This window comes from Pyrus communis, chromosome 11, assembly GCF_963583255.1.
Source record: "Pyrus communis chromosome 11, drPyrComm1.1, whole genome shotgun sequence".
In the NCBI taxonomy this organism is placed as follows: domain Eukaryota; kingdom Viridiplantae; phylum Streptophyta; class Magnoliopsida; order Rosales; family Rosaceae; genus Pyrus; species Pyrus communis.
The window spans coordinates 483,676-624,470 of NC_084813.1; the positions used below are offsets into that span (position 1 = coordinate 483,676).

The 140,795-nt window shown below is 36.3% G+C and overlaps 15 protein-coding genes and 1 long non-coding RNA gene across 24 annotated transcripts in view; 4 read left to right on the forward strand and 12 right to left on the reverse strand.

The window, feature by feature from the left end:
* Positions 1–9,450: 9,450 nt before the first annotated feature.
* On the reverse strand, positions 9,451–9,822 carry LOC137707661 (protein NIM1-INTERACTING 1-like). The gene has a single exon (XM_068446572.1). It carries the CDS (start codon positions 9,820–9,822, stop codon positions 9,451–9,453), a length of 372 nt encoding a protein of 123 aa, XP_068302673.1.
* A 14,211-nt stretch (positions 9,823–24,033) lies between these two features.
* On the reverse strand, positions 24,034–26,147 carry LOC137709525 (polygalacturonase At1g48100-like). Its single transcript, XM_068448611.1, has 5 exons — positions 25,545–26,147; positions 25,252–25,419; positions 25,075–25,119; positions 24,782–24,989; positions 24,034–24,697 (listed from the first exon to the last, which is right to left on the reverse strand). The coding sequence occupies exons 1-5, from the start codon at positions 25,938–25,940 to the stop codon at positions 24,114–24,116; spliced, it is 1,401 nt and encodes a 466-aa protein (XP_068304712.1). The 5' UTR covers positions 25,941–26,147; the 3' UTR covers positions 24,034–24,113.
* A 1,486-nt stretch (positions 26,148–27,633) lies between these two features.
* On the reverse strand, positions 27,634–31,534 carry LOC137749481 (glycogen synthase kinase-3 homolog MsK-3-like). Of its 2 annotated transcripts, none has more exons than XM_068489578.1 (13): positions 31,230–31,534; positions 30,594–30,780; positions 30,395–30,487; positions 30,241–30,300; positions 29,864–30,136; positions 29,549–29,623; positions 29,408–29,464; positions 29,175–29,315; positions 29,040–29,090; positions 28,839–28,934; positions 28,674–28,757; positions 28,167–28,269; positions 27,634–28,057 (listed from the first exon to the last, which is right to left on the reverse strand). In XM_068489578.1, exons 2-13 carry the CDS (start codon positions 30,705–30,707, stop codon positions 27,975–27,977), a joined length of 1,230 nt encoding a protein of 409 aa, XP_068345679.1. In that variant the 5' UTR covers positions 30,708–30,780; positions 31,230–31,534; the 3' UTR covers positions 27,634–27,974. The 2 variants fall into 2 exon arrangements, with proteins under 2 accessions (XP_068345679.1, XP_068345678.1); XM_068489577.1 differs by having other exon boundaries at positions 30,594–30,785; positions 31,230–31,533.
* Positions 31,535–34,358: 2,824 nt separating this feature from the next.
* On the forward strand, positions 34,359–37,248 carry LOC137708332 (probable protein phosphatase 2C 2). The gene is made up of 4 exons (XM_068447390.1): positions 34,359–34,910; positions 35,561–35,758; positions 35,850–36,085; positions 36,358–37,248. The coding sequence occupies exons 1-4, from the start codon at positions 34,722–34,724 to the stop codon at positions 36,926–36,928; spliced, it is 1,194 nt and encodes a 397-aa protein (XP_068303491.1). The 5' UTR covers positions 34,359–34,721; the 3' UTR covers positions 36,929–37,248.
* A 414-nt stretch (positions 37,249–37,662) lies between these two features.
* On the reverse strand, positions 37,663–40,799 carry LOC137708333 (uncharacterized). 3 transcript variants are annotated; one of them, XM_068447391.1, is made up of 7 exons: positions 40,402–40,799; positions 39,867–39,966; positions 39,496–39,591; positions 39,301–39,353; positions 38,587–38,635; positions 38,204–38,251; positions 37,664–38,010 (listed from the first exon to the last, which is right to left on the reverse strand). In XM_068447391.1, exons 1-7 carry the CDS (start codon positions 40,629–40,631, stop codon positions 37,918–37,920), a joined length of 669 nt encoding a protein of 222 aa, XP_068303492.1. In that variant the 5' UTR covers positions 40,632–40,799; the 3' UTR covers positions 37,664–37,917. The 3 variants fall into 3 exon arrangements, with proteins under 3 accessions (XP_068303494.1, XP_068303492.1, XP_068303493.1); XM_068447392.1 differs by having other exon boundaries at positions 40,137–40,543; XM_068447393.1 differs by lacking the exon at positions 39,867–39,966 and having other exon boundaries at positions 37,663–38,010; positions 40,402–40,532.
* Positions 40,800–52,612: 11,813 nt separating this feature from the next.
* LOC137709528 (transcription factor MYB108-like) lies at positions 52,613–54,268 on the forward strand. Its single transcript, XM_068448613.1, has 3 exons — positions 52,613–52,977; positions 53,278–53,407; positions 53,519–54,268. The coding sequence occupies exons 1-3, from the start codon at positions 52,782–52,784 to the stop codon at positions 54,060–54,062; spliced, it is 870 nt and encodes a 289-aa protein (XP_068304714.1). The 5' UTR covers positions 52,613–52,781; the 3' UTR covers positions 54,063–54,268.
* Positions 54,269–73,554: 19,286 nt separating this feature from the next.
* Positions 73,555–77,498, reverse strand: LOC137749360 (gibberellin 2-beta-dioxygenase 2-like). The gene is made up of 3 exons (XM_068489457.1): positions 77,116–77,498; positions 74,394–74,784; positions 73,555–73,860 (listed from the first exon to the last, which is right to left on the reverse strand). Exons 1-3 carry the CDS (start codon positions 77,496–77,498, stop codon positions 73,555–73,557), a joined length of 1,080 nt encoding a protein of 359 aa, XP_068345558.1.
* A 6,372-nt stretch (positions 77,499–83,870) lies between these two features.
* Positions 83,871–84,782, reverse strand: LOC137707972 (uncharacterized). The gene is made up of 3 exons (XR_011064752.1): positions 84,647–84,782; positions 84,297–84,353; positions 83,871–84,072 (listed from the first exon to the last, which is right to left on the reverse strand). It is a non-coding gene; the product is annotated as an uncharacterized lncRNA (long non-coding RNA).
* Positions 84,783–85,497: 715 nt separating this feature from the next.
* Positions 85,498–87,517, reverse strand: LOC137707971 (nifU-like protein 1, chloroplastic). Its single transcript, XM_068446927.1, has 3 exons — positions 87,103–87,517; positions 86,749–86,885; positions 85,498–85,931 (listed from the first exon to the last, which is right to left on the reverse strand). The coding sequence occupies exons 1-3, from the start codon at positions 87,434–87,436 to the stop codon at positions 85,743–85,745; spliced, it is 660 nt and encodes a 219-aa protein (XP_068303028.1). The 5' UTR covers positions 87,437–87,517; the 3' UTR covers positions 85,498–85,742.
* A 796-nt stretch (positions 87,518–88,313) lies between these two features.
* Positions 88,314–92,609, reverse strand: LOC137708758 (protein CHLOROPLAST J-LIKE DOMAIN 1, chloroplastic-like). Its single transcript, XM_068447912.1, has 10 exons — positions 92,428–92,609; positions 92,141–92,228; positions 91,963–92,067; positions 91,793–91,870; positions 90,983–91,038; positions 90,204–90,261; positions 89,856–89,981; positions 89,648–89,743; positions 89,394–89,465; positions 88,314–88,817 (listed from the first exon to the last, which is right to left on the reverse strand). Exons 1-10 carry the CDS (start codon positions 92,532–92,534, stop codon positions 88,755–88,757), a joined length of 849 nt encoding a protein of 282 aa, XP_068304013.1. The 5' UTR covers positions 92,535–92,609; the 3' UTR covers positions 88,314–88,754.
* An 860-nt stretch (positions 92,610–93,469) lies between these two features.
* On the forward strand, positions 93,470–99,116 carry LOC137708480 (DUF724 domain-containing protein 7-like). Of its 3 annotated transcripts, none has more exons than XM_068447565.1 (10): positions 93,470–94,015; positions 94,819–95,250; positions 95,608–95,716; positions 95,813–95,857; positions 95,935–96,215; positions 96,617–96,691; positions 96,801–96,897; positions 97,467–97,571; positions 97,992–98,150; positions 98,223–99,116. In XM_068447565.1, the coding sequence occupies exons 1-10, from the start codon at positions 93,539–93,541 to the stop codon at positions 98,909–98,911; spliced, it is 2,469 nt and encodes an 822-aa protein (XP_068303666.1). In that variant the 5' UTR covers positions 93,470–93,538; the 3' UTR covers positions 98,912–99,116. The 3 variants fall into 3 exon arrangements, with proteins under 3 accessions (XP_068303666.1, XP_068303665.1, XP_068303667.1); XM_068447564.1 differs by having other exon boundaries at positions 93,471–94,015; positions 95,605–95,716; XM_068447566.1 differs by lacking the exon at positions 96,617–96,691 and having other exon boundaries at positions 93,471–94,015; positions 95,605–95,716.
* A 648-nt stretch (positions 99,117–99,764) lies between these two features.
* LOC137707740 (pentatricopeptide repeat-containing protein At2g13600-like) lies at positions 99,765–101,397 on the forward strand. The gene has a single exon (XM_068446654.1). It carries the CDS (start codon positions 99,839–99,841, stop codon positions 101,366–101,368), a length of 1,530 nt encoding a protein of 509 aa, XP_068302755.1. The 5' UTR covers positions 99,765–99,838; the 3' UTR covers positions 101,369–101,397.
* Positions 101,398–101,445: 48 nt separating this feature from the next.
* On the reverse strand, positions 101,446–105,855 carry LOC137707738 (probable pre-mRNA-splicing factor ATP-dependent RNA helicase DEAH2). 4 transcript variants are annotated; one of them, XM_068446651.1, is made up of 7 exons: positions 105,380–105,855; positions 104,258–104,460; positions 103,071–104,155; positions 102,534–102,659; positions 102,208–102,446; positions 101,983–102,101; positions 101,446–101,862 (listed from the first exon to the last, which is right to left on the reverse strand). In XM_068446651.1, the coding sequence occupies exons 1-7, from the start codon at positions 105,674–105,676 to the stop codon at positions 101,739–101,741; spliced, it is 2,193 nt and encodes a 730-aa protein (XP_068302752.1). In that variant the 5' UTR covers positions 105,677–105,855; the 3' UTR covers positions 101,446–101,738. The 4 variants fall into 4 exon arrangements, 3 of the variants coding, with proteins under 3 accessions (XP_068302752.1, XP_068302753.1, XP_068302754.1); XM_068446652.1 differs by lacking the exons at positions 101,446–101,862; positions 101,983–102,101 and having other exon boundaries at positions 102,307–102,446; positions 102,534–102,634; XR_011064725.1 differs by lacking the exons at positions 101,446–101,862; positions 101,983–102,101 and having other exon boundaries at positions 102,399–102,446; positions 102,534–102,759.
* Positions 105,856–116,099: 10,244 nt separating this feature from the next.
* On the reverse strand, positions 116,100–118,192 carry LOC137707666 (cysteine desulfurase, mitochondrial-like). The gene is made up of 4 exons (XM_068446575.1): positions 118,111–118,192; positions 116,869–117,995; positions 116,499–116,580; positions 116,100–116,194 (listed from the first exon to the last, which is right to left on the reverse strand). The coding sequence occupies exons 1-4, from the start codon at positions 118,190–118,192 to the stop codon at positions 116,100–116,102; spliced, it is 1,386 nt and encodes a 461-aa protein (XP_068302676.1).
* A 4,247-nt stretch (positions 118,193–122,439) lies between these two features.
* Positions 122,440–125,267, reverse strand: LOC137709464 (probable glycerol-3-phosphate acyltransferase 3). Its single transcript, XM_068448552.1, has 2 exons — positions 124,494–125,267; positions 122,440–123,524 (listed from the first exon to the last, which is right to left on the reverse strand). The coding sequence occupies exons 1-2, from the start codon at positions 125,217–125,219 to the stop codon at positions 122,640–122,642; spliced, it is 1,611 nt and encodes a 536-aa protein (XP_068304653.1). The 5' UTR covers positions 125,220–125,267; the 3' UTR covers positions 122,440–122,639.
* A 13,680-nt stretch (positions 125,268–138,947) lies between these two features.
* LOC137708357 (uncharacterized) overlaps positions 138,948–140,795 on the reverse strand; it is a 4,491-nt gene continuing 2,643 nt past the window's right edge. The window contains exons 5-6 of the mRNA XM_068447410.1: positions 140,634–140,795; positions 138,948–139,408 (exon numbers count right to left, since the gene is read on the reverse strand). The exon at positions 140,634–140,795 is cut by the window's right edge and continues 206 nt beyond it. Of these exons, the coding sequence (XP_068303511.1) occupies positions 140,657–140,795 (139 nt within the window). The 3' untranslated portion in view covers positions 138,948–139,408; positions 140,634–140,656. The remainder of the gene's footprint in view (positions 139,409–140,633) is intronic.

Genomic DNA, 140,795 nt, shown 5'->3' on the forward strand with positions numbered 1-140,795 from the left:
TCTCATTCTTGGTCAAACTCCTTATTGATTCCAGTCTCTATTTCTCTGTCCTCCCTCCCTCTCTAGCTATGCGTTGTTCGAACGGAACCTCACGGCTCCAATTTTCCCGACGAGTTGCAGGTTTCCCGATGTGTTTTTTGGCCAACCCTCATTAAATTGGATGAAGTTAGCACTGCCAAAAAATTCATCACCATCCCTGGACCGAGATCTTAGCTTTGTATGCTCGAATTTGTCATGGATTTGAAGAAGCCCAAACAGGCTGAGACTTCCAGGCCATTTTCCAGCCACATTCGACCACATTTTGGCCTCGATTCAAGTAAAATCGTAATCTTGTCACTCCCAGCTTCAATTTGGTATATTTTATATGAAAGTTGGTTATGAAATGGATCTGAAAGAGAGTCGGGAAGTTAATGATTGATCTAGGTGATCAGCGATGACGAAGAGTCTGTCAGGAGTGGTCGTTGAGCATGACAAGGGCGAGAAATAGAGGATAGTCTTAGCTAGTCCCATGGTTATTGGGGAGTCTCACTAAGACCTCTTAGTGAAGGGTTTTGTCCATGCTAGTCCCCTTTAGTCTCATTAATGTTAGTCACAGCATGGAACAAACACAGTATTGGACTAATAGCTAGTCCAGTCCAGTCCAGTCCGAGTTAGTGAGGGCAAACAAACGCCCCCATAAGGATCACTCCCCTGGGCGATGTGGGATGTCACAGGTTAGCTATCTAGGACCTGGAGGGACGAAAAACAGAAGGGTGAGTGGGCACAAAAATAAAGGTTTATAAAACACAGTTATTTTCTGAACATACTAGCTCATCACTGTAAAACATGTATAGTTTCTAGAAAATTATATTACGTATAGGTATGAAATCAAATGTAATCAAGTAGTATGCTACACCATAATGTCTCAACAGTAATATAAATAAAATTAGGTGTTCAATTAATCTATACTAGTAAACAAGTCGAAGTTGCCTAATGCGACCTATACGACAGGACTGGGTGTAATAATCTACGCTCTAGTGCTACGATCACGTGAAGATTGGTGATAATCGCGGTCACCTACGAGTCGGAGTCACATAATGCGACATGTACGACAGGACTGACAACTACTTAGATCCAAGGCAAGCGTGCAATGCAGAGGTGAACATACACACGAAGGACTTGCCCTAACCCGGGGCGAGCACTAACACAGGGGTGCAGCAATGATGAGCAAACTATATGAATGCATGCATGCCATAATGATGCAATAATTCTAGTCAACATAATAACCTTACCTGAACTTACCTGCGCATCTCGTAAGATTATTTTAGCATTTCACAATAGTACAAAATTGATGAGCAGGTAAAATGTATATGAATATGCCTTGACAATATATAAATCTCAACCACATAACAGCATTTTAAAATTAAATAAATCATGGCATAATATGCATAAATCAATTTAAAGCATTTGTCGAAACCATTTATATATATATATATATGTGTGTGTGTGTGTGTGTGTGTACATATATATATACACACGAAAACAAAATGCTTAGTCACTAATACGTCGATGGATCGTAGCTCCCTAGCCTCGCTTGTCCTCGAACGTCCTAGGGGTAAGTCTCCCCTATATGCGAAACAACTAATAATAATTAATTAAATAACACATATACGAAAAAGTTAGGAAAAACTCTCCATAGCTTGCTCAAACGGAAGGTTTAAATATACGAAAATATTCTACTCGAAGTCACGGACTTGCACATACCAACCACTCGTCGGCTAGAGGCCAGACGCTCCTTCAAACACCGCCCAACCCACGGCTACACGCATCTGGCAGAGACTGACAGAAGACAGGGAATATTCCGTCAAAGTTGACAGAATATTCAGTTAAATATATTAATGGAACCTAATGCCGTTAGAATAATCTGTCAACTTTGATAGAATATTCTTCGTTCTTTCCGGTGATCCTCTTCGTCCGCCGCTATCTGGTTTCGCCGGTTTCTGGAAAATTTTAAAACTTGCATAACTTCTTCATTTTTCAACCATTTTTAACCAACTATATATGGAAATGAAGCTCTTGAGGAGTTCTCACCTTTCAAAAGCCCAAAAATGGACGGAAAATGGCCTAAAAAAGCCTCGCAAGTCTCAGCTTAAAACTCGACTCCTTGAAACCGTGCTTCTCGATGTTGTCTCCACTCCAAACTTAGCCTAGGGACTCCAGGGAGTTGTGTAGATGCTTCCACAACCTTCAAAACGTCATAACTCGGTCGGGATCATGTCGGAGCTTCCGAGTTGACGAGTCAAAACTCAACCACTTCAAGATCGGTTTGTATGGTTGGGTTCGTAAGGATGAAAATATCACAATGGTGGTATTTTTAATTTTGATATGTGAGTGTTTAATGAAGGTCCTTGTAGTTGCAGAGAAGAGGGAGGTACAAGTGAGAAAGAGGAAAAAGATGAGAAAGAAAGAATGATAGCTTTTCTGATTGGTGGAAAAGTGAGGGAAGTTGTCTGGTTGGGTGAGAGAATTGAGGAGTGAAATTGATTGGTGGTGAGGGATTTGAGGGCACGGGTCCAATTTTAAAGAAGAAAACAGATAGGATTTGTACAATCGTAATTAGACGAAATCTAACGGATCCTATCTGAAATAGTAGTTTCCAGTACTAAATAATTATCGCACGTGTGTACAACTTTACTCGTTGCTAACGTAACTTTTTCATTACAAATCCGATTCGGGTCTTATTCACGCTCACGCGATCATAACAACAAGTACAACTTAATTATGATAACGAGGACAATAATTTAAAGTTGCACAATCACGTCCACGTCACTTTACACACTCGGGGAGAAATTACATGGAAAATTAGGGACGGGACGTTACACCCTAGTTGCTAATGTTTATTGATTGAGACCTTATAAGTTATCAGATTTTAATCGAAGTCCCTAAACATTAATGTAAATATTAATAAATTTACATGTCAGTTATATAATTTTAAAATAAAAATTAGTAATTGATTTAGATTTTTAATACTCAACCCTTCTTAAAGTCCTCGTTAATTTTCAATTAAAAATTGCCAAAATAAATAAAATTAGAAATAAGTTTGTACCCATTAATTTTTTTGTAAAAAGATTTTCAATTTTTTAATCTTAAATGTACCCATTCATATCATTTTTCAATTTTTTTTTTTAATTTTAAATGTACCCATTCATAAATACACCAATTTGTTATATGTAAAATGTACCCTTTTTTAATATTAAATGTACTCATTTTTTTTATATAAAATTAAGTCAATTGTTTTCTAATCTATTTTTCTAAATTATATGAGTACATTCTATTTCATTGATTTGAGAATGTATTCATGTCAAGTTTAATCGAAGAAATTTAATAATGTTATTAAGCCTGATATCTGTTGTCACATCCCAGCCCGGGCGGATCACTTCCCGGGCCCGCTCCACCACCGTAGCACGATATTGTCCGCTTTGGGCTTACCATTCCCTCACGGTTTTGTTTTTGGGAACTCACGAGCAACTTCCCAGTGGGTCACCCATCCTGGGAGTGCTCTAGCCCCTTTCTCGCTTAACTTCGGAGTTCCTACGGAACCCGAAGCCAGTGAGCTCCCAAAAGGCCTCGTGCTAGGTAGGGATGAGAATATACATTTAAGGATCACTCCCCTGGGCGATGTGGGATGTCACAATCCACCCCCCTTGGGGGCCCGACGTCCTCGTCGGCACATTTCCGGCCAGGGATTGGCTCTGATACCAAATTGTCACATCCCGGCCCGGGCGGATCACTTCCCGAGCCCGCTCCACCACCGTAGCACGATATTGTCCGCTTTGGGCTTACCATTCCCTCACGGTTTTGTTTTTGGGAACTCACGAGCAACTTCCCAGTGGGTCACCCATCCTGGGAGTGCTCTAGCCCCTTTCTCGCTTAACTTCGGAGTTCCTACGGAACCCGAAGCCAGTGAGCTCCCAAAAGGCCTCGTGCTAGGTAGGGATGAGAATATACATTTAAGGATCACTCCCCTGGGCGATGTGGGATGTCACATCTGTAAATTTTTTTTTTTTTTTTTTTTTTTTTTTTGTAGTTTGAAAAATGTACCTATGTTTTGGTACAATAATTTTTTGGTTAATTTTGATGAATGTACCCATGTTTATATATGTACAATATACTGAAGAGTAAAATTTATCCTCTAATTTAATCTCACAAATTATGGGTTTTATTTAAAATCTCATCAATATAAATAACTACAAATTTCAATTTTTAATTTAAAAATATAAAACCTACATAAAAAATATTATTACATTAATGTCAGAGATTTCAATTAAAAAAATAAAAACCAACAAAGTTTCAATCAAAGAACATTAATAGTTAAGGACCGTATTCAACGTCTCCCTATTTTAATAAGGCACCGTAAAATCTACTTTTCTTATTATTCATCATGAAAAATTCTAATTAAAAATTATATAATATAAGAAAATAAGAAGTTTATAGTGATATATTATTGTTTTAAGGCTTATAATAGATTCGATAAAAATTCGATGCTTATCAAATATGGATTTACAAGTTAGATCTGATGATCTGAATAGCATATATGATTATAAATGAATCCTTATATATAATTATATATCAAGACTGACCCGGTTTGAACCCGATTTGTCTAAAAAACACATGTCCCTGATTTAATTTCATAAATCAGCGGCAAACAACCACTTTTCCTCATATTTCCATCTCTCCTCCCAGTGTCCCGTACAATCTTTTTCCCGTCCTCCACCGTGAACCTCTCCATTGTCAACAACATTTAAGCACATCAGTTCAATACTACTAGAGTCAAAATTGAGAAAAGAAAAAATACTACTAGAGTTGATGAGTCCATATTTTACCATATATTTTACCCTAATCTTAGTATTAATTTAGGAAATTGTTATTAGCACTCCAAAAATCTCATTCTACATTCCAAATTTTCTATATTAGGAAAGAAAAATACACTTGTGAGGAGTATAGAATGAGATTTTTGAAGTGCAAATAACACTTCCCTTAATTTATTGGTTATTTTGGTAAAATTTTGATACTTTGTTATATATTTTCAATGTAGGACATTCGACTTCTTCTGAAGCAAAAAGTATTCAAACATATGAATTTTGGAGTGATTCCAATTGGAGGATGTTTGTGTACCTTTCAAGATGATTGTGTCAAAATTTCATATTTTTCTACCAGGCCATTTGACCATGATGATGAAATTAAGGTCCAGCGCGCAACTTTCCCAGATTGACGTTTTTGGACCGTTTGGGTATTTTAGATGTCAAGATGACATATTTTGAAGAAGATTCCTCCTGAGGATTTGTAGGGGACATCTTCAGTTTTCAAAAGTGACCTTTTGGGATCAAATCGGAGTTGATTTGGTCGGTAAAAGACTAATTTTCTGAGAACTCCGAATTTTTGTTTAAACAGGAAACATTTTATTTTCTGTTTTATCATTTTATTATGTTTCTAGTTTTATTCTAAGACCTTTTCAAAGTAGGGTTTTATTTTCTAGTAATATAAATAAGACTTTTTTGCCATTAGAAGGGGGGAACATACATGGAGAATTTAGCTAGGCTTTGATGCTTTGTATTTTCAAGGTGTTTTCTATCATTTTTCTATTTCAATAAAATTCCTTGTGTTTTATGATTGTTAGTAGCCAATTTTCATTTGCTAAAACGATCCTTAGCATGAATATGTATTTTATTCAAAATATAATTACATCCAAGCAGCACAGAGAATAAGACATGATGAATTTATAGAGATCTCAGCTCTGCATGCATGACGAACAAGCCAATTCAACATACTGAGGCACTGAGACCATATACAAATTTTTATTCACAGATTCTTATCAAACATAGTTGCAAGGATATAGAAGCATACATTTTCAATGCGGATCCGTGAGTCTCGATTTTTCCATGGTCTGTATTTCTTCCGCATTTGAAATCTGTGCTCGGTGGTTGCATCTCCTTCTCTCTATTGTCAACATAGTTTCAGATCGAACTCTACAACACAGGAAACACACATGCATTGGGCAATTTTCATTCATTTTTCCCTAATCTAAGCATTTGAGACAAAAATCGAACGGAGATGGGGATAAAAACTACCTGTGAGTGTGTCAGACTAGAGCAGGATGCGATCTGCGGTTTCATCTGAGCAGGCTGTTGGTTTTGCTGCTCGAGGTGCTGGATTTCTGAGAGATGGAGACAGCAAGAAGATGAAGGAGGACATCGCAGTGGAGTGGTGCATGAGCTTGGATGCTTTTGGTTTGGTTGGGTTCTGAAATCTGGAGGCTAGAGGTTTGAGAGCCCACGCGGCTCTGGGCTCGAGGTGGACAGTTTGTAGCTGTGGATCGAAATAAGAAATGCGAACTGATCACTCAGCTCAAAAAGGCGAATGCTAAGGTACTTGACATGTGAAGGTTGCACGTGAGGCTTTGTGTGTGCGTGCAAGGAAAGCCTCTTCTATGCTTCCAGGTCTCGAGTTCGACTCTGGGTCAGCTAGTTCTTTTTCTTGTTTTTCTATTTTATTTGTTTTATTATATTTTCTGCTGTTTCTTTGCCTATTTTATGTTTTAGTTCATTTTAGTTTTCTTTTATTTGTCTAGATTCATTTATTTTTGTGTCTTAGGAATTTCTAGTCGTAAGTAGTCATTTTTATTTTATTTTTATTTATTTCCACACCTTGAGGACAATGTGTGATTTAAGTTTGGAGGTGGGAAATAGAATTTTTAGATTTTTATTTTTGAGTCATGTTAAAAAATTTCAAATTTTAAGTTAATATCCATAGATTATTTTAAAAGTTAGAAAAAATGGACATGGTGAAGGTTAATCCCATAATAGAGTCTTTTCTATTTATCGTTGGTTAGACACTAATTAATGAGTTATACTTTGAAAATTTGCACAATCACACCAACATAGTTTGTGGGGAGTGAGATTGAAACACTTGCTTTTAGTTTAAGTGTATTTTAATTTTTGTTCTTTGTAAAGTAAAGTTTAGTATGTATTACAAATAAAGTAATAATTCTTCCACCCGAGACTTCGCTTAGTAACCAGGCCAGTCATGCCTGATCAACAGTAATTCTCGTGTCAAACAGCAGAGTCTTAGCATGGGGCAAGATGGTTAGTTGGTTTCATAGCCTTTTCAGCTTAAGTTAATAAGTCCTTAGGGGCGTTCTACACCTAGTGCCCTAAAGCCTTTGTGGTTTGAGAGCCATTGACCTAAAGCTCGTTACATGGGTTGGATCAAAAGCTTAAGGGAATTGACATTGCACGATCACTATTGTTACTGAAAGGAAGAAATGTGTGAAAAAAAAAAGAAAAAAATTGAAAAAAAAAAAGAAGAAAATTCGAAAAAGAGAAAAAAAAAATGTAAAGTTAGTACGTGTGGAATAAAAAGGACAAGAAATAATCAAGTCTCTTTAACTATGTTCGTTCACTTTGCATGAATTCTTTTCTAATTGATTCTAAATGGCTTAGACTCTATAGTGGGATTTGTTCGAACTTTTGGAAAGATGTTCTGATTTTTAACGTTTTCTATGGATTGCAACTTGAAGATGAAAATTTTGTCTTAGTTGAATTTTAATAAAGTTTCTAGTTTGTTAGTTCTTACATTCTACTTCATATGGAGCAAAAAGTATTCAAACAGATGAATTTTGGAGTGATTCCAATTGACGGATGTTCGTGTGCCTTTCAAAATGATTGTATCAAAATTCCAGATTTTTCTACCAAACCATTTGACCGTGGCGATGAAATTAAGGCCCAATGTGCAGCTTTCTCAAATTGATATTTTTGGACGTTTTGGGTATTTTGGAGGTCAATATGATATATTTTGAAGAAGATTCCTTCTAAGGATTTGCAGGGGACGTCTTCAGTTTTCAAAAGAGACCTTTTGGGACCAAATCAGAGTTGATTTGGTCGGTCAAAAGACTAATTTTCTGAGAACTCCGAATTTTAGTTTAAATAGGAAACCTTTTATTTTCTGTTTTATCATTTTATTATGTTTCCTAGTTTTATTCTAAGACCTTTTCAAGGTAGGGTTTTATTTTCTAGTAGTATAAATAAGACTTTTTAGCCATTGGAAGGGGAGAACGTACGTGGAGAATTTAGCTAGGCTTTGATGCTTTGTATTTTCAAGGTATTTTCTATCCTTTTTCTATTTCAATAAAATTCCTTGTGTTTTATGATTGTTAGTAGCTAATTTTCGTTTGCTAGGGCGATGCCTTGAGCCTTAGCATGAATATGTAGTTTTTGTTTAATTGCTTATGATATTATGGATGCATACTTTGAATTATTAATCATTGTGCTTTAAACTGTCTCTGTATCTTAATGCTTAACTACCATTAAGTAATCAGATGCAATTCGGTCGGAATACCACCGAGGAATTGAGTATTGCTTCTTGTGATTAATAGTTGTAATTTCACCTAAGATGAATACCACATCTTAGGGTTTGCATGGTTCTTCAAAGGGCTTTCACAAAACGTAATGAGTCATGCATGTTTATATTTGATTTGCATTGCATGTTTGATATACGTTCTAGTTTGAATACCACGAGTAGAATATGCATTAGGAAACCCTAACCTTCAAAGTTGCATATGCAATTCATAAGTAATTGATAAATCTACATAGGATTGTTAAGGGGACGGCGGAACCCTAGACTTTTACAATTTGGTTTTCAAAATGCTTTCTTTTGTTTTCTTTACTTTGCTAATCTCTTTAATCATTTTAATTAAATTCGCTTTTATTATTTTTAAATTCAAAATCAACCTTTTCCAATCTTTGTTTTCAAATAGTTAATTAAGAATTAGTTTAAATACAAACTATTCATTTAATCCCGGTGGAAAACGACCTTGCTTGAGCCGTTTATACTATAACTACCTTGTTCTCTTGCAAGTATTTTTGAGTGTCTTTATCCCTACTTTTGCAGGTGGTAAAAATCCTATCAATAGTCAATTTGATAGAAGAAATATTGTCTAGATTTTGATTACTCATTTTAGTTTGATCTTTGATGATGAAGATCGAGGAACAAAAGTAGCCTGTTTGTCATTTTTTATAACTATATATATATAAGCTATGATTTTTTTTTTTAAATTATTACTATTAAGAGATGGAGAAGGGGGAGGTTTCGAAACTATAACAATAATTAAGGAGATGGAAGGTTTTGAACATGAGAAGCATGGATAGGATCTCAACCCCCTATTTACTAGGACATTTGACCACATACAAATATATCGATATGTTATCTGTTGCAACTCGTGTTTAAATAAATAGCTTAATTTGTTACCATGATTATTCTTAGTTTGTCTTCTTCAACTCGTAACCTATAAGGCTACGACTTATAAGTAATTACACACACCAAATGATACATAGATTATTATTAGTTTGTCTTCTTCAATTCGTAACCTATAAGGCTACGACTAATAAGTAATTACACACACCAAACGATACATAGTTAGAGAGAAAGCCTAAGATCTAAATCACCTTTTTTACAATGTTCTCTCTTACTACCCCCGGAGATGATATGAGGGATTTTGGACTGAGTCGCCACTTCTGTTAAATCTTCAGGCTGAAAAGTTGGCTTCCAAACTCCAGCTGTGGTCTTCTCTTCCTCATCGCCCTCTACCACTTTCCTTTTATTCTTCTTGGTTGATACGCTCTCATGAATTTCGCTCCCTTTCGACACATTCGAACCATTCATCAACCGATCACGAGCTACCCGGATGTTGTTGATAAGAGCAAAGAACAACTCAATTTTCTCTTCTTCATCATCATCAACGTTGCTATTGATCATCTTCCTTTTGTTGCTCTCCTTGCAGGTCTCCATGTGATGAATCATGTGGACGTGAATGTGATATTTGGTTGGAAAGAGCCACCGACTAGTTTAATTCACTAAAGTACAGAATGATGATTATATAAAAGATAATATCCTCTGAATCAATTTCTAGGTTGCTTCTGCGCTCCTTCTTGGCTTGGCAGGGACTCCGTGATACATTATACATTAGGTCATGAGGAAAACAGGGTGATATCATTATTGCTTGTATCTTTCATGGGACCCAAATGGGTTTGTCACCCTTGCCTAGTTGCAATTATTTTGTTTCAACGTAACTTACTAATACACATGTTATAACATGTATGTACGCAGTGGCGGATCTAGGATTTTAACATGGGGTGGTCCCAATCAATGTTCTAAAAATTGGCCTAGGCAGTGCCTAGGCACTAGGCCTTGAAGGCCTGTCCCAATTTTGGGCAAATCGTTTCGAAAAATTGGTCTAGAGCTAGGCGGTCCTAGGTGGCTCTTAGGGGGAGGGCTAGGCGGTTTTTTGGAATATTTTTGGAATGTGAATGGAAAATCATGATTTTTAGCTCTAAAATGCTTCATCAATATATATGCTATTCGGACCTCATTCGAATATTTGGAGGATAATCCCTTTTATTTGTCTACCAAAATAAAAAATGAGTACAACTTCATAATGCATAATTCTTGTCGTGAATGCAAAACTATCAAAACTCTTGAGATTTACATAGATAAACACTATGTTGATCACTTGAGTGACAAATCCTCACAACATGCTAATAAATAAACCAAGCTCCCCAAGAAAAACTTACATAACCCTAATTAGGGTTTTGGCATCAAAATAAAGAATGGGAGACGTTTGCAAACCTAGAGGCTAATCCCTAATGCCAAGAAAGATACAAGCCCGATAGGCAGTAGTAAGCAAGAAGGATAGCGATGAGGAGGGTAAGTTAAAAGTTTATTTTTATTTTTTTGCAGAAGTTAAAAGTTTATTACTGATTGGAAAAGTTGAGGAATCCCACTTAATTTAATCTTTTCCTTTTTATTAAAGTCTCTAAATTGTTTTTTACTTTGGTCACGTGGAGTCTAGAGGATGTCCAATCACAATGAAATGCAGTCGACATTGCTTTTTAAAAAAAAAAAAAATATTAGCTTGGCTCAAAACGGTGCGTTTTGGCCAAATCATTTCAAGTCATTTTAAAACAAAAAAGTCATCTTCTTTCTTCTCCTGCAACAGAACGTGCAGTGCATCAGCAGCCATGGCTGCTGTTCTCCACCACCACAGCCTAGACTTGGGTGGTCCTCGGAGGTTTCAATAGCCCCTTATGTGAGCTTCCGGATGGTCCTGGGACCACCCCAATCCCTTAGTAGATCCGTCCATGTATGTACGAACATAGTATACTCTTTTATTCATGGTGTAATAGTAATAATTAAGATTATAAAATACGTAGTGTAACATAAATTAATTGATAAAAGTTTACTTGTCAATGTAACGGTCACATCGGAAACACACCGAAAACTTTATGGCGTAGTTGTATGAACCCATATCATATCATGACCTTTTCCTATGAGCTAATATTTGTATGGAACGCGTTGAAAAATGGCGTAGGAGTATGGAGCGAAGATGGATTGTGGCCAAAAAACGAATTAGTGCATCGGGTTTTGGGTTACTTGCAAAACCAAAGCGCTATATATCATTTTGTAAACTTCGCGGAAGGTGCAGAATTGTCCGCGAGACTGTGACGCACACTTTGCTTCTTGCGATGGCTTTTCCTTCCCTACTGTCCTCTTTTTTCAGTCAAATTATGATCCGCGTACAGCTGGTGTGGATGAGTATGTTGTGGCCTTATGTGAAGTTTTTTCTACATGATTATATATCCTTGACAGAGGGTGTCACGATAATTTTATAATTACGCCATATAAATTATTTTTAAGATTAAATAATGTAAAATGATACGTCGTCCATGTGTTGTTCTTACTGTATATCGACCAATTTTTTTTAACCATCTCATCCTTGTGGGTGTATATATCTCATGATAAATGTCCTCTCAATTGGCTTCTTTATACCTCTTATTAGAATATTGATTTCTCTTTGAACAACTATAATTGTGCGGCCTTCAAATTTTTTTTTCTTTCAAATAAGCGGTGGGGGAGTGGCCTAACAACAATGTGGCTCAAATTCGTTTCTAATAATTATTAAATCTAAAATCTTTCACTTACAAATAAAAATGAATATTACTAAATTATCATATTCAATAACACGCCCTTCAAAATACTTAGCGCCTCCACCAACCACTAGGCTGTAATGTTCTTGTTTCTAAACAAAATCGAGGGTCTATGCGGCTCTCTGAATAGTATGTCCATAGTAGTCTATTTAAAGCGCTCATGCCTCTTTGCATCTTGACAAACCAATGCCAAACAATAGAAAATTCACCCCTGTATTTATCAAACATTAGAAAAGCTTTTAGGGTCTGACACTTCTGACGACTTTTGTTTTGTGGCTATCATAAAGTGTCACGTGATCTTCTTCATTCACGTGATGCAATATAACTGATTAATAGGATGTAATCAATTTGGATTTTAAATAATTTTAATGAATTTTTTTTAGGTGATAGATTTTAATAGATTTTAAAATTCCGAATGAATTTTGATAGATTTATGTAGATTTCTATGGATTTGTATGGATTCTTTCTTGGATTTCCTATGATTTTAAAAAATAAAATAAAATAAAAATAAAAACTAGAAATTGCATGCAAGGCCGTGGGATTATTTTTAATGAAATCTCATGGCTAAGATTAACCTCTCCAACTCTTTGCAATTGAAACCCTAATTGTTATGTGTATTCTACTACACCGTCTGAAATCACAGTCCTCAGTCCAAGGACTAGTTAATTGCATATTTTCATATCGTAGTAATAGCACAAATTAATAACATGTAGAATGTATACGGGGTGGATGAATTGATCCAACCCAAGCTAAAGAATATGTGTTTCGAGAGTGACGTTGATTGGTTTTAATAATGAATGGTGACATTTCAAAAGCACCAAAGCAAAATTGAACAAGGTGTCTTCTGCAAGTAAAAGTACAACAGAGATAAGAAGTAGTTGAAGGGAAAGGAAGCGTCAGCAAAGGAATTTATGTGAGATGTTTGGGCAGTCGGTGAAGAAAGAAGAAATATGTTGGTGGTGCTGGGACATCTTCTCATGCCTGCAAAGATTTCACGTTCAGCCATGGAAGTCCAAGACGGTTGAGTTCACAGCAGGTCCTCTCAAATGGAGAAGACTGTTCATCTGGCGTGAAAAGAAATCTAAGGCGTAAGGGTTGGATTCTTGATAGCATTTAGTATTTATACCACACACCATCAAATTTATTAAAATTCATCACTCATCAAAATCCTATCAAATCTTCGATAATTTCACTACACCTAGACATCTGCAGACTCATTTAAAATCATAATCGACTATCCTTGAATTTCAATGTATTCTTTAAAATTCTTTAAAATCCTAATTTGACTACATTCTGATTTCAAAATATTTTAAAATCCACTTTTAAAATCCTTGAATACACCCAAATTTTAAAATCCATTAAAATGTTATCAAATCCTAATTTGAGTACACCCCTAAAATAATCTATGTATATTACTATCAAGAAAACCGTCTTTTCCGCACTCCTCCGAATGCATGCATCGCATGTACAATTCCACTGCCTAAAAACACATTATACCACAAACAGATAGTAACATCATATAAAGGGCATTTGTTTAATTTCCTTGTTATTTTTTATTTCTTTTTTATTTTTTTTCCCTGTCGATTTAGCTATCCCTACCTAAAGTCATTTCGCCTGTTTTCTCAAGCAACTGAGTCGGAGGTTCTTCTGCGGCTGCCTCCCTCAAGTAACCAATTCATCCATCTTGGATTCATATTTCAGGAGAGAGTAATGATCAAAATATTAACATTCAAATTAAACATCATCAAGAACTGAGAACCCTAATTTAACACAAGAAACTTCAATTAATTAATTGCAGGTTAATTTAAGATGTACTTGCAAATCACACACTCGTTTATAGGGTGAGCTTCAAGTCCAGGGACTCGTTCTTTCCATCATCTTGTTTTTGTTCTGCAGTACTAGCAGTACTAGTAATAATATTATTACAAGAATAAAGAGAACCTCGAAACTCCACCTCGTTGGCAAAATCCCCCACCTCAAAACTTGGCACCCAAATTTTCCCTCCACCTCCTCTACCTCCTCCTCCTCCCGCATCATCATCATCACCACCCATTTTCTTTCTTCTCTTGTTGCTGTTGACCTTGTTGTCCGACAACACTTCATGATCATCACTCTGAACTTGTGGCGGCGGCCGCCGTGTTGCGTTTCTTAATCTTAGACGATTACGAGCATCGTGGTAGTTCCGAATCAACGAATAAAACTTCTCCATCTTCATCTCCTCGCTCTCTTCTTCTTCTTCTTTGAGTCCATCATCATCCTGATGTTTCCAGCACACCTGATCATCGTCTTCAATCTTCTTCTTATTTTCCATGGTTGGCAACTGTTGGGTTACCCTGCTGCTCTCTAATCTTGACTTCTTATAAAGAGTTATACATGCATAGTGACGTAATCATGTTGAGGTCACCAAAAACCATCATCATTATATATGCACTGTGAATCCTGTGATCAATTAAGAAGGAGCCCGGCTCACCGTCCGATTTAGTATAAGGACAGAAAGACGAAATCACCCCCGCTGGCCTTGCGGAGAACTCCATATTTCATATTTGTACCCTAACTGGATGGAGATAATGGTAAAATCCAGTTGCAAAGAACATATGACATCACCGGGAATGGAACTTGACTTTATTCTGTTCTAGTACTGCCAGTTGCTACTTTTTTTATTAGTTGGGTGGATATTGTGTATGGCGTGACGCATGTCAGCTGACGTCCCAAACCCCGGGCTTGCGTTTCATACTGACAGACGGTTTGATATTTACAACGGACCCTCATTTTTGATTTTTTGACCCTAATTAATATATTTATTAAATTATGATTTTGACCGGCGCAATCAGCGTCTGGGAACAGGGAAGGAAGGAAGGAATATATATATATATATATATATATATATATAATATATCATTAATAAGAAATAAATATATTAATTAATATTTAGTTAATAATTCATCATTAACGTTTGTTAGCGTTATGCACACGCAATTAACGTTTGTTAATGTTATTGGACCTCAAGTTCTGTCTCCCTAGAATATTTCTAAATTCATAACTGGCATTTAAAAATGGAATTGTTATTAGTACTCCAAATTTCTTATTCTACACTCCAAAATTTCTATATTTAGAAAGAAAAATACACTTGTGAGGAGTGTAAAATGAGATTTTTGGAGTACCAATAACACTTCTCTTTAAAAATTGTAAACTTAGCCAAGAAATATTTGTTAATCAAAGGTGGGGCCATCAATTCTGAAGGTTGGAAAGAAGGTAAGGAGAAAAGGGACATAGATGAAATAAAAAGGGGTGGGATATCCACACACCTCATTTTACTTCTCACACACATTTTTAATTTTCGACCGTCGGATCGAATGAATTGAAGAAGATCAACGGATATAAATTATCAAGGGATGTGTGAGAAGTAAAATGGGGTATGTCGATAGCACACCCCAATAAAAATAAAATATAAGGTAAAACAAAGTGGAAAGGGATTATCTCCTGATTCTTTCCTCCTAATTCATCAAATTAGGGGATTCGTACCATTAAAATTTGATCTAAGGGTTGAAGTTATTATAACTTTTAAAGTGGGCCCCTATTTATAACCGTTAGATCAAATTTCAACGATACAGATCTCCTAATTTAGTGAATTAAGAGGAATGAATCTGGAGAGGATCCATTTCCAAACAAAGTGAGCCATCATTTCTGAAGTTTGGTAAGAAGGTAAGTAGAAAAGTGCATAGATCCTCTCAAAATCTGTGCAATTAGAGCCCAGTGATCAATGGATCCAGACTATTGAAATTTGATCCAACGATTACAAACAGGAGGTCCCCTAAAAGTTATAATAATTGCAGTCGTTGGATCAAATTTCAATGGTCCAGATCCATTGATCCCTGGGCTTCGGTTGCACAGATCTAGAGAGGATATGTGTTCAGTAGAAAAAGTAGTAGAGAGATGAAATAAAATAAAATACAAGGTAAAACAAAATAATATATATATAATAGAGACTAACTTATGTGGAATAACTTACATGCCACGTATACTTTACATCCTCACATAATGTCTTGTGTCGATGAAATGAGAACATACGAACAAGAACTTATTGAAAAATGATAATATTTTAGGTATTTTAAGTATTAGATTTTTAAGGGTTTCATTAATTATAACTCAGTATGAAAAAAAAAAAGTTAGTTAACATGTAGATCTCGATTTGTAATGTTTGGACAATCTTATTTATTTGTTTTCTCGTTACTGAAATAACATATATAGTTTTATATTTCATGTAAGGACCAACATGTAAACTTGATATACAAAAAAAAAGAAAAAAAATGTTATTGGTATTCCAAAAATCTCTTTTTTCATTCCAAACTTTCTATAATTAGAAAAAAAAAAAAAAAACACTTATGAGGAGTGTAGAATGAGAACACTTGTGAGTAGAATGAGAATAATTGTGAAGAGTGTAGAATGAGATTTTTTGAACGTTAATAACAATTCCCAAAAAACTCATTGATCATATAAAATTGAAATTCCTCTCACTAGCTTCTTTTTCATGCTTAGAAAACCTCTACTGGATAGGATTTTCCTTAAGACGAACATGAAACCAACCGCCGCCACCAAAACTCACTAGCAGCACCCCATCACCATCAATGGTTCCTCCATCACATCACCACTAGTTATGAGGGGAAAGGATCCGAAGATGATTCTTTCCACCAAGGCACACAATTTAGGCATTTGAAATTTGATCAAACGGCTACAAACAGGGGCCAACTTTAAAAGTTATAATAACTTTAGCCGTTTGATCAAATTTCAAAAACCCGAATTGTGTGCTTTGATGAACTTGGTGGTTAGGGCTTTTCTTGACACACCCCGACATCAATCGAGGCATGCTGGCCGTCACGAGAGGGTGACGTACCCATGTGTGCTGTGCGGAAGTGGTAATGATATGAAAATGCGAATAAATAACAACCACTAGTTATCTTACCTTAGACTAGCCTATAAGTACGAGTGAAAGTGATTAAAGTAAAGACACACACAACCAGAGCATAGGTATCGAAGTGCAGTCCATAAGACTAAGTAATAATTATACAGATCATAAAAGAAACCCTACACTGGTGGATATCTGTCAAAACCGCTGTGAAGTCCTAGTGAGCCACCGACACGAACTTCTATCTAGAACTTGGAGGGGCGTAAAACAGAAAGTGTGAGTGGGCAAAAAAAAAAACTTTCAAAACCATTTATCTTTTCAAATATACTAACCCCTCATCGTAAAACTCGTATAAGTTTCCTAGAAAATAATATTGTAACATATATGAAAACTATACTCGAGAATAACAAAACCATGTGTATGTCGTGAAAATCATCTCAACCATGAATAAGTAAGCCAGGTGACTTGCACTAATATAAAGTGACATATCAGCCGAAGTCACCTAACATGCCATGTACGGCTGAATCTATAACTCAACAATCAAATCAAATCCTACAACGAGTCGGAACCATCAATGTGGTCTGTACGACAGGCTAGGTGTAAATAAGTACGCTCAAGTGCTACGATCACGTGAAGGCTATGCGAAGTATCGCAAGTCACCTACGAGTCGGAACCACCTAATGTAGTCTGTACGACAGGCTGGCACCTGCCTTTGATCCAAGGTGAGTGTATGGTGCAAGAGGTGAACGATCACGTGAAGGCTAGGCCCTACCCTCGAGCGGAGCACTAACATCCAGGTGCAGGATATAAATCACTGAAAGCAACTCATCATAATCATATACACTACCATCACAACCATCGCTATATACTCACTTGAAGTTTACCTGAGTGTCCACAGTGTCGAGCAGTAATATGCACATCTATATTAAAGCATATTCTAATATGTAATGCATACGACATGGCATTTAAAACATAAAAACCATTTAAACAGTTTGTGGGAAACACAAGGCATATATATATATATATATATATAAAACTCAAAAGCCCACTCATTGGTATGTAGCCGGGTCGTAATCCCCAAGTCTCTCCTGGCTGCGCTCATCCTTTGGAAATGTCTCACCTATATGTGAAACAACTATTTTAATGTTATTTTTAAGCACATAACCATCACTATGAAATAACTTGTCATACATTGCTCAATTGTGGTGTTTGAATATACTATCGTGGCCTACTTAACACCCCGAGCGTTTTTAGAATAATTTTCCAACGTCCCACGTGCAGGCCAAGGCACGGCCATACGCGTGGGCAAGTGCCTGGCACACGGACGAATTCCCTAACGACGTTAGGGAATATTCCTTTAAATATCAGCATATACCGTCTAAAAACTAACATTGTTACCTTACGCCGTTAGTATATTCCGTCAAAGTTGACAGAATATTCCTTGTCTTCTCTGATGGTTCGCCGGATTCCTGAGCCCGCCACCGTTGCGCTCACCGGTTTCTAGAAAAACTTCAAACTTCAATATCTTCGCCATTTTTCAACCAAATTTCATAAAATTTATATCAAATTAAAGCCCTGGACTAGTAGAACATGATCTTACCACTTTGAAGTCCTAACACGGACTGAAAACGATCGGAAAATAGCTCGACATAACCGGCCAAACTTGAAACTCGACAGACCCAAGCGTTTCGACGTTCTAACCACTCCTAAACTAGCCTAGGATCCTAGTAGAAACGTTTAGGATCCTTTTTGAGCTTTAAAATACTGTGAAAGATCCACGATCATTTTGGAGTAACAGGTTACCCCGCCGGAGCTCGCGAGTTCTCGAGTTCCCGATGTCCTTTCTTTGAACAACTGGTATGTTTTTGTTGTAGTTAATATTTAATTAAAAATGTGATTGTGTACAAAAATCCTATGAGATCTTCTAAATATTTCCTATTGTACTCTGTATTATTTGTATGACATGTAAAGTCTATCATGTTTACTATATATAAAAGCACAAGATATAAGGAATATCAACACACAATTCCTCAACTCCTCTCTTTCTCTCTTCTCTCTGCCGATCTCCCTCTCTCTTCACTCTCTAAATTCATACTACGGCATTTTAATATGATTTTGCTACATTTGCAAGAGGCTTATAGTTCAAATGGGGTAAAAACATTTACAATTTGTTACATTTTTGAAACTTTTAAAATGTGATGGGCTTTGTAGCAAATAAAAAATGCGATGGCTAGACTCTGTACCCAACTTGGAAATAAATACAAGGGACCGCACTTCAAAACCGCATTTAGGCCCTGACAACTTTGACTCTATAAATTTGTCCCTCACAGAAAGCCCAGTTCCTATACTAATCCTGTTCCAGCTGCATCGTTTTCCAGAAGGTTCATCGTTGGATTCTTTTAATGAGGATCGTAGGAATTTTTCAATTACATTCGTTTATTATATTTCGTACGATAAAAAATTATTGTAAATTTTTTTATTTAAAATTGAATATAAACAGTATCTGATAAAAATTGAAAGCACGATGTATAATAAACGGATATAATTAGAAGATTTTCAGAATCTTTACAAAGAATATCCGACGAGGATCTTCTCAACATGGTTTTGACCCTTGCTCCTGCCAAGTGTCCTGTTGGAAAATTAAGGTGTAATTGCTATATTAAATATCTATAAAAATTTTGAATTATCTTTGTTTAAAAAAAAAATATAAATTATCATGCAAATGAGTACACACTTTAAAGCATGTATGTGATTAACTAAATGTTAAATAAACATGACATAATAGATTAAAAAAATTAGAAAATTGGTCGAGGCAAATGTAAGACATTTTGCTTTTAAAATAAGTTTACGCCCCACTACGGTGCTTATAGTTTATCGACTTTTGTCTTTTAAAATACAATGATGACATCTTTTTAATAGTAGTACTCCAAATTACAAAATTCCAATAAACTATGATTGTGTAGAAAACTCTTTCATATAAACAAATTTTTTTCTCACCTAATTGACTTCATGATGCTCTCGATTTGCTTTTTCTTTTTACTTTTTTCTTTTTTCTTTTTTTTCACTCTCATCGTTTTATGTTTGTTGTGTTGATTTTATTTTAAATTAAATAATATTTTCACTTCATTCGAAGTAACTTTTACAATTTGGAAAAACTTTTACATTACCTCTAATATTAACAACAAATGACAATTTTTTTTGGGAAAACTTCATAAATTCTCTTGTTTGGTGGAATCTTGTAAATGTTATTGTTGGGTTTCAAGTGTATAATTAAGATTAATTTAATATAAACAATTAAACATGCAGTAAAAATAAATAAATACATTTTTCTGTTGGTTGTAAATCATAATGCAACATACAAAACCGAAAGATATTTATTTATAAGATTTCTTGGTCATGCGTGTGCCACCTTGTAGGATCTTTCTAATACTTTTATTCTTCCACTTCATATGATTTAATTAACGTTGAATTTCTAAGTGTTGAGCCTTTAGAAATATCATACAGACACCAACAACAGATGATGAGTGATGGATTCTTTTGTTTTGTTCTTAATGTTCTTATAGTTACGTACGGTCATTTGCCATAGATTCTCAGTATATCCATGACAAATGACTGTTTATTTACGTGTTATATTTAAGCAATTGCTAGTACTGCGATATATTTATCTATGTTTTGTGGTGGGTAGATGAGAGAGGATTTAGTGGGCTAGCTAGATTCCTTTCTCTTTATGGGTAAACTTTAGGCAGCCTGCCATGCTCATATTCACGCGACTTCAGGCATTTCTACGACGGGGTATGATTCTGTCCCATTCAAATGTTTTCCTCCTCTTTCATCCTCTCTCATTTTTTTTCTTTGTCTTTCTCTTTCTAGCACAAGCACTATCGTACACTGCCATTATTTACCTTCCAACTTTCCGAATAATTAATGCATGTTCTATACGTAGAAAATAACTCTTAACATTTTGGGAATATCTCGGCAATGTCATGCATACCAAATGCGCTTTCGTCGATCGATCCCTCACACTAAGAAATAAGTAGAGAGCATGGACTAAGATGTTTGAAAACTCTGATACCATGTGTGGAAAATTACAAGGAAATATGATGTTGTTCTAAGAAGTATATGGACAATTAGGCTGAGACGCGATTATTTCGCTCTTTTTAAGGAGATTGAAGCCCATTGCAGTTTGACAAAAGTTCACGAACCGGTCCAATAGCCCAACTGAATTGTTGAGTGACTCAAACCTATCTGCACAAAAAGGAAGAGTCTAAAACTCCACCACACGAACACCCTTCTTTGGCCAATAAGTAAAACGGAAAATGAAGGAATAAACAATAATTGTTGTCGAGGAATTACTAGTGGGATAATCAATAAAAGGATGGTGGAGAAAATGCTACTAATTATAGGCTTATTCTCACACTTAGTGAATATGGTAATAAACACAAATTAACAAAACAGAGGTTACAAGAGTTACAAAATATGAAAGGCTAAAAGACTTCATCTTAATTTTTCAATAACAACAAATAATGACAACCATCTTAATTTCCCACCAGCAAGAAGTTATGACAATCATCTTAATTTCCCACATACAACAAATAATGACAATTTTAATTAAATTAATATTAAAAATTTACCAACACCATGTTAATTAGATAATCATTAGACCCGTATTAACCCCAAAAAATGTAAGTTGTATTCGTATTTTAATATGGTTGGATGAAGAAGCTAATTAAGGTTCTGAGAAGAAAATGTCATGGGCCTGAAAAGAGCTTAATATGTAGAGTATAGAAAAAGGTAGGGGACCTTATAGTTATATGGGAATTTTCCTATATATAAATCCCAGCTTCAGAGTTCTCAGAAACTCTGATTGGTGCTGAGAATTTTGTACAAGACTACGAGTATGCCCCATCACTGAATGTAAACTAATATACAAATGAGATACTAAGAAAGTACAAGATGAATGTTGGGGTCTATTATTTTAACTATGTGGAGAGAGAGAGAGAGAGAGAGAGAGAGAGAGAGAGAGAGAGAGAGAGAGAGAGAGAGAGAGAGAGAGCAAAGGGAAGTTTGGTTGGTGGTCATTGGACATTAGCCCGTGCACCGACCTACACTTTGTCAGAGCATACATATATATAAAGTCTACACACAAACCCTAATGGATCCTCATATACATATCAACCCAACTCCATAGACACCATTGATTCTTGAAGCATCATACCATATACACACACATATATGATTATATTAGTGTGTAGCTACTGCGCGTGCAAGAAAAGAAAGGTAAAGAAGATTGTCTTTTGTCCCCCGCCCCTCCACTTCAACACCCACATCCTTTCTCGGTTTAGAGCTAGTGCTGCTGACTGCAGCTGTGGTCGACAATCCTCGTAACTTCACTCACTCTCACACTAATCTTCTCACTTACATAGTCTTGGACATTATTCTGAGAAATGCTAAGAGGACTCTTTCAAATTGAAACTCTTTATAGACTCTTTGTGACCTCACAATTTGACATCAATTTTCGTGCTAATATTATGAATCATTATGCAAAAAATATGAAGTGACAGACAGTCCATGGAAAGTCCAACTTTTAAAGATGTGTGAGAAGTAAAAAAATGTTATACGAATATCACACTCCTTTTTCTATTATCTTCCTTTCTTTCTCATCTTGTCACTCCCCGGTATCTTATATTTTATATATTTTTTTTTTAGTTTGAATGCCATTTTTTATATAATAATTGTCTCTATCTAACATACAAAAACAAAATCGGCATGCAGAAAATTGGAATCTTACACTTTTTTTAGGGTTAATCACTTAGAAGCAAAGGGTCTTATAATTCTGTCATCATGTTGCCAAATCCATCATTAATTAATTAATTCTGACTAGTTAGCTATGTCACATAAACTTTACGTCTATAATTTATTAGTACAAAGTTATAGCAACCACGAATTTTAAAAACTTTTAGACTTTTAAATTGTGGGAGTTTGTTGTTGCGGCTGAGAGGGTGAACTAAAGTATTCAAGCTTACTATGCATCAAGAAGTCTCAGAGAGGATTAAGTTTTTTATTAGTACTGGTTTTTTAACACTCCCTATAGTGAATATGGTTGCCTTTTTCTGGTTTACTGATTTTTTAAGAAGAGAAACCATACTCACGGCTGGTTTGGTATTGCTGTGCTTTGAAAAAAAGCTACTTCTGCTGTGCTGTAAGAATAAGCAGCTGTGAAATAAAGCAGCAGAGTGTTTGGTAAACTTTTTTGTAAAAGTGCTTTTGAAAAAAAAAAAGCAGTATTAGAGTGTTTGGTAAACTTTTATGTAAAACAGATGTGAAAAAAAGCCGGTTTTTCAAAGCTAGGTTTTGCAGCTTCTTGTTTTTGGCTTTTTTTCATCCAAAACTGTGAAAAAAAGCTGAAGCTGAGTGTTTACCAAACACAAAAACAGCTCACAGCTTTTTTTTATAGCAGTTTTTTTCAGAATCACCTCAGTACCAAACCAAGTCTTAGATATTTTTTCAGAATCACCTCAGTACCAAACCAAGTCTCAATCTAAGGTTAGTATTTTCATTGTAATTTGTGATCTGAAGCAGAATAAACATTTGAAAGAATTATGGGGAATTCCAGAATGGTGGAGTACATATATTTTTTTAAGTTGCAATATTGCAGAACAGTTCTAAACTGGTGGCCGCCCTGTGTCTGCATGGTATGTCTCGATTTATCAATATTATATGCATTTTCACATAATTGTGTTTGTGCACTGAATCAGAGGAAAGAAAATATTTTTGATTGGTCTCGGCATTCTTTAATTTAAACATTTTCTGCCTGCACTTCTACTTCCTTTTTTTGCCTTTTGAATTGAATAAACTAACAAAAAATTAAGGGACAAAAAAAAAAGTTTCAAAAGAGATAGGTGCGGAAATCATTTCTCTTGATTTTCCCGATTTGTATGTTTTCCAACAAATGCTTGCAGGGTGTAAGGTTACCGATGAATTGTAGTGGATTAGCTAGGACTTAATTTCATTATCTTTTTCAATTAGAAGAAAAGAAAATTCATATATAGGACATCAAGATAAGGAAGAAAGAAAAGGAACATACTTCATAATTTTTTTATAGGAGCACATAAAACAACTCCTCTATACTCACATAATGATCCCTCTACTAATTTTGTACAAACGTAGATAAGTTTACAAATCAGACCAGTTAATCAGCAACGCTCAACGTAAGTGCCCAGTAGGGATCGAGGAACACCATCCAACAAGCAAGAGACTGGTGGAATTGTTAGCGTCTGCAGCTCTCCATAAGCATTCCAACAATACGGGTCGGATACCATATCTCCTACCGCAGGAAGAAGCTCAACTTCTGAGAGTGTCAAGTTAGTGCATGGGAGAGCATCACTGCAGGCAAAATGCATTGGTGCACTCCGAACGTCATAAGTCCCCTTTATGTTTGAATATAGTATGTCCGATACGAACACGGCTGAAGTTTGGTTTGTGCACCCTTTGGTAAGGCAATAGTATTGGTCAATCATAATAGGGTTTCTAACATTATCCATGTGAATATTACTGAATGTTACTGCAGATACCGATCCAGACCCGCCCTGCCATGTCTTGATCCTAACTCCATTATCCGTCCCTTTGATTATCGAGTCCCTAACTGTAATGTTAGAGACGCATGCCAGCGAATTGTGATTTCCGAGACTCCCAATGCTGATTCCATGACCAGGTCCACAAGTGATGTTCCGTATGTCTACATCATAACAGCCTGATCCAATTGATATACAATCATCACCTGCACAACACAAGAGAGGTTTTAATAACAAACAGGTAAAATTGAGGAAAAAAATAGAAGATTTGGAAGTAGTTTAAGGCTAACCATTAGAAATGACTGAGTTATAAATTTGGACATCATTTGTGTTCTCTATGTGAATCCCATCTGTATTCGGACTTTTTGCAGGGGCGGATATAGAAATGGATTCTATATGCACATTTTTACAATTATCAAATCTAAAGTGGAATTGGGGGCTATTCTTAATTCTAAGTCCTTGAACTGTCAAGTTTGAGCTCATGAAGAACCTCAGGGCCTGCATTATTCAAATTCATGTCATTCAAACTCATTACTAAACATATATAGATGATTACGTATAAAAAGCAATGGTTTCAACTTACAATTGGGCTATCACATGGTCCTGGCAATGTGGTTCCATTTATCCCCTGTGCCATTAAATTTTCATAGGATCAGAAATTGCTTGAATCACAACACCACCCCCCACCCCCACCCCCCACAAAACCACCAATATATATCAGACAGGATTTGAACAATTTAGAAAGAAAAAAAAAAAATACCCTATGGGGTTTGCAGGGAAGATTCCACCATTTCTGTCCTCTCCCATCAATTACACCGCCGCCTTGCAGCGACATCTCGTTGACTCGGTAAAAGACCAGCCATTGGTGCCTGCTGATGTTCTTTGGCCAGGACTCTGGTCCATCAGGTGGCACTAGAGTTCCATCAACCTTCTCAGTACCAAATATACACAAAACCAACAAAAAAATATTTAGTACTTCATCAACTAATCGGCCTAAAGTCCTAAAATAAAGTAAAGGTTAATCCAAACAAAGGCCTAGAATTAGTACATGACCTGTAACACCAAGCCCGCAAGGCAGGGACCAGTGAATATTGTAGATTGTATCATGAACGAGAAACCTTGGGGAACAAGGATCCTTGGGGCAGATTCATCACTTTGGCAGGCTGTGTCCCATGCCATCTTAAACGCCGCGGTGTCATCAGTTTGGCCATCTCCTACAGCACCAAATGATCTTACATCGAAAACATCAGAGGAATTGCCCGGATTGGTAGGCGGCTCTTCGGGAGGACTAGCCGGCTCAGGTGCAGAGGAAGGAGGTTGTGAAATGTGGGATTGCTTGTGAGAGTGCTTGTGTTTTGTATGGTTATGCCATCTGGCTTGGGTGGACACTAATAAGAAGCAAAAGAATGAAATGCAGAAAACAAGCAGTGACAACTTGCAATTCTTCATGTTGGGTTGCTCGGTTTAAATTGATTCTATAAATAACAGAGAAAAGTTCTACTTTTCACTTGAAATATATGGATGAAAATTCAAGAAATTTATGGGTTAATTTGTCACTGTCATGAGATAAATGTGAGAACAAATTGCAACCTATATTTTGGGAAGTAGAAACTAGTGGGACAAGAAGAGAGCAAGTTGCACAAGGTGAGAAGTTAAGCTTATTGGGTTTTACAATTCATGCAGAATATATATATGCAGAAAGGCTGATGAGTCTCTATATATAATAGTTACTAGTAAGTGTTGCTAGGGTTAGTGGAAGGTCAGTCTAACTTTTAGTTCTCTCTCTTCCTCTTGTTTAATTTAGTACTTTAATGGGGCGGGAAAAGGAAGCCGACCAATCCCATTCAGGCATTGGCCTTCTCTTTTTAATTTATTTAACTGTTATTATTTGTTGTTGGTTCTGGAAAAAGGTGGCGAAATAACAAGATTCATTGAAATGGGTGGGTAAGGTGGGAAAATCCATAAGCCCCCCCCCCCATGTTCTTCCCATAACTGTCACTTTCTTTGGTCTCAAATGTAGTACGATTCGATCTAACCCTAGTTTCCCTCCTTCAGTTTTTTTAACAAAGTTTTTAGTTTTAAAAGTGAAAATATAAACTAAAACTGAAAGAAAAAAAAATGATTAATGATTTATATCCCACTTTCTCAATGTTAAGGTACTTCCAATTTCATCCCACTTGACATCTTTAGGAGTAAGCATCATGTACGGGTGCCAAACCGCAAACACACACGCATGATGCAGTCCCTTTCGGTTTTCCAAGTGCAATTGGGAATGAGGTCTGACTTCGGCCGAAACGGATTCCAGATCCAGTTTATCTCGCTCTCGAGTTGGGCAGCCCACCATTAGCTATACATCTCCAATATTTATATACATATATACGTGAGTGGTATATCTGACCTCGCCGACCACACTGATGTCACACACTCTCTCTCTCTCTCTCTCTCAGCGCCAGGGATTCTCAGTTGCCTGCAGCTACTTCAAACTGGTCCAACCCTCCATCTTCTAAATTTCTGCCTGAAATCATGAAATGATTAGGTGGGCTCAACTGCGTATGGCTTATTTTTGAACTCTGTGGGGCGGTCGATAATACACTACGCTATCCATTTGTGATACTTAAAAATATAGCATTACCTTATGCCTCGTATGAATGTGCAAAGGTTGTAAATGTTGTAATTGGCACTTTTACTTTCTTTCAACCATTACAATCAGTAGTAGGATTAGCTTTAGGCTGTGGCATTTCAACTTTCAGGTGGAGTATTTCACCCAAGTGCCCTACTTATTGGGAGAAAGATGCCTTTGCTGGCCTCTTATGGATTGCTTGCCAATTTTATTAGGGTTAGGAATGTTAACTAACAGGGTTGGTGGACAGAACGTAGGAAATACTTTTAACGATCAACTCATTTTCTGATACACAACCTTCTTGCCAATGTTTTCACTTCAACCCACAAACCGCTATCCACCGTCATTTTTCAGTAACAAAGATATAAACAAAGCCTATCGCGACTGATACTCTGTCGATAGACTCGATACCCACCTCATTTCTAACGGCTAAGGCAAAAAGAGCGCTTCACCCCGAGCTGAATGCGATCGCGGATCGGCCTGTGCGACCTAAAAGATACAAAAACGAGCAACTTAGTACTACCTCTTCACAAACAATATCTAACAGAAACCATTCAGGTGTGAGAAGATCTGGTTACAATCTATAAATAGAAAGAAGAAAATCAAGGGTGTGCAAACCCATTAAGATTTGAGGCGCATAATAAGCAGAATAAACTTCTTAATCTACTTTCTTTTACATACAAGGCTTAATCGGATTAATATAAAGACAAATAAGGGGACCAAAGAAGAAGGGATTAATACAAAAAAAAAAAACAAATATTACAGCTTCACTTCGACGATCGCATATAGATGGGACAGAAGCTACGGTTCTACAGCATCCCACTTTTTTTCTGTGCAGATCAGAAATCAACTACAAAGAACGGTCATGACCCAAGGAAGGCGCACTGTTTTCTTGCGTGCTCCGGGATCAGCTTAACAAGCATTTCTGCAGGCACTCCCTTCAGTTCTAATCAAAGTGGGATCATTAAAAAGAATTACCAGTTAGGATTAGACAGCTCAAAGAATAAAATGAAAGTGATTAAAGTACAGTACAAAAAAGAAACAACGCTTATTACCATGAGCCTTAAAGTTGAACAAAGGGGGAAGGAAGCGTCCATTTGGCAAGCGGGTGTTAGGATCACGCAACTCGTCAAAGAAGGGATGAGCTAAGGCCTCCAACTGCATTGAAAACATAGCACTTTACATTAAAACTTGTGACGGGGTAACAACAAGCTAAGCTCAAGTAGAAAGATTAAATCGGATGCGGATCACAAAAACTGTACAAGGCATATGTCATACGTGGGATGCATGATAATTAAGGTCAGAACCCAGCAACACACATCCATAATGGGACAGAAGAAACAAGTATCAAATGGACTCCACATGTGCTTGCACATGCAACAAAGATATCAATGAATATTTCTTAGGATGGGGACAACAAAACCTAAACAGCTTAGCATTCGTACGCCTAAAGTGATCTTTTGTTTTTTGGAATAAACAGAGGCCCCATAGTGATTATAGGATGAATGCAAAGACAGCATGAAAGAGGAACACTGATAATGGATCACATCAGAAATACTCACAGCTGTACTTCGAAGGTTTGGAGAGTACTGCAGCAGCCTTGATACGAGATCCACAGCTTCTGGGGGCATGCGCTTGTGAAATATCTGATAATCAACGATGTATAAAAGGATATTAACATCCAATTTCTTGGACAGGAAATAAACCACAAGTAATATCCCAAGTACCTTGTGCCACGGGTGAGCTTTAATTTGGGGAAACTTAAACTCAGTGTAGTTAGGGTTCATGCATTTTATTTCCTCCCTCGTTGGGGTACCTAAAACCTGCATGAGAATTGAATAAGTTATTAATGAGAACTATTACCATTAACCCAACAACTTAACCTTAAAAAGAATATAAAATAAAATAAAATAAAAGGTCAAAATCACCTTGATGATTTGAACAAGCTGGTCTACTCCACTTTCTCCGGGAAACAGGGGCTGCAGAAATAGATATTACTTAATTAGCACATGTATCAAAGCCTAAAGATGAAAGAAATTAACTCACTGAAGAATAATAACTACCTGTCCAAGCAGAAGTTCAGCTAGAACACAGCCAGCAGACCAGATGTCAATGGCTGTTGTGTATTCGGTTGCACCAAATATAAGTTCAGGTGCTCGATAGTACCTAGAACAGATGTAAGATATGTTGGGTTCCCCTTTTACCTGTCAAATGTACAAACAACTCAGTATTGCAAAATCATTAGCCAAAGAAAAAGGGAACGTGTCTAGAGAATGCCAGGATGCAGAAAACAAACCAAAACTTTCGCACTCCCAAAGTCACAGATTTTAAGCTGGTGAGTATGGGGATTGACCTGTTAGAATGGGGATAGACGATCAATCAGCCTATTCACACACAACTAGAACCAAAATACAGAACAGAGCAAATTCCAACATACCAACAAATTTTGCGGCTTGATGTCCCTGTGGCACACTCCAATGGTATTATGAATGTAAGCAAGAGCTCTACAAATCTGTAAAAAGATACAAAGAATTAGATGAAAGATCCAATAACTACCGAGTCATATATATTATTCTCAGAAAAATTGTAAAAAATAATTAGAACATCACGCAGAGTTTCCTCAAAATATGTATGTAGTGTGGTTCAACAAAATGACATGAAAAACACACCTCATCTAAAGGAATCAAAAGCAATGCTCTAAAATTCAAATGATATATATGGAAAGGAACAATTTAGTAGGAAAAAAAAATACCTGGTAAAAGTAAAGTTTAACATAAATATGGGGCATCCTCTGGTTCATCTTACTATAGTGCTTGATCACCCTATGGGCAGTCTCGGGGACATACTCAAGTACGAGGTTAAGGTATAGCTCATCTTTTTCAGTTGTCGAAAAGAAACAATGTCTAAGAGACACAATGTTTGGGTGGTCTAGAAGACGCATGGTTTGCAACTCCCGGTTCTTGTACCTCTTGTCTTGAAGAACCTTTTTAATAGCAACAGTTTCACCAGTTTCTAAGCACTTGGCCTGGATAAATAATAAATCAAAGTATCATTCAGCTAGCCGCAAACAGTTTATTAAGAATAAGCACATCAAAAGCCGGAAAAAAAAAAAGCAAAACGAAAAATTACCTGGAAAACCAATCCGAAAGATCCATGTCCAACAACGCGCTCAGCCATATAGCTTATTGTCTGAGTTATTAAAAGCAAAATCATATCACGCCTGAAAGTTGAAACTACACAATGCAGCTGCAGGAAAGGAAGAGAAAGCATTTCAAAAGCTCACCTGTTTTGGTTGGCCATTCTTTCCACCAATAGTTGTGACAATAATATGACCCGCCTCCGTTCCATTACCATCAACAACAGTTGCCCCCATTTCCTGTAAATGGAAAACGAAAACATATTACAGATTTCACAACCAAAAGGAGCTTGCGTAAAATAATAAAGCTTGAGTACAAGTCATAAGAAGACGTCGCATAGTTTACCTTGTCATCCCTAATTTTCATGTCATTCATCTCATTTGGCAAATTATCGACACCGACTGCATTTCCACCGGGCTCCCTTAGACCGGAAGCAGGAACCACACTTACGGAAGCCATGATCTCAGACAAAAAGAACTGAGAGAATCGCCTTCTGGATTCCCCTTCTCAGCTCAATAAAATAAATCAATAACTTTCCTGCCAAAAATACACCCACGTATCAAGCATTTACCCAAAATGCAGTAAAGTATTACGCGCAACATAGGTAAAAATCTGCGTAGTTCTGCTCGTCTAATCCTCTATCGCGCACATTAGTGCCGTTAATTAAGATAAAAAATAAAAAACCTAAAGCAGTGGTCCTTGTATTAACTACATTCCTTATTTGGTGAATCTATGAACTGTAGTTTCAAGGATATTAGTTAATTAAACAAGAGTCGGAAATCAGAAGCCAAGGAATCCAAACCGAATTCGTTTCCAAACAAATCAACTCTTCAAAAAGTTCATAATTTCACATTTGATTAAGCAATTCAATGAAATCAAATTAGAATCCGTACAAATTCAGCACACAAAAGAAGAAGATCGGAAATTGAAAAAGAAAAAAAAAAACTAAAAATCAAAATTGAAAAAAGAAAAGAGATTTACCGATTGGCTGGGAAGTTGGCGGAGGTGAGGGGATCGGCGCGACGGAGACTGAGCCGGCGATTAGATGGCGATGTGAAATTCTGAAACTTTGATGTCAATCAATCACTCAATCTAACTATTGATATAATTGTACACACTGAGAAGGGTAATTAAGAAGAAAAAAAAAAAGAAGAGATTTTGAGATTTGGAATTGGGAGACTTGAATGAAATGGATTTGGTCTGGTTTGGTGGAAGGAAGAGGGGGAGAGAGAGAGGCAGTCAAAGTCAAAGCACAAAGGAAGAGGAGAGCTCAAGCATTTATGTGTTTTTTAAAATTTAATATTAATCAACCAATTAATTATCAGTAATCAACTAATAATCTCTCTCTCTTTGCCTCGTTCTTCGTTCCTCAATCATCTCTTTCTTTTCAACTTTCAACCGCCTATCTCCTTTTTTGACCGGTCAAACCCCTCCCGGGGCCCCACCGCCACCTCCCACTTTCAGAATTTTGTCTTTATTCACAATTATATGGCTGTTGGAGACTTGGCTGCTCTCCCCTCCACATGCCTTTCTTTGTCCTTATTCATAATTTTCAACCCCAATTCTTATCCTGGGTTGCCTGGCCCAATAAATTAACTAAGCCCAGTCATATTTGGCCCAAATTTGATTCCTCAAACTTGGCACTTAAGCTAACATATTCAATAAAAAAAATTTGACTCAAAAAGAAAACATATTCAATCAAAATATAACCCAAGGTTTTTATCTACCAAGCATAACACATTTGTTTCACATATTATACATATGAAATTGGCATATGCTCTTTCATTTATAGAATCTGGTTTTCAGTTGTGCTAGAATGACTGTTTTTTCGAGTACATATGTACTCATTATACAACACTTTGTTTGAACGACATACTAGAAGGTCCAATTTGATGTCTCTAAAGATGTTTATCTATTAGTTATTCCTTTGTAGTGTTCTATTGTTCATGGTCAATGCATATATACTCGTTATGCAACACTCGTCCTAACCAAATAATAGGAAGTCTAATAACGACGTTTATCTATTACTTATTCCCTTGTAGTGTTCTATTGTTCATGGACAATGCATATGTACTCATTGTGCAACACTCTGTTCGAACAAAACACTGGAAGTCCAATCTGATGTCTCCAAAGACGTTTATCTATTAGTTATTCTTTTGTAGTGTTCTATTGGACAATGCTTGGTTAGGATGGGAATATTTACTTCACTAATGGTTAAATTGGTAGGGTGTGGAAAATGTAAAGTTTAACATGTTTTTCTCTAATTGCAATTTGAACTAAGTTATGTTGAGATAATTAATGAAAATACATGGGGACAAATAAGACTGATTAAGACTAGATGAATGATGGTAGGAGAGACGTAGAAGAATTGTATAAAGAAAGAAACACAAAATGATAACTAAAAATAAAAAAACTATTTTAAGTTATTTTTACTTTAAAGATTTTGTTTTCATTCATTTATCGCTCATTCTTCTTATATTATATAGTTGTCTCATTTCTTAAGTACAAAATGTAAAAACCGATTTGTAAAAATGAATCGTAAAGATATCCAGTTGTAAAGAAACTGAAGCTATGAATGTGTTGCTTAATTAATTCTTACATAAATCAATTGATTGTTTTGTGATTGAGGCAACCAACCCTTAAACCATAAAGACTCATATAATGGCAGTGAAACTTTTAGGTTGTTGGTGGTCGACCCACCATTTGCATTCCATGCTTTCCAGCTGCCGGTATGTATCTAGAACCAATAACCCTAAAGAATAAGGACCATACATTTGTCCCTGGGACATCAGTCATTCAATCATCATCCTCCATAGTGTGGCTTGACTAGTTGGATTACCCACCCACTCACACTTCAGCATTTTAGCTAAGATTTAATTAATTTTATAGCATAAGTTAAAATAAAAGAAACTTTAACGAAAAGCTTTTGGTACTGTTCACTTTAACGAAAAATTATATTTTTACACTAAAAAGTCAATTTTGGTAGTATTCACTTTACCGTTTATTTTGTCTTTATCGTTAAAACTCAAAGTTTTAAAGTCATTTTTATTGGTTTTCTTTAAAATAAATGGTGTGCCAACCACTTCAGGTCACCCAGCAGTTGAAGATGAGGTTTAGGTTCGTATTTCACATAGTACGTTCTAGGTTTAATTTTTAACTCTCTTGAATTACACTATAATGGCCCGGAAAGACTAAAATGCAGCATTTTCTCAAAAAAAATGAGGTGCCGCGACAAAGTCACTGAATATTTTTTTTATTTGTTTTTAAAAATAAAATAAATAAATGGTGTGTCGCCTATTCACACATATCGAGTACTAATAATGGAAGGTATTTGGCGTTTGGTCAGAGACACTTGTAAAATTTCACCTAATATTCTCCGCAACCCTAAATAATTGGACACCTAATAGTAATCTTAATCCCAACCAGGATAAGAAATTAAAGAACAACAAGGTACGTTACCTACAATAATTACAGCCACTGGTTGCCAGAATCCACAAAGAATCAGAATCAATAATTCTGGTGATTGCTATGCCACCTGGCAATCATGCATGCGAAGGTCTTCCAAGTGTCAACGTTGAGGAAATGTTACCAAAAATAAAGACAGGCAATCAATAATATCTCAACACATCAAATTTATTTACCCAAAAAGAGCATACGGGGCTCCCCCGAGCTGGCGGTGGTCCGCTACGTAAAGTGAGGAGTTGAGCTTGAACTGGCAAATTAAAGTCATTTTCGGAATCATACTTTCTACATCTAACACGTATCCATTTCAACAAAAACGTACAACGCAAACAAACGTGAACGGCTATACCAAATTCCCTGCTTACTGCCTTTAGTTTATCATTCACTTTGGTGCTCTAATGGCTTAGTTATTGAAACACTATATAACAAAGCCTCCGTGAATCGAAACACCATATAAACGAAAACCTATTTTATATAAATTGCTCAGATATAAAGAAAATAGAAAAGTCAACTCGGCAAGCGACAACTCATTCGTGCTGGAGTCTAGCGAGGGAATGAAGAGCATTAGTAATATCCACGAAACATCCTCTTAAGGTCACGCGTCGACCTAAAAATGGTCACGTGTCCGTCAAGCGATAAATGCCCAATCCATCTTCTCATTTGGCGTGTGCTCAACAGTGAACTGTAAACGCTCCTGTGAACGCACACGTGACACGTGTCGTTGACCGAACGACTTTTACCGTAGCCACCGGTAACCGGTCTCGCCCGTCACCCCGTCCCTTTATATACCGGTTCAAACCCAAATAACTCAATTTTTACTGATCCAGCGAAACAGAAAAAAACCGAACTACAAGAAAATTTTCCAGAAACCGCGAGAAAATAACAAAAAATTTATCCGATTCTCCTCGTCGTCGTTGTCGTTGGTTGTCGAAGTTTTGTTCGAGTTTGACAACGTTGTGGATCGTAAAATTGTCTGGGGGTGTTTGTTTGCGTGGCATGATTTGATAGAAAATGGTGGCAGAAGCTAAGGTTGTGTGCCAGCAGAGCGTGCCGGTGCTGGATGTTGAGTACTTTGCCAAAAATGTTCACGAGGTTGAAGATGTAGTTGCAGTTACCCCATCGATTTCGTCGCCCAAAAGTTTTGACCTGAATCGTGCTTCGGAACCCGTCTCCGCCGCCGCCCTCTTGAGCTCCCAAGCCGTGAGTTTTCCGATCCTCAAGTTCCCTGCTTTTGGATTATTTAATCTTGTAGTTGTTAAATTCCATGTGGGTTTTATGTTTTTAGGTGATCATGCTTCTGGGTTTTGAGATTTGATGATTTGGGTGTTGTGTTTATTTGGGTTTCTGACTTTTCGAAATTGGGGCTTTTAGCTTACTGAGCAGCTGAATTTTGTTGGGAATTCTGTTACCAGATATACCTTTTTGGTAAAATTAGAATAGCTAATGTTAAATTTTTGTTCTTTTTAGATAACTAATCTAATGAAATTTTTATTGATGTGAATTATCTTGTTAAATCTATTAAAAATGAATTTAGCTTCAGCATTCAATCTTTTGGCTATAAATAAAACATTTGGATTGGCATTAGTTAGGTTTTGATGTAGATGAAATTGCAGTCAATTTCGAGTCTAATAAGGCGGGATTTTTGGTAGCATTTATGTGATGATATTATCAATGCTTAATTATAATTATGACTTATGAGCTATAACTATGATATCATCCATGCTTAATTATAATTGTGAGCATTTATGTCGTATGCCTTGAACTATGCTTGAGGGCATAATCATAGTAGTTTTTGTGTTGCAGTGGAAAATCTTGGCATTTAATTTCACTTTCCTTACTCCCTTTTTCAGGATGTTAAACCTGTGGATAAAATTCCGGATTTGGTTCCTGCCTCGGCCGACCAGCAATTCTTCCCCAGGCTGCGTTCTGGTAGTTTTGCTGACATTGGACCCCGTAGATACATGGAAGATGAACATCTTCTAATAGATGATCTATCTTCACACTTGGGATCGCTCTCTAATTTTCCCAAGCCAAATGCATTTTATGGGGTAATTTATTGCTTTGGACTTGTAACTGCGATGACCTTGAATTTGGTTGATTCTTTGCTTGGAGCTTACTATGGTTGAAAATTTCATATAGGTATTTGATGGACATGGAGGACCCGAAGCGGCAGCTTACGTCCGGCAAAATGTGCTCAGACTCTTTTTTGAAGGTGCCAATTTTCCCCGAACTTCTGACGGTGATGAAATGTTCTCAGAGGAGCTTGAGAACTCCCTCCGCAAGGCATTTCATCTGGTTGACCTTGCTTTGGCTGATGACTGCAGTGTAAGCAGTTCTTCGGGGACAACAGCATTAACTGCTATGATATTTGGAAGGTATATTTCTGCCTTAAAAAATCATTTTCCACTCTTTCCGTTGTGTCAAAGAAACTGTTTCCTTGTCCTAAGTGGACTTTATTTCCAATATTTACTATTGAAACTAGTATTTTCTTCTATCCACAAAATCATGTGGCGATGTTTTACCCTTTTGAAACCGGTAGTTCTTGCATGATTGGTCAATCTGTTATATGGATTTAAGATACCCCAAGTGAGAGATTTATCTTTTATTCTTTCTTCATTGTAATTGACATTGTCATCTTCTTCTCCAGGCTTTTAATGGTGGCCAATGCTGGGGATTGCCGAGCAGTACTCTGTCGGAAAGGAGAAGCAATCGATATGTCTCAAGACCACAGGCCAATATATCCCTCAGAAAGGAGGCGGGTTGAAGAATTAGGTGGATATGTTGATGATGTGTATCTGAATGGTGTCTTATCTGTTACCCGAGCATTAGGCGACTGGGACATGAAGTTTCCTCGTGGATCTTCGTCACCCCTTATTGCCGAGCCAGAGTTTCGGCAGGTGGTTTTAACAGAGGATGATGAGTTTCTAATTATAGGGTGTGACGGGATTTGGGATGTGATGTCTAGTCAGCATGCTGTTAGCCTTGTTCGCCGTGGGCTGAGGCGGCATGATGACCCTGACCAGTGTGCCAGGGACCTTGTCATGGAGGCTGTTCGCCTCAAAACGTTTGATAACCTCACTGTTATCGTTGTATGCTTCTCCCCCCTTGATCACCGGGATCCATCACCACAGCGAGAACGGAGATTAAGGGGCTGCAGCCTCTCTGCTGAGGCCCTTTGTAGTTTGAGGGCCTTGCTGGACAGCAGTGCCAGCGGCTGATTGTACGTGCAATTTTTCAATAAAGGTCTTCCTTTGGCTGCTACAGTCGCGAGATAAAAGCGCAGCTAGCAGTTTTGTAGGTGTTTGGGTTCTCGTGTATACGTCTGTGAGCTCAGGATTGATGTACATACATAAGAAAGGGCATGTGGTTCGGAATCGGATGGCGTAGTGTTGTAAAATGATGTATGTTGATACATTCATTCTTTTAGTTAGTCCAGATTGATTGTATTGTCCATCCGATGAAGTCCATTTCTAATCCGGTCATGTGTATTTATGTATACTATCGGGATCATTTTCTATTAACTCTTTCTTTTCTTACATATGCTTTTCCCTTTTGGCACTTGGCAATCGACAAACACTAATCCGGACTACTGTTGTATGGGCAGTGGACGGTCAAGATTGATATGTGGAAATGAAATTTTTTGTTTTTTTTTACTTGTCAATGTAACTGATAAAATGTCGGACATCTAGTAGTCTCCAGTAGTCTGAAGACAAACTCATTAAGCAATTACGTTTCCGTTATTTTGAAATGGGACAAGTATATTATGGAGAGTAGCCTTACTTATAAGTTTATGCAAATTCCTTTCTCTCAGCAATACGAACGTTCATTCTCAACATGAACCCTGACGCGCTTGGGCGCTTGGTAATTTGATTGAGATGACAAAATATTTTCAATATTAGGACTGGCGCAATGACACAGTGTGTGTGAGAGAGAGAGAGAGAGAGAGAGAGAGAGAGAGAGAGAGAGAGAGAGTCGTGGGAGCACAGTAGTATTTGATTGATTAACAATTCAAGCAAAAAGTTGGTGTAATATGGATAATTTCTCCATTCTTTTTCTCTGGGAAGTAATTTACAAACAGGGAAAAGCCAGCCTCACAGAAGCTGATCATTGGACCCAAATGGTATACCGAACAATCTCTGTTGTGCTCACTTTCTTGCTTCAGTGGCAAAATCACTCGGTAATTTTAAGTGGTTACCCATTTCAAATATCAAACTGGTGAGTCTGCTTTGTAGGTTCTTGCAAACATTGCAAACCTTTCCAAGCCACGTCCAAGTAAATTTTCGAGAAATGGTTGAAGCGCCTGCAGGATTCACGTCAGAATCAAAATACTGATGGATTATTTCATCCCCACCGTAAAGTAAACAACATTCGTTATGTTTCTTTAAGTAATGCAATCGAAAAACATCTGTTCGTATTTTAACTGATTTGGATCTGTACAGGGTGTCCAGACCGGAGAATGTATAATATCTAAACCACACAGTTAGAATACTTACTGATGCTACTGGAGACAGAATCGGCGGAACTTCATATGACACCGTTAGCTGGGATTGAAAATTGATAAGAGCAATATGAGCAACACTGAAAAATGAGAAGCAAAAATGGCCCTTTCCCTGGATATGAGAAGCTTAGAACGGGAAACCCCGTCAATGGGAATTATTTTACATTTTACCAATCTAATTACTGTGCGCTTAGGCCGTTCAATTGATGGCCAAGGAATGATCAAAGGTTGTAAAATAATTAAATTGACAACGAATGATCACCCCTCACGCGAGGCATCAATTGAATGGCTTGATCAGACCAAGTGCGTAAAGATGTATAACACTACAAAATAAGAATTGCAAACATCCATATTTAATATATAACAGAAGAGCCTCACTTCTACTAAGCATGATGAAGGACCTTTTGGATAGAACCGAACAGCACCTCTGCGGATACAATAAGTAACACAGTTTATCAAGATTTCTATATCAACATAAAACAAAGGAAATTGTGTCTACTTCATTTTCACACAGCATATTACTGTAATATTAAAATTCACCTGTTCAACGTTATATCTTCCTATTTTGTAACCTCAATAACATTACCATCGTTTTGTTTGTGATACACTAAACAGTGACTTCAAGAAAATTCAAAACAAGATAAATCAAACATTTTACACTCTTGTCAAGTACTCATCTCCATCCTATGAAATCCACAATATAGATCTCAAAATTTAAACTTATCCAAAGGTAACAAGTAGAATAGTGAGCATCACCATCACTTGAGGGTTGTAAGCAAAAATATTCCCTTCAACTTCCACTTAAGGTGACGAATGGTGAACCTAAGATCCCGTCCTTAAGTTTGTGCTAGGGAATGAACCACTAAGCTTCTAGTTTACTATGTACCCACAGATAAACCAGATACATGACTAAAAATTTCTGTGCCTTAGTTTTTACTTGTCAAGTTAACATACTTTCCTCGATATATCTTAATCAAATGACTAAAGGAAATTATGGGTATTTTGTAATATAAGCTCTAAGAACACATTCATAATTTGAGCAAAAGCGTTACTAAGGTATACAGTTTCTGCTAAAATTTCTTGCTTTCTGACCTGTTAGGAAGACCTTCCAAAGATCTCCAGTGGATTTTCTGATTTGGTGTAGGCTGCATGAAGTTTTGCACAACAGTGAGAAAGGGTTCATTGTAAGGACACGTCATCGAACTCAGCTCTTACAGTATATGGAGGAATTATGGAAGGCAAAATAAATTTTAAGTAAACGTGATTCTTATGGTCTTACGGCCTTACCTGCATATTCCGAGCAAGCCATGATAATTCAATATCACGACCAAAAGCTTTATACTTCAGTGACCATCGCGATAAGTCAGGTTTGTCTTCCAATATCTGTTTTTAAAGCATATCAAATATCAATCTTTCAAAATGTGATAAAAAAAATCAAGCATCAATCTTCGAAAAACGAAAAAACTGAATCTATAATCAGCCAAGTTGAAATCATATCAGCCACAACATTTAAAATCTAGGCTGCAAAACACAGTATTCAGTTGCTACAAGTATTAATACAAGCGATTATGTCTCCGGTATCAATGGAAAGAAACATCAAATTTGCTTCAAATATAATCAGAGATCATCCAAAGTGCATCAGGAAAGTTGTTTAGCACCTTCACGGTTGAAATAAATGGCATCCAACGGGGAATCGCCTCACGGTCAGAGTAACAATCATAGGCAACTGAAATAGGCACATCAATTTCCATCTTTACTCTGCAATCGATCACATTGCCTAGTAATTAGTGGTAGTAAGCGTTCGGATTAACAGCCCAAATTTAGATCACAAACCGCTAGAGCTCACTCCAAGAACTCATTCACATTCTTCATGGTTTTACATTGTACTATGTAACTATTCCGAGAAAAGAAACAGTTTCAGTACGTACCGAATCAGCAACTATTTGCTTATGCAGCACCCTAGCACGGGCTTATAACTCAGTTGGTTAAAAGCATTTATCCCGAGATCCAAGCTGCTAGGTTCGATTTCCCCTCCCCACTATCGCTTGTATAAGACAAACAAATAACTAGTTGCTAATGTGTATTCTTAAGTACCAAATCAAGTACTTACTGATAGCCAATATAATTCAAATTGGTGGGCAAGAAAAACAGAGGAATGAAAATAAATAAATAACTGAAAATCTAGGAACGTACGTGCAGTCCTGCCATTGCATAACAACGGGGGACGTACTTCTGAATCCGGTGAGGACGGAGCTCCGCCTGAAAGACCCACATGGGATCTTGAAGGAGAAGTCACAGAGAGAAGATGGCGGCAGCGGTCTGAGAGAAGGGCTTCTCCAGATGGGTATGCCGGTGAGACTGCCGGGCCAGTTGGGCCTGGAAATGTAGGCTGATGCTACAGCAGTTGCAGAAGTACAAGACATGGTCAAACAAACTCAATAGTTAACGTGTTTTTGGTCGGAAAAAAATAATAAAAACGAGATTTATAAAAGCAGAAACAGCAGCAAAACCGAAGAGCAACTAACGAGTTACGCGAGTCAACTCAGAAGACTGAAGACCACAAAATCACGATGATGGAGCCACCTCACCTGTCCGAGCTGCCCACCTCTCTTCTCTGGGTTTGTTGTTGCCACGGGATTCCAATTAGATATGGGCCTGTTTCATTCCAGAAAAAAGGCTTGGGTCGAAAAACCTTACTATGACCCGACAACATATAAATCCCCTTGGCCGATGAGACTATGAGAGTAGTCAATGATAGTGTGTTGGAAGTGCTTTTAAAATGATTGAAAATATTTTTGATGAAAGCGTTTTTGGAACCAGTATGTAGTAAAAATACAAGTGAATCTTAAAAAATCACTTGAAATGTTTCCTGCAAGAAGCACTTAAATATTTCTTCCGAAATGCACTTCTTTAACAAAATTTTTTTTTAATCATTTTAAATGCACTTCTATACTAGTCCGACGTTGACTTGAAAGTAAAAATGTAGCGTAATGTAGTTGAATTATCTATCCTACTAAAGTAATGTCCTTAATTACAAGGCTACAAATGTATGTTCAAGTTAGTCAAATAATATATTTCAAATTTCCTAAGAAGTGAATGTTTTCTTCTTCTATAATTAACCGTTGGGCTTATTTGTGTTTAATGAATTTACGACTAGCAATGTCGAGCAAATACTTTGGTTTTTCAACTTTTAATTAAGTTCTCTTTGATCTCTTCTATAACAATTTTTTTGACTAAATACTTTGGTTTTTCAACTTTTAATTAAGGTGTTTTGACTTGGCACCACATCGTGTAATTCAATTCGAGTTACATATTGATTTTCATATTTGCCTTTTCATTTCGCAGAGCTTTTTTCTAGGCATTGAGGAATTGTGGCTTTTTTTATATATAAAGTTTTATCCCATTTTTCAAGTTTTGGAAGGTTGGCTCATCATTTCCAATAGGCAAATAAAAATAAATAAATAAAAGAAAATCATTCTTTCTAAAAATTATAAAATATACGAGTAGAGAGAACAAGATAGAAATTGGGAGAAAATCAACGTAGGATTGCACGTAAGCTCCTACATTTCCAAATTTGATTGTGCGTATTACTGTTAGATGTGTTTAAACCCGAATAATTATTTAATATCATCGCATCTTATGTAACGTTTCGGTTTGATTATAAATAGGCCGAAGACTCTACCTACTGATAAACTCTCTTGCAGGAATAATGCCCCTGAGAAAAGTAAACCAATAGATTCAATTGTTGTCATCATTGAGTTTGAAGTGGTCAGACATCCATCTTCAAAGAATTGAAATTTAGAACTTGTACGAAAGGTTATAAGTAGTGAATGACAATTGTGTTTTGTATTCTTGTAAACCTTGTTTTAAATTTTTTGGTTTAAGATGAGTATAAAAAAATTTGAACGTTAGGCTTACGATATTTAAGCTGAAACTTTATGATATATGAATAATGTTTGTATCATATATGATTGACCTTAAAATCACCGAGTATCGATCACTTGTAATTAAGGCACCATAAATTTATTGTAGCATCTTCATTGAGGCACTCTTGCTGAAGCACACGAACCAACTTCAAACAAGCAGCAACCACTTATTGGCTATCATTTAACCGATGAGAGATTCCCTCTGATTTAGAGACCAATCACGACAGGACAAGTGGCAACGCCATAGTAAGCGTAATCAATCCCACATTGACCAACTCGACAAAGTTCCTTCTACTTCACCTCTATAAAGGGGTAACTTTTAGTCCCCTTTAAAAGTAATCGTTAATTACTAATCACCACTAAACATGCCCATGCGACACCCTAAACATACTTTGCTAAGTAATGAAGGTTTTTCGGCTGGTACTACAACGGAGCCCTTCAATGCTATCTTTTCCTTGCAAATCACCTAGTCATTCTACCCTTGAATGAAGTTCCCCCGCGGAGGTCAACTTCACTACACCGTATGATGATCTGATTTTCGTGCACATCAACAAATAATAACTTCATGCAACCTAAATATGAATCTTGTCATTTAATATTATATTCTAGTAATATTCTTTTTCATTTATAAGTAATAATTTTTAAATTCGAATCTCGTGGATGACGGGTTTAATTCTTTTACTCCATTCCTCTAGAAGAATAAAATGTTGCTCTGGTTATATGGTTAACTACGATAATGCTTCAAGTGATTTGAAGCATCTAATCCCTTTAAGAGAATTAACTGAATTAACTGAGATGACTTTTTTTTTTTTTTTGCTGCGCTAAGATGGAGATCACCTTGTATGTCATGGATGGCGTTGCGTTGTAGCTTTTTCTTTTAAATATTATTTTTGGGTAATGTATCAAACAAAGGAGGGGTGTAGCATCGTAGGAGGGAACCTTGGACTCATTTATGCGTGCAAATCATTTTTCATGGAAATGCCATGACCCTCCGAGACAGAGACACCGCTTTTAGTTTTGACCAAAAGTTCCAACAAAGTAATGTAGCTTTTACACGTACTCTTGATTCTTAGTTAATTATATGCTTGCATGCTTTTCTTTGGTTAAATTCCACTTCATCCATTACAAAGTATTTTTCTAATCAAACTTTTGACTGCGTTTTTTCTTTCTGTTTTTAATTTTATGTGGAATAATTCCATTATCTTTGTGTTTATATCAGGTAGTGCTTTGAAAGGTAAATAAGAATCTGTGCTGGTCCTTGTTGGCCTTTCTTCCTTCCTTCTAGTCTGCATTGAGGGATCCGTAGGCAACAAAGAATAATTTTAGTAGCTCTCTTGTCATGTCCAGTGTAAGGAATAATAATCCTAGGTGGTACGTGCTCTTCTCATAAGAAGAAATATAGGAATGCTCTCTATTAAAGTTCCCTGACTGGTTAATCAATTAATTAGAAATCAAGAACGTATGCCGAGGCTTATGTAGTTGATCGGTATAATTAACTGTTGGATAAAACTAATCAGGCTATTTCACTTGTAACATATAGAAATATACACATGAATTAGGGCCAAAATGTAAGCCGAATCCATACAATTGCACATGTGGAGTAATTTATGTAAATATTTTTTCACTTGTTTTTTAACCCTCGATTCTCCTTTTATATTTCAATTAAATAGGTAGAAAAAAATAGGGATCATATGCATGAGAAGAAAAAGCGTGTGTAGAAATTTTTTTTCTGTACACACATACTTAAATATATAATTTTTTTTTTATGCATAGATACTTAAAAAGCCATACGTCAATCACAAACCCCACACACACACACACACACACATATGTATGTGTGTGTGTGTATATATATATATATATAAATATTATATAGACACACTATATACTAGAAAGTAGTTGTTTTTGGCACTTTAAAAATGTCATCATGTGCTTGCACTATTATAAGTACTCTATTATTTTTATAAAGTTGAAGTGCATGATGATTTTTTTGGTGTGTTGTTAACAATTCACTAAGTGAAAGGGTAATGCTATGGAGATTAAATTTGTAGACTAAATTTGCAAACTAAATGATGTGTTATTGATAAAAAAATAAACATGTTAATCAATAGTTAAGTTGTCACGCCCCGGACCCGGAGTTAGTGGGACCCCACGCCCGGTGCGTGAGTAAAAGTAAAAGTAAAAACGTAAAACGTAAAACAAATGTTCTCTTATACAAGTAATTATTACAGAATCCTTACAGAGAGTACAAAAATAAGAAAACTCTTAAATCCCTTCTCTAACACAATCTTAGCTCGTCTAGCACCTGTCTTGTCAAATAACTCATCTGTAAAATAAAAGGGTGAGGGGTGAGCAACAACCATCGTCGCTCAATGAGTATAATATGTAATATGTCAGTCAAGCGATGCCATTTTAGTTACTATGGAAAATACAGTAATATTATCAAATCAATATGCACGTAGTGCCATATCACATCATCTCTTTACATGTTCATTATATCCTTCATAATAGTAACTCACCACATGACTCCTACTGGCCATTATGCCCTAATGTCCCCGTGTGCAGTTCACATTTATACCTCGAATTAATGCAACACTAAAGTTCTCATGCTCCATGAACAATTATAAATATCCACATATCACTATATTAATAATTCCGAAAACCTTTCCACAGATCCAACATGCTTCACTTGAAATAGAGATATTTGAAAATAAGTATAATTTGCAACACATTACATAAATCACTCACTTTGATATTCTGAGCTTTGACAAGATAACCCTACTAAAAATCTTGACACACCAAACCCCTAATTTTAATGGATATCCCTAGATGAACCCTAACTAAATGGAGTAGCAGCTCTTTCTAAGTTTTGGACCACTTCTTTGTTGACACCTTACTTCCACTCACAACTTTTATTATATTTTTACTCTCTTTTCCACTCTTCCATGTCTCCCACCTTCTCAGCCTCTCTCTCTCTCTCTCTCTCTCTCTCTCTCTCTCTCTCTCTCTATTTTATATCTCTCTTTCCCTCAAAACTCTTTCATTTCATCTACACGCATAGAGAGCAATGATACCATTTTGTCACGCCCCAGCCCTCGAGTCGGTGGGACCCCACGACCGGTGCACGAGTAAAAGTAAAAGTAAAAACTAAATATGTAAAACAAAGGTTCTCTTACACAAGTAATTATTACATAATCTTTACAAAGAGTACAAAAATAAGAAATACTCTTAAATCCCTTGTCTAACACAATCTCACCTCGTCAAGCACGAAAAATGTGTTAGCTTTTTCTAAATCGTAAGTGACCTAGTCGACTTATCGACCTTTTAGATGAACGTTTTGGTGACCACCTCTAAATTTTAAACGAAAAATCTCCTTGCCAAGGAAAAATACCGATTTGAGTCGAGTTGATGGCCCTGAAGCAGGGTTAATGTATCGATAATTGTGTACCACAAAAGTTTTACCAATCAATCCCACTACCATTTAGTCATTTCTACCAACCATTCCAAGTTAGGTGCTAGCCTGTCGTACAGGTCGCATTAGGCGGCTCCGACTTGTAGGTGACCCGCGCATAGTGCTAGCCTTCATGTGATCATAGTACTAGAGCATATATTATTACACCTAGCCTGTCATACAGGTCACATTAGGTGACTTCAACTCATGTGTTAGCATAGATTGATGAGCAATAGATGCAGTCGTACATGTCACATTATGTGACTTCGACTTGCATGCTAGTATATATTGTTCAGCTTATGATTATATTCATATTGCTGTTGAGATATTCTGTTGTGGCATATTTCTAGATTTATTGTTGGCATGCATTTGATTTCATAGTTATACGTAGTATGATTTTCGGAAAACTATACTTGTTTTACGCAAGGGGTTGCAATGTTTTTAGAAAGGTTTTTTTTTTATAAAACTTTATTTTCAGGCCCACTCACTCTTGTTGTTTGCCCCTCCAGGTTCCAGTAGCAGAGTTTTCATATCAACGAGGATTATTGGCAAATCTTGGTGTAGACGATTACCATCGATGATATAATTCTCACCCTATTTTACTGTATTGTACTTATGCTCTGTCATCACGTGTGAAATGGATTCATTTCCACTCACCATGCACTCTTGCATTTAGTCACTTTAGGTTTATATTTATTCAATTTTTCCACATCACTACACTTTATGGCTTTGTCACATTCTAGGTGTTGGCCAACACAGCTCGATTCGGAGTCTTAGTAGACATTCCAGGTCGGGGTGTGTCATAAGCAATAATCCAATCGTTAACTTCCATATCATTTGTTTACAAAATTTAGTCTTCCTACCTAATTGAAATGCCAGACAAATATATACTTTAGACATGAAAATCCATAAATCTAACATAGATGAGTGTATAATTTAAAAGACTATACTAAGTGTAATGACATTTTATTGTAGGACCATGATTTTTAAAATTTGAAGTAAGACAACTCGGAATATGCATACTATATATACATATACATATACTTGAATATCCATAAATAGATAAGTGTATAATTTAAAAAGCCTATACTAAGTGTAATGATGCTTTATGAGGTGATAAAACTATTTGGGCATACATTAAAATGTCAGTTTTGCAAGGATTCAAAAGTGTTCTGGCCTAGTTAGAAATGTTTCTGGGTTAAACAAACACTTTTAGAACTTTATGGCCTTGTTTAGCATGCCATAAATGACCACCGGATACTACTAATAATACAAAGCGGATGTTTCGTGAGCTTTATAATAAAATAAGCACCGGATTATTTAATCCAGCCCCACTTGTTTTGTACCCTTCACATCCGCTTGTTTATCTCGTCCAAAACTTTTGTATTATTAGTCGAGTGGATCTCTCTTGCTCACACCGGCTCACTCCGTCCCTCTTTCGCATCACTCTCCTTCAACTCTTTCTCATCGCCTGCTATCTCTCGTCTAGATCCCAAGTTCGTCTTTGTTGTCTTCTTCCTTTTCTTCTCTGGTTCTCCCTCCTCATTTACACACACACCCCTTCCACCTCTTCCGTTCACCTTCGATCTTTGACAACAATACTTTTCCATGGGTTGAAGGAGGAGGAGGATGATGATTCAAATTCTTCCAATTTGGACTCTGACGAACAAAGAGGACAACGAGGAAATGAGCTAGGCTCCGACGAGGAGGGGGATAACAATTCGGATATGGGCTCTGACTAGGAATGGAGCTGGGCTTCGACGAGGAGGGGGGACAAGAATTCAGATTTGGGCTCTGAGTTCTCGACCCTGGCCACCTTCCTCTGTAATCGGTCACTAAGGGTGGGATTTGATGCGTGGGGAAGATGGTGAAGAAAGGAAGACATAACTGGAAAGAGACCTGGTTTTTTTTTCTTTGTTTTTCTCATTTTTTCCCCTTTTAATAACAATTATTCTATGATTTTAAAAAAAAATTATTATAGCCCGATGTATTATCTGATGCACAAATTAATCCGATACAACACTAAACACTCGACTAATTTAATCAATACTATCCGACGACTATTTATACTATCCAATTGAAATAGTCAGTACAGTCTAAACTGCCAAATGAGGCCTATGTGACAACACTTTATTTGATATTTTAAGAAACAATTTCAAGTGAATTTTCAAACAAAAACTTTCTCACAAAACAAAAAATGCTTTCTATAAATATTGTGATTTACGATTCAAAACTAGAGTGTCGGAATAAGAATTTGAAATTGGCGAATGATTTGATTGTGAGAAGCAAAGAAGTAGCATAAGAAGTTTTTGGCAGTGGCAAACGTTCAGTGGTTGCAGCCGCCTGACCAGTATGGGTAGAAGGTACAAGGTTTTGTGACTCGTGTGTTAGCGCAAGGTTCTTTTACCCATTAAGATAATATATAGTTGTTGGTTGGTCTAATAGATGGGCCTGAAGATCAAGACATTGGGCCTATAAGTTAGCCTAAGGAACTCAGTAGGTAGAGCATTACTGCTGCAACGAAGAATACGATACTTAGATAATTTTACTATTAGGCGTAGGGATGACAACAGGGTGGATCGGGTTTGGATATGTCACTCCCATACTCGAACCTGCTTATTTTTCATAAACCTGAAACTATAGAATTCTTGAACGAGTTTTTTCCGTAACTGAACCCCTCAGATAACGGATTTCCACCGAGTAAAGATTTTTCCCATTATGATGTTTATATATTTTAATATTTATTTATATTATTAATTAAATAGTAAATTTTAAATAAAAAAGGAGATTAAATAAACTACTATTATTAATACAACTTATAATGCATATAAAAAAAATAATATCAAATATTTATATTGTCAAGAAAATATTTATACTATTGATAATTGATAAGCATATAATTATACTTTTAATGAATTTTGCATATAATTACTAGCATGGACTTCCATATTTAATAATGCATATTTATTGATAAGTTCTTCTCCATATAGTAAATATTTATATTTTTTTTATTAAAAAAGAAAATGATTTGGTTTCGGGGCAGACACCTCAATAACCATAATCGGATCCAAAATCGAAAAATTTACCCCACAATTACCAATAACCGTAAAATACCTGAAATTTAATCTCCCAAACCAAACCATTTGGATTCGTTATTTGCGGGGATCAGATTTGACATGTTAAATTATCATCTTTGATCAGATACTACAAACAACAAAAAAGACAACACTATCGAGGATACCTCAGGTCTAACAACTATATGCATGCTACAACCTGAAGTTTGTAACGTTTGACATGTAGTAAGCATTTATAAGTGTAAGCTTCTTGGAGGTCAATGTTTAGTGAACTTATTTAGCAGAGAAGCACCTGTATATCTATCACGTGTCCAACATGCGTAGCATGAGACCTTGCTAACCTTAATGTGATATACACCGTCATTTCCGGGATAATGAATGTCCAGTTGGCTTTCCAAATGGCTAGGAACTTAGTTTAAGGACTTATTAGTGATTATGGAATACAAGTCTCCCTATCATAACCTTGTTTATGACATTGCTTCCATACCTTAAGTCTTATGGACTCATTCATAGTATATTATCTCCATAATATAAAGTCAAACTCCTAAATGAATTAATCTTGCCCGATTATTAGTTAATTAAAATTAGTTGTTACATAATATTCAATATTACAAAATTTGTTTGTAGAGCACATGCATAAACAATTCAACCCATTTCTATAGGCATTGAGTGAGACCCAAATGTCTAGGGCTTTTAATTTTCTCACCCCCCCCCCATCATTCAATGGGCTTAACACGTAGGTACGACCTATCAGCTATTCCTCTATTGTCTACTTGACATGTGGAAAAGAAGTGATATTTACACAGTACTACTTACATGGTTTTTCAGGTCGACGCGTCTCGAGCACAGCCCTCATCAAAGAATGGTTGGAAAGCACTTTACCCATGCATTAGGCCTGTTAGTATTTATGTCCCTTTATAGACTTCTTTTCCCCATCACTGGCCAATGCATGGCTCGGAGTTGACGTTTGGACAGACCTGTCTTTTGAGCTTCGGTGCTAGAAAGTTATTAGGTCCTCCAATTGGCTTAAGTGATCAGAAAGTACTTTAAGTTCTGTGTTCATCTCTTCTTGTCGATTGACAAACCATGACCAGGATCGATCGTTTGATGACAATTGTCTTTCATTCTCATGATGGTGCTTTGTCATCTGAATTCATTCGACTGGCTTGTAGGCCCAAGGTCTTTGATCTCTTATTCCTTTAGTGTGCTCTGTCAAGGTCCATTTGTTAAGCCAAATAACTATATATTATTTTAATGGGTTTAAAATGATCATGCATTAACAATATGTATTTATAGCTGGCGGTGCCATTCATACACTCATTTTTACTTCCCATACATCCCTTTTTAACTTTGTCATTTGATATTCTTCAGGTCATTCAAACCGACGACCTGAAATATAGAGAGGTGTGTGGGAGGTAAAAAATAATGTGTAGATAGCACCACCTATTTATAAATACATAATTATGAAATAAACATGAAAAAATATTATTTTTCTTTTTCTATGAGAATTTAATTAAATGCATAGGCTAAATATGGTTAATTTAATGGACACGACACCATTCTAGAAGGGGTAATGCTATCCGAAGGTTATGGATGAGTAAAAACAAACTCAGGAAACAATCTAACGCTAGTGGATAATATAGTACAATCTAACTAGAATAGATAATATACCAACACCCTAACATAAGAGTAAACCAAATTGCTAACTAGTTAAGTTTTTCAGTAGATTTATCTATAAAAGTAAGCATAATGAACTTTAGCAATATCTCTAAGGCTGGCATATGGAGTTATGTGGTGAGGGTATACAACACAGAGTTCATAAATGATAAATTAAACACACAATGATTCTTTCAGCCCTATGTATCAAGTTTGTTTAACATCTCTAATGAGTATTTTTAAGTCATGACTGATCTGGCATTTTGAAGCACACTATCAAATTTTATTCTATTCCAACTGGTATGTTAGTTATTATATTATTATCATATAGGACCCATATTAAAATAAAACAAACATTAAAACTATTTTTAAAATTTTATATTCTAGTGGATGATGGGACCCAACGAATTAATAATAGGGAGTTTTAACGAAAAGTCCAAGGTATTGTTACTTTAATGAAAAACCACATTTTTACACTAAAAAGTCAATCTTGATATTATTCATTTTACTATTTATTTTGTCCTTATCATTAAAACTCAAAGTTTTCAAACCCTTTTAATTAGTTTTCCTTTAATAATAATCAAATTGCAATTTTTTTTTAGAAAGAATAAAATTGCAATTAAAACAGCTGCATCAAAATTAATGCTAATCTAGATCACCTAAAATTTAGTTTGATTTGAAACAATGTTTACCGTAAAAAACGACTACATAGCATTCTATCTAAAATTTGGGGATGCTCTAAATCCACATATAGATATACCCTATTGTCTTTTCTGGTCAACCGAAATCCACCATACCTTAAAAATGTTGGCAAACTATGTGACACACCCCAACCTAGGAAGGTCGAAGCGTGCTGGCCATCACCGTGAGGTGACATAACCATAAGGATAAGTGATGTGAAAAAGTGAATAAATTTAAAACTAATCAGAACTAATTATACTAAACAGTGAAAGAGTGTGCAATTGTGGGAGTAACCCACTACAATTATTCAGAGCCAATCCCTAGCCAGAAATGTGCAGACGTGGACGTCGGGCCCCTAAGGGGGGGGTGGATTGTAAGATCCCACATCGCCCAGGGAAGAGGATCCTCTATGCTTTATATGTACATGCCCACATCCATATAGCACGAGGCCTTTTGGGAACTCAGTGGCTTCAGATTCTATCGGAACTCTGAATTTAAGCGAGATTGGGTGAGAGCAATCCCAGGATGGGTGACCCACTGGGAAGTTACTCGTGAGTTCCCAGAAACAAAACCGTGAGGGCATGGTTGAGGCCCAAAGCGGACAATATCGTACTACGTCGGAGTCGAGCCCGGGATGTGGTAGAGCCCGGGTCGGGATGTGACATATGGATCATGGACGAATGACATGGATTTATAGTGCATGCGCCAAACCATATATCTATACTATTATCAAGAAAACCCTCATTGTCAACCTTTTTCCCTTGGTTTTTCTATTTTACCCTCACTTTTGATACACACTATTGACAAAAGGAGGGCAAAATAGTAATTTTGTACCTTTTGACAAAATGACAATCATATCCCTATTTTTCCTATTTTATCCTTTTTTTATACTTGTTTTTCCAATTTTATCCTCATTTTTGATACACAATATTTACATAAAGAGGACAAAACAGTAATTATGCAATATTTCTCACTTTTTATATACAATATTTACATAAAGAAGACAAAACAGTAATTATGTAATATTAAAAAAATATGCACTTATTAAGAGAAATTGTTCACACACATAAAATATGTGCTTTCTACTAATATACATGATGGTTTATAGAGGAAGAAGCTAATTGGTAGCTCATCTCCCAAGGCCTTTGTTTTACTTTAACATTTAGATCTGAAAATTTGTCTCTTGCATTCTCTTCACATGTGCAAATCATATATAATAAGGCCTTCAAATAGCACACATAAAACAATGTGTGAAAGACACAATAGAAAACTACCACAACTAACAAGTTACCCCAAGAGAAAAATGCCACTAGTTTCGGAAATTTAAAAGTTGAAACGCGTGAGAATTAGATTAGTGCAAAGGTCAAAGGGTCAACTTCAGATTAAATATATATATAAACAAGAATGAAGGATTTGTATGTTTGTGCCGTGGAAGATGTCTCTCTCTCTCTCTCTCTCTCACTAGAATTATTAATACTAATTGTTTATTAACTTTGAGTCTTGAGTCTTGGCCGCGTTCGATCAAAGGCACAGTAGAAATGCGGCCGCTTTTTTCTTCTTTAGTAATTTAGTCAGTCCAATCCCCTTTTTCAGTCTTTTCTCTCTCTCTCTCTCTCTCTCTCTCTCTCGCTCTTCCCCCTCGTCTATATATCAAACCCTTCTTCTCATGACTTGTAATCCCCAAGCTAAGGAAATCCTAACAAGGTCAACTATTCTGTACACTGCACACTAAATCCCAAACTAATCCGTATTCTTTGTCTCCCAGCTCAAACCAGACAAAAGGAAATGGATATTAATAATGTTCATGATCAGATGAGATCAGCAGGTTATGGCTCATTAGCAGCAGCAGCAACTCATGATCAACCAATTGAAGGACTGGATTTAAGAAAAGGCCCATGGACAGCCGAGGAAGACTCCATTCTCAACAATTACGTCAACATCCATGGTGAAGGTCACTGGAATTCATTGGCTTGCCATGCAGGTACATATTCTCTTTCGACCCTCTTCCAAGACAGTGAAGGAAAATACCGCTTACCAATAACTGTTTAGTTAGTCATGGAGTTGTCGTATGGACTATCTACCATTTCTTCCTTTTAAGCCTTTGAATAAACAGAATTCGTTATTAATTATTTTGGAAAGTAATTTACATGCATCATAGATTAAAGCTATATATAGTTACCAATCCTTCATTTTCAAAATTCTAGGGAAGATTTATGCCTGGTCAATTCTGATCACTATGAATTTTGTCAAAGTACTAATATGATAATACATGGCCATGCAGGTCTGAAACGAACTGGCAAAAGCTGCAGATTAAGGTGGTTAAACTACTTGCGACCAAATGTTCAACGTGGAAACATAACTCTCCAAGAACAACTTATAATTCTTCAACTTCATTCCCGCTGGGGCAACAGGTACATATGTATACATATATATGTGTGTATGATATATTTCTATTAATACACGTATATCGTTGTTTCTAATCTTCTGTGTGTTTTGTTTTAATGGCACAATTAAATAATTAGATGGTCCAAGATAGCCGAATACTTGCCCGGTAGAACAGACAATGAGATAAAGAACTATTGGAGAACAAGAGTGCAGAAGCAAGCAAAACAGCTCAAGTGTGACGTTAACAGCAAACAATTCCAAGACGCCATGCGTTACATCTGGATTCCCCGTCTAATTGAACGGATCGGGTCCTTGCCCGAAGCTGTACCAGATCAACCCAGTACTTTTATCACTACGACATCTGAGTCCGAGTGTCAGTACTTGGTTGATCCTAATTTCGTGCCTGAAACCTCTGGCAGTACTTCATCAGACTCATATGATCAGGTTCAAGTTTGTTCAATTCCCACCGACCCAACTAGCAGTGGTGATGAATTCATGACTTATCCATGCAGCGGTCAATATGGTTCAGAAAACGGGTCGGGTTATAGTAAAAATGGTAATTCAGATATTCATGGCTTTGAACAAAGCAATTATTGGTCAACCGGTGGGGACACATCAGTGGAGAACTTGTGGACTGAAGAGAATATATGGTTCTTGCAACAGCAGCTTAGTGATGACTAATATTGGTGAATGGATCGAGCCATCGAGGACTAGTTTGTTTACGTGACGCATGGGTGATTCCATGACTTAATTGTAGTAGTAAAGTTGAGTTTACAAACTTTTGTTGTACGCATTCTCAAAGTAGAGGAAGACCATGAATTTTTTGTCAAATAGCATAAATGATCAGTTTTTTGAGATTTAATTGTAAAAATAATCAGTGTTTATTACGTCGCCATTATATCATCATTGCGTTGTTGTTTTATCATCGTTGAGTCATCAATATATAATTAATATATTATGGTGATAAGTTTGTTGGAAGATAGCCACTGTGGTTAAAAAAAAACCAAGGATTTAAGCGCTTGCGGTGAAGTTTGTTAGGATTTGTGCCCAAAATTGAAAATTCCACCAACTTTATGTTGATTATTAGCACATGAGCCAGCCTAACGTGTTAACAATTAACGAAGAGTTCCATTTTAGCCTAATATGTGTACGGAAAGTTCCATTTTAACTTAATATGTGTAGCTCACGTGCTAATAATTAACAGAAAGTTGATGAAATTTTCAATTTTGGACATAAATCCTAGTTTTTTTTTTACCTTATGAGCTATCTTTCAACTACTGTATCACCACGGGGACTAATAATCCAATTAGGCCAAACTAATAATTGCATTTTTTTTTCTTTTTCTTTTTGTTTTGAGTTGAGGTTAATTTTATGCAAATGAGGCTGCCCAGTTTTAGCATGTAAAGGAACCAATCTTGTGTTGCAGACTATGACCAAACATTTTTTTCGAATGATAGATATCTTATTAGTTAAATACGAATGAATTACACTAATCCCGGTTGTCAAAATGTTGAAAAGCCACGCTGAAATCTCTCAAGACCACGACAACTTCCCCTCTAATAAGGAATGAGATCAAAGGTGATGCTGAATGAAAAATTTGGCAAAACTAAGATCATTCTGAAATTAAAAGGTATGGCTGCTATATTAAAGAAGAGGAGTTATAAGAAGAAAAGAGGTCCATGATTTTGACGTTTCACATTATTTTTGTAAGTCCTTTAATTTGTGAAGGCAGATTGTCTGCCCTCCTATTTGGATGCCCTTTTTATCTGCTCCTATTTTGTGTGGTCATGGTTAAGCCACGTCAACATTTTATATTGATTTTTTTTATAGCATTAATAAGACAAAAAACAATAAGACTATAAAATGTTGACGTAACTTAACCATAACCGCATAAATAGAAACGATGGAAAGAACATTCAAACAGGAGAGCAGACAATCTGCCTACTTAATTTGTAACTTGCGATGCTCTGGACAATACGGTGGGGACTGCTATGCTTGTGCAACTGATAAGTACAGATTTTACAGAAAGTAAACGTGAGAATGCTTTTGACGCTAGAATGTATTAAAAAAAATTAATAAGACTTTGGCAGAGACTGAGGAGTCTTGAAAGGTTAATTTGGATTTAAGCACTAACGGCCGCAACCCTTGAAGTTGAAGCACGTTTGGACCTTATTTAAGTCCTGTATATCATACATAAATAAGACGGGTCAACCAATTAGTTAGCCTTAATCCATTGCATGTTTTGCAAATTCTTCTCAATTGGAATATAATAAGACAACTAACCAGGCAAAGGATAGTATAATATTATATAATACATGTCATTAGCACTCATTTTCTTGGTTGTAATGATCAAGTATCACTCTTATTAGATTCACTGTTATTGGCCAAAAGTCCATCTGCCGTCAAATTCAACACGGATGTATATCGGTCAACTATACATTTTCTTCCAGAAGAATGTTTTTTGTTAATTTTATACTCGACATATGATGAGCAGCTATTAGCCTGTGGGTTGACAATGTTAGTAGAAGAAAATTGGATACAATTTAGAGATGATTTCCAAAATGGTAGCAGCCAGAATGGACATATTGACGGAAAATGATATCATAAATACAAAACTTCAATAACCTATCATAAAGATAGGTGGATATGACACTATACAAAAAATGACACATATTTTGTTAGAAGTTAATACTCCGAATAGCGTGACATTTAGTTATATTTTCTCCAACTTACAAGTTTGAAGGAGGAGGTTCTCTTAGATATCATATCATGAAGATGACAGATGCGGTTGAGAAGCTTAACTCCAGAGGTGTTAGCATTGGAGAAAAGCAACTGATTTTTAGGATCCTACAAGTCTTGCCTAACATGTTCAGTCAACTGAAGATATCCTACAACACTTAGGACAAATCTTGGACAGTGGATGAATTGATTGCTCAATGTGTACAATAAAAGAACTGCTAAAAGTAAGAAAATGGCAAAGAAGTTGAAGCTGCCAACTTTATGCAAGCTGCCAAAGGGAGGAAAGAGACCAATGCTACTTCTAGTAAAGCTTCTAAACTTACTAAGCATGCTAATAAGTCTGGTATGTATACTAAAAATTCTAATTCCTCTAAATCTAACAATCTTAGGATTATGACTTGCAAAACCAAAGGTCACTGTAGGAAAGATTGTGAAACTCAAACTGTCTTCTCGATTTGTTTTCCAACTTAATGATGTTCTTTATTTGCCTGGCATGAAAAGAAATTTGGTTTCTTCTTCAAAGTTAGTCAAACAAGGTTTTTTTTTTCTTGGTGATGATGCTTGTGTCAAATTTTTCCAAAATGGCTCACTTGACCTAGTTCTAGGCAAAGCTTACTTGAATGATGATTTTATGAAAATTTCATAACATTGTAGAAAACAAACACATGCTTGTTTTGAATACAACTACTAAAAATATGCACGATTTTGATCATGCTTACATGTTATGGCATAAGAGACTACGTAATATCTCAAAAGAAAGAGTTCTTCATCTGGCAAAAATAAATTTGATTCCCTCTTTCAATTTCAAAATTGCGTTCGATTGTATCATAGGTAAATTGACAAATGTTAGCATGTTATATGCTAAAAGAAGTCGTTTTAAAATCTTTAAAAGTGAGGTTGATAAACAATTGAACCTAGTAATTAAGATTGTTAGATCATATAAGGAAGAAGAATATTTTGGCAAGTATATTGAAGCTGGGAATAGAAAGGTCATTTTGCATACTTTCTTGAGAAACAAGGCACAGTGGCACAATATACCACAACTGCCATAACAGAATAGAGTAGCAGAGAGAAGAAATCTCTAGTAGCGATGGTTAGAAATATGATTTCAAGGTCCAAGGTGCATGTTTTTCTCTGGGGAGAGTCTTTGAATACTGCAAACTGCATATTGAACAAAGTTCCGTCAAAGGTTGTACCAAAGGCACCCTTTGAGATGTGGAATGGAAGAAGACCAAGTTTTGATTACTCTCATATTTAGGGATGCAAAGTTGAAGCAAGATTTTAACAATCCAAATGAAAAGAAACTTGATTCAAGAACCACCTCTTGTTATTTCATTAGATACTCAGAGAAGTCAAAAGGTTTTAAGTTTTATTATCCACAAGTTCATACAAGAATTCAAGAAACACATAATGCTATTTTTCTTGAGGATGAAGATGTGTTGATTGGGATCCAGATTTTTTTTTTTTTTTTTTGTTGAAGAAATTGATCAATCTGAAAATATAATGGTTTATCTCCATTAAACTATAATTACATATCTATGTTGCCTCTAAGGAAGGAACAAGATCAGGAGATGAAGGAGTCTAAGGGAACATAAACCCAAATTGCAACAGAACAACTCAATGTGTCAACTGAACATCAGATTGAGGTTGTTCAGGAGACTGAACAAACACCAATTTTTTAGCCAACTTTGAGGAAATCTAGCAAGGAAACCGGCCATTTCAATAGATTATGTATGTTTTCAAGAAGTTGAAAATGATATAGGTGACATTGATGATCATATAACCTATCTGTAAGCAACGAACAGTCCTCAAGTAATTTTATAGCAAAAGGCAATAGAAGAAGTATTAGAATCAAAGTTTAAAAATAATGTTTTGGCTTTGGTAGATTCAACTCTAAGAATTAAACCCATAGGCTACAAATGAAATTATAAAACTAAAAAAAAATGTTGCAGGAAGGATAGAAAGGTACAAGGCGAAGATAAGGTATTGACTACAATGATACCTTTTCACCTGTTTCTTCAAGGATTGTATGAGAATGGTAATGGCTTTGACAACTCACTTGTTAGATTAATCTGAATATAGTCAGCGGAATAGGATAATCACAGTACCAAAGTAACCACTAACCTGAAGAAGACATCTCTTGGAAACTAGGGATCTTCTGCAGCTCTCCTCAACTGGATGCAATTGCTCAATCAATGGGATCTGAGTATTCTTTTGTTTTGCTTATTTGAGTGAGCGCAGGGACCCTTGTTTTTATACCGTATACGATGATGATTGATCAGGACTCTTCCCATTATGCCATCCTAATTAATCTAACCTTATCACCGACAAAACCTCACATTCACATCCATTACAAGTGTTTCAACACTATCGTGACTGTTATTGCTGAGACTCCTATTATACAAAATCCTTATCAGCTTACAACCTTAGTTAATTCTAATCTCTTATATCCTCACGTTTCCAAACTAAAGATAATCAAGTGTTCAGCTCTCATTAGAACTTACATTCTCCCACTAGAGCTGACACTTGATTCAACGGTAGCTGGCCTTATGTGAAGTTATTCTTAAATGGCCACGAGATCAGTACCAACTTGAATCACGAATACAAGTTCAGGTCATTAATCAGTATTCATGAAGAACTAAAGGGTAACATGTTCAATTTGTCGAACAATATCCCCATAATTACATTCACAAAACTAACTAACACATTGAACTCCCACAAGATGCAAAAAATTTGTGTAAAATGTGTCTGTAGATGTATAGTTTGTCACATTCTGCACTTGGTCCCCTTAAGAATCGATAGATCAATTCATCTTAATGTTTCATATTGAAACCCTTTGGTTGTTTGTCCTACTGACAATCATCATATTGTCAAAACCATTATGCATAATAAAATATACACATATTGTCATAACTAAAGCTGTGCATCTAGAGGGAAAACTTTGAAACAACCTCACAGCTTTAAGACTTCAGTAGTGGGGAAACCTTAACAATGAAGAAAACTTTATTAATACTTACTCATAAATACCAGTCAAGTGAACTAGTGACTGATAACGAAGCACGTTCAAAAATTTACTTGCTCCCACTAATTAACATCATCAAAACTAGCTAACAGACCCATCTTTGCAACATGCTTCTTGAAAACCACAACTGGAACTGCTTTGTTTAAAGGATCTGCAATCATAGAACCGGTCTCTAAGTAATCAATCTTCACCAATCCTGCCATTACTTTCTCTCGAGCAATCAAATATTTGATATCTAAATTCCTTGTTGCAGACGATCTTTTATTGTTCTTGCTGAAGAAAATAGCTGCATTATTATCACAATAAATTTGAATTGGTCTCGAAATAGAATCCACTACACTAAGTCCTGCAATGAAAATTTTCAACCATATAGCTTGATTAACAGTTTCACAACATGAGAGATATTCAGCCACCATGGTAGAGGCTGCCACTGTTGCCTGCTTCACACTTCTCCACGAAACTGCACCACATGCCATAGTGAAAACATAACCCGAAGTAGATTTAAGGTCATCTGGACATCCGGCAAAATCTGAATCACTATACCCTTCTAACACAAGCTCATCAGTTTTCCTATAAATAAGCATATGTTCCTTGGTTCTTTGAAGGTACCTTAATACCCTCTTGGCTGCATTCCAGTGAGCCTCCCCTGCGTCTGATTGAAACCTCCCAAGAACACTGATAGTGAAAGCAAGATCAGGTCTTGTGCACACTTGTGCATACATCAAGCTTCCAACAAGAGAGGCATATGGTTTGCCTTCCATGTTTCTTCTTTCCAACTCACTATTGGGACACTGCTCTTTGCTTAATTTGTCACCCTTTGAAATTGGCATTTCAGTAGTGCCACAAGAAGCCATGTTGAACCTTTTTAAAACCTTGTCGATGTAGCCCTTTTGCGATAACCCCAGTAATCCATTCTTCCTATCTCTTTTAATTTCAATACCAAGAACATACGAAGCTTCTCCAAGATCTTTCATTTCAAAGCTTTGTTGCAGCAATTTCTTGGTTTCATCCAATAAGCTAGCTGTGTTTGTTGCAAGTAGTATGTCATCCACATAAAGGACCAATATTATGAAGCTACTCCCACTGATCCTTAAGTATATGCAGTTATCCGAAGGATTCTCAACAAAGCCATTCTCTTTAACAATTCTATGAAATTTGAGATACCATTGTCTCGATGCTTGTTTTAACCCATATATTGACTTCTTCAATCTACAAACTGAATTTTCATTCCCTTCTTCTATAAATCCCTCTGGTTGCTTCATGTATATGCATTCTTCCAAGTCACCATTTAAGAATGTCGTCTTGACGTCCATTTGGTGCAAGATTAGATCAAAATGTGCAACGATAGCCATAATAACTCTAAATGCATCTTTTGTTGAAACAGGACTGAAGGTCTCCTTATAATCCATTCCCTCTCTCTGAGTAAACCCTTTTGCCACAAGTCTCGCTTTGTGCCTCTCTACGTTTCCCTTCGAATCTCTTTTGGTCTTGAATACCCATTTGCAACCTATTGGTTTCATATCTTCTGTTTTCTCTACAAGCTCCCAGACTTCGTTATTTTTCATCGATCCCAGTTCACTTTCCATTGCTTCTATCCATTTGGTAGCATTTATACTTGAGACTGCTTCTTTAAAACTTTTGGGATCATCAAATTCTGACAAATCAATGTCGTTGGCTGCTGCTTCAGTCATATACACAAAATCTTCTAAGGCGGTTGATTTCCTTACCCTAGTTGATTTCCTCAGGACCACCGGTTGATTTTCAACTATGCCACCGTCTTGTCCTTGCTGTGTTTGCATGTTTAGTGCTTCGGTGTCCATCGGCTCGATATTAACATCATTATCAATCGGTGGTGTGGCTCCCACATTATTTCCTTGCTCAGAATTCATGTTCCCTTCAACTTCATTTGTGTCATCATGCATGTGCATTGGAATTTCAATTGCTTCCGTGTCATTATGCATGTGCATTGGATTTTCAATTGCTTCCGTGTCATTATGCATGTGCATTGGATTTTCACTTGCCATTGTTGGTGTCTCGAGATAAGAAGCCTTTGCATGTTCTATAGTAGTGTCATTGTCTCTTTCCTCTTCAAACACAAAATCATTATCATTTGTCCCAGAATCAACATCCAGATTATGCTCCATAAATACTGCTTTCTGTGTCTCGACAATTTTAGGACCTTGATTGCTAGAACAGTAGAATCTAAACCCTTTTGATCTCTCGGCATAACCAATAAAGTAACAACTAGTTGTCTTGGGATCAAGTTTAACACTACTAGGATTGTAAATTTTGGCTTCTGCTTTACATCCCCAGACGTGTAAATGATTCAAGCTCGGTCTCCTGCCAGTCCATAATTCAAATGGAGTGTTTTCAACTGCTTTTGAAGGCACTCTATTCAACAAATAATTTGCAGTTTTTACTGCATCTCCCCATAAATATTTAGGCAAGTGAACCCTACAAATCATGCTTCTTACCATATCCATTAGGGTTCTATTCCTTCTCTCTACAACCCCATTTTGCTCGGGTGTACCTGGGGTGGTGTATTGAGCCACTATTCCATTGTCTTGTAAATACAAGGCAAATGGCCCTGGATGCCTGCCATTTTGTGTATATCTGCCATAGTATTCTCCACCTCTATCAGACCTTACTATTTTAATTTTCTTTTCCAATTGATTTTCAACTTCAGTTTTATAAATTTTAAACACTTCCAAGGCTTTTGATTTTTCTGGGATCAAATATATGTAGCAGTATCTAGAATAATCATCAATGAAAGTAATAAAATATTTATTTCCTTCGATTGTTTGTGTAGGGAATGGACCACATATGTCTGTATGGATTATTTCTAGGAGCTGCTTACTCCTAGTTGAACCCTCTTTACGTTTATTAACCATTTTCCCCTTAACACATTCAATGCAAAAATCAAAATCATTGAAATTCAATGGAGGCAAGATGTTATTTTTAACCAAAAGTTCCATTCTTTGTTTTGATATGTGGCCAAGCCTCCTATGCCAAAGATTTGAAGAATTTTTCGAGTTTTTGACTTCTTTTTCAACATTAAAGACACTTTCAATCAAATTGGTTTTGAATTTAAACATACCATCACATAGAAATCCAGTGCCAATATGAGAAGATTTATAAAAAACATTGAAGCCAATATTATTTAAAGTAAAATAAAATCCCAATAATACTAACTTAGAAACGGAAACTAATTTCCTTCTCATGGAAGGTACATAGACTACATTTTCTAGCTCCAAGCAAAAACCAAAATCTAATTTTAATCTAACAGTCCCTAGTGCCTTGACTTCAACTCTTCTTCCATTGCCAACTGAAACCTTGACTTCATCCTTATTTGGTGTTCTCTTTGTTATGAAGTCCTGCAATGAATTTGTAACGTGAATGGAAGAGCCGGAATCAAGCCACCAAGCACTGCTAGGTGTATCAATCAAATTCGATTCAAAACAAGCAAAAACATTTGAAAAATTATTTTTACCTTTCTTTGCCTCTTGTTTGGCAAGCCATGACTTGTACTTAAGACAATTTCTCTTCATATGGCCTGCCTTTTTGCAAAAATAACACTTAAAAATTGATGAGTTATTAACTTTGAAGGTCTTTTTAGAGGGAGGAATGTTTCTGGCAGAATTCCTTTTGACAGTATCCGAGTTGCTGTTATTGGTATTCTTTGCATAACCTTGAACAAAATACACCGACTCACCCTTTTCCTTTTCAGCCCTTTCCTTCTTAATCCTCACTTCCTCACCCACACATATAGATATTAATTCATTGACATCCCACTTTGCTTGCAGTGCATTATAGGATACTTTCAACTGAGTATAAGAACTAGGCAAGGAATTCATGATGACATGGACCAAAAATGTTTCAGAAATAGGTACCTCGAGGATTCTAAGCTTCCCAGCAATGTCCATAACCTTGAGAATGTATTCATGGACACTCCCTTCACCATCGTATCTGATAGTTGTCAGCAAGTTCATCAAGTTCCCAGTTTCTGTTTTTTCAGATTCTTTGTACTTCTCTTCGATCGATTTCATGAACTCCTTTGCATTAGTTGCCTCTGGGAAGCCTCCACGAACTACATCAGTCATGGACCTTTTGATTATCATGAGGCATATTCTGTTTGACTTCTCCCATTTTTCATGCTTGGATCTTTGGCTCGAAGTGCATCCTTCATTTGGCGTTGGTGGTTCTTCAGTTCTTAGCGCCAAATCCATATCCATGACACCCAAAAGTATCTCCAAATCCTGTTTCCACTTCTTATAGTTGACACCCGTGAGAGGTTCAACCGTGTTGAGATTCATGGAACTTGGGTTCATGGCTGTATTCATATAGAATGAAAGTATTAATCTTTAATCCCCATCTTTATTTCACAGACTTAACAATTTTGTATTGAGAAGCATGCAAGTAATTCTCTTAATCATACCACCTTCATATCCAACGTATGAGTTTTCTGTAGTCATGAATAAAAAACCTTTATGATTTGTAAACTGACTGGATTCACACGTTGATATATGAAGTGTTATGCCACTTCGAATCCAAGACATAAACAACTGAACTTCTTTAGATGATCAGTGTCAATGTTTCGAATCCTAGTGCCATTACTGATGTATATATATATTGGTATTGATAACACCTTCATCAACACAGACAGCTTTAGCTGTCATGTGTTCACAGACAACCTTCTCTGTACAATATATATATATATATATATATATATATATATATATATATATCAGTTCTTTAATCTGCAACACAAAACAATTCTTGATGCTTTCTTCTTAGGGTTAATTGGTATGTGAAAGCTCTGATACCAAATGTTAGATTAATCTGAATATAGTCAGCGGAATAGGATAATCACAGTACCAAAGTAACCACTAACCTGAAGAAGACATCTCTTGGAAACTAGGGATCTTCTGCAGCTCTCCTCAACTGGATGCAATTGCTCAATCAATGGGATCTCAGTATTCTTTTGTTTTGCTTATTTGAGTGAGCGCAGGGACCCTTGTTTTTATACCGTATACGATGATGATTGATCAGGACTCTTCCCATTATGCCATCCTAATTAATCTAACCTTATCACCGACAAAACCTCACATTCACATCCATTACAAGTGTTTCAACACTATCGTGACTGTTATTGCTGAGACTCCTATTATACAAAATCCTTATCAGCTTACAACCTTAGTTAATTCTAATCTCTTATATCCTCACGTTTCCAAACTAAAGATAATCAAGTGTTCAGCTCTCATTAGAACTTACATCACTTTCATTCGGAATTGCATCAAATGAACGTTAAAATTGCTTATCTAAATGGTGAGTTACAAGAAGACATTTTCACGAGGCAACCTACTAGATTTGTTGAAAGAGGGGAAGGAGAATATGGTTTGCAACCTCGAGTTCAGGGATCAAAATTCATACGGCTTTGTTGAGAACAAGTTGGGTGATTACATTTATCTCAAGTTCAGGGATCAAAATTCATCTTTCTAGTATTGTATGTCGATGATATCATGCTTTCAAGTTTAGATTTTAACTTTTGAAGGAAACAAAGCCATTATGAGTACTAATTTTGAAATGAACAGTCTTGAAGAGGCACACTATGTTCTGGGAATTGAAATTTCGAGAGATGGACGGAGAAAACTTCTTGTTCTATCCCAAAAGATTTATATTGAAAAGTGTTGACCAGGTTTTATATGGAGAATTGCAACAAGGCATATATTCCAATAAACAAAGGAGATAAATTCTCGGGTGATCAATATCCCAAGTGCAAGCCATATGTTTCATTAGTTGGCAGCCTTATGTACGCAAACGAATGCACCAGACTAGATATAACCTTTATAGTTGGGCTGTTAGGAAGATTTCAATCAAATCAAGGTGAAGCTCATTAGGTGGCTGCAAAGAAGATTTTAAGGTATTTGCAAATAGCAAATGGCTTTATACTAGTGTATGGTTGAGATGACTCATTGGAAATAGTTGGTTTTACCAACTCTGATCTTGCTGGAGATACGAACGACATAAAGTACCGGAGGCCATGTTTTCATAATTAATGGAGGTTCTATTTCATGGAAGAGTTCTAAGCAAACTTTAGTGACAACATTACAACACAAGAGTTGTTTAGTGATAAAAAATTTCCCTCGCTAATAGTCGTAATTTAGTTGCTGTAAGTTTTCAGCAAGGAAATTATTTCTTTGCTCGTTCCTTGTAGTAGGTTCGTAAGGAATGTGTACAGTGAGAAATTTTTTCCTCACCTAAATGATACAGCGATAGTGGAACTTATTCTCGTGGTGGTGTTGGAGTGGCAAAAATTTCTTGCTAAAGGGGTAGGAATGTGGTTGCCAAAGTCTTTTGGCAACCTGAATATTGACATCCCATAACTTGTGCAAGGAGAAAATCCCTCGAAAAAATAATCAAATTCATCGTTATAGATATCTTTGGGCGAGGAATTTGTATGTCAATTTTACATTGAGGAATTTATAAGTCAGACTAAAGCAGAGTGATTGAATGAGGTTATCTAGGATTTCATTTTTTTTTTCCCACTCATATTGCCCTTCTAATACTTAGAAGAAGTTTGGGCTTTAAAAAACTTGGCCTATCAACGAGAATGTGTGAATAAAACGACGCCTTATTTAAAAATATTGAAAAATTACAACTGGAGTGCTACAACGGGATCTCATTTTCCTCGCTAATTTATTTTCAGCAAGAAAAACAATAAATTCCTCGCTAATATTTTTGGAGGGAAGGGAACCAATTCTTGCTAAACCTACAACAAGATAAACACATTTTCCTCGCTAGCAATATGTATATGTAATATCCTGAAAATTTAAATATATGAATTATATATTCATAATTATGAATATATGGAGAAAAATAAAAAATAGATTGATGTATAGTTATGAAAAAAGTGAATTGAGAACTTTTAAAGTTTTGTTTCCGGAAATTAATATAATTTATCGTTAAGTGAAAAAGATGAAAATGCCCCTAGTTGGCTTAACGTAATTATACGAGGACGTATTTTATTCTCATATATTTTATCGTATTTCTTGACATTTTTTGATAAAACTCGATTCCAAGAGCATGTAGGAGAAAACCGTTCGCCAAACGGAGTTGTAACAAATGAAATACAAACGAACAAAGGTAGGGGCAAAATGGTCATTTTGTTACAAATTTGGAAGGCTCCATAATTGTGGGATCCTTGTCGTGAAAAAAAAAAACGAAAAAGAGAAAGGGAAAAAGAGCCATGGGAGTGGCTGGGGAGGATGGAAGGAGGGAAAAAAAAATGAAGTTTTAATGAAAAACCCATGGTACTCTTCACTTTAACGAAAAACCATATTTTTACACTAAAAAGTCAATCATGGTACTATTCACTTTACCCTTTATTTTGTCTTTATCATTAAAACTCAAAGTTTTCAAGCCATTTTCATTAGTTTTACTAAAAAAAAAAGGAAGAGAAGGAGAAGGAGGAGAAAGGAGAGAAGGGGGTCAAATGGGGAAAGTAGAGAGAAATGAGGGTAACCAATGGAGAAAGAAGAAGGAAGGAAAGGAAGGAGGGGAGAAAACACACAACCCAGACCCTTTTCCCTTTGACTTGATCTCCCTTGGCCCGACCCACGGCTGTAACAATTTCCGACGAATTTCTCGTCTGTTTTTCCGGCGATTTACAACCTTCCACCCCTACTAAACAACTCTATAGTCCTCCCTCTTCCATTTCTGCCCAAAATTGATGGGGTTTGAGCTTGAATTCGGGTAGAATGGAACCCATGGGTTCCGAGGGTGCCACGGCGAAATCCGACGATCGTGAAAGTAATGTCGACCACCACCACCATAAAACCACTTTTCCAGAGGCCAGGAACAAAGCCCAAACAGTTTTAGGGGCTGTGGTGTTGCACTTCGTGGGAAAATTCAGGTGTTTCCCGGCCAAATTGGACTTGGCCACAGGTATGAAAATTGTTCCCCTCACTGAGATCTACTTGTTTGTAAAATTTGGTAATTTTTGGAAATAGTTAAATTTTCCAGCGAGTCGTGGCGGCGACTGCTTGCGGCTAGTGAGCCGACGCCGTCTTTTCATGCAAAATTTGACATTTTAAATCTTTAATTGATACCCATTTGGTGTGATTCGATTTTGTAATCCAATATTGAATATTACCATTATTAGAGTATTTTCAGAAGCGGATAAGAGGGTGAATGAGGAACTACGAAAGGTTTGATCCCGCTCAAGGGTACGTAGGCAGTCTAACAGAGGTTAGATACAACTTTAAATAATCAAGAATTTCTCTTTAGTTGGGAATTTGAACTAAGAGAAGGAAATGGTGATAAATTGAAAATATAATCGTATGTTTTGGTAAGGGAATTATGGTTATAGGTCATGTGCGGGACTAAGGATTTAATTAAAGAATCGTAATTAATGGTAGTTAAATAAATAAGAGTTTAATTTGGACATATCACTAATATTATTTTCCGAAATAAATATTTCGGGGCGGGGCGTTACAGTATAGCTACAAAAATATTTTCTCGCATAAAGAAATTTTTTCTCACTATTTCTTAGACATGTGTGGAGATCAAAATGTGCTCACTTTTTGTAAGAACTCGAAATTTTCCTTGCCAAAAGGAATTCTACTATGAGAAAGATTTGTTTCCCTCACTGAAACATTTCTCGTTAAAGGACCAATTTGTTGTAGTGCAACTCCAAAAGTAGAGGCAGAGTTTGTAGCATGTTTTGAAGGCATAAAACAAGCAATTTTGTTGCTAAGACGAAGATTGTTGATTCTGTTATAAACCTTTGAAGATGCTTTGTGATAACAATGCAGTTGTATTTTTCTTGAAAAACAATAAGAGGACTTTAACTTCAAGATTAATAGATGTGAAGTTTCTCAAGAGAGGGTCAAATTAAGAAGGAGACATTGAGGTGCAATATTTGTCAACAAATTTGATTATTGTAGATCCCCTTATTAAGCCATTACCTAACAATGTGTTCAAAGATCATGTCACTTGAATGGGGGAGTTGTGGAGTCTTTCAACAAGTGGGAGTGATGAGGATGCTTGAATTTGCAGTCTGCAACTTATGATAGAATAGTTGTTTTGTAACTTCTGTTTGTTGTTAATGTTGCAGATAAAAGTTAAGTTTATTTTGTTAGTTTTTGTTTTTGTTCCGTTAGTTACTAACTAGCTTGGCAAATAATATTGGTTTTCAGTTAGTGTTAAATTTTTTCAAACTTGGTGATTAGTTGTTCCAAAAAACTTTTGTGGAATATAATTCTTGGTGCTGGAAAATCGTCATGAGATTTTGTTGATGCATTTGTGTGAATTATCTTTGGGTTGTTCATTGTAATTGACTATAGGTTGATAGTATTGTTGTTAACTTATACTTAACTTAGTTGTGTTAAGTATGACCTAGTTGAGCGGGAGCAAATTACTAGCTTTGCTATATATATGTCTGTCGGTTCACAAAATTGCAAAGTCCAGATTAAGTATGGTGTTGTTTTGGGTTAATTTTGTAATGCATATAACAAAAAAGATATTTCTTGAGTTCCATACTTTAATATGCATAGGTAAGTTGTATGCCGAGTTAAGCTCTTGTTATTCAAAGACTTAGCGAGCACTTCTATAAATATGAAAAAGTGGTGTGATTACTACGTTTCATACTCAAGTATGAGAATATTAAAGTATGAGTATAAAACTAAATATTATAGCCGGCTGTAGTGTTTTAATTGATATAAGAAAATCTTATTGGAAAACTTAAAGTTGTCCTAATTCTTCTAAGATAATAAAATCAGTTTGTCCTAGTTCTTGTGGGATTGGAAATCTGGTGTTTTACTTATGCACGCATAATATGTTTTGGATTCCTTGTTGGTATCCTATGATGATTCTAATAGGAGAATCATTAGGATTGATTTAAAATGACAAAATAAAGGGTAAAGTGAATAGTACCATGATTGACTTTTTAGTGTAAAAATGTGGTTTTTCGTTAAATTGAACAGTACCAGAAGTTTTTCGTTAAAGTTCCCTTATTATAAATAACGATCACTGCTCTAAAAAAATGTACTCTTAATTATCGATCAAAAGGCCTATTAATTGGTTGGTTGAGTACTTTTGGATTTTGCTAAAGAGGAGAAGGTACATTGTTTCAAAGCTACCATGGCTTCCTCAGTTGGGAATTTTGCAGGTAAGTGTTCTTATCAATTTGCAAGGCCTGTTTCGATCTTAGTCTGTATAATTATTGTTATAATGAGCTTCTTGTGGTTCTATAATCAAATATATGATTTTGTGGTTTTGGTTTAGTATTGATCCTATAGATTTTGCTTCAATATACTCTAGTTACTGTTTCTTTCATTCCTAGAAGCTGGAATCACGTAGCTCATCATCTAGCAAGATATGCTTTACATTATTCTTCCGTTGTATTCTGAGTTGAAGAAACCCTAAATTTCTTGAGTCTTTCCTATTAAAAGATGCTAATGTATACCCTTGGTTGCCTAATATAGGAGCTATTTGGTCTACTCAACCTGTTTTCACATCTGTAACATCTAAAATCGAAAAAAAACCACCCTGGGACGAAAAACAAAAATATAAATCCGCTGCCAAATTAACCCTCCATAACACCGCTAACTGGCTCGATTTCAAGATTGTCATTAAAACTCAATTTCATTGAAATATATATTCACAGCTAAAAAGACCAAATAATCATTTCCACGTCTATGAAGTCAACATTTATCTCAACACGGTTGAAGAAGTGAGTTAAGACGGGACATGATTGTCGAGTACAAGTGGTAAATTGATACCAAATAGAGAGTAGGGGTCGGATAAAGTAAAAATCTTCTGCAAAGTACATGAGACAGCGAAAAATAAGCCTTTTTGCATTCAACGTCTCCTTCCAACAACCAATGAAAAGCCCCATTTATTTTACGATTCTCTATGAATTAATGGTCTTTTTTTATTTTTTATTTTTTTATTTTTTGTTTACCCGATTGTAGCTTAAGGGCTTGTTGTAACTCCAGTTGATGTGATTTTATATATAACGATTGAAAAAGAAATGTGCTAATGGCATGTGTATATAGTTATACAAGAGAAGGTCTGCTACGTACAAGCCACGAAGTAACCAAATTAGGTATTGAAGAAAGATGATTACATGCCCAAAGAATGAAAGGCCGAATTAGTTACTAAATGAAATTGAGTATCGAAATCCATGGATATACGACTGAGAGGCGAAGATTGTACCAATAGGTAAGTAATCTGAAAGGAGCAACCAAGTCCTCTGCTTAAATTTTATTTCAGCAAGGTCCCAAACGGAGAAATTCCACACAATGAAAAATGAAAGTTCCTTTTCCAGATCTTAAAGCGTAGGCAACTTTAGTTTTAATAAATATTGAAAACGAAGTAAACCCAAAGCATATTTCCTTGCTTTACATGCATATGGGGTGTAAAGCAAGCAGTGGATGCAATTGTGTAATCACGGCCAAATGCCATACTGAGCTAACCTCCAGCTGGTTTGAAAATCTCGATCTTCATGGCTCATAAAAGTAGTCCATAGGTACTCACCGGAGAGCACATTCCGATTCCTTTTTCGCTCATTATGATAATTGCAGTGCTTGGAGTTGGACTGCTCCGTCGACCCCTCAATATTCACCAAATGATCTCTATGGTGGGGCTGCGTTATCGCTCTCAGTAACAATAGTAAAGAAGCCATATGCATACAGTGTTTGAAGATTGAATATCTACAAGATCGATCATCGGCTTATATATATATTATTCATTGAACTAACAACACTCAATTTTCCCCCTCCACTTTTTTCCACAAATAATTTGAGAAAGAAATGTGTCATGCAACATGCAGAAATTACTTGATGCGACATTTACTTTTGTCACAAGAAATGTATTTCAGGTATAATTCTTTCATGCAATTCTTGCCGTGCGGAGTTATGTAACGGAGTTGGCCGTCTAAAGCCATGCTATTTATTACAAAGTCAATAAGCGTTGGACAACTTAGCTCTGTGTGTTTGTGTGTGTGCGCATCAACAATGTGTTGAGAGAGAGAGAGAGAGAGAGAGAGAGAGAGATGGCGTGGGCATCAACAATTTGTTGATGGGGTAAAGCGCATAATCAACAGCCATATGTAAGTAAATTAAAATAATAATAATTAACAAATAGATGGATTGTGAGTCTTGTGACATAATGTGATTCACTAATATGATTGTTAGGTATTATAGAACAATATACGTTGTCTCACATCGAAGCAATGACTGTCCATAGCAAAGGCTTTCACGTAACTTGACTAAGAGCATTTACTTTTATACTCAAGATCCCAAATTTAATTCCCCTCATATCCAAAGTGATTGTCCATAAAGAGGTATAAGTTGCGCCAAGGTTTTCTGAAATAGAACCCCACACTTGGATGGACTTATGACCTAACCCTACCATAATAGACAAAGTAATTAAGTTACAAGCACTCTTAAAAGTAGTGGATTGTCTTTTTTTATTAGACTCTTCATTTTAGCCTATTGCATCTCGGGCTCAAACTCAGTCCTTTAGTGTAGAAGTATTAAAGAAAAAATGTTACAAACCCTACCGGTGCAACTCAAGAGGACATAGTGAGCCCCAACAAGTGGTATATCGAGCTGAATAATGATACTAATGATGATTATATGTACCATGCTTTTACTCGAACTGACTTAATTGGGATACACTCACAAAACAATAATACAATGAGGAATGTGGAAACCTACCTAAACAGGTAAGAACCTTAATTAAATTAGCGTAGATGTGCTTGTTTTGAGCATCTTCATAATTATCTCGTAGTACCTAACAATAATTGTTATTCCAAAAGCTATCTCACAAGTAAGGCTGCCAATCAGGGTGGGTGATAGAACCCTGATCGATCACTTTATTTTTGTCAAAGTTGCTGAGACTAAAAATAGCCAAAGGCAAAATCACACTCACGATCGAGACTTTCTTTTTCATCCCCTCTCGAGGTTCAAACTTCAAATAAAAAATCCCTCGACTCATCATTGTAACTTGTTCGTACTCTAGCTAGCTTTACGGGTATTGTAGTCTATTTCTTAATTAATTAGGGGCTATTTAAGAAAAAATATGCGAGGGTATAATATTTTAGTTGAGGATCTTAATAACATATTTTTATTAGCAAACGGTATTATCTAAACTAAGGAAGAGGGGGTAGGCTTAACTTCACAATAGGCTAGCAACAATGTGGTTCAAGTTCGCCCTTGGCGAGAATCGAATCTAAGACCTCTTACTTACAAGTGAAGAGAAATATCACTAGACTGTAGTACTAAGCGGTGAGGATCTTAATAATAGGGGTGTGCTATCTACATACCCCTTTTTACTTCTCCCACGCCCCTAGTTAATTTATGTCATTTGATCTTCTTCAATTCATTCGATCAGAAGGTCAAAAATTAAAAAATCTAAGAGAAGTAAAAAATGATGTGTGAATATCACATCCCCTATTAATATAGTTGAATGAAAAGTGTACATGTGACCGTACTGGAAATCTTCATGGCTAGCAGCTGTAGCCTGTAGGGGCATACATATTTCCCAGCAAAAAATGTCGGCATCTAGTGGACCTAAAGTATGAGCCAAAGATGGGCAAATTGTTGATTGCGATATCGAAACCTATTAGTTGATGCACCTGTGCTCAGACGTCGGTATCATGTAATTTTCCTACGTACGTATACCTAACTAAAGCTGATTTGGTATTGCTGTGCTTTTGAAAAAAAAAAAAACTGTTTCTGCTGTACTGTGAGAATAAGCTCATTTTTTATGTTTTACGTTTTCAATTTTTTTTTTCACCCAAAACTGGAAAAATAAGCTGTTTTTAAGTGTTTACCAAATATCTTTTTGAACTCAGCTTTTTTTTTTATACCCACTTTTTATAAAAGCATATAAGTACCAAACTACTACTAAATCAATGACCATGGAGCAACGTGCTGCAACAACAAAACTTGGCCACGTTGTTCTATCCAGCTAGCTTAATTGATCAAATCAATTTATCCAGCAGGCATCCAACTTAATTGACCAATGAATAACTGAAGAAAAAAATACAGTGGTTTTACTAATACAACAAGAGACAGAAAATACAAACGTACAAACGTCCAAGTAAACTCTCATACACTAATTAATATTAAAAACCTTCCTATATATATATATATACACACACTTGTTTTATATATATTCAAACAAACAAATCCACATGCAACTAGGCATAAATTAATGGGGAAATGCTTAAATCTCAAAGCAAAAATTCCCGATCCATACAAACAACCTCTAATTTTTCAACTACAATTTTGACCTAGCTTGCTATGCTAGCCATACATATACGCACCTTAACTATGACTACATATATAGACTTAAGTAATTATCTACCTAGTAATTAATCTTTGTACGATGTAATTATACATTCTATCGTACAAGATTGTCCAAGCATGGACATTGAGTTTGATCGTTGCACTTGCAGGTGTGATTATTAATCTTGAAATGGTCCAGACGTGAATCTCCCAATCGTGTAGTGTATGCAGCTTTCTTATATTCACCCCATGTGAAAGGTTTGTAGAGGCTGGGCTTCTCCGGCGACACCATCTCTGGAAGAGGAGACATCCATGCATTGAGGGGTGGTGCCCCAAAGTACACCATTGACATCCTTGGCTTCACTACTGAGTTTGCCAGTGCTCTATGTTTCACACTTACTAGCCTCCCATTCGTCAAAGCCTGCAAATTATAATAAAAATTAAATTATACTAATGCATACGTTAGAAAACATATATGCACTTTGTAGGTTTGTTTAACATCTGTTTTTTTTTAATTAATGTTGTTTTTATTTATGAATTACATTTTACTATTTTGATTTAATTCAATTGGTTTGTTCTAAGAATGAATTTATTGTTTGCAACACCAAAATAAAGAACTTGGCATTGTCATATAAGAAATTATGTTGTAACCGAAGATACTTGTCACTCAGCTTGCCACATTGTAAATTCCACATATTTTTCTCAAAATCGAACTTTGAAATTACTTGCCGGACAAGGAAACGGGTGAGATTTACTTGATTGTTTATCTATCTTTTTCTCTTGTTCTGAAGAGCACCCACAACTAGAATTGGTGAGAGAGAGCGGTTGTACTTTTATTTAATTTGATAAACAAATATTACTTTTTCAAATCATATAATTAGTTCAAGCTTTTCTAGCGATAAAAAAACTTATAAAACTTGGTAAATTTAAGGCAAAATAAATGATGTTACTGACCTGTAAGGCATCACCAACCATTACGAAGAACTGATTGGGGTCCGGAGCCACGGGAACCCACAAGCCATCACGTAGAGAAATCTGAAGGCCCCCCACGTTGTTGGATCTTAAGATGGTCAAGATCTGAGGGTCAGAATGCTCTCCAAATCCAATCCTATTATGATTATTGTTGTTGTTGTTAGTGAAGGGATGCTGTTTTGGTGTTGTTTCCCAGTCCCTGATGTCCTTGACTGGAGGATAGTGATTAAACCTAAGAATGGAGTCACTCTGGACGTCTCTGATGAACCTGCTGAACACAGACTTGTCTGGAACCCATAGTCCCTCGGCCAACAAATCAAGAATCTCACATGCCAATTCTTTAACTGCTTCTATGTAATCATTCACTGCACAACTGGATTAATTGAAAGAATATTGATCGTTGTTAGTTAGATAGTCAATGAATAACTACCACTAAATAATCAATATTTAGTGTGCAAGTGAGTGACTGTGAAACCATTATCATATAGAAAAAGTAATATTCACTAATTAATCACTTCAAGAAGCATAACAATTATTTGGTGACTTGACTGTCAATGCATGGTGGGATTTACTTATTCACTCGCTCATATGTGCAATATAGCATAACCCAAAATTAAAACAAGTATTTGGTTAGAAAATCATCTCAATGCATTTCAAAATTGAGTATATGAAAAAAGGATGCTTATATATGCAACTCAACTTTTCATTAAATCTCTCCCGTTTACTAGTTATTAATTGCAACCAAAATTCTAAATAAATTTTACAAACTAAATGATGTGTCACAAATAGAAATAAGCAAGTTAAAACAAGTTTGTACCAACATCTCCTCATAAAAAGAATGTTAACTAATCTCTTTTATCTATTTTTAATTTGTTGACTTACACAACTTAGCTATATATCGAATTCGGATCCTCTTTGTGAGGATTGTGAAAATCTGTGAACCGTGTTTGGTCATCGTACATCGTGTTGTTAGAAATTATTTTAAATATTTTTATTTAAAATTAAATACAAACAGTACCTGACAAAAATCGATCACACAATGTACGATGAACGAACACGATTCACAAATCCCTAAAATCATCATCAAAAGACCCGGAGAGGATCCCGTTTACTATATATCATCATGATTAGCGTGTTAATTGGTTCACTTTTTCAAACAAATAATGATCTGGCCCTGGCTGCCGCGAAAAGAGGAAGTCCCACAATCGAACATGTGGCCCACTGCAAGCCTACCAAAGTACATAAAGTTTCGTTCTCTTTGTACTCAACGAAACTGGATGCCTGGTTTAATGTGGTTTCATTTTACTCATTTGACCAATACCAATAAATCAAACTCATTTTTCCAAATAAATAAATCAAACTCAGATCATGCAAGAATATATATAAGGTCGATCCAAGCAGTCATGTCAAAGTTACTTAGTACATCACATGCCTGATTCATAGATCAGCAAACATTTGGTGACCCCACTTCCAAAAATGTATGAATGGAGAAGTACTACTGATGTAAAATTTAGCAGAAATAAGAATAAAATGATGAGAAATTTAAGCTCATGTAGTTTGAGGTAAAATTTTCCAACTACTCAAGTCGGCCCCGAAAGGGTTAACCTCAAAAATGACGAAAGTGCATAATGCCAATGCCATTGCTAATGCCCTACATGTTGCAAATAGTGGCTGGCAGTTATAGGGCTAATGCTCCTCTATCTGCCTCTTTGCTACTTTTAGATCGTTTACATTTGAATTCAGAAAACTTAGAGGCCATCGACCCAATTGCTTTTCCCATCCTAAAAACTCATCATGTGCTATTAGCCTCAATCATCTTACAGTAATTGAACTTGGATATTCATTAATTTTTAAATCTTAAAGCTATTAGGTGAAGATACTCAATTTTGTATATATTTTTTTTTTGAGAACCATGGTGGTAGGACAGAGGTTTATTAATTGTTGGAATCGATGATTGTATAGTTAGTCAAAAACTTAATCCATTGTATTTGCAACAATCTAGATGTGAATTATTGATGTCATCTATTCACAATGTAGGAATACAAACATTATATATTGGGGCTTGTTATCATCAAAGAGTTCCCCCCTAACCAATTTGAAAGTCTATTAATTCTTTATGACTTAGGCATATCCGTAATGAAACAAAAACTTTCGCACTAATTGACTAAATTTTGATATAATAACAAATAAATTATTATTCTAACAACTAACAAGGTAAGCATTGTATTAAAAATGTATTAGATACGTATAAAATACATCGTTTGTTATTTCAATCCTTTCTTTTTCCAACAAGGAAAGATGTCGTTTTCTAGGATACCAAGGATTAATACTAAACTATCTTTTCCACCTTCTTTTTACCAAAAAAAAAAATAAAAAATTATATGTATTTTCCACCTTTCATCCGTAAAGCAACCTTCTTTCTCGGACAAGTTTAATGAATTCAAAGTTATATACATTTGACAACATCTTATTACAATGACATGAAAAATTCAAATCAAAGAAATCAATTCAAACACACGATAAACTTATTACCATGAACACCGAAACTTCTACGAAGAAACAGAAACCAAAAACCCAGTTCTCTACGCTTATCATTGTTTTCTTTTTCCTTGATTATATGATTACTTCTCGGACATATATCATGTCTACGAAATATGCTGCATGCATACTCTATAACTAGAAAACCATGAACGCAATATATTACCTGAATTTCGTAGGGTCGTCGGAAATATCATTGGATCTCTCAGAAATGGACTGAGGATTGGTTTGAAGAATAAGGTACTCAAGCTCTCCGGTGTCGCCTTTGCGGCCAATATTTTTGCAGCCATAGCCAAAAGGACAAGCCGGGCCAGCTCGTTGCTTCTCGATTGTTGGCTTGGCAAAAAAATCAGACCCTAGTGTTTCCATTGTCTCAATGACCGCTTTAGGGATACCATGGTTTACCACCTTAAAGAAACCATATTCTTCACAGGCTTCAACAATTTGTGCTGATAACTTTGACCTATTATAATTTGATAGATCGATTGTGGGAATTCCTATTGCCATCGTTTTCTTGCTTCTTATTGGTGAAGGAGATGGTATCACCATTCTTCTTTCTCTTTGTGAGATTGAAAGAATATTAATCTGAGAAAAAAGGAGTAAGATCTAGGATAAGAAGGGGAACTTGAGTTTGAACTTTGTACTTTGGAGGTGCGATCAAGGTTGAGCTGGTGCTACCATATATAATAGAGAGAGAGAGAGAGAGAGAGAGTCAATTATTATTATTTTATGCTAGGTAGAGAGAGAGGGGGGGGGGGGGGTGGTGGGGTTTGAGTTGATTGTTAATAATTCAAACCAATTAGCATGAACTCTAAAACGTGGGAAATTTGTACATCTGGCATGGCACCTCGAGTCCAAAATAACTAGATGTTTTGTTTGAACATTGTTATTTGTAATTTAATCCGGTTAGGCTTGGGAGTAGGGGGCGCTATCAGGATTTGATTTTTTTCTATTTGCTCTGACAGAGGAAAGAAACTAGGATCACAACCATAGTTTGATGAGAAAACCTTGATAATTCTTTTTATACCTTTGAGAATTCTTTCTATTTAATTTGAACAAAAAGAGTGTAAGACTATAATAGAAGTTCAACAATCAGACTTTACATATAATTTGGCTCGCCTTTGTTTCTAGTTTTCTATGTGTTGTGGATTGCTTAAATTTTATAATATCGTCTTTTCTTAAATATTAAGTTGAATAATGTTAGGAAAGTGATTGCGAGGTATATATATAGTATAATCTACAGTACCTGCTACATTAAGGTTGGATAAAATTGTTAGTTAAATATCAACCACTCAAATTGGTATCCAATACCAAATAATTATCCAAGAACGTATGATTCAGACTAAATTAGTGGTATTTGGGGAGAAAATAGTCATAGATGATCAGGTGCATTTCTACTAGTGTACTAGAGAGATTTAGACTAAATTAGTACATCACACTATATATGAGGCAGGGTGCACTGGCTACGTCACACTAGTATGATCAATGTGAATTCATGATCAATCCACAATATGGTTCACTAACTCCTCTACAAATTTAGTCTTGTGTATTAGTATATATAAAATGTACTATGTTATTGAAAAGATTGAATGACTTTCTAATTTCTTTTTTATGATTTCTCTATGAATGGGGAGAAATTTTTTTAGTGTGTCAGAAGTATTCTCGTACACGAAGTGTCATAATACAAATGGTTGAATTTTTTTTCTTCAAATATCCAAACACTTGTATTACGACACTTGTTGTATGTGTCATGTTCGGCACACTGTAAAAAAAATTCTCCTGAGAAGTGAAGGTTGAGACTTATGTGTATAATTAATAAGGAAGGAGGGGTTGGAGCCAGGCTGGTAGCGGCTGTTTGTCCCCTCTAATTGGGGTCTTGCAAGAAACACTTTTCTAAAGGAGTTGGGAGCTTAAATTAAGGGATAGTTACGCGTATATATGTTTCTTTGATGTTGTTGACTTATTCACGTTTTCACTCCCCACACGTGCACCTCTTGTCTTCTTGCCCATTTTTTAATTCCATGAGACTTTGAAATTTTCAAAAAATTAAAATAAGTGAATGGTTAGAATCAATCTTAATTTTTTACAGCTTTTCTGCCTATTCTTTGTGTGAAACCACGATGTCTAAGATACCAAGCATGCATTATATTGTATGCTCCTCCAAGTTTGGTGGTCGGACCATCTTCGATAAGTGATGCATCTCGTTCTCCGTAATGATTCCATTTTAAGTTAAATTTATCTATTCTTAATTTGTTTTAAGTTATATCAGGAACTAACAGTACATTCTATTCAATGTCTCCATGAGGTACAAATAAAGAAGGGTTCGAAATTATTAAATTTGCATTTATTATATTTGTTAACGACGAAAAACAATGAAAAAACTCTTTTTAAACACATATTTATCAAATTGATATATAGTAATGAAAATGTAAGAAGCACAATGCAACCATTTATTAGTATTACCCATTTTGGCACTAAAAGCGCTTTCTCATATTCCCATGGATCGAACAATACTATGTTATTTTCGATGCTTGTATTAGTTTTATATTTTTGCATTTTAAGTATATACTTAATCTTAAAATGTGTCACAAATTGTGTACTAATTGGTAGTAGTTATTTCTCGACGGAACATAGAAAGGGAAAAATCGACTCATAATCTTAGATGTAGAGTTAAATGTTCTAAAGCAACAGAACAACAAATCTCTAGCCATGTGAGCTCCGATATAATATCCCTTTAGCAATACAAATCAATTGTAAATCGATGTGATTGTAATATACATTGTCACAGAGTCAAAGTATTTGCACGTGCAGACACGCAAAAATGGAAAATAGTTATTGAAGTCTTCATTTATCCAAAGTGGTTTGAATCGTTGGACCGTTTGTGCAGGCTGACTCTCTCATGCTTATTTATTAACTAAGCGATTTCTAAATGCATGGTTCCACGTGAGCACGCGCAAAAATACAACGACAGTTCACCAATTATTGTAGTATAGATAGAGAAAAAACGTGAAAACAAGTCCAAGTTGTTTTCGCTTTTTTATGTTTTTGTTTTCAGATAATTTCTTCCTCTATCTTACCGCCTTCCTTTAATTATCCTTTTTTGTTCTTTATTTCTTCTATATACTTTCTTTTTCATTTCTATCACAATAATGAAAACTAAAAATGAAATAGTTATGAAACGAGTCGTGTATTTATTACCATGACATTTTTTAAGATGTATGTAAGAGTGTGTTTGCTAACATTTAAGTGATGAAGAAAGCCCAAGGGTGGGAGGGAAAGAATAGAGAATTATATGAAGCAAAATTTTGAAAATCAAAACAACTTCAAATAGTTTTTACTTTTTAATTTTCATTTTACGTACCATTTCATATACATTTTCCCATGTATATACTATAGTTCTTCATTTCTCAATTTTCTCATGCGCGTGTGTGTGTTCATGTGAAGTTCATGCATGTGGTTTATTATTTATTTTGCTAAATCAGAGAATATTATTATGATTTCATCAGTCCTGTTTATTTGAAAGTGATATTTATACTTTTAACTTAACCTGGATCAGCTTCACTTATTAATAATACCCAAGTCTAACCAAAGAGAGAACTAGAAACAGTACTGTGAAAACCCGCAAGTGTAGCAGTAGTACTTTATTAGCAGGAAAAGAATGATGAGTTAATTAAAAAATAAAAAAAAAATCATATAGAAATGGTTTGTCGGTGTCTTAATTTCCTTGAAGCACGACCCTTAATTTGAGGTTGAAGGCCGGCTAGCTCGAAACATGTATACCAGACAGCATTAAACAAAATTCCATACGAGTGAAACCCTAAAGCAAAAGTCCATATGAGATGCTGACAAAACCATGGTGGGTTCTGCAGTTTTCCACGCTTGCCATCTGGCACTCATATATGCCATCTCCGAGTCCTTGTTGCTTACGGCTTGATCGATCGACTGGAGGAATATTTCTTGCACGTATCACCATGGATGACTAGGACATAAATAATTGATGTCCAAGTCCAACCCAGTCTCCTGCTGAAGTATATATGCAAAGATTGCTTTTTTTAATTATAATTATATATCTCATTAAAATCACAAATTTCATATGAAAAATCTTTAGCAAATTCCTAGGCATAAAATTTAGAGCAATCTATAGCATGCTCTCATGTCTCTGGGTTTGATGATTTCTTCAAGATGATATATTCTTCTTCTTTGTTTTATATTTTTATTTTTTAAGAACACCAATTTTGTCATCAACACTGCTAATTAATGTCCTCATGCGTGTGTCTAACTAGGTTTTTCGCATGTGATCAGATCCCTTCAGATGAAACACAGGATTAAGAAATGCTTAATTATGTTTAATATGATGATGTTGGGGGTTCTTTTCTTTGCCAAGAAAATATATATGGGGTCCGGTAAAAATTATCCTCATTTTTACGTAATAATTAGTCATTATGAATGGAAAAATTCATTGAATTGTGCTCAACACCTTGCTTGCACAAGGATAATGAGAATTTTCAATTGCCTAACTAGAAAACAATATTGTTTTAGAAAAACTGCTTTAATTACTTGTTTTTGTTTTAATACAATACGAAATATTAATTTTCAAGCAGTAAAGTTTCTAGCCAATCAAGTAAGCGAGTACGTGTATCCATCCTGTTTGGATTGAATAAACTTTATTTTGTTAAAAATGATCAAGTAGACAGCATCCTCCAAGTTTGGATATAAACTACTCCACTACATGCAATGGTATATAACTGTCAATTAGTGGGTGAGCTTTGATATAGCTTGGGAGTATACTATATAGTAAACAATAGCAACAACACCAACAGCAATAATACAGAATACAAATGACAGGGAATGATAGATAAATAAAAGTTGGAAGATCATCCAAAAGAAAAGAACCAAGATTCTTTTCTTATATTTTGTTTATACTTGTTTATCTATATTTTTTGGTTTTAATCGTTCTTGTCCTTGAAATAAAAAAAACAAAAGAGATAATTGAAGAATATACTACATCAGCATTTCATTTCAGTGCACCTACGTACATACAACAATAATGGTCTAACAACACAATTAATTTGTGCCCCCTTCAATTTTATTAAGCATAAAAACATTTTGTGCCCTCTTAATTTCATAGAACATATATAAAAATACCTAAAATGTGCCCTTTTGTTCATAGGGCAGATTAGTTTGTGCAAAACAAGAGAAAAGAAAAGTCCACAAATATGTGCCTTTTAAAATTAGAGCACAAAAGTTTGTAGTCGGTATTATCTCAGCTTGCATGTGTCCTTGTAGAACTGCTGGACATGATCTGCAAGCAAGTGGAGGGATTGATAAACCTCCCAATTCTATATGCATGGTCTCCAGAATTTTGGATCGACCCAAATACACACAGAGGGCCGCAGATCCTGTCACCTTTGTGTCTCCTTGTATTTGGAGGCCTGCCTTATGACTTATTGAGAACTAACTCTATTACTTATTTTATTTGACATAAAAACATTAAAGAAATTCTCAATAGAAGAAACCTACGCTTGGGCATTGGCATCTGGCAGTATCTTCCTCGCGTATCAACTTTCAACCATACCCACTCTCCTATGCCATACCATTAATCTGTGAGATTTTATAGATGTGAGTTGACCAAACCATTAGTTTGATTTGTCGGATAACAAGTCAATAGGATTGTGGTTTATATTGAATGAGGATCCGGCACATCCATTTATCGTATATCGTGTAGCCAGTTTTCATCAGGTACTGTTTATATTTAATTTTAAATAAAAAATTTACAATGATTTCTGATCGCATGATATACGATAAACGAATGTGATTAGAGAATCCTTGGGATCCTCACAAAGAGGATTTGGAGAGGATTCTCATTCGTTTATATTGACTTACTAAGTTTTTATATAATAAACCAATGGAGGAAATTATTGGACTTCAAAAGTAAAAAAAAAAAAAAAAAAACGATACTTGACTACTCAAGGACGAATAGGAATTCCTACTCAAAATTGTTTGTTGCCAATTTATAGAACTTCATGTTTATAATCAGAACCATTCATGTTATAAATCATCTTATAAATATCATCTCTACAAAAAATCAATTAAAACTAAGGTTATTTAGTCATCGAACTGTATAAAAACAAATGAACAAAATTGGGAAAAGCATTACATACCGTTTATGTATTTGCTAGAATAGTTTTACTAAACAACCTTAGTTTTAATTCATTTTTTGCAGAGATGATATGTACAGTGTGATTGGTAATATGAATGGTTTTGATCATAAGTACAAAACTCTGTAATTCAAATGCTAAGAGTTTTGAGTATAAGTTTTTACTCATCTTTGACTAGCCAAATAATATTCAATTTAAGTAGTGTTGGTTACAAACTCTAAACAACCCTAATACGGGGTGCAGTTACTATCACGTCGAAATAAGCGGCGTGGTCTCTCTTGTTGTTAGTATTGTTGTTCAAAATACACTAGTCCTACTAAAAGTGTGTATTATTCTGAATACACGAGAAGAGTATCAATTCATATCGACATCCGTGATATCTTCTCCTGCAAGTTAAGATATTTCAATACTTTTAGGGTGCGTTTGTTGCACCAGACTATCACGAACTGAACTAGTTTTAAAGACTAAGCTGAACTGGGTTGGCTTGTACTAACTAGGATAAGAATAATGAAGTATTTGGTGTAGTGCCGGATTAGGTCTCGGACAAAAATATTTTAGACCCAATATTCTTGTTAATAGGAGAACATGAAATTAATTGAACACAAGATTTTCAAGGCTAACCACTTTGAAATCTCACTAATCATGGCATCATTCCACATTGCTAAATCAATCAAGGAGGCTACAGAAGAGACGCAAGAAACTGAAATCGACACGAACACCCCAAAACATTTATCACAAACAGAACTGAACAACAAATTTACATAAGATATAAGCAAAGAAACTAAAACATTCATTTGGATACAGGCAATTTTCAGCTTGCCTTTTACAAGAGCCTTGAATAGAGGTACAACCAAAGGTTCTTGAAAAATCTGGGATTCTAAATGTTTGGCAAGCATCAGGAGCCAACAAGCACTGTAACTCTAATTCCAATTTGACAAGCTGGATAATGAGACAACCTCTCTACTCTGCAGCTTTAAGAAAATAATCAACAAAATAAGAACAAAAAAGAAAAAAAAGAAAAAGATAACCTTTTAAACATTATGCAGCTTCTGAGCATATGATCATCAAAACTCATGAATTCACATATACTGATATACCAATCTTCATCATAAACCATGATAAAATAAAGTGTAATACAATTCCAACATTCATAAACACTATTGTAAGTCTGCAACCACAAAAGGCACACCTTGAATTTGTGGCTTGCATATAGGAGCATCACCAGTGGCTCTTAGATGAACAATCACTGCACAATATGGAAAACCCAGAAAAATAAAACACCATTGGTAAAGAAACCGGAAACTGAAAAACTAAAACTGATCAAAACAGTCCAAAAGAGCTTAAAATCCCGATTAATCATTGAGAATTAATGGCATTTTTTTTGTAAGAAATCCAAAAGTCTCGCCTTTTTTAACAGCACTTGGAGACTCCGGGTAGCCATTTGCAAACGATGGAATTTCAAGTCGATTTTGCTAGGGACCGTAATTTGGGAAAAAGCCCAAATCAAAACGATATCGAAATCCAAATCTTTTTGTTTACCTTTTCGAACAAGAAGATGTGGTTGCAGAGGATATCAATGGAAACCATTGGCAGCGATGGAAGTCCGTCGTCGATCGTCTATTTGTTGGACGGCTACGAGGACGGTGCGAAGCTGATGAAACGAGTCTAACGCAAGGCGATGCGAAGCATATGAGACGAGTGGGAGGCGAAGCGAAGCATATGAGATGAGTGGGAGGCGAAGAGAAGCAGACAGTCTTAGTAGTCCGCTGCTCTTTGGCGGCTATCGCTGAGATCGGCTAGCGAGCTTGTTAGTCGGGACAAGTCCCTTCTAATTTCATTAAAGTTAGTACTTCCGTGTAATAAACATGAGATTAGACTAACTCTTAGCGTAATCTAGTTCAGTGAAGGCTAGTGAAGCCAAACAAACACGCCCTTAATGAACTTGAGTTTCTGCAAACTAGGGTTTGTTGTGGAAGACTAACTCTTAGCGTAATCTTCTATAGCAAACCTTCTCCTCTCTTACAAAACCTAAATGTTTGCATTGCACTAATAATAGGTCTTATTACAAACTCAAGCAATTGTTTTGCGATAGCAGAGAGCTACTATATATACAGGTTCAATCCACTCGTCTCTTCTACTAGAATCCAAGTAGAACACCGACAAGAAATCCTCATCCAACAAGTGTGCATAAACTAGGATGGAAACATGTTGGATGTGTGCATAAACTAGGATGGAAACCGTGTTTCAATCCTATACTGTCTAGAACAATTCAAAACCTTTTCCTTTTAGACTTCTATACACCATTTTGAATCCAAATAGTCGACTACAACATACATTCTCATACTCATATTTTGCTTTCTATTATTCTTCGTTTGGACATAACTGTGGGATATTCTGCAAATGTTTTCTTTCATTTTTCTACTGAATACGCAGAAGTTAATAGAATTCCCCCTCAGAAGTGTTTACAACAGAGAACAAAGCTGGAATTCATCATGTACCAACGGCTAATTACACAAAATTCATTGTACAAGTAACGATAATAAATCACTTATTCAACCAGATACACAAATTGGAAGTTGATGGAGCCTGCGGCTAACCATTTTGAAATCGGAAGACATCTCCATGGGAGTCAAAGCTATCCAGTGAATACAACATTGACGATATCTGGGAACTTCTCCTTAATCGCTGCTTTGATTCCTGATCCGATGGACTCAGGCCCTACATAATTTACATGGCAATCCCCACCTTCAACCGATAACACTTCCACACTCCCGCCAAAGTTCTTTATGGCTGGTCTCAATATGTCCAGATGACGATTCACTACCTGCATTTGCAATTTTAACACACCATCAAACACTACGGGCCTGCTTCGCAGTTCTAAAACCTCTTTCAGATAATCAAAAACGCTTTTGACACCATTTGGCCAAAAACGTTAAAAGTGGTTCTGGATTTATAAAAACACTTACTAGTATTAGCTTTTTTTTCTTTTACAAAAATTACTTCAATTCATTATTCAGTCCAACAATGTTTGGGAGTGCATTCTTTCGACATTTACTCTTATTCGAGATGGCAAAATTGAAATATAAACATCTAATTATTGATTTTTATTCTGGAGCTGCACATCTTGTAGCAGGAGGAGTCCAATTGGCCCTTCACGTTCTTTTCGGCAATAAAAGCAGATGCATAATAGATTCGGTATGGCCTTAATGCAGGCAAGTGAACACTTTATGAGTGATTTTGGACCTTCATGCATAATCTTGAATTTCGAAGGGCAAGCCTTTCTAACATCACCTTGTCATTGGTGCAGTTTTTTGGACATCTTCCCGAACATGAGTTGTGTTTTGAGGGATCATGAAGGACAATTTTCGAAAGGTGTGGCATCGCTAAGTGAGTAATCGACAAGATCATTAGGGTCAACAGATTGACCCATAATTGCTTCCCTTCATCTCCATAGCTAGCTCTAATCTCACAGAGTCTCTCGCTCTCAATGTCTCTAAAACCCACTACTTCACTAAACACTTCCGGAAAAGGACTTTAGACGTGCTTCTAGCAGAAGTCCTTCCTAAGGAAGCACTTTCAAACATACACCCTGACAAATTAAGAGCATGCAATCCATTAAAATCGAGTCAGGAAACACTGACCTCAACTGTGATCTCTTTATTTTCTTCATCAAAGACTTGTTGAATATCCTTGAGCGCATCTCCAAACTTTTCCTTGAGCACTCTTTCGATTCCCATCTTCATGGTGGTCGTTGAGCTCGGACAGCTCCCACATGCCCCTGTTCATCCATTAATTTTGTCAAAGTCACTGTAGTGTGCAACGATACGATAATTACACTGAATTCATCTAAACTACATAAACGAGCACACCGCTCTAGCAAACTTGATTAAACCAAATTTAATGTATTTTCAATTACCTAGTGACTTGTTTATACAATGGTTTCAATTTCCCAAAAAAAATCATAGTAAAAAAAAACAGAGTTGAATCAAATCCACCTTGCAGCTTGAGCGAAACGACGCCGTCCTCAACGGAGACAACGTCGACGTTACCGCCATCGGAGATGAGATAAGGGCGGACGTCCTCCAGAACCAAGTCGACGTTGGGAACCGTGAGTTCGTACTGCTTGGCGGAGTAGAGTCCCGGAGAAGAAGACTCGGCGGCGGCGCTTGGGTTCGAAGCTCTAATGGTGGGTTTCAGAAAGATGGGCGCTTTAGAGGTGAAACAGTGCCGTTTCAAACACGTAAATTGTGGGCATTGGTGAGATTTGGGTGGGATTTTGGAAGAAAGCGTTGGGGCTTGGGGGAACCCGGTGGCTGCGAGAGACGCCATGTTTGAATAAAGCAAGGCCGTGCAAGTCTGTTTCTGGAAGATGGGGGGTGGGTTCAGTTTATGACTTCGACAAGTTTAGGGGCTTTTGAGAGAGTTCAATAAATATCTAGTTAAAAGTGCAATTAGTATATGCTAGAAATTTAGTCCATAGGGGCGATTGGGGCGATTGGGGTACAAAACTATGCTACTTGAATCCCCCCTTCTTCAATTTTATTTTTTTTAATTTTTTTAATTTTTTTAAATACGACCAGTGGTTGGTTTCGTCATAGTAGTTTATCATTTCGGGGTTGGAAAGACTCACAGAGCATTTTAGTCTCTTGTGATCACCATTATGTGATTCATCAGTATCAAGACTCAACATAATTCTTCAAAATTGAGTTAGGAAACTTTTGCTTGCTACAAAACATTAGATTTCTAACATAAGAAAATAAATATTTAGAAGAGTGCTTCCATGCGCAAGTGGGTAGCTTTCAACTGGAGGAATGTGAAAATTTAGTTGGATTTTAAAATGGGAAAAACTTTGATGACTCGATGACGCAGAACAGTTAGCGAACTAGATTATAGAGCAGGTCGACATGCACAAGCAAAAGAATACCGATGTTGAAAATTTTGAAGTTGAGAGACTAGATGTCCAATTTGATTCCATAATATGGTTCGCTAGTGAATATGGTACTTATTACATGTGACACATGCATGCGACAGCTGAAACCTGAGTCAGATTTATAAGATTTTGCCCGGCCTTAAATAAGTGGCTTTGAAAAGTAAGCGCCACATGAACCGAACCAAATTGGGGGTTGAAACTTAAGTCAGATATCTAAGTGAGAAAATCTTGATGAGAGTTGCTGTACCTGGATTTTGTGCACCTTCCTTCTAACCATTCTGGATCTAAATTATACAACCTCTTTTCTATTCAAAATAGTCCCCCCCACGGAAAAGAGAAGGCAAGATGAAGGGGAGTGAGGTTGCTTTTTGGTTTGCAGTATTTTTGGAGAAACCACTCTGAACACAACAAATAAAGAGGCTTTCTACATTACATAATGTAATTTCTAGTAATCTTCAAACATTTCATACTTGAGAGGTAACGTAAAGCCGCAACGAAGAAGTTAAGGCTGAGGAGTAGTAATTGTTTTGTATTACTGCTACATCAGTCACTAAAACAACTCAAAACCAACCAACACCAATTAGAAGGTATCTACACGAGATAAAACTGAACTTCGAGTTGCTTTCCTGTCAAAATTCCAAGGTACAAAAGAGAAGAGCATCTCATGAGATAGCTTGCTGCCATGTCGATCTTGCCCAGATTCACAAACATATTTCATCACCTATAATATGATGCCATAATGTAGAGCATGAACGCAGTTGCTGAAGTGATTATCAATTCCTGCATGCACAGAGATATTTTCACAACGGTAAATACTAAATATTATACAACCTGTCAGTTAATTTTTTTACTCGCCAACATTTCACATCGTTTGTTTACAGAAGTGCTTAATTGCTGAAATGAAGCTCAAAACTGCTTTATAGACTTAATAAACTAACTTTTATATATAAATACTCAAATAGTCATCACTAGACTATCCAAAAAATCTTTAGGAAGGTCGCTGATCAAAATAAGGAAGTATGGATAATCCTCTGTGGTTCATCCTAATTTCCCGATTTACCCTGTGACCTTGTCACCTCTATTCCCGTGTGCTTGTGAAAAGTGTTTCAACAAAATAAGTATAAAAGGAAAATTTTACCCCAAATTTAATTTAAAATCTCACTCTGAAAGGATCTTCAAAGTTTTGAAAATCTGATAACATACTAGAAGTTGACTTTGGATTTTGGGCGGATTGATGGAAAGGAAGCAAAATCTGATTTCTCTCTAAGTCTTGACCAAAATTGCAATGGCTAGAATTAACTTCTTTTAGTGTAGAACAAAGTATCGAATAAATACAAAGATATTACTAGCCAATACCTGGTTATTGTAAAGAGCAGCAGGAATGTAGCTACCCATATACTCGATCAAATTCAGTGCAGTAGTGTATCCCTGCAAGAAATTAACAGAGACTTTGGTGAAATGAACATAAAGGAGAGGAACTAAATTTTTAAGATAATCAGATATTGAAATCAGTAGCAAAATAAACAATCAGAACAGAACTGAAATCCCCCCACTTATACCCCCTCCCTGGTAAACGCTAGTGCACCAAGAATTCAAGCAGCATAATATACCACAGAAGCAATCGCGATACAGCCAAACACTAGTGCAAGTGAACGGAGCAGCCGTTTTCCCATTCGCAATCCCCTCCCTGCATCCTCACCATCTTCCTGCATCAATAGAATTATTAGGTTGAAAAGCAGCTTATCATAAGTTTCTACATATAGTTTCAAAAAGTAGCACGAATGGAGGACATGCAATCTAATCAGAAATATGACTCACTGTATATGTTGGAGATACAGGCGGTTCAAAGGATTTCAACTTCTCGAAAATCCGATAAACAAATGCAAAAGTTAAAAATTGCAGGGGTTTATATTCAGCATTCCGCTTGATAAGAAGCCAAGCTACCTGCAAAAGATGGAAAGAAGGTGAGGATAAGAAAAATTCACAGAATAAAGCAAAATACAAAATAGAAGCCGGAAGGGTTAAGTTATTGAAATATATAAGATGTGCTAGCTAATTGCCATGCAACTTCAAGAGTTGTCATAGCCAACAGCATGCACAAAGCAATATTTTCACAAACAATAAAGGATAAGAATCATATGTATCAACCATTCCCTAAATACTTACAAATACAGCAGATATTGCCAGGTTGATGCGCATATCTTGTACAGAAGACTTGGTGAACCTGTAAGCAAATAGAAGTCCAAAGATTAGAGCATAACGTGCCACCATTAGACTACATATATACTCTGAAAATAGTCAACATATCAAACGTGGAGGAAAGAAACGAGAGCTGGTTTCAGTTTTTAATTGATAAATGTCATGCACCATCCCGTTTCCAAAAATTTTAAAGCAGAATAAAAAGGAAAATTTTCTGAATATTTGTATCATTTTCCATATTGAGAGCTCATAAGAAGTTCGTGTTTTTAAGCATGCATTATCTCTACTAATTAATAAAACACACTTTGTCAACCAAAATCCTATGAAATTACCAGTTTAACCCTCTAATTAAAACAGAACATGAATAAGAAATATGGGGCAGAAATGTAATTTCACACAACCAAATTTTGCTTTTTTTTTCAAAACCTCACCTACATGTAATCTTAACATATCTCTAATTTAAAAAAAAAAAAAAAAAAAAAAAAATTTGTGTGTGCCCATATGCTAGTATTAAATGAAGCAAAGAGTAAATCCGCATTGCAAAAGTACCAGCCTCTATCAAAGTGGCCACGGGTAAGCAATAGGATTTCCGAAACTAACTATTAAGGTAATCCAACCTACTTATTTCTTCATATAAATAGATTACATGCTTTAAAATGTATCAAAATCAGCAGCCACTGATATGCATCTTCTTAGCAACATTTTCCAATGCTACTTATCAGTAGTCACATGCTGCAAAGACAAACCTAGGCCCCCATGGTACAATTGGTTGCTTATCAGCATATTTGATGTCTTTTGAAACCTGAAATTCAAGAGTAATATAAGAGGAACAATCAGTACAAGGAAGAGAAAAGACATGAAAATAATTAATCAACCTGAAATTTAAATTATCAAAAAGATAAAATCTAGAAGTACGTAGAAACAACTTAAGGGCTATTTACACATAACAGTTTTCAATGAAAATTTGTAGACCAGATTTTTTACTGTTGTACCATAACAAGTATTCATTCTAAGCTTCAAATCTTACCAAGCAAAACTTACAAAGATGATAATGATAGTGGTTAATTTAACTTCAATATTCTGCTTCACCACTATATTTATCAATCCTATCTAACCCAAATCAGATACCAATGTATATCGTACATGTTTCTGTAAAATGTAAAGTCACCCGTGTTTCTTCCCATTCCACTACTTTAATTATCTGTAAGACAATATTTGTGCTTGGCATTTAGCATCTCTTCAGGATCCAAGTTCCTCATTATTCCTATATGCTGCTACCATGAAAAGTGTTATCTTGGAAGGAAAACAAGTCCAGAGTAAAGCAAATCCATTTCCATTAAGAACCACGCACTCTCAAAATTGTTGCACGCGTTGGAGTTAATCCACCATTAGTGACTGTTTAAAGCCGTTATACTATAGAATACAAGGTCAAAACAATAACTTAATCCCTAAAGAAACCACAGAACGTCGTTTTTCAACTTCCAATTTCTCTCATCTCACCTTTGATGAATAATGTCCACCCCAGAACTAGAAAATTAAAATACGGCTGCATGTACCTTGAAGGAACCAAAGGTTACACCTTTCTTCCTATTAGTTAGCTGTGCCATCATAACTTTGTCATATGCTTTCTCCAGCTACATAAATGATTACATAGTTATAAGAACACCGTTCATAAGACGGTTGCAACCGAACATTTAGAAAAAAGACAGAGAGTTTTGAAAAGTACTCTAGCAGCAGTTGCATCATCACCACTCCTTACGGCCTCCTTATGTTTTTTGGTATATGCTGCCTTGATCATGTCAAATCCCTCAAATGGGCTCACACCGAGAACCTGTGAGATAATATCAGTCAGTCACTTGCAACATCAATTTCAAGGGTCCATACAATTCACAAAATGGAATTACCTCATATGGATTCAAATCACTATCCGGATTAGAACTTCCAGCCGCAGACGCAGCAGCACAAATTACCCTTCTATTCTGTGGAATTGTTCTAGAAACATAATAATTTTAACACCCTGTTGCTATTTCTATACATTCAAAACATGAACAATTATAACAACAATTGCAAAACAAAACAAAAAACAAACAGAGACCCAGCATTCGAAACAGAAAACGAAACTTTCTACACATCAAAAAAAAAAAAAACTTTTCTCAATTTTCTCACCAACCAAACAGAGTGATTGAATTACCTGACAAAAGAGGGTGGCAGCCTCAACTCTGGGACATTGGGGCGGAAATTCCTCTGGGAAAATTGCAATTTGGGGCAGAGAAAAGCATGAGAAATCGCCAGAGCCATTTGCAATGTGGAAAATGAGTTTTGGTTTGAATATTTGGGTTCAGGGTTTTTCGAGCAGAAGAAGCAGAGGGAGAAGCAAAGCTGGAAAACCCCATTGGGTGACCCCTCCAAAGGGATTAGTACAGTACAGGCCAGCAGACAAGTACCAAAATACATACGGAATACGGAATACACGTAATAATACTTGGGCCTAACAAGATTAGTACGCGGACTAATATAGTAAGTGGGCTACTCTTCTGGATGCAGTTGGGCCGGATTGGGCTCCATCATCGTGAACAGATTTTTACTTCATGCTACGTGAAATTACGGGCGTACTCATGTTGTGAGTCGTATAAAAACTTAGAAGAGTACTTCATGAGCAAGTGTTTAACTAACTCTCAACAATATACATGTCAAACTTGGATTAGATCCTTCAATTTGATGTAAATAAGGGCTTCAAAAGGGCAAAACTTTGGAACCTAAATGATGTAGAACAATTAGCGGACTAAATTATAGAGCCAATTGACATGCGCAAGCCAAAGAAAATGATTGTTGAGAAATATGAAATTGGGGCGCACTCGTGTATAATTTGGTCCACTAAAGGAGAAACTTTGAAGACTTCGTCCAACTTTGAACTAGAATGAATATGATAGTTACCACGCATCATGCATGTATGTAACCGTTGAAACTTAAGTCAGAATTATGAGATTTCATTTATGCGTAAACGGTAACTCTGTCAGATAAATGTATATGAAATTTACCACATGACGTATATGCATATTGCAAAATCCCTTCTCGTAATCACTGTGTTTATCTAAACGGAAACCCAAAACCAAAAGCAGTTTATTAAACAGAGCTGCTGTAAATCTTGGTAGCAGTGTTTATCTCTCACCGTGCCAGGTTTGACCGTTCAAGATTGGGAAAGAAGTTCAAGATTGGAAAAGAAAGTAGGTCTATTACCCTACGGTTCTTACCCAAAGCACCCATAAAAAGAAACCTAGTTTAGGGTCTGCCACTCAACGACAATGGCGGGCTCGGAGGGCAGAGAAGAAGAGCAGCAGCAGCAGCAGCTCCAATTGTTCAGCGTGGGCTCAGAAGTAGAAGTGAGGACCGACGAGGAAGGGTTCAAAGGCGCATTGTTCAGAGCCACCATTGTCACAAGCCCCACAAACTCCGCCTCAAAGAAGAGGAAAAGGGCGTTGGTCGAGTACAAGAACTTGGTCACGGAAGACGGGTCTAAGCAGCTCAAGGAGTACGTCGATTTGGAGCACCTGAGGCCCACGCCGCCGCAGCTCGCTGACCGGAATTTTGAGGAGGGAGATGTGGTGGATGCGGATTACAGAGATGGGTGGTGGACTGGGGTCGTAGGGAAGGTTGTCGAGAACAATTCCAAGTACACCGTCGTCTTCGACAACCCTCCGGATTTGATCGAATTTCAGAAAGAACGTCTCAGATTGCATCAAGATTGGGTTAATGGCGAATGGGTTCGGCCCAATAAGCAGGTAATTGCTAATTCTTTCTATGCGTTCGACACTTATGTTTTCGAAACTTATGGGTCTATGCAATGCAGTTATCTGAATAGGAAGTAACTGCATTGATGTTTCCCCCTTCTTGTTTCTAGTGAGTTCTTTTTATTGGCGGCTAAGAATTGCAAATATGTGTTATGGGTTAATTTTCTGGAAAATTTAGTTGATGCTTGGTTCCCTGCAATTGTTGTAAAAGAAAATGAGGATAATACCTTTCTGATGAAGTATGATGATTTAGATGCTAGGGTTCAGAAAGATATTGTAGATTTTCAGCATGTTCACCTTCCCTCATATGTTATTTTTCTAGGCGGGCTGGTGTTATTTCCATCCAGTGTTCTAGCCGAGAGGATGAGGATGTGCACCGCAATTTTAAGCATAGGATTAAAAATAAGGAACTAGTTTCTTAGAGTTAAGATGGCAAATGGTTGGTGCATTGAACGTGTAATCCCTTTTCTATTTAATGTTTCCATTACGGAAAGGTTCAATATCTCTCCTGGAAAAGAAGAGAAGAGACCGGGGGGTTATCGATATCTCCATTAAGGAAAGGTTCAATATCACTCTGCATACAATGGAAAAACAGCCTTGTTTACATTTTAACATATGGAATGATGCCTCCTGTAGCATACGAACCTAATGTACAGTAATCACTTGTGTCTTGGTTAAAGGTCATGAAGTATGCCAATGCAAAATACTTAGTTCTTGATTTAGTTGAAGTTTAGCCAGTGCTCCCAGGGAATATATTTATTTGTTGGTAACTAATCAATTTAATTTCGTTCCAGGAAGTATTGGCTGCTTTAGATACTCCACAAGAATTAGAGCATGTGTTGCCTGCTCAAAAAGATTCTAACAATCTTGAAGTGGCTACTAAACTAGAAAATTTGAGTGCTGCAGAGGAGAATCCTGAATCAACCAATTCAGGGAAGAAAATGGAGCAGCCAAGTTATCCACGAAGCGTCAAGGACAAAAAGATGTTAGCCCGCAATGGTAGTGCTACAGACTCGCGTCCGGTTAAAAAGTTGAAGGACGACAAGGCAGCCGAGCCCATATTATCCATTACAGCACGTCAATTGAGGAAAACGCCTGACAATAAAGAAATGCCCCAGGAATTACCTCAACTGAGCACAGGAGTTAGGGGAACAAGACGCACACGGAAACCTGTTGTACGCCATCAGTTTATTAAAACAGAGAGCCTGCTGGGGAAAAATAATGTTGTGAGTTGAATGTCTTTTCTTAACCTTTATTTGGTTGTATCATTCATGTGATGCAACTTGCCATTCGTGACATAATGTTTGTGGGTTCCATGAAGTCGGTAACACACATAGAGGATGCGCACGTGCACGCACTTTTTTTTTTTGTGCCTAAATGATTGATTATGGCGACTAGTAGCAATACTATGTAAACATGAAATAGATAGGAACAAAAAAAGATTCTGAGTAAACCACATGTAATGGAATGTAGTCCTACATCCCCTTCCCTGATGGGCAATGATGAAAGTCACCATTTCGGTTTTGATTTCCCATGAACCACTGTTTAGGAATTAAGATCAACATATTTTTTATGTGTAGAAGACTAAGCAAGAGAAGGACGGTGAAGTGAATAGCCAGTGGATTCATCCCGTAGCAAGTAAAGGAAGGCGCACAAAATCTCAAACTGGAAGTCGATTGATCTCAGAAGCAGGTAAAAGAGAAAAAAAAGAAGGTACATATGTCCATCAGTAGACCATGCACTGGTTAGGCTTCTTATGAAAGAAATCTGGTTCTTCATGATTTTCAGGGTATGTCTGTGCACTGCCCAGCCAAAAGAGAGAGAAAGAAAAGGGTATATATGTTCATCAATAGACCCTGCACTGATTTAGTTTCCTATTTGAGAGTAATTTGGTTATTAATGATATTCAGATAAGGAAGCGTCTGCAAATGTTTCTTTGGCTGGACAAAATATTCAGAATGAGGGTAATATTAAAGAAACTGAAGTGCCTCAAACTATCGGGTCAACAACTAAGGGCAAGGAAGTTTCACTGGCTGAAAAACCGGCTCAGCTACCTGATCAAGAGTTGCAAGTGAAGGATCTGAAAAAGAGTGCAAATGAACCTGCAAAACCAGCTCAGCTACCTGATCAAGAGTTGCAAGTGAAAGATCAGAAGAAGAGTGCAAATGATCCTGCAAATGAAAAGAGCATGGTAGGCAATATACAAAAAATTGATACATATTAGTCAAACTGCTTGGTGGGTTCTCCCAGAAAGCTAGAACTTCACGTTTCCCATTTAAAAAAAAAAAATGGAACTCATTTGATGTGATTAGCCGTGTCACTTCTTGTGGGCAAGGTGATTGTTGTCGGGTGTTGGTTGTCCTTAGCTTGACTAAACTTGATTTGATGACTCAATTCACCAATTACTAGAGAAAAGGATATAAATGAAGTCAAGAAAAAAAAAACTTGTTTCATACGAATGAAGTTTCAATTTAATTATTTATCTCATATCTCATTCAAGTTTGTCAAATGAGGAACCTAAGTCATTAGGGATTTTTAAGCTATCAACATGGCAACATTGGTTATTTTCTAAAATAAGCTATCAACACCCAGGTTATGTCAGCTGAACTTGGCAGCGATTCAATTTTGGCTAACCTGCTCCGTACCCTGGTTACTTTTCCAGACATGGTATAATCATGGAGTGAGAGGTCCTCAGTGAAAAGTTATCTCTTGTGTACTTCTATTTGCTTTTCCACTCAATGGTATTGCCTATGGATGTTTGCCTGTACTTGAGCAGGTGTTTAAGCAGCAACCAGCTGGAGGAAGTAGTCATAAAAGAAAGAGAGGCAGGCCTCGAAAGTTAGCGGTCGTAAGGTCGCGAGCTTCAGACGGAGGTAAAAAGTCCTTAAAACTAAATTCATTGTCTGATATTTTAGATTCGGTCAAGTCCATTTTAAGTTCTTGCTTTTCAATGTATTTCAGTTGTGCCCCTTTGGTTTTAATTGAACATTATCAACCATTTAATTATCTTATTTGTGTCAATGTGGTCCTTCTGGTTAATTTAATCCTACATTTTGCAATTGGAGAGAATGATTTGGGTGCAAATGCGATCCTATGTGAGGCTCAAATTGTATCAGAGTCATGCAGATGCTGGTCTAACATCCTATCAAGTTATTGGAAGTGGATGGATGGACAATTGCTGGGGAAATATTGAACAGTTATTTTTATTTTCTCAAATGATATAAGTACCAAGTTGCGATATAATGACCTACTCAAATATGAGTTTAACCAGAGTTATCCTCCTTATACCACCATGCTACAAGTGGGGATATATATATATATATATAACATTGCTCAAGTTGAAATGAGATGGAACAAATTTGGCCAGCTTATCCCTAAAAGAAAAAAGTTGTTACTTTGACCAATTAATTCTTGGGTAAATAACCATGCTTTTGAACTGCAGTTAAGGGGCAGAATATGTCAGGAAATGTTGCTGACAAAAATGATAAGAATGATCAGATGCCTGAGGAAGCTACTTTGCATGTGCTGAGGGGGACGGATTCTACAGGTTTGAGATTGTACAACTTGATTTCGTTTTAAGCCTATCAGTGAGGAAATGTTAACATTTTCATTGATGGGAACAATAAAGTTAATAAAAAAAACAACATATAACTATATGAGCAGCACAGTTACTCTTCCCTACCAGGGATAACTGAGAATGTTGTATAATTTTTAGTTAAGCAACTTGTAAAGCATTAAGGAATGACATGAAGCAAACCAGAATTTGAAATAATTACCGGAAGTTTGAGACTTGGAAAAGAATTGTGCACACAATTTAATTGATCAACAATGTGGTCTAGGTAAACATTTTTCTATTTTCTGTATAACAACTTTCTCAGTGAGAATTAAGGCCAAAGTAGTTCTTATTATTCGATTGACCTTGTTTCCCCCTCCCTTTTAACTGGAACACTTTCTGGAATTTGTTTAGCTGCAAAAGATGCCTCTAAAAGAAAAACAGCCGATTTTCCTGGAAGGTGCAAAATAAAAGAAGCTGCACCGATAGCATCTGATAATCCAGATGATGATGATAAACCTCTATCCATGTGGTTCGGGGGGATGCAGCATTCTGCGTACGTTGGTGAATCAAGTAAGCTGCTTCATATATTAGTTATTTTTCTGTTATAGTAATTAGTTTGACTATATGTGCTCTTCTTTCTAGGACCATCCCCTGATGCAAATGTCAACCAGCATAGTGATAGAGTAGAACCAGTTGAGGTAGCTAGCAAATCTCCTGCAGTTGATGCGGTCAGTGGCTGCAGGCCACATGAGAAGCAAGGGTTGCCTTTTGTTAAGAGCTCCCCTGTGTGGAAGACAATTGAAACGTTGGAAGTATTCAGGCTTTTCCCCCAAAATCCTCATTTCCGACCTCTGGTTGAATGCAAAGAGGAATACCGCGAGGGTTCAGCAATTGGAAACATGATAACCTTTTCCAGTCTAGCGGATAAAATATCCAGGCTGCAGTTCGACGACCATCAAAGTGTTTTTGATAGCATTTTGGAGAGTCTTGTTGACTTGGAAAATTATGGATTCAATGTTACAATTCTACGCGGGCGGGTGAATGATCTGCTCTCTGTTAAGGACAAGCAAGGGTGGTTTCAGGTCGAGTCAAGGGATGCTGAACAGAAGATCATGGAGCATTCTCGTGAGAAGACCAAACTTGTCGAAGAGGCTGACTATATTGCGAAGAAAATAATTGAATTGCAGGACAAACATGCATCAATCAAGTCAGTAGTGGAGACCAAAGATCATGAGATTGCTAGATTGCGAATGGCTTTGGATGCCATGAATGAAGGCATTCAGAGCGCCCGGAGTGATTTTGAAAAGCTAGCTTTGGCTCCCATGAATTAGGCCGCGCACAGCTCACAACGCACAACGGGAGTGATTAAACTTTGCTTCTCAGATTAGGGATGTAATGCTTAGGTATCGATTCGGACAATTGCTCTACTTGTATTAGGGATGTTGAGTTGCATTGTGGATTGTATCGATCATTTATATTTTACATGTTGCCTGGATTCTCCGGGCGAATAAAAACGCGGGTTTTATTTTGCTTTTCGATTCTCATTTCTCCCTACATATTTACTTTGGGAGTCCTGGGGAGCTAGAGTCTTATTGCTCTCTTCTCATTAGTTCAAATTCAAGTGTTCCTTTATGCCCTATATGAGGAGAAATGCTTAAGGCCTGATACCCGATTACGTGTTCGTGCTGACTTTAGACACAAAAACCACCCCATGACCCACCATCCTATAAATTGAGACTCACCACTACCCAATGTAATGACTTCATCCCCTCTCACACCACTCACTCTATAAGCCAGATCTAAAATCCTTTTCTATGCGAGAAATTTAAAATCTCACTTAAGGTTAACATTAGTGAAACGCATGCATATCGGCCCATGTAATGCATGTTAAAGATTTTCATTACTGGCATATGTTATAGCTTATGCCATGGTCAATCAATTTAACTTTTATTTTATTTTATCGTAAAATAAAATTTATAAACTTTGAGTTAATTTATCTTTATATTATCGTAAAATGATTACCACAATGACTTCATTACTGGCGTATGTTATGGCTTATGTCATGGTCAATTAATTGTGATCGAAATAAGATTTCACCTTTCTACAATCTTTGGATTAAATTCTGACTTCAATCTTATCCATTGGATTATTTCACTTCAACATGGTACGTGATGCTATCGTCACATGAACTAACTTTCAGCGCATGTTTGTCCAAAAGTTGGAGAATTTGATCTGAGCATATTAGCTTACTACGCGTGATGCGCAGGTTAGACAAAACCTCGCTCCTAACAAACTACCGCCAGCTTTGTACGCTTCCGGCAGCCAGTTTCCCTGCATCCCATAACATTCTGTCATGTAACAGAAAGATTGCAGAGTACGTGAGAAATGACCAAACGCCAATTGCACAGGACCTGTTCGATCAAATGCCCGTGAGAGACGTCGTTTCGTGGAACACCATGTTGTCGGGTTTGCAGAAGGCCAAAAACCCACATGGAGTTAATCGATGTTTCTTGCAAATGACAAGAGATGGATTCAGACCAAACGAGTACACCGTCTCGATAGTACTCAATGCGTTTTTGGGCACAGCGTTTAATGTTTTGGTCTCACAGGTTCATGCCGTTGTAGTCCGCTTGGCGCTCAACTCGAGTGTGTTTGTTGGGTCAGCGCTGATGAAAGGGTACGCAAATGTGGGCAATCGGGTAGCTTTGAGCGGAGTGTTTGATGAGATTTCAGTGAAGGATGTCTCGTCTTGGAACTCTTTGGTTTCGAGTTACATGGAATTGGGGTGCATCCATGAGGCTCAGACAGTTTTTGACGCGATGTTGGAAAGGAACGTTGTTTCGTGGACTAGTTTGGTGAATGGTTATATCAGCAATAAGAGGGTTAACAAAGCTCGCTCTGTTTTCGACAAGATGAGCGAAAAGAATGTGGTTTCATGGACTGTTATGATCAGTGGGTACGTGAGAAGCCATAAGTTTGTGGATGCTTTGGATCTTTTCGTCTTGATGTTGAAATCGGGGACTCGGCCAAACCATTTTACATTTTCAAGCGTGTTGGATGCATGTGCTGGTTGTTCTTCACTTGTCTTGGGACAGCAAGTTCACTCAAGCATCTTAAAGTTCGGTATGCCAGAGGACGTCATCATGTCAACCTCGCTTGTTGACATGTACGCAAAATGTGGAGACATTGGCGCGGCACTGTGCATTTTCAGATCAATGCCAAGGAAAAACCTGGTGACATGGAATTCGATTATAGGAGGTTATGCCAGGCACGGACTCGCTACAAGAGCATTGGAGGAGTTTCAGAGCATGACCGAGTGCGGTTGTAGGCCTGACGAAGTAACGTTTGTAAACCTGTTATCGGCTTGTGGGCATGGCGGGATGGTTGAAAAAGGCGAAATCCTATTTAACTCCATGAAAGCAAAGTTCGGAGTTGAACCAAGGGTAGAGCACTATGCTTGCATGGTTGACCTATATGGGAGAGCAGGTGAGCTAGAGGAAGCCGAGAAGTTGATACAAGGGATGCCATTTCGGCCGGATGTGGTGGTTTGGGTCGCATTGCTTGGTGCATGTGGCTTGCATTCAAGTCTCGAATTTGGTGAGTTGGTTGCTACAGAAATTGACAAACTGGGACATGCCCATCCCGCAAGATATTCGACGCTTTCAAAGATTCACGGCGAAAGAGGAGCATGGAACAGCGTCCAAGAGTCTAGGAAGACGATGCAAGAGAAAGGCATTCGAAAGCAGAACGCCGGTAGCTGGGTCGAATCTCCACGAGGAATGAGATGAACAGATACATGAAACTGACCAAACACATTAAGACTACGAGATCCGAGGTCCGATTTACCCTACCACAACATTTACGCTTGGAAAATAGACCTTCATTGATTAAAATCAAAATATAACCTTGTGTAATACCGTCACATCCATGATCAAATAACAATCGTGAGTACGATACAAAACTATAGATAGACTACGAAAACTAAATTCAAGAAAAATGGTACAGAGACAATGCAAGGCCTTTCCCCAATTACAGCGACAACTGGGATGCTCAAAGAAGCAAATTGCTGAAATCCGATCATTTCAACCAGCTCTCAACGCTTGCTCCTTTGTTACTCAGAATAATTCCGAACTTTCCGAAGATTCAGGACTAAGAGCTTCACTTTCGGTTTTTGTTCTCATCCTTGTCCTCCCGCTTCCTGTATAGCTTCTCAAGAACACGCTTGGCCTCACACTGGGGAAAATTCGCCAAGTCATAGTAGTGGGGTGCTATATCGACTAACCTGTAGACGTGTAATATTTGGAAGATTAGAAACAGATATACTCGAGAGAATAGGGACACAGTTTAAATTCGGGTATTTGGAAAATAATGAAAGAAACTAGAGGGGGAGAGAGAGACTAACCACTCCCCACGAACATCTGTCACTGTACGGATAAAATTCCTGCTTGTCAAAACATACTCGTTGTAGATAACCCATTCTGGCTTATGGTCCAAGCAATTCGACGGATGCAAATGCACCACCTGCGAACAAAGATCATACATATAAGAGGCGGGCACAAACACTGATAAGGGTAAAAAGGGAAATATCATATGGCCTATATGGAAAGTAAAGAGTAAATTTACATACTTGGTTATCTTTCACTGTCAGATAGTGTCCAGTACGTTCCAGATGAGCCACCTGCATGAAATATCCAGCTAGCATGGCCTTCCTTATGTTGATGTAGTAGTCACGACTATTGAATTCAGTACTGCATAGCTTGAGGTTAAACCGGGCCATAATGCGCACTAGCTGCTGCCTGACGTTGTCTGCAGACTTCAATGCCCTCTGATTGACAAAGTTCTCATAGCACCATGACGGATCCTCATCTACACCATTCAGAAGTAAATTTAATACCAAGAAACTGGATGATCAACTTCAAATCAGTAATGAAACAAACAGATACATGTACTTACTATTTTGCTTGTATGCATGATACACATTCAGAAGCGTGAGATGATCTCCATCAATGTGCCCGAACCTCGCTTTTGCTTCGTCAGCAGCTTTTTGAGCCTCCCTAGGCCGGACAAAGCAATTGGGTACTAAGAAATAAATTGGTTATCACAGACGAGGCCCATGGAACGTTAGCAGATGCATAGAGGCGAGACGACACCATTTGCTTCATGAGATAATACTGAGAAACTGCAACTATATGCATCAGCAATTACTTAAAAATCCATAGGTACATGCCAACCGGGGGCATGGAACCCAGACAAGACAGTTGCTGATGACAACCTAATTTGACACAGTACTACTTCAACCACATGCATAAGCATTAGCATGCAGATTTAGCAGTTAGGATAGTGTGTGCACAAAAGAAAATGTCTGTACACATAACAGACTCAAAGGCATGCAATCAAGAAGCATGCAGCCCAACCTTATCTACTTTGATGTAGATAAGAGCCAAGACAGACACAACTGAGAAAGCAATGACGAAATAGAAAATAAAGTACCTGAAAGCATGGCAGATATTGACAAAATTTCATTTGAGCAGTTGAACTCAGGGCTGACTACCAGCATCTTTGACATCTGAGGATCCAACGGGAACTCACTCATAATCTCCCCCAGCTTGGTCAAGTTACCTTCATCATCCAATGCTCCCAAATAATTCAAGACCTCTAGTGCTCTCATCAATGTCTCAGGAGCAGGGGGATCCATAAAATCAAAATGAACGAGATCATCTATTCCTAGTTTCTTCAAAGTAAGAACTGTATTTGCAAGGTTTGATCTCAAAATTTCTGGATACGTTTGTGGTTGAAGATCATTATTGAAACTTCTCTCAGTATAAAGTCTGAAACATTTTCCTGGCTGAGTTCTTCCAGCACGACCTGACCTCTGATGTGCACTTGCCTTGGAAATTGGAGATACCAACAAGGATTCAACACGCACTCTTGGGTTATAGACTTTTTGTTTAGCAAATCCGGGATCAATAACATAAACAATTCCATCAATAGTCAGAGAAGTTTCTGCAATATTTGTTGACACCACAATCTTCCTTCCAGGAATTCCACCTTCTTTTATGGGAGGAGGAGCAGGATCAAATATTTTCTGCTGCATAGCTGGAGGTAGAGTTGAATACAGAGGCACCACTTTCACAGGACCAACCTGGTCACCCAGATTTCCGATTTCCTTGTTAATTTTGCGGCATGCATCTTCTATCTCCTCCTCTCCTGTTAGAAAAACAAGTATATCTCCTGGGGTCTCATACATATGAATCTGCACAACTGTTCGAATCGCTGCTTCCAGATAATCCCTTTCAGGTTCCTCAGTGTAAAAAATTTCCACTGGATGAAGCCTTCCAGGAACTTTCATGAGTGGCGCACCACTGAAATAACCCTGAAACTTTTCAGCTTCAAGTGTAGCACTCATCACAACCACCTTCAAATCAGGTCTGTTTCTCAACACTTCCTTCAAAAGCCCAAATAGAACATCTGTTGCTAAGGTTCTTTCATGAGCTTCATCAAGAATTATCACGCTGTATCTTTCTAAAAGTGGATCAGTCATTGCTTCTCTTAAAAGCATTCCATCGGTGAGATACCTGCCACACAAAATGCATAATCTGTAAGTAACTTGTCTTTCCCTTGGGTCTGAGCAGAAATGATAAAGCAATAGAAAAGAGCAGAAAAGATGTTGAGCTTACTTCAACACAGTTCTGGCACTGCTGCAGTCTTCAAAACGGATGCTATAACCAACCTCTTCTCCAATGGTTACATCCATCTCTTCAGCAACACGACGGGATACTGACATTGCAGCCACTCTACGTGGTTGGGTACACGCAACCATCATCTTCTTGCGTTTATCTGAAGATTCTGAATGGACAGCTTCCAAAACAAATTGAGGAATCTGTAAAAGAGAAGTACATAGACAATTGCCATTGTTAGACATTTTAAACAATTCTCATTCTTTACATGACCTTCAGCAAGAACGATACAGAGGAGAAGATAAAATAATCTCACAATCAACTTTCTAACAGGTTTATAGAGCATAATCTATGATTTATAAAGCCCTATCCCACATTCACCCAGATTTTGTGTTGTGGTGTATCCAGGAAGACCTGAAAAGCATGGCTAGGACCCATCTAGGTTCTACCATAATTTTGGCTTTGGTCCTAATGTTACCAGAAAAATATATAGTGTCCAGTTTCTTTACATTTCCAGTAGGCAAGTCCTAGTTGTGTTGAGAAAGTGGCACGAAATATAAAGTTCAACCAAATCCTTTATACAGAGCCGATAATTTCATACCTTTACATTCTATTAAGTTAATGGCACTGCCATAAATGATATTATGGTAAAAGCGTACCCTCAGCCAAGGGTGACAAATGTGGTTTAGAAAACGTGGAGAGGTACATCAGGTAATATTGACCGTCAATACAGAATTAATTCCAATATGCATCATTGCAGTGTACAACATAAGACCGTTAATTAAACTTAACCATTGTCGCAGAGCTTGGCAACTGAGATTTTAAAAGCAATGCACAAATAATTCCAACTACACGGGTTTTAAATATGCCACTGTATTCTTCTCTCCCAACACTACAAAAGCTACTATTATTTCAAATTAACACGAATGGAAAAGCATATACCCATTGCAATTTTGCGAAAAATCAAAACATGTCCGGGAACTGTTTTTACATTTTTTTAGTCAACAAAATATTAGTTTTTGAATATACATTACCAAGTTCGAATTTTTATTCAGCTTCCATTATGTATTTCATGCTACAAAATAGGCGAAAATTACAGTAAAAAAGTTTGAAGAAACGAACCTGAGTGGTTTTACCGCTACCCGTTTCACCGACCAAAATGAGAGACTGGCTGGCCTTGAAAGCTTGCAAGAACTCCTCTTTCTGGTGCCAAACAGGCAAAGTCTTCCTCTTCTCAAGGATCTCATAGTACCTCTGAGAGTACGGCTTCCCGGTCCACCGATTGATCAGACTGTTCATAGCGTTTTGGTTGGCAGCAGCTCCTCCGCTGCCGTTCGATTTGTTCATCTTCGCCGATGTGATGGAAGCCTCGTCCACCACGTCGAACAAGCTCACCTTCCTCTTCCTCTCCGTACCCATCAATCAAAAACCCTAACGGCGGCAAAAACCCCCAAAATCCTATCACTTGGATCCTAAAGAGGTCGGATAGGATCCGAAGAGAGGGGTTTTCCTTTCCGTTTTATATTCAGCCCTAAATTTCGTAAACCCTAGAACATGAGAGAAGATGGAGGATTTTGGAGAGGGAGAGGCTAGGGCTGTGGCGGTGCTCAATATTATAGGAGGTGAAATTTCAGAATTACGATTGAGTCCCTTCCTCCCTCCCTTGTTGCAGGCCAGGAAATGGAAACCTTACAATTTCAGTTTGGTCCGGCCTTAAGTGGGAGGCCCAATGACTGCATTTGTAATACTGTGAAAGGCCCAATCAAAATTTGGATTGCTTTAGACACCCAAACCGCAGTTAACAATTATATCAAACTACCCTTTAAATTTGCTTTAGTGTATTCATTTTGTTCATTTGAAACCTTAGGGAAAAAAAGTAGAAAAATTAAAAAGGAAAAGGAGTGTGACGGTTGAGCCACCCATCCCCCCACCTAGATTTGTAAACAGGTCAGATTTGGATCAGATCATCCTTGATTCATACTCGGATCCATTATCGGAAGTCGCAACACTTGTTTCCACCCACCACATGTTTGGATTTTTAGGAAAATATATCTTCATTTGCATAGGAAATGGCACACTTAACATTTCCATTAGATTTAGTAATAGATTCAGTAATATTATGGCAAACAGTTTGTCTGTAAATTATCAGCAACACTTGCTTATGTTTCACTAGTTCGAAGGGTTGTGCTTCCCGACGAGTTGGTTGATCATCACACCCTAACACTTGATCAGGTGCGATAACGGATATCAATTTAAAATCTCATGTAGCAAGCCATTTGAATTTCCAAGCTGTATCATTCCCTTAAAAGTGAACTGCAGATTAAAACTCAAAATGTTATTGTAGTTAAAATAATAATCCCCGAGACACTTCTTCATATGTACTCTATTTACTAGTATCGCAGCTCTGCATACATAGTACCTCGTTTTGTAGTATGACATTTTAAACGTTTCACCAATCTGTCGTGGTGATTTTGCAGTAACGGTGCAGAAGAAGCAGAATACAGTGACGATCTAAAAGAAAGAGAGAACTAATAGCCCGTGGTTGTCATGATCCTCGCGTTGTTCCGCGAGGTGCATCTGTGAATGATATGTGAACTCTCATGCATCATTCTCTATGTACATTCCTTTTTCGGCACAGCGGTCCTTCCAGTTGCAAATTACAACTGACCAAATCATAGTGAATTTCGAATTCATTTTCCTTTCTTTTATGCTATAAGATATATTTCATCTAAAAAGAAGAGACAGATCCTTGAGGAATGTGAATTGGTCTTCTATGGTATTTAATAGAAAAAATTTGCATTAATCAAATCCGTCATCTTCGTGTTCATACTTTCACCCTTCGTCCCTGATTACATATGTTTTACATGGTGGAATGGCGCAGTTTTGCCAATGTTGGAAGCTGCAATAGCCCTTGTGGGTGGACCAACTAATGGAAGATTATGCACAGTGTCATATGCTTCCTATCAATCCTGACCTACAAGAGCCCGTGCCGCAGCCAAAGATTGAAGTGGAGGCAGCTGCTCTGCACATTTGAAAGTTGACAAACTTTCTGTTGCATTACAGACGTTTTGAATCGTGCAGTGAAGATTCGTTTGTTCTGTGCTGGTCCTAATTTTCCTGACTGCCACCCACATTAAAATATTTCATATGAATAAAGTTAATCTCACTAAACAGGCTCCTATCTTCACTAATGAACTAAATATTGATGGACAAAGACTACATCAAACTAGTGCCATTGGATAAGGTGATCAAGTAGTTGGATGGAACTGAGAGGTTTCTCTATAAAGTAAACCGGGGGTGCAGCGAAGAAAAAAGGTGTGCAAAACTCGCTTTCCTTATGCACACACTAATTAAGGAGTACTTAAACAACAAGAGACTGCTAGTCAACTGGAAATACATTGATGATTTTGCACTCAAACAATTAAGATTAAAAAGGAAAATCAGTTTAAAATACAAATATTTGTAAGTTCATAAATACTAATTCTGGCATTTGAGATGTAAGTATACGATTAGAAAGACGGAAATCTGGAATTGTGACACAATTATCTTAAAAGACTCGTAAACCTGCTCCAATTAGAATCACTCCAAAATTTCTTCGTTTCATCACTTTATGCTCAAAATAGATTCACATGACACACAACTGAAATATAAAGTAAAGTATCAAAATTTTCTCAAAATAATAATTAACATTAGAAAAAGAATATAGATAAATATCTACTCATCAGGCATATTAACCTAATATAAGCTTAGCCCATCATTTGGACCTAATAGGCAACCGAAGATGCTTATATCTCTTCAACAAATCAGGATTCGAAACCCTTTTAGCAAGAATAACAACTTTAATATTACGTTTCTTGTGCAATGGGTAAATCCCGAAATAAATCCTTAATCCTAACTTAATCCTCAAGTAAGTACAATGATTTTGAGACCACAAAATCTTATTGAGACCTGGATTTTACTAAACATATTGGACCCAGACAAATACCATTCAACCACCTCATTTCCATGACTCCGTCTCTGTTCTTTAAATTTTTAGTTTTTCATTTGAAAATATTTCCATCTGTCTCTAATCAATTGTGATTTTTCATTTTTAAACATCTTGCATAATGGCTGGTCTACAAGGGGAACACACGTTCTTGGAATGAGAAGCTCGTACTCCACCTTATATATATTTCCTCCAAGGTATTCCATTGGAGATAGAAGTCTTAACATGTGATTTGATCTGTTTGACAATAGATGTATGAATGGTAGACCATGCTGGGGGATTATCTTTAAGACGATCAAAATAATGGTTTGCATTGTTGACGAAGATGAGGATAAAAGTCAGAGACATAATTTAAAGAACCAAGAAATCTTTGAAGTTGATTTTTATCAGTAATCTAATCTGGAAATTTATCAGCAAATTAAATGACTATCAATAGGCTGAATGGTAGATTGATGGATATTATATCCTAAAAATCTAATGTTAGTTTGAAACAATTTGATCTTAGATGCAGAGACAACTAATCCATTGGACTTAATTATTCTAGCAAACAAATGCAAATGTTTCCAATGTTCATCTATTGACCTAGAATAAATAAGAACATCATCAATATAAACAATTGAAAAATGGCTATATTGATTAAAAATCTCATTCATAATATTTTGAAATTCACTTGGGGCATTCTTAAGGCCGAAAGACATTACATTCCATTCATAATGACCGAAAAGGGTTACAAAAGCTGTTTCGTATTTATCATTTTCATGAATCTGAATTTGCCAAAAGCCTAATTTCATATCAAATTTTGAAAAAAATAACTGTTTGAGAAAGTCTCTTTATCAAATCTCTTTTGTTGGGAATTGGATACCGAATACATTCCAAAACTTCATTCAAAGGTTTGTAGTTAATAACTAATCGGGAAGTTCCTCTTTCTAATTCTGCATTCTTCTAAACATAAAATGCAGGGCATGACCATGGAGATTTATTTTTTCTAATTATACCTTTATTAAGAAGCTCTTGGATTTCCTTTTTACAGAATTCCATAACTTCTTGACTCATTTGAATTGGTCTGGCTTTGGTTGGGATTTTGGATTCATTAAACTCCTTGATGTAAGGAAGTTTAAAAATGTGTTGTTTTCGGTGCCAAAAGGCATTGGGAATATTTGAACAGATGTCATTAACAAGTTTCATTTGAAAATTATTAATGGCTTCTAACAAAGATTTATTTGTTAGCTGTTCTTCAATTCTTTTATGATTAATTTCTTCCTTTAAGAAATTAATTTGTTGTGTTTTATGATTAATTAGACTGATGGATCGCAAAACGCTATTCTTCTGAAGATGTTTTAATTTTTTGAGATATGTTTCCTTGCAAAACTCAAATGTGACCTTCTGTCCTAAGACTTGGGTGGTAATCCTATTATGATGAACCTTAAAAGGGTATATGAGTGCCACAAAAGGGAGACCTAAAATAACTGGATCATAAATGTTTTTGATTAAAACAAATGAGGTTTTAAAACAAATATCATTTTGGCAAACATGCGCTTTGGGTATTTCAAAATTTAATTGCATTGGTAATTGGCTTGCAGCACTAAATATTTCGTTTGACTTATGAAAATACCTAGTAGGAATTAACTCTCCTTGAATACAATTCAAGTCTGTGCTTGAATCTATCAAAGCAATAGTTTCAAAATGAAAATCATCAATTATTATTTTGATTTTAGAATATCATTTATGGATTCTTATATTGTCTAAAAGACCTAGGATTAAATCTTTTTCTTTAGACTGGGAGTTTGAATTATGACCTGAGGAAGAACCATTATGTTCTTCGTCATTGTTATGGACAAGTGTTTGGGTCTGGACTCTACTGAGATGTGTACGAATTTCTAGGTTTTCGGACTTTAAAAACCTAATTTTGTCTTTGATTTTATTAACTTCACGTTGGAGATCCTTGATTGTGATTTCTTTCTTAGTCTTATTAAACCTTTCTAAGGTTGTGCTAAGAGAGATTTTTGGAGTTGGTTGAGGTTGGTTAGTGCCAGATTCATCTGAAGAAACTAATTTCTTAAGTTTCTTAAGATAGAAAGATTTAAGTTCAGGGTCATCGACTTTACTTATTAGTTCAATAAGAAGATCTTCTTGTTATTAAAAATGAGATTTTATTACAGTAAGCATCGGTACATCCTAGCTTGATGTCGGGAGATGAAAGATTGGTTGAGGAGCTATTATCAGAAAAGGATAATTTCAAATCATCTTCTCATTGACTATGGTATGTGTCCTTAAGATCTAAGACTTGGATTAACCGAAGTTTCTCTTCCTTAGAGATCTTCAATTGGTTAATAGTTTTCTTTGCACGGCATTCATTGGCGTAATGGCCATAATTGCCACACTTGTCGTAATTTCCTTTTTGTTTGGGATTTTTGGAGTGGATTTTTCCAGAGGGTTTCCTCTTCCACTTGTTGGATTTGGGTTTTTCATAAAACTTATTTGTTTCAAAATGTTTATTTTTTTATTTGTATTTGTTGGTCTTGGGGTATTGCCTACCTGAGTACTTATTGGAGTACTTGTGATAGACTTGAGATTTTTTCTTTGTGTTGGAGGAAGCAATAGTAGGTAATCCGTATTGTTCACAGAATGTTCCTAGCTCATACTTGGCTATGGATTTGTCTTTATTAACTTGTTTTGAAATTTTCGTATCTATACACATTTTCAATCCTTCTTTCTGGATAATATTTATTAATTTCTATAAGTAAGGGTATGATATGGCATGATACCTTCTTCATTAACCAAGACATTTCTAATTTTATGTGCAAAAAGATTTGGTAATCCATTTATAAATTTTTCTTTTCAAAATGGTTGATTACTGTTTTCTCTGAGCATAACTCTACACATGAACACATCTTTGTACCACCTAAAGTTGCTTAGAGTATGACATCTCAGATTGCTGAGTTGATCATGGATCCTTGAAGTGACATTACTAGGTGTTTCTATGAAATGTTCTATGATTGTAAAAAGCAATGTATTAACTACATCTGGGACACCATGTCCAATATGTTCATTAGAAATAGGTATTCATTCGTCCTTTTTTTAACAGCATTTTTTATTTCATTTCTGGACTGCTCTGTGAGATGTTTCTACCATCAAGAATGAAGCATTCCTATAAATCCAGTGACCAAAAGGTCGACAACTTGTGATTGGCTGAGATTATGATTGGTAATATAGCTATTAGCAACCATAGAGATATGTTGGAGTTTATTGAGAAGTTCTGGTTCTGACAAACCATCTATATTCCATTCATAGAGTTTATCAGAAGAGACTGAGAATTGGTTTTGAATGTTTCTTTCCTCAAACTGGATATCCAGAGGTGTTGCCCTGGGATACCAATTTTTGGTAAGAGATGTTGGGTTGACTCGCTTATTGGTAATCCTTTTGAGTTCAAGATTTTGAAAAGCTTGTTTAACTTTTCGAACGGAATCTGAATCATTTTCTGACTCAGTGGAAATTGGAGATGTTTCTGATTGAGAATCACTAAGGTGTTTTAAGACATGGACTGTCTTTTCTTGTTTTAATTATGATAACATTTGGTCAATCTTTTGACTTGTGGAAGTTGTTTTCAAGGCTATTGCCTTTGAAGAGGATTCTGGGAAATTAACCAGGGGTTTTTCCCTGATTATGGATTTTGGTTGGAAAAGTTTATCAATTTTAGTTTCAATTTTATCTAACTGTTTTCCAATGGTATGGAGACTCTAGTTAGCAAAATTATTTTGTTCAATGATTGGTTTTACTCCTGCATCTTCCTTGGGAAGCTTAAAAGGGGTAGCTGGGATTTGCGTATTGGCAGTAGTGATTAAAATTGTTTCTTGTGGAGGATGACTAGAGGAGACAATGGTTTTGTCTTCTTTAAGCCAATTTTCTTTAGTTATTACTTCTAGTTTCTTTTCAGACTCGTAATACTTTTCAACATAATCGAAGAAAAATACTTCAAATTTGTGGGTTTCCATGAAATTAATCCATTTATTATGAATTTCTAATTTTCTTCTTGAGTGTATTTATTTCGGAAAATATTTCTTTGTGAAATATTTTCTTCCGCTTCAATGTCTGCACAGAGATGTTTCTTATTCCTTTTAAAAGGTTTGTTTAGAACTAAAAGTTGATGGTTAATCTAACCTGCTTCGAAATCATATTCTGTTGGAGAAGTTTGTTCTCCTTGATCTTGGGTATGAGGTTGTTTCTACTGACTTTAGCTTGATGTTAATCAAATCATTGATTCACTCTTGCTGGGTAACAGATGAATTGGTTTCTACTGATTTTAATTTTTTATTAGCTAATGAATTGATTAACTCTTGATCTTGACTCATCCTATTAGTTGGCATGGATCCAGAAAAAGAATTTCTGCTAGGAGCAAATGATCTATGTGACTGGGTAGACTCACATGATTTTCTGGCAGGACGATCAAAATTGATTTTGACAGTTCCATCAAAATATTGTTCAATATTGTCTAGATTGACTAGATTGTTTTGGATAGCTACTGGCTTACTTTTATTAATCAAACACCAATCTAAAGGTAGACTGATATCTGACCACCTAATGGTTCTGGGAACTTTGATGTTTGCATTTTCTTGATTAGTTTGGATTAAGAGTGTATGGTCTCTAGGACTCTTGGTTAAGGCTTGGAAATTCATATTTGTGCCAGCGACTTTATAATAAACTCGATATATTAATGCCAAGGGCTGTGTTCCTTCAAGGACTTGGTATCCTAAAGTTTTGATGTTTAAAATGAGTACTTTCAGCATATGAGGATCTGAAAGACTTATGGTAAGGTATGGGAAACAATCAAAATGGATAAGTCCATTATAAATACTGGATTCAATCATTCCAAGTATATTATAACTGTAGTGAATCTAGCATCTCGGGGACATAACAAAATAAAGGTATTAAGGCCTCTAAGTGTTAATTGTTTTATAGCTATTTGAACTAAGTCGATATGGATATAGTTATGACCATCTTTTCTAAGTGTTTTAATTTGTTCTGAAGAGAACAATTGGCAAGTTTTGACACACCCCAACCTAAATCGAGGTTTCGAAGTTAAGCGAGTTTGCGTGAGAGCAATCCTATTTTGGGTGACCCATTAGGAAGTTCTCATATGAGTTCCCATAAACAAAATCGTGAAGGCGTTGTCGGGGCCCAAATCGGACAATATCGTACTACGGTGGAGTCAAGCCCGGGATGTAGTGGGGGCCTGGCCGGAATGTGACAAGTTTCATGTTCTTTACTAAGAGCATAAGTTTTTTCAACTATTTTAACATGATGTTCACTTCTAAATGAGGCTACTGACCATTTCTTTTTGTAAATATTTTTACTTGAAACTCTGGCGATATTCTAATCTCCAAAGTTTACACTATCATCAGTTTGAAAATCAAGTTTTTGTTCTTCATTAACAATGTCTGGTATCGCACCTAAACTGGATCTAGAACTAGTGTTGGCCATTGAATTAGATCTAAATAATCTACTCATAAAGTTCACAAATCAAGCAATCAAAATACATAAAACTTATTTGATTCACCTTCCTCGCGTATTCCCTAAACTCCTTCTCCGCTCATGTGCTCTGCTCATGCATCTCCCGGGATTTATTGTTTGGACCAAGCCTTACTGTTTGGCTGGGAATTAAACAAATTATGAGGACCGACAAATAAGGTAAACTATAAATTGAAGGACTGAAATATGAACCTGACTTGCAGATTAAGAAGATGCTAATACAATTACCACTCACTTGGCTCTGATACCAAATGGGGACGGAAGACTACCGTATATTGACGATGGAAGAAATTATGAGGACATCAATCAAGACTACAATCATTATGATAAGGTGGTTTGCAGATATCAAACCAAAGGCTATAAACATGAAGAAAGAATTGAACAAAAGATTGATCGGTAGTTACCTTGTATTTGAGATACTCAAGGAATTGTCTAGGAGTAAGAGAATTAAAATAAAAAATGGTGAAAATATTTGTCATAATGAAAATAATGAATTTAAATTAGTTGTGCAGATATAAATTGGAAAATATTTTTATTTCAAGTTGAAACCAACTTACAAATTTTTGTCTACCGAAAATTGATGAAAGAAGCAATGGAGCTCGCAGGCATCCTTGATGATAAAATGAAAATACAAGTGTTTATAAATTTTGGCCAAGACTACAGTCATTATGATGAGGTGGTGTGCAGATATCAAACCAAAGGCTATAAACATGAAGAAGGAATTGAACAAAAGACTGATCGATAATTACCTTGTATTTGAGATATTCAACGAATTGTCTAGGAGTAAGAGAATCATGAAGAAAGAATTGATACCAAATGGGGACGGAAGACTACCGTCTATTGACGATGGAAGAAATTATGAGGACATCAATCAAGACTACATTCATTATGATAAGGTGATTTGCAAATATCAAACCAAAGGCTATAAACATGAAGAAAGAATTGAACAAAAGAATGATCGGTAATTACCTTGTATCTGAGATACTCAATGAATTGTCTAGGAGTAAGAGAATTAAAATCAGAAATGTTGAAAATATTTGTTATAATGAAAATAATGAATTTAAATTAGTGGTGCAGATATTAATTTGAAAATATTTTTATTTCAAGTTGAAACCAACTTACAAATTTTTGTCTGCTGACAATTGATAAAAGAAGCAATGGAGCTCGCAGGCATCCTTGATGATAAAATGAAAATACAAGTGTTTATAAATTTTGGCCAAGACTACAGTCATTATGATGAGGTGGTGTGCAGATATCAAACCAAGGGCTATAAACATGAAGAAAGAATTGAACAAAAGACTGATCGGTAATTACCTTGTATTTGAGATACTCAATGAATTGTCTAGGAGTAAGAGAATTAAAATCAGAAATGGTGAAAATATTTGTCATAATAAAAATAATGAATTTAAATTAGTGGTGCAGATATAAATTTGAAAATATTTTTATTTCAAGTTGAAACCAACTTGCAAATTTTTGTCTACTGACAATTGATGAAAGAAGCAATGGAGCTCGCAGGCATCCTTGATGATAAAATGAAAATACAAGTGTTTATAATTTTGAATGGATATGGGATGGAGCTGAATAGTGGCTTCTGTTCTTGAAAGAATTCGCAGAAGTCTCAAATCACATGTTAAGACTTCTACAGTCAAGAAAAATCCAATGGAATACCTTTTCAGCATCCCTCACCATATTGATAAAAAACAACCCCTATAAAAAAATAGCCAAAACACTTCTACCTCCAAACTTCCATCATCTTCCAACTGAATCTTTCAAAACCCTCAAATATTATCAAGCCATTCTCAGTGAAATCGAAAGCATTGCTATCAAACTCATTTTCAGCAACACCCATGAAAACAAAATATTTTACCATTCCTTCCACATTGGAAGATTTCTTTCAGAACAAGAATGGGGAATCCCCCTCTATCAAACCAAACCACTTCATACACAACATGTCCTTATTCCAAATAACCACTACAATTATTTTGATTACATTCAAGTCTGGACCAACATTTTCCTTCATCAAACAACAGACTTTAGTCATTCATGTTTCATAACATTTGATAAAAGTTTCAGGTTAAATTTTCCAGCATGGTTTCTCAAATGGTGGTCTACTCACGGCCCAACTACCAGTTTACTGCCAGAAGATCTCATGCAAATCCTCTCAAATGGTTTCTAGAAAAAATTTGATCGCAGCTATTTCGACGACAGAATTTCACTTCTACCGTTGTTCATGGCAAAATACAAGGTCCCTTGGATCATGAAATGGAATTACGAAATTGAAACAGGTGAAGTTTACTATTCCAAATGGGTCAAATGGTGGGATAAATTCGACTACCAAAAAATCATCAACTTGGTTTCATCAGAATTTCCCATTGTTCCTATCCCAATGGTGTCTCCACCAACAACAAAGGCATTGCCGAAAATTCCTGAACAAACACAATCCTTATCAGACATTAGTCATTCATCCTCTCTCAAAAGAAAGACTAAATCATCCAAATCATCCAAATCAACAAGTTCGAAGAAAAAAGAGAAATCCTCACAGCTTAAAGAATTAGCAGACAAGCTTATGGCAGAAGCAACCTTGTTGCACAATTAAGAAAAAGAAACAAGTTCTGACTCATCAGACGCTTCGTCTCAACCAGTCAAGTGGGCCGATTACCAAGATTCTCAAGACCCATTTGAAATTTGAATTTCAAAATGTAATAATTTGTAATCATTTAAAAATTTTACCCATGTAAATCGCACAGTAGCAGCATGTGATTTTATCACTAAAAGTAACATCAACAGTAGCAGCAATCATTCCGACAAAGCACTATCCATGAATAGTAAAATCACTTTTACTATTCATCCATCATTTCAGCAGCAACAGCATGATTCCACAGTAAAAAACATCATCATTCGCCAGCCTTTAGGTAGCGTTTGGTACGCAGACGGGACGGGACGGGACGGGACAGGACGGGACGGAACGGGACGGGACGGGACGGAACAGATGTTCTGTGTTATGTTTGGTACGCGCAGGACGGAACAAGACGGTTGTTCCGTCCTGCGTTTGGTAGCACATGGACGGAACGAAACCAAAAGATTAAAATGACTAAAATACCCATGTTCCGCTGTTGTTTGGTACAATTTTATGGGCGGAACGGTTCAAATTTCCAGGGTAATGTCTCTCCTCGCTACCATTCACCACAACCATATCAAGGTTCTTCCTGATTCCCTTCAACATTCGATTCTGCAACGCTCTTACCCTCTTCTCATCATACTCCATTTCCTTCTTCGCAATTTCGCAGGCCGCACCAAACCCTACCACCAATGGAGTCGGAACAGTTCCGCTCTGAATCCCTCTCTCCTGTCCACCTCCATTCATTTGGGGCTCCACCCGAATTCTTGGCCTCCTCCTCATGTATAAAGCTCCGATCCCCTTCGGCCCGTAAACCTTGTGCCCCGAAAGGGACATCAAACTCACATTCCATTTGTCCACATCAATTGGGATCTTCCCAAGCACTTGAGCCGCGTCCGTATGGAATGGAATTTTGAACTCCTTGCAAATTTCCCCAATTTCCTCCATCAACTGAATAACCCCAATCTCGTTGTTCACCGCCATGACCGATACGAGGCCTGTATCGGGCCGAATCGAGGAGCGGAGCTCGTCGAGGTCGATAAGCCCGTCGGTCTTCACCGGCAGGTAGGTCACATTGTATCCCTCCTGCTGGAGATGGCGGCAGGAATCCAGAACGCACTTATGCTCCGTCTGGGTGGTGATGACGTGGCGCTTCTTGTCCTTGTAGAAGTGCATGACGCCCTTGATAGAGATGTTGTTGCACTCGGTGGCGCCAGAGGTAAAGACGATTTCTTTGGGGGAGGCGCCGATTAAGTCGGCGACCTGGGCGCGGGCGGTCTCGACGGCGGAGTCGGACTCCCAGCCGTACATGTGGGTCCGGGAGTGGGGGTTTCCGTACCGGGTGAGGTAGTAAGGAAGCATGGCGTCGACAACCCTGGGGTCCACCGACGACGTGGCCTGCATGTCCAGGTACAGAGGCCGGCCAGAAATTTTGACCCCCTTCATTGAAACTCCATCTGGGTCGTCGTAGGTTTCGGCGACAGCGACGGCGGTGGAGAGGGTGCGGACGAAGTCGGAGGCGGTGGAGGCGGGTTTTGTGGTTAGGGTTTGGCGGCGGATGAGCAGGAAGGTTGCGAAGGGGAAAGGGATGCAGAGGTGAAGAGAAACGGCTGAGAAGAAGAGATTTTGTTTTTAGGGTTTGTTAACTGATTTTGAAGTTGTAAATTTTGAAAAAAACCAAGGGCATTTTTGTCCAAAAATATTGGAAATTTCTGTCCCACAGACGTGGAACAACCCGTTCCAGGGTGGGGGTGTGGAACAAAAAATCATCCAAAATCTGTTCCGTGGAACAGCGCGTTCCACTCATTTTAGGCGCACCAAACGCGGGACGGAACGTCTCGTCCCACTCTGTTCCGTCCCGTCCCGCGTACCAAACGCTACCTTACAGCTTTTAGCATATGCAAGCCGGGAATCTCGCTTCAACAACCGAGACTCATCTCCCTACAAAAGAAAAATTCATTTTCAGAGGAGGAGGACTTTGTCCATCATAGCTGAGACTTCTGCGAATTCTCTCAAGAACAGAAGCCATTATTCAACTCCATCCCATATCCAACCAAAATTTATAAACACTTGTATTTTCATTTTATCATCAAGGATGCCTGCAAGCTCCATTGCTTCTTTCATCAATTGTCAGTAGACAAAAATTTGTAAGTTGGTTTCAACTTGAAATAAAAATATTTTCAAATTTATATCTACACAACTAATTTAAATTCATTATTTTCATTATGACAAATATTTTCACCATTTTTTATTTTAATTCTCTCACTCCTAGACAATTCATTGAGTATCTCAAATACAAGGTAATTTCTTATCTGTCTTTTGTTCAATTCTTTCTTCATGTTTATAGCATTTGGTTTGATATCTGCACACCACCTCATCATTATGACTGTAGTCTTGATTGATGTCCTCATAATTTCTTTCATCGTCAATAGACGGTGGTCTTTCGCCCCCATTTGGTGTGTGTGTGCGTGTGTGTGTGTGTATATATATGTATGTATGTATACAAAAAGGTGCATTCACATTTACAATCATTTGCCTTATCAGAAGAAATATATCAATTATTAGACGTGATTTTTTTGCAAGAAATATACTGATTTTGTATTAATAAACGAGAATAGTTATAAAGATTGCCACATTGAATATTTTTGGGTGATCAAATGTATTGATATGAAGATAATTCGCACATACAAACATAATAATTCTCTAAATGGCTATTTCAAGTATACGCACCACCCACAAACACCATCGGTGTAGATCCACCACAAAGATAGTAAACACAACATACCAATATCAAGGTACACACAATGTTATCAGCAAACGAGACAAGTCATATGCCACTTCATAGGTACGACTTGGACATGGAAATGGTGATTAGTGTTTGAATTCCTTCAGTCGGATCCCCAGCCCCAAGCCTCCCAAAAAGAAAAACAGCACATGGTGATGGAGTTTGATGACTTTGACTACACACTTAATTAATTTTTGTTTGAAAGAAGCAAGGGACCCAAAACCGAAGGAGAAGGATCCAAAAAGCCTTTGCAACACATTCAATGAAGTATTTTGTTGATCCAACAAAATTAATTTTGTTTGGTTTGGTTTGGTTGGTCATTTGGACATATAGTAGATTATCCACACGCAAGAACAACCACATATTTACAAACAGCCATGCATTTCATTTCGACCCATGCACGATTCCAGCTCTCTTCAGTCTAATCAATATTTGTTTATTAGGGCCTGCATTTACAGACGAAGCAATCACATGATCTTGTAAAAGATGATTTGTCTTTTCTATAGGCAATGTAATTTGAAAAAATAGTGTCAAGGCAAGAAATACGTTGTTTTTTTTTTTTTTTTTTTTTCTTTCTTTCTGTTTTTTGTATATTTCCCTCATTGCACGACCTAGCACTTGATGATACCCATAACCACGTAAATTGCTTCTTTTTTTTTTTTTCTTTTTTTTTTTGGGGTCAGAAGATAGCGAACATTTATAAAATAAAGTTCAAATGGACATATTAGCGTAGCTAGTTTTTAAGAAGAACTGGCATACATAAAGAATACGATATTTATGCAAACAAAGCATAAGTAAAGGTTCTTCTCTGCAGCAATTACAAAAAGTACACAAAAGAAAAAGGAGAAAACAATTTCACCCCAAAAACAGATACTCTTAATTAGGTGCTCAAACAGTAGAGGCACAAAAGTGGCTAATAAAGAAAACCTAAATGTAAATTGTATGCTTTTGTTCCATAAAAATTTCACATTTGAATAGCCCTTGCATTTCAATGATTTGAACCTAATAAACATGATGAAGGGAAAAGTTATAAGAATATAAACACGAGCATAGGAAGGCTCTCATATGTCATTTCCACATATATATAAAAATACGGACTAATTGTGGGAGACCCACTCCGCATCAAACTTCAACAATCTGAATCGTCTATTTTGTAAATCTCAATTCATAGATCATTCTTCCAAAAATTTGATTCAATCCGAAACCATTTGCTTATTTAATTAGTACGATGAAATTTCATTGTTTCTTATAGAACTAAGTGTTCGTTAATTTCTTTGAACTCAATTAGATGTCTTAATATTTCCGATTTGGCTTTTTTTAAGGATGATCTATGAGGTGCAACTTGTAAAATAGACAGTTTAGATCATCGAAATTCGATGTGGCATGAGCCTTACAACTAATCCCCATTTAAAAAAAAAAAAAAAATCCCTTCCTTTACCAGCCTCATATATACATACATATATATATATATGTATATATATGTATGGTGAATACATAATTACTATGATGATCTTATATTTATTTTGTTTTTGCTACAATAAAACAAGATCTTGTTGAGAAGAGGCTTGTGTGTATATAAAAAGATGGCTACACAAAATTAAAACCTGTTAACACTTCTGGGTATAAAAAATAGAGAGCTGAGAAGTCATGACCAATATTTAGTTCCGACTTTCAGCGAAATAGATGGAAGTTACGATCAACATATAATATAAGAAGGGGTGTGCTATCCACACACCCCATTTTATTTCTCACACATCCTTTGTTAATTTCTGTTCATTGATCTTTTTCAATTCATCCGATCCAACGGCCGAAAATTAGAAGAGTGTGTGAGAAGTAAAAAATGGTGTGTGGATATCACATCCCTATAAGAAGGGTGATGCTAGAGCGTCTACTTGAATTATGTCTTTGTAAATCATATGATGTGGCGGTTAATGGTTGGATTTTTTTTTTTAATATTAAAGAAAGAATCCAACCATCAACTATAATAGGTTGGATCGTACCAATATCAATCCATTTGATTCTATTTTGGAAAAAAAAAAATTCCATTTGATTTTATTTATTCCAAGGCAAGGATTCACCAACCATTTAGCCATAGCCAAAATCAAGGAACTAGATTAATAGGAAGGAAGCTTAATGGGAATGATGAATCAGAATTTTTCTTCTATGATCGATCAATATAAACATCAACAACTTCGAATTGGATTAATTTCTCCTCACTAAATTAGTGCATGGGCCAAAAAAACCCTACCTCATGGAAAGGTAGTTGGAGAGGTGAGAAAGAATCAAACCATTAACCGTCACATGATGTGGTCTACAAACTGTAGTCTACAATATATGGCCTAAAAACATGGTCTCCCTAACATTTTCCATATATGAAAGAAGAGAAAATAATATACTTGATAAAGGGAATCCCTAGTCTACAATAAAATGTATCATTAATTAATAATACTACATGGGTACTCTTCAAAAAAAATAATACTACATGGGTAATTCTATTAACACCCTACAATTTTATGAAGGCACCCTACACTTTAATTTTTTCACTTAAATTTCCTCCTTTACCCCCATTTAATTTAAGTTAGTAGACAAAGAGAAAACCCAGCCACCTAACTATTCCTTGCAGGCGGCAACACCTCATGCAAACAGAGGCAAAAAAGCCCAACCAATTGTAATTTCTCATCACGATAGCACAACTCTCTCTCTCTCTCTCTCTCTCTCTCTCTCTCTCTCTCTCTCTATATATATATATCTCTCTCTATTGCATTTGCATCTGATGCTCTAGAAGAAATGTCTTGCTTTTTTTTTTTTTTTTTTGTTCTTTTGAGAGTGAGAGACAAAGAGGGGCCACGCGATGGGGTGGCTTGTGCGGGAGGACGACTTCGACGACGAAAGTGATAAAGGTAAAGGAGTATCCGGGTTGATGAGTCGAAGTGTTGGATTGTAACCAAATAAATTGGAGTTTCCAGCCGATGTTTATGGAGGTAATCAAATATACTTGGTTGTCGAATTGGGGCTGCCGAGTGTGCTTTTTGTTTTTTGGAGTGGGGATGTGGGGTGGCTTCAAACAAATGAGGAACAACGTTGGAATTTTTGAGAAAGTTTTATAATGTGGGGTATTTTCGTAAAATTGTGGGGTGTGTATAAAATAAACCTACTACATTAGCTTGAAACCAAAGCAAAGACTTTAAATGGACACGAGATAAAGGACACGTTCAGTTTGTCCACTCTGATTAAGAAACCCTAATTGATAAACGGTTATTATTCACACACTTAACCTTACATTGCAACGTATGAGATTCAACTAAAGCAAGCACATATTTAGATTACATTAGTGAACCACAGAAATTATTTTGTGTTAGATTACCAACTCGTCAAAACAATTTGATGTAACAAGCCGATTTCACTTTCAATTTGGTTCACTTAAATGTAATCAGAAAATACTACGCTCTGACGTTACTATACTTAGGATTTAAATTGTACATTTGGAAGCAATACCTTCGTTCCCGGCCAAAATTAAGTATTTATCTCTCCTTGTAAGCTTGGTGCATTCAAACCCTAATGATTTGCCAATCTCACCTTGCACGTAATTAGCCACATCAAAGCTTGATCTATTCCCATCACGACAAGTGGACAGCCCGGATACCTTCTCCAGCAACTGAACGGTGTAGATCGGTGAGGGGTTCATCAGGTAGAAAAGTGGGTCCAAGCACTTGAGCCCGCCAGCAGTTGTGCCATGGAACATGCCGACGTGGGTGTTGATTGCAACAGGAATTATTTCGTCACTAATTTCTGTAAACAAGGGACTAAACCTAAGGAGGTAGGGTTCACGACATGTCGTTCCTTCGGGGCAAACAACGACGTCCCCTTGATTCAACAACTTCTCCATCATCTTTCCGTCTCGATGGCGATTTCTTGTTAATCGGACGGTCTTGATTGGTGAGAGGATCTCAGACATCTTGCTTAGGCTGTACGTTACAGCGTGTAGATTTTTCTTCAGTGCGACGCAAATGTAGAGAGGGTCTAGCAGGGTTCTATGGTTACAAACGTAAAGCGTACCTCTAGGCTTGTCCTTTGGAAGGGTTTCACTCTGGCCTTTTGGACCTCCCAGAGTCAGTCGTAGACCACTGAAACACAGTAGAGGGAACGACACGTCGTAAGGCAGTGATTTCCCCACGATGATTCTGAAGATTGCTAGGGCAATTCCTAGTGGTAACCACATCAATATTGCTAGGGTTTCAAGTGGGGTTGGTGTGAGAGCCAATCGACCATCATGGAAAACGAGCTTCTTAGGGTATCTGTCTCTTGGTAGGTTCTTCCAGCTCCTCTTATCTGAATCTCCCACTAGATAAACTTCCTGTACGTGCAAATTGCAACAAATTTTCAGGCCAAGACGGAAAATATTGCAAAACTTAAATTTAATTGAACATAAAGTTAACCAAATCGCAATCGAGGAAGAAAAAGAAAAGGCTGAATGGATTAAACCATCTCTCAAAATTTTCAATAATCCAATTAGACACACACAAATGGTACCATTAATTCTTGACGGCCTTTTATCATAGTGGTGGAGAGAAGTGTTGCCCTTGCACCACGGCGTAGGTTCAAACCCGGCCCGTTGGCTCTTTAATCTAATATTTAATCTAACATTTCTATCGTTTGACAAAAAAAAAATTCTTGATGACCCTCTAAACCATGTATATTACATACATATAACTTTGTGTCTACATTATTGCACTACTCCAATATTTTAAGTTGCAAATCTTTTATAGGGGTGAATATATTCACTAATATGGTTGGATCAATCAACATTTTGTGTTTTTAAGGATAGGTAAGTGAAAAGAAATATTAGTAGGTGATCATATTAACCTTAGTTAGAGAGTAAATTTTTATTTATTGATCTTAGTTGAACAAAAAATTCCTATGTTCGAAAATGATATGTCCACGAACTTATACCAAAATATGAATTATGTATAAAACTAAACCAAATCTCTTTAAAGTATATGAAAATTGTTTATACGATTTATATGAGTTTATTCTAAATCTCTTTAATTTTTAATAACCTACTATAATTATACCGTTTTATCATATCACTTAACAACTTAAAAGCTGAAAAAAAAAAAAAAAAAAAAACTACTATCAGTACGTTTTTATTATAATTTGGCTAATGACATTCATATAGACTATAGTTTTTCAAATTTTGCATTATGGCCTATGAAGTTTCAATTCTTTATTTTTATATATAATTAAAGGAAAGTAAACTAATTAAGTCGTCAATTAAACTGAATTAACTACTTAAACCCAAGTAAAAATTGAATAAGGGAAGTACCTTGCAGTAAGAGAATAGTTGGTGATCATTAAATTTGTTGGAGGTAGAGATACCAATTGTATCAAAGCCCATGTTATCATCTCCACCATGTTCTTGTTCTTCCCAAAGCGGCGAAACAATATGGCTCTCCTCTTCCTCCATGATACCCAAAAAGTATCCGCCAAACGCCTTTAGCTCCTTCCCGATCACCATATCAATCTCCAAGTAGTCTTTTAAGAAGCTCTCGATCATTACTTGCGGTAGCTTACTAACACCAACTTTATTCCCACCTCTTTGAAGCACCTCAAAAGCTTCCAACCCAACATCTTCCAAGAAGAACTTAGGCAAAACAGCCGTGCCAATTCTAAAGCTGTCTTTCTTAACCCCAAAGAAGCAGACCATCACCATTATTTTCAACCCTAATTCGTCACCGACGAAAAATATGATAGGGCATAAAAGGAAAAGAACGAGTGCCCTTAAGAAATTTCCAGCTTCAAAAGCCACGAGCATGAAGTAATTAAACAAACAAGAGGATTTCAGTAGAGCTCCTTCAACGTCAAAGACGATCCAAGTTTGGTTCGTCAGGTTCGATCTTTGAGAGTAAAGAGAACCGAACAAGTTGTGATTTTTAGACTGGCTTGGTGATACGCCGGTTGCATGGTTGTTGCTGCTTACACTTCTGGGGAGACCTCTGAGTTTCCGAAAGAAAATGCGAAATAATGGCATCAAGAAAAAGGCCATGGGCATTTTCAGAAGAATAATATGTATTCTCCAATCCAATGCTGCAAGTCTTACAACTTAGTTAGGCTATGTTGTGTATCTATCAAAGCCATATGTTGTTTTTTTATATAGTTGGAGATATATTTCATGCCCTCATGCTTCACTTTTATTACGAAAATGCTCACGTCAAAAATACAATTAAATAAGTATCTTGTCGGCGCTTGTCGGCGCCGCCGAGTGCCTGATCGAGGCATGAGGCTATCCTTTCCATGCAAACTTGGTCCAAATAAACAGTAAAATATAGCAATAAAATATTTTTCTGATTTCGCTCTTTAATTCAAAAGATTTCAAATAATTTATAAGATCTGTCATCTCTAGGCTTTTTTTCTTTCTTTACGTTGAAACTAATATCGACTATTGTTAATTTCTTACCTCTCTTATTGCGATTTGGGTTTATACCTTCTCACTTTTCTTAGTTATATACATTTGGGTTTATACCTTCTCACTTTTCTTAGTTATATATATATATATATATTTTTTTTTTTTTTTTTTTTTTTTTTATGAACTCACTTTTCTTAGTGTAAATTAGCACTGTTATATCGTTTTTTTTTTTTTTTTTTTTTTTTAAGGCAACTTCAAACAATAAGATCTTCAGCTTTGCGATGGTTGTGGGAGAGGAACATCGATCGTATACAATTTTATTCTTATTTTACAAAGAAATTGTTTCCACAACTTAAACCTATAACATTTGGTAACAAAAGAGCAACATTTCTGTTGCGCGTTTTTAATTTTAAAAATAGTCTTACCTTAATCTTTTAATTTACTAACTGTCATTGTGCATGATTTTTTTCATTTAATCAAATTTTCATTCTGCATGCTCACAAAATTCAAACTTTTTCCACATTTAGAAGTATTTATCAAACAAAATCAAGATCATGACCATAAAATATAGAATGTATCCCACAATTTCTCACAAAATTCAAACATTTTCCACATTTAGAAGTATCTGTCGTACAAAATCATGATCATGACCATAAAATATACATTTTTCTCACAAAATTCAAACATTTTCCACATTTAGAAGTATCTGTCGTACAAAATCATGATCATGACCATAAAATAGACAATTTCTCACGAAATTAAAACATTTTCGACATTAGAAGTATCTATCAATCAAAATCATGACCACGACCATAATATATAGAATTTATCCAACAAATTTTTTACAAATTTCAAAAAAAAATTCCACATTTAGAAGTATTTATCAAACAAAATCATCATCATGACCATAAAATATGGAATTTACCCAACAATGTAATTAAAGGATGTTGTAGTTTCGACTATAGATAGAGGTGCAACTTGGGTTGAGCCAACCCGAACCCACCCATGTTCAACCCGACTTTAAACTCGAACAAGCGGATTTTTTTTTAGTTATAACCCGCCCAAACCCAACCGGATTTCAACTCGTTCATTGATTGGGTTGAGTTAGGTTGATTATTTGTCCAACCCAACCCGACCCGAATAACGAAACCCGAATATGGCCCATATCAATTACTACTCATATAACACCTAAATAGGTCAAGTCCAAAAACCCACATCCTTTCTAATATATTTTTTAATAAATTACCCCTCTAAACCCTAAAGTTGTATATTAAATTGTTAGTCTCCAATTCCATTATGCAGCTCTCCATCTCTATCTGAAAGCCCAAGAAAATTTGCAACTGCCCCTCTCTCAATGAAGTGTTCCTCTTTTTTTTTTTTCTTTTCTTTTGGTACTAACTTTGGTATTTCTTGTGTTTTAATTCAAACTTTGCATGGTTGAAATATTCATATTTAGTTTACCCTTATAACGTGCGGAATTGAATTTTAATTTTGAAAAAGTTAGGCCAATCCAAACTAAACCCAAGTAAACCCGAACTTGATTAAACCCGAGCCCGAATGAACCCAATTAAAATTCAACCCGAACCTGAATTGTAAAAGTTGGGTTAGAATTGGGTTGACCTTCCAACCCGCTCGAGTTGCACCCCTAACTATAGAACATCTTCTTGGTGTTATGTAACATGCATGTATTTCAATATATTGTAATATCGTGTACAATTTATTTTTCTTTGCTAAAGCATTGGTTATAGGGTCACCGACTGAAGCATGGTAGACTAATTAGCTTGCAACCTGTAAGCTTACATTATGAACAATTATAGTAACTGAATTATTATTAGTGATTTTTGCATTCTAAGAACCTCTTTAAATGAGGTATATCCACTAATAATTAAAAACGGAGAACATGACTACCAACCAAAAGGGTCTTGTTGTCCTTTTATTTTATTTTTGGCTTAAATTGTGTAACTAATTAAGAACAAAGGAATGCTACAAACTAACAGGCCTTACCGATTAGGCCATTTCAACTAACTACTTAACGTTTTAAAAATTGGATATTTGTTAACTTATCAATGTTAAGTGATGACCTTGATAAGTATTGAAGCGAGATTTCACTCTCACGTCACAAAAAAAAAGTTCTCAATCCCCAAACCAATCCCTTTTAACTAGACAAAATTAGCGTTTAACTTCAATTTTTGCAGATTCATAACTCTACAATAACGTGTTAGTGAGAATTTGATTCAATATTTGTCCATACCATCCCTTAACATTTAAGCCTTTTTTTTTAATATTAGTGGATATACTTGACAACAAGATTGTAGACATTGAAATTTCAGTGAAATAAATGTTGACCAATGTATTAAAATTACAACCTTTATTCATTTCACCTACATCACACACTCATTTCACCTACAACTTCCATTTACTTCACCAACCTCACACACTTATTTCACCTACGTCACACACTCATTTCACCTACAACTTCCACTTACTTCACCAACCTCACACACTTATTTCACCTACATCACACACTTACTTCACCTACCAACTCCATTTATTTCACCTACAACATCCACTCACTTCACCAAAAAAATGGATGGTGGTGATTCACTCTCAAAGCCTATAAGTAGGCTTCTCCATCAAAGAAAAAAAAAGGAGAATTTACATCACACCAAAACCTTGAAGCCTTGAAACTCTAAAGCTCTCAAGCAAATCCCGAAGGATCAAGAAAGCACTCTTCGTTCTTCGTCAAATCCTCCTTCAAGATCAAGCCCCAACAGCCCTTGAATAACTTCCACCAACTCAAGATCAAGCCCCGACAGCCCTTGAAGAAAGTGTTCATCGTTCATCATCCGTTCATCCTAAGATCAAGCCCCAACGGCCATTTGGATCAACAACCTCAACAAATCCACACATCCAATCGTTCTTCAAGATTAAGCCCAAAAGCCCTTGAAGATCCGCTCATCCATCAACCTTCAAGATCAAGCCCAAAAGCCCTTGAAGAAGTCCACACAACCATTATTCAAGATCAAGCCCAAAAGCCCCCTTGAAGAACTTCCACCAACTCAAGATCAAGCCCCGACGGCCCTTGAAGAAAGTGTTCATCGTTCATCATCCGTTCATCCTAAGATTAAGCCCCAACGGCCCTTTGGATCAACAACCTCAACAAATCCACACATCCAATCATTCTTCAAGATTAAGCCCAAAAGCCCTTGAAGATCCGCCCATCCATTAACCTTCAAGATCAAGCCTAAAAGCCCTTGAAGAAGTCCACAACCATTATTCAAGATCAAGCCCAAAAGCTCCCCTTGAAGAACTTCCACCAACTCAAGATCAAGCCCCGACGGCCCTTGAAGAAAGTGTTCATCGTTCATCATCCGTTCATCATAAGATCAAGCCCCAACGGCCCTTTGGATCAACAACCTCAACAAATCCACACATTCAATCGTTCTTCAAGATTAAGCTCAAAAGCCCTTGAAGATCCGCTCATCCATCAACCTTCAAGATCAAGCCCCAAAAGCCCTTTGAAGAAATCCACACAACCATTATTCAAGATCAAGCCTAAAAGCCCCCTTGAAGACTCGTTCATCAACCTTCAAAGATCAAGCCCTGAAAGCCCCTTGAAGAAACTTCCCTCAACCTTCAAGATCAAGCCCCAACGCCCCTTGAAGAAACTTCAAACTGTTCATCCAAGATCAAGCCTCGACGGCCCTTGGATCAATCGCACATCCACAAATCAACACCTTACAGAGATCGAATTAGATGATCAAATTACAAAAAGATTGTAACCCCAAAATCATTAATTAATACAATATATATTTTGTACACGTATTCTTGTTTCAGGTATTTTTGTGTTTACAAAATCACTAAGGAGAGGGTTCAAGGCGGTAAGTAAATTCCACGTTTATACCCATTCCCCATCCTGAGCCGACCCCCGACCTATACAACATTGTCCATGACCAGTAAAATTCATCTTACAAGAATTTTGCCACACGATCTGCACTTGCCAACTTCTGCAACAAGGTGCCATTAAGACTTGACTTTCATGTTTGATTGCATGCAGTGAACTTGTGACATACTAATTCACCAACAAATAAGCACTACATTTCTCATCAACACAATCATTCTTTTCACCAAATGAATTAAATCACTGTACAATAATAAATAAATAAACTCCTGCAGTTTTTGGCTGTACGTACATATGTACAAATGAAAAAAAAAGATAACCCTGCTGCAACATTAAAGAATGGAGGAAGAAAACAAATCTGTATTAGTTCCATGGCTGCAAAATGTAAGTACCAATATCTTCAACCACCTTGCATATTGTCCATCAACTTCCTCATCTCCTCAGCCGCACCTGAACGGGAAATCTGGTCTTCCCCAAAACTGTATTAACAAAGAAACAAGCGAGGGGGAGGATGGATTAGAAAGAGTACTAAAGCGTGTTAATGTTTTCATTACGGATCATGGAGAACGTGAAGCATAGGGAAATGGAATTCAAACTTTTGACTGGTAGAACTTCGTATGCCGTTTTTGTAGTATTGAAGTGAGACAAAACCTTGAGTTGTTGCGACCGCTGGCGCAGGAGACCCATCTATTTTGGCATTCGTTTTCATGTCGTTTTTCTTATTCGTTTTGAATGTCCTATTGGACCGTAAATTTTCTAGTATACAATTGAACTTTATTCTGGTCAGGGTATATTTACCAGTACAAAAAGAAGTACTTTAATTGAAGATGGTAAGGAAAAAGTAATTGAAAGGATATTTCAAATATCATACTTATCTGCACTAGTCAGGATCTGAGGGTTTAGGGTTTAGGGTGATCTTCGTGTTCATGTCGTTTTTCTCATTCGTTTTGAATGTCCTATTGGACCGTAAATTTCCTAGTATACAATTGAACTTTATTCTGGTCAGGGTATATTTACCAGTACAAAAAGAAGTACTTAGTTGAAGATGGTAAGGAAAAAGTAATTGAAAGGATATTTCAAATATCGTACTTATCTACACTAGTCAGGATCTGAGGGTTTAGAGTTTAGGGTGATCTTCGTTTTCATGTCGTTTTTCTCATTCGTTTTGAATATCCTATTGGACCGTAATTGAAAGGATATTTCAAATATCATACTTATCTGCACTAGTCAGGATATGAGGGTTTAGGGTTTAGGGTGATCTTCATTTTCATGTCATTTTTCTCATTCGTTTTGAATGTCCTGTTGGACCATAAATTTCCTAGTATACAATTGAACTTTATTCTGATCAGGGTATATTTACCAGTACAAAAAGAAGTACTTTAATTGAGGATGGTAAGGAAAAAGTAATTGAAATGATATTTCAAATATCATACTTATTTGCACTAGTCAGGATATGAGGGTTTAGGGATTAGGGTTTAGGGTGATCTTCGTTTTCATATCGTTTTTCTCATTTGTTTTGAATGTCCTATTAGACCGTAAATTTCCTAGTATAGAATTGAACTTTATTCTGGTCAGGGTATATTTACCAGTACAAAAAAAAGTACTTTAATTGAAGATGGTAAGAAAAAAGTAATTGAAAGGATATTTCAAATATCATACTTATCTGCACTAGTCAAGATCTGAATTCATGGAAATGGAGTTAGCAGGCACGTTTTTCTCATTCGTTTTGAGTGGAAGAGAACTGTTGAAGCTCATGGAAATGGAGTTAGCAGGCACGCAAAGTCTGGCAGGAATCCAACTTTTTCTTGAAGAGACGGGAACAAGAAAATATAGATAAGACAAAGATTCAAAAATAAAAGGAGAGAATATTCATATATATTTTTGTGTAGTGTGGTTTGATTGCTAGTGTTTTGCAGCCGAAAACAGCTGTTGGAGACCAAGTACGTGGTAAACATTTGGTAGTCCACCGGCCGGCAATGGCTGGGGGAGTTGAAATCTGCTGTGCCAAAAAAAACCTGCATTATGCTGTGCCAGAACTTCAACTCTGTTTTAATTAATTTTTATAAAAGAAAAAGAAATGCTCTCTTAAAAGTCCGACTTTCTATAAATTTTTTGTCATTTTATATTTGTGACATAATTTTTATACCAACATTACAAAATATTACAACAAAAATATGAAATGATAGAGTATATAAAGAGTTGAGAAAGCCTTCTTCGCATTTCTTTAAAATAGAGTTCAAAAACAAGCCCACCAGCACCCGAATTCCCCCGTTGACCCAACTCCCTCAGCCACGCAATAAACCAACTTCCTCGGTGACCCCACCGTGTCGGCCCCACCGGACTCCTCTTCGTCGCCGTAAACTCCACGGAGTTATGTGGGATTAAGGGAAGGACAGGTGTCAACTGCATAATGCAGGGTAGAGGGTGGGCAAGGGGTTTTTTGGCACAGTAGATTTGAACTCGGCTGGGGGCTACTTGGTTTGTTGATACTGAAGTGGTGGAGACTCGTAAGCTTGGGTTCCACGCACGAAGTGAGCTCCGCTAAGAAAAAGGCTCATTAGTTTAAATATTTGTATTATTTCACTAATAAAGATAAAGTTCACCAATATCTATGGATCTAATTTCTCCAATTGTACAAAACTACACCATCAACACAAACATTGTATGATGTTTGTTGAATGAGATAGATGGAATACGAAACAAGTAGGTAAAGTTTTGTTTCTCATTCAAACTTCAAAGTGAAGGAAATTAAAGAAAATAAAATTGAAATTCAATGAAAAGACAAACAAACAACTACACAATTACAAATAATATTTAATTAACTAAAACTAAAAAGACACTATACCCATAGAGACCACATACGTACTTAACCATAATAATATTTAATTATTATTAAACAACTAATAATATTTAATTAAACAACTACGTACTTAACCATAGAGACCACATAGGAGAAAACAAAAAAACAAAGCTAAACTTTACAAACAAGACATCTAATCTTAATGGGCAAAAGAATCCTAATCCTTCGCCCACAAGAAACAAATAAAATAACAATAATCCTAAACCCTAAGAGTCATATAGTTTTGGGTTGGATTTGGAGTTATGTGTGGAAACATATTACACGTCTCAACTTGGATGATGTTGATGCATTATTACCTAAACCAGTGAAGAAAACAAGAGAACTAGTTGAAACTACGACACTAGATACAATTCGGTTACTCAAGTCTTTCAATTGCATCAAAGTCCGTCCATAGATGAACCCAAAATTCGTTCATCCTCACCCGATTGCGGCGCTAGGAGTTCTGAAATCGACAGTTGGATTGAGTTCGCGGTGCAGAAGAGAGTTCAAGGGCTTGAGATAGATCTGAAAGCACATAGACCTTTTTGGCACTCTTCCAATTCTTAAGTTTTTTTTCCGGATAAGCCATTTAAGAGCCCTTTTGGCATGTCATGCATTAAGTCCCTCAAGCACCTCTCTCTGTCATTTGTAAATATGAACGGTCAACTTATCGGGCACTTTCTGTCCTGCTGCCAACTTCTTCAACACCTTTACGTTTCTGGCTCCGCATTTAGGAAATTTGAAAGTCGCCGGCTCTTCGCTCTGGTTGAAGTTCCTGCAGCTAAGTGATTGCATGCACGTCCGCATACTTGAGATTTTTGTTCATAATCTTGTGTCGTTTGATTAAGAAGTTTCAAGGACTTATCATTCATTGTTGTTGCAACTGATATGCTAAGCCTGTAAAGTTCTGTGAATGGTAATGTGTGACAATTGGTTTACTTGAGGAACAAATCACTTGATTATTCAGTGATGTGCAATTCGAGTAAATTAAGAGTCCTAGTTAGGTAAGAATTGTGGAGTCTTAAATCATTGCAGCTAATCTAGGAGAATCATCTAGAGGTTCAAATACAAAGATATTGCATCATGATAGGACTCAATCAAGGTGATAGGGTTGACTTTCTTAGCTGTTAATAGGCCGGCTAATAAGGAACCCTAATGGTATATAAATACTAGGTTAAGTCCCTACTTCCATACGTTGAATTTCTCATAATACTAAAACCTATTCATATAGTAGAGGGATATTTTGGTGTATTGGAAGGAGAAGACAACCTAGAGTTCATCAATGGCTTCATCTTCATAATCATGTCTTCCGAATTCTACAGATAAGTTCAATATAATTAGTCGATCTCTATTTCATATTGATTTGATTTATTTGTGATCCTAATGTCTTGTTGTTGTGATTTCAGAATATGTCTTACATGTGGTATCAGAGCCACACAACAAGCTTAGGGTTCGATTCATAGGTAATTTGATTAACTGTAGATGATTGACACAAGTGAAGCATAATTTGTGTTTATCGTTTGGTTGGCTATTTTGACTATTCAATCCTGTGAGACTTCATAAAGATGCTTCCGCAATTTTGTATCACTTGAGTTTGCAATTTTGTTTAGGGATTTAGGTCCAAACAAATTGAAATTGGGCATGGAAAATAAAAGGGAAATAATTTAACTACACGGTGAATTTGGAGTTCATAATTAGTCACCGGCTAATTGTTTTTTTTTTTTTTTTTCTTCTTCCTTTCGGGAGATTATGGAGTTTTCTTGAGTATATAGGGTTGTCTTCTTTTTCCACAATAATTATCGTTGTGCTGCAGAGAAGGATTACGACACGGATTTATGTTTATTGTATTTATTAATTATATTCCTGTATTGATTTCATGATTAATTAAATCTGTTGGAAGGAAACTTTTATTGGGGCTTTCAATGAATTAGATTATTTTCGAGCCATAAATCTTGCAATTCTGATGGACTTTAGTTATTTTGACAAATTTGAAATTCATGTACCTTATTTATATGAGTAGTTCTGGGCTATCGATTCTTAATTGAGATTTTGGGGAGTTTTTTCAATGGCATCGTAAATCTTTTGCAGACTCTTGTTTGGTATAAGTGCATATTTCGTATGGCTGATAGACATTCTAGTTTTTGATGGACTTCCCTGACTTCAAATTTTATGAAATTCGGTCATATCGTAATATTAAATGGACTTTAGATGCTGGTACTTTTTCACGTTTTTTGGACAAGAAATGGATTTATGGTAAATTTTTAAGTGAGATACCCTGTTGCTGGAATTCTGTAGACTTCTGCAGAATAGTGTGTTTGTAATATTATTTTGATATATTTATGTAATTGATAAATTCATGAAATTTTAGTATGATATACATTGAGATATTTATTTTAAATCTGAAAATTTTCATGAGCATTGGTTTATGAATTCTTGGTGAATTTTTAATCTCGGGGACTGTCCTATGGAATTTATGCGGTTTCTGCAGCAAATTTCATTTCGATTTTATTTTTAGCCCACTTTTAAAATCGAAAAAAAAATCATGAAATTTTGGGTGACAATAGATTTACATGTCTACTTTATTTCTGGAAATTTTTATGCATATTGGAGAAAAAAAAATTTTGAATTTTTGGTGAATTATTTAGTCTACGGTATGTACTGCAGAATTTTTGTCGTTTCTGCAGCACATTCCATTTCATATTTTCTTTTAGTACACATGTAAAGTCTCAAAAATTATGAAATTTTGGGAATTAACAGATTTGTATGTTTACTTTATGTTTGAAAATTTTCATGCATATCGGATGAACAATGAATATTTGGTGAATTTGTAATCTCAGGTCTATACTGAACATTTTCTGCAGTTTCGGCAGCACCTCTCTTTTCGAATTCATTTTTGGCTCGCTTAAAATTTTAAAAATCATTAAATTTTGTGAAATAGTAGCCATATATGTCTAGTGCATACCAAAAAAATTTCATGACAATCTAAAGAGAATTGAGTTTTTAGTGAATTTGCAAACTAAAGTAGTACTGCTGAATTTTGGTACTTCAAAACTAGTTTTGATATGTGATATTGTTTCACTGATTTGTGCACATCTATTGGTACCGATTATTATACAATTTTATGGTTCCAATATGTCCTTATTTTATGCGAATTCTCAATACTAATGAATTTTATAGACAACACCGATTAAATTTTGATTTAAAGATGTATTGGTTTGTTTTGCTTAAACCAATGTTTTGTTTGGTCATTAATTCTGATTATGATGATAATTGTCTTTTGAGAGAAAATTGGAAAGTGGCATCAGTTTACTAATTGATCATTTTGGTCTCTTTCGAGAACTCTATTGTTCAATGTCAATAACGACATATTTTTGTGTTTGATTTAATCTTTTGAGAATCATTGAATATCCAACAAAACGGTTATTTAATATTGTTCTAAAGGATTATTTTGAAAAATCAGCATTCTACTTTATATGGTGAATACTTTTGTCCCAATGGGAATTTCAAGAAATCAATCACCAATTATAAATTAGTATTATAGAAAATCATAAAGTACTTTTAACATATTTTCATCTGGCCAAAGCTGTTGAAGCTATATGTATTTTGTGTATTTTATGTTTTGGCTAGCTATGCAGGTATTTTCGTTGCATGATTAGTTTCTGCCCAAAGGTGTAACAATCATGCAATTTGGAGTTTATTCGATCCTTCACAACTCGACTACTTCCATGATGAATCTTGCATAATCGAGAATGAGTAGGTAAATTTGCCAATCTTTTGCCTTAATTTTTTGTGAGTTCTAAATTGGATTAAAATTATTGTTGAAAATTTGATGTTGTTGAGATATCTATGTGTTTACTTTAATTGACTTTATTTTAGAATTAAAACATAAATTTTGAGTTTGGATTATCTTGTTAGGTTTCTTTTTAATTTTTGACCTAATCTTTAACACATATGTGTCTTCTCCCATACACTAAAATAAATTTTGTAAGCATTGGTTTATCTAATCACTTGTCACTTTTAGATTGATTAATAATGTTGAGATATTGTTCCTTATATAAGCCTAATTGTGATACATATAGATTGGTTTATTATGTCCAAACCGACTATTTTGTGACTCAACAAATTTGTTTAAGAAATTTTCATGTTTTGAGCATATTAAAGATTGTAAATTGGTTTTATTTAAATTATGATTAATTTTGAAATTTTGGTAGAGCTTACACTATCTTTATTGATTCAACAGCCTATATTTTGTCATATGAAAACCACTTTCTCTAGTGTTTAATCTTGCAATTTTGAGTGTCAAGTGGGAGAAATAATGTATTATGGGCTTCACACTCATCAATTTTGCATGCTTTTAATGGTCATAGTTTTGGTAGATAAAACGTACATTGTCATACTCGTTTATATTTTATTTGTTATATATGCAACTAATCTTGTAGGAAATTCAAGAAGGGTTAATGAGTATATTCTGCTCAAAAGTGGTTTTCTTATTATTTCTTGTATGTTGTTCAAGAAATTGGACTTGTGATTTATATGTTATTGATGGATAATTAATCTGCTCAAAAGTGAAGCATGGAATTGACAAGATGGTATATACTTCATCTGCTCAAAAGTTTTGAAGTTATATATGTTTGCCCTTGTATTTTATGTTTTAGCTATGCAAACCTAATATAATTAGTTTCTGTCCAAAGATGATTCTAGAATTATATGCTTTTGATGCATTAGAAAACATTTAGTTAAAGTTTTCTATTTCCGTCAAATGTTATATGAACAAAACTGACCAAATGATTTTGTATAGTTTTTCAGTCACAAGAGTCACTTCCGTGCACATATCTAGAATAAAGATGTTGAACTCACAAATTTTATAGTTTAGATCCCATGACTAATGTTTTGCTGATGGGAGTATTTGAAAGGTATCTATTTCATTTTGTAGACATCTACAAAGTTTTGTTGTACTCTCTTAATCAGTGGGAGTAATAATAATTTATCTATATATAATTTTGTCTCTATTAATCAGTGTGAGTAAAAGATTACCTTTTGTGTTAAAAAAATTTGAAGCGTTAGTGGCTAATACTTTAAGAGTAAATTTTGTTCATAAGTTTTAATAAGAGGTCATGATTTTGTAAATAGTATGTCGTATTTTACGTGTTCTCTTATTATATTCTAAATTGACAAAAAAGTTGAATTTTGTTACCAACGTTGTTAGAGTTCTTTGTGAACTACTTTTGTACTGAAATATATTTTCATATTTTCAGTTCGACTATTGTGAGCTAATGTTTTGACTATTAGCTCTTGATATCATGACTTTGTTAGAAACATAGTGCTTTGAGTTAAGTGTGCATGTAATCATGGAGTGCAAGGAACTGTGCAATGTGTGCCTTGTTTTCTGTGGTTCTGCACTTGATTCAAAAGTGACAAGTTGCTAGGAAAGATTGGTTGCAAACTCATGAAGACTCAGTGATCACCACGAGTTCTTATCAGGACATCACATTGGCATTCAAGTGGGAGAATGTAAAGTTCTGTGAATGGCAATGTGTGACCATTGGTTTACTTGAGGAACAAATCACTTGATTATTCAGTGATGTGCAATTCGAGTAAATTAAGAGTCCTAGTTAGGTAAGAATTGTGGAGTCTTAAATCATTGCAGCTAATCTAGGAGAATCATCTAGAGGTTCAAATACAAAGATATTGCATCATGATAGGACTCAATCAAGGTGATAGGGTTGACTTTCTTAGCTGTTAATAGGCCGGCTAATAAGGAACCCTAATGGTATATAAATACTAGGTTAAGTCCCTGCTTCCATACGTTGAATTCCTCATAATACTAAAACCTATTCATATGGTAGAGGGATATTTTGGAGTATTGGAAGGAGAAGACACCTTAGAGTTCATCAATGGCTTCATCTTCATAATCATGTCTTCCAAATTCTACAGATAAGTTCAATATAATTAGTCGATCTCTATTTCATATTGATTTGATTTATTTGTGATCCTAATGTTTTGTTGTTGTGATTTTAGAATATGTCTTACAAAGCCTCCTTAATTCAACCGAGTAGAGAGAGCGGTCTCCTTTCTTGCATATGTTAAGATGCTATTAAGCTCTTGCCACGGCACATGCCATGTCATCATTTGTGATAATGCTTTATGAATCCGGATTCTCTTTGTGAGAATTTTGGGAATCCGTCAATCATGTCCATTCATCGTACATCGTGCAGTCAGAACTTATTTTAAATATTTTTATTTAAAATTGAACACAAACAGTACTTGATAAAAACTGACTGCACGATGTACGATGAACGGACATGATTCACGAATCCTCACCAAAAGGATCCAGAGAGAATCCTGTTGGACACTTTATTGGTTTTGTGGTATTTGCTACGAAGGTAGTTTGATCTGTAGCCTGCAACAGTTTATATGCGGATCCGGAGAGAATCCTGTTGGACACTTTATTGGTTTTGTGGAATTTGCTACGAAGGTAGTTTGATCTGTAGCCTGCAACAGTTTATATGATATGCCTTTGTACGGAGCAAAGTATGTTGAAGATATTGATTGTATTCTGGTTCTTGAGTAATAGCAATTGTTCCTATCAATACGAGTCAAAGTTCGAACGGGTCTAACATTGGTATCGAGCCAATGATTCACAATGCCATTGAACTTGAACTTGAAAAGGGAGAATCCACTCTACAGTCAGAGATTGTTACAAGTAATAAAAATTCAACAGCTGCATTAAGGCAGCGTGCTCTGCAGATTGCAAGGCAACTGCCTCCAGGAGCTGAGCAAATTATTATTTGACAAATTCATTGCAACAGATTTTGTTGAAAAATAACTTAAAAATGGGATCTAACAAGGTTTGTTCAAATGACATAGTATCCCAAGTTTCACTTTAGCCAAAAAGGAAACCGTTTCCCAATCCGCCCGACGATTTGTCCCCGATATTGAAGTAAGCATAAACATTTGCCGTCGCATGCTTAGTCTGGTTTTAATTGAGATCATAACTACCCCAGCCGTCGAAAACCACAACTGCGGAATTACGAGCAGCGTCCAAACGAGTCTGCTGAATCAGTCCTTTCATCTCACAAGCAACAATACAATGTCCTGTAAAAGAATGTCCGATCAAAGTCTGCAAATAAGTGAACACTACGATTGGATGCAGAGATTGAATTAGAGCAGTAAATAAGTGAACACAACAATACACATAGTTCACGCTTAATTCGGCTATGTCCACCACGAGGGTGCGTTTGATGTTTTCACATTAAACAAAGGTATATTACAAAGTACACGGTTGTGTTTGATCCTCAGAGAGATTGGATGCAGTCTATGGGGGAAATTTTTTTTTTTTTTAAGAAGCGATACCGTCATTGGGTTAAATTGTTAAATGTTAGGAGGGAAGGGAGATCGAACCGCCACCAAGGGTGCATCAGTGAGCTTCCTTTCAGGTTCGCATATCTTCATGACCCAACATATCCAAGCTCATTGAAGACAAGGGTTGTTTTGATTGATCTACACAACTTGGAGCCTACTCCCAAGTTTGAATGAGCTCCAACCTTGTCGATAGGGATTGAGTTGAGTTGAGGTGAGCTTTATGAGTGACTTGGTTATATTTCCCTTAATCCCAAAACCCAGAAATGTGTATTCTAGTAGACGAAGAAAATTGAAGAGTGATATCAGTACCAGATCAAAGAATGGAAGCTATTCCAATCCGAAACACATAGTTCCATCCAATCCGGACCACCAAATGATACTATTTATACACCAATGCCCTAGGACAAGAAGGAAGATATTCCTTGATCTACAAGAAAGCCAAGCGAGGTTTGCCCCATTTCGCTCATTGACGACGTGGTTTGATATCAAATATAATAGACTTAACTAACCAACGGAAAGTATAATATAAAGTTACTGGTCACAAACACCAGAATGTTTATGTGCAGGAGGAAATATTTTAGATCGATCATGTCCTGACATGAATGATGTCAATGTAAAACAGTAGACCGTAATGCGACCTAGATTTGGTGCTCTCCTGTGCCTACTGCTACTTGACCCTGGAATTTTTTCCAAGTGGAATTTAAGCTAGTGCTAAATAAGCAAACAATAATCTGCAACACCATGTCAACAATGCCAACATCTGCGCTCCCTACCCAATCAACACCCACGGATTTGCATAAAAACATTCTATGTGGTTGCTAAAAGCACCCTAATAAAATTTCACTTCTGCATCCTGAAGAAGCACCCTATAGGAGCATTGGATATTCAATTTTGGGGACAAGCCATAAAGGTAACAATTAAATCCTTGTTAATTTGCCTGAAGAGTAAGACTACTCACCAAATGTAATTGCAGATTCCCATTCAGTATCGATTGTAACCTCTCCCATAATCCTCTTGCCTCTGACGCTGAAACTCACCAAAATTGTCATGAGGCCTTGAAGGATAGTTTTCCATAGGGTTGGGGTACCTGCTCCTTGAATCCATGGCTAAATTAGCCCCG

Excerpts from the sequence above, each read along its gene's own strand:
- LOC137709525 (XM_068448611.1), bottom strand. The coding sequence starts at position 25,940 with ATGAAGAATTGCAAGTTGTCACTGCTTGTTTTCTGCATTTCATTCTTT. Across the intron at positions 25,420-25,544 it reads TTGCGGGCTTGGTGTTACAG|GTTGATGGAACTCTAGTGCC; the intron begins GTCATGTACTAA and ends GGTACTGAGAAG. Across the intron at positions 24,990-25,074 it reads GACCATGTGATAGCCCAATT|GCCCTGAGGTTCTTCATGAG; the intron begins GTAAGTTGAAAC and ends TGAATAATGCAG.
- LOC137708333 (XM_068447391.1), bottom strand. The coding sequence starts at position 40,631 with ATGTCTTGTACTTCTGCAACTGCTGTAGCATCAGCCTACATTTCCAGG. Across the intron at positions 38,636-39,300 it reads TTGGAAGGTCTTCCTAACAG|AGGTGCTGTTCGGTTCTATC; the intron begins GTCAGAAAGCAA and ends TTGTATCCGCAG. Across the intron at positions 38,252-38,586 it reads CTTCATCATGCTTAGTAGAA|CTAACGGTGTCATATGAAGT; the intron begins GTGAGGCTCTTC and ends TTTCAATCCCAG.
- LOC137709464 (XM_068448552.1), bottom strand. The coding sequence starts at position 125,219 with ATGCCCATGGCCTTTTTCTTGATGCCATTATTTCGCATTTTCTTTCGG. Across the intron at positions 123,525-124,493 it reads AACTATTCTCTTACTGCAAG|GAAGTTTATCTAGTGGGAGA; the intron begins GTACTTCCCTTA and ends TTGCACGTACAG.
- LOC137707971 (XM_068446927.1), bottom strand. The coding sequence starts at position 87,436 with ATGGCGTCTCTCGCAGCCACCGGGTTCCCCCAAGCCCCAACGCTTTCT. Across the intron at positions 86,886-87,102 it reads CGTTTCGCTCAAGCTGCAAG|GGGCATGTGGGAGCTGTCCG; the intron begins GTGGATTTGATT and ends ATGGATGAACAG. Across the intron at positions 85,932-86,748 it reads ATAAAGAGATCACAGTTGAG|GTAGTGAATCGTCATCTGGA; the intron begins GTCAGTGTTTCC and ends TTGCAAATGCAG.
- LOC137707740 (XM_068446654.1), top strand. The coding sequence starts at position 99,839 with ATGCGCAGGTTAGACAAAACCTCGCTCCTAACAAACTACCGCCAGCTT.
- LOC137708480 (XM_068447564.1), top strand. The coding sequence starts at position 93,539 with ATGGCGGGCTCGGAGGGCAGAGAAGAAGAGCAGCAGCAGCAGCAGCTC. Across the intron at positions 94,016-94,818 it reads GGGTTCGGCCCAATAAGCAG|GAAGTATTGGCTGCTTTAGA; the intron begins GTAATTGCTAAT and ends ATTTCGTTCCAG. Across the intron at positions 95,858-95,934 it reads AAAGAGAGAGAAAGAAAAGG|ATAAGGAAGCGTCTGCAAAT; the intron begins GTATATATGTTC and ends AATGATATTCAG.
- LOC137709528 (XM_068448613.1), top strand. The coding sequence starts at position 52,782 with ATGGATATTAATAATGTTCATGATCAGATGAGATCAGCAGGTTATGGC. Across the intron at positions 52,978-53,277 it reads TTCATTGGCTTGCCATGCAG|GTCTGAAACGAACTGGCAAA; the intron begins GTACATATTCTC and ends ATGGCCATGCAG. Across the intron at positions 53,408-53,518 it reads CATTCCCGCTGGGGCAACAG|ATGGTCCAAGATAGCCGAAT; the intron begins GTACATATGTAT and ends TTAAATAATTAG.
- LOC137708332 (XM_068447390.1), top strand. The coding sequence starts at position 34,722 with ATGGTGGCAGAAGCTAAGGTTGTGTGCCAGCAGAGCGTGCCGGTGCTG. Across the intron at positions 35,759-35,849 it reads AGCCAAATGCATTTTATGGG|GTATTTGATGGACATGGAGG; the intron begins GTAATTTATTGC and ends AATTTCATATAG. Across the intron at positions 36,086-36,357 it reads ACTGCTATGATATTTGGAAG|GCTTTTAATGGTGGCCAATG; the intron begins GTATATTTCTGC and ends CTTCTTCTCCAG.
- LOC137707666 (XM_068446575.1), bottom strand. The coding sequence starts at position 118,192 with ATGAGTGGAACGCGCTGTTCCACGGAACAGATTTTGGATGATTTTTTG. Across the intron at positions 117,996-118,110 it reads CCTGGAACGGGTTGTTCCAC|CCGTTTCTCTTCACCTCTGC; the intron begins GTCTGTGGGACA and ends TCTTCTTCTCAG. Across the intron at positions 116,581-116,868 it reads CAAACAACAGCGGAACATGG|TGCTTTGTCGGAATGATTGC; the intron begins GTATTTTAGTCA and ends ATTCATGGATAG.
- LOC137708758 (XM_068447912.1), bottom strand. The coding sequence starts at position 92,534 with ATGGCTCTGGCGATTTCTCATGCTTTTCTCTGCCCCAAATTGCAATTT. Across the intron at positions 91,039-91,792 it reads TAACCTTTGGTTCCTTCAAG|GTTTCAAAAGACATCAAATA; the intron begins GTACATGCAGCC and ends CTTGAATTTCAG. Across the intron at positions 89,466-89,647 it reads GTATCGCGATTGCTTCTGTG|GGATACACTACTGCACTGAA; the intron begins GTATATTATGCT and ends AATTTCTTGCAG.
- LOC137707661 (XM_068446572.1), bottom strand. The coding sequence starts at position 9,822 with ATGGAGACCTGCAAGGAGAGCAACAAAAGGAAGATGATCAATAGCAAC.
- LOC137749481 (XM_068489578.1), bottom strand. The coding sequence starts at position 30,707 with ATGGCTTCCGTAAGTGTGGTTCCTGCTTCCGGTCTAAGGGAGCCCGGT. Across the intron at positions 29,465-29,548 it reads TCAAGCCGCAAAATTTGTTG|GTCAATCCCCATACTCACCA; the intron begins GTATGTTGGAAT and ends CCATTCTAACAG. Across the intron at positions 28,758-28,838 it reads AAGCTCACCCGTGGCACAAG|ATATTTCACAAGCGCATGCC; the intron begins GTACTTGGGATA and ends GTTGATTATCAG.
- LOC137707738 (XM_068446651.1), bottom strand. The coding sequence starts at position 105,676 with ATGGGTACGGAGAGGAAGAGGAAGGTGAGCTTGTTCGACGTGGTGGAC. Across the intron at positions 102,660-103,070 it reads AATATCTGCCATGCTTTCAG|TACCCAATTGCTTTGTCCGG; the intron begins GTACTTTATTTT and ends TTTATTTCTTAG. Across the intron at positions 102,447-102,533 it reads TCATGCATACAAGCAAAATA|ATGAGGATCCGTCATGGTGC; the intron begins GTAAGTACATGT and ends TGAATGGTGTAG.
- LOC137749360 (XM_068489457.1), bottom strand. The coding sequence starts at position 77,498 with ATGGTGATACCATCTCCTTCACCAATAAGAAGCAAGAAAACGATGGCA. Across the intron at positions 74,785-77,115 it reads GACGACCCTACGAAATTCAG|TTGTGCAGTGAATGATTACA; the intron begins GTAATATATTGC and ends CAATTAATCCAG. Across the intron at positions 73,861-74,393 it reads TGGTTGGTGATGCCTTACAG|GCTTTGACGAATGGGAGGCT; the intron begins GTCAGTAACATC and ends TATAATTTGCAG.